Here is a 110,466-nt window from a genome sequence, read left to right on the forward strand (position 1 = left end):
GCCAAAGCAGGCGTGACATTCTAACCTACAAAATCTTTTTCTTGTCCACATTGTCTAGTCAAAACAATATTTGGCAGCTAGGATAGAGTGTGGTTGCAAGAGCCTTGGTGTGATTGGGATACAGTGGGGCCTTTTTCAAATCAACAGCCATAAATTCTAGGGATATGTGCCAAGAGCCAAGAATTTCAATCTTAAAAATATGATGCTATATCTATAGATAATAGCATGCTGGTAAGCTCTTGTATAGAAGAATAAAGTTGCTTACAAACTATCATAAAACAGTAACAACACCAGAAAAAAAATCTAAAACGCACAAGCAATATAAAAAAATAAAACCATGGGGCAATTTGAATACATAAACGGTAGTTAATGTTGGAGTTAACATAGCATTATTTCAAAAGATGTCCAAGTTTTGTGCCATTAATTGAAGTCTAATAGAAATCGGTGCATTTCATGACTAATGTTACACTAGCCCAAGGTCTTATGGTGGTACCTAAAACCCGGCCATAACCCAATCACACCAAAGCTGGCGTGATATTCCAACCTGCAAATATATCATTTTCTGGTCCACGTTGTCTAGTCAACAAAACTTTGGCAACTAAGACAAAGTGGGGTTGCAGGTGGGACTGACACACCTATCTTGGTGTGATTTGGGACACGGTGGGAGCTAAGAAACTCAATATTAGAAATATGATGCTATATCTACGGACAATAGAACACTGGAATAGTAAAGTTGCTTACAAATTATTATAAAACAGGGACACCGGAAAAGGGGGGGGGGATCCAAAAGACACAAACAATACATGGAAAATAATAAAAGCATAGGACATTTTGAATAAGCAAATGGTATTTAATGTTAAGTTAAACATACTATTATTTCCGAAGATGCCAAGGCTCTATGGACATAGTTGAAGTCTTGTACAAATTGCTGCATTTCATGCTAATGAAACATAGGCCAAGGTCATATGGTGATACCGATACAGTTCTAAATCCTGGCCATAACCCAATCACACCAAAGCTAGCGTGACGTTCCAACCTGCAAAAATATCATTTTCTGATCCACGTTGTCTAGTCAACAAAACTTCGGCAACTAAGACAAAGTAGAGTTGCAAGTGGGACTGACACACCAGTCTTGGTGTGATTGAGACACGGTGGGGCCTTTTTCAAATCATACAACCACAAATTCCTGGGTTATGTGCCATGAGCCAAGAAACTCAAGCTTAGAAATACGATACTATATCTACGGAGTACGGACAATAGAACACTGGTAAGCTCTTTTATAGTCTATAGAATAGTAAAGTTCCTCAGAAATTATTATAAAACAGGGACACCGGAGGGGGGGGTGGGGAATCCAAAACACACAAACAATACATGGAAAACAATAAAAGCATCGTAGTTAATATTAAGTTAAACGTACTATTATTTCAGAAGATGTCAAGGCTCTATGGACATAGTTGAAGTCTTGTACAAATTGCTGCATTTCATGCTAATGAAACATAGCCCAAGGTCATATGGTGATACAGTTCTAAATCCCGGCCATAACCCGATCACACCAAAGCAGGCGTGACATCCAACCTGCAAAAAATACCATTTTCTGGTCCACATTGTCTAGTCAACAAAACTTTGGCAACTAAGTGGGACTGACACACCTGTCTAGGCGTGATCGGGACACGGTGGGGCCTTTTCAAATCATACAACCATAAATTCCTGGGTTATGTGCCATGAGCCAAGAAATTCAATCTTAAAAATATGATGCTATATCTATGGACAATGGCATGCCAGTAAGCTCTTGTATATAAGAGTAAAGTTAGTTAGAAATTATCCTAGAACAGTAACAGCACCAAAAAACACACACACAAGCAATACATGGAAAATAATAAAAGCATAGGGTGTTTTGAATACATAAACAATTGTTAATGTTGAGTCAAACATATTATTAATTCATAAGACTTCAAGGTTTTGTGGACATAGTTTGAAGTCTTGTAGAAATCGGTGCATTTCATGACTAACTAATGTTACATAGCCCAAGGGCCAAGTCTTACGGTGGTACAGTTCTAAACCCAGCCATAATTGGTTATGCCAAAGCAGGCGCGAAGTTCTGGCCTGCAAAAAAACATTTTCTTATCCATGACTAGTCAACAAAGTTTTTGCGACCAAGACAAAGTAGGGTTGCAAGTGGGACAGAAACACCAGTTTGGGCATAAGTAGGATATGGGGGGCTCTTTTCAAATCATACAACAATGACTTCCAGGGTTATGTGCCACGAGCCAAGAAACACAATACAACTCAAATTTCTTTCATTTAAGTTTGCAAATCAACTATGAATATAAAATACATATCGCCATCCAACTTCTTAGTTTATGAATACATTGAATTGCCACAAAAACATATGGTTTGTCTGCAAGTGTCCCAACAGTAAGGCTTAGTGAAAGGATTAATAAAAAAACATTGTGTACCAATATTCAATAAATTACAGAAATTGCAGTGTTCAAATATAGTCCTATTTTCAATATGCTAGTCTGACAAATGCCAGAATTTGCTTGAATATTACCATTAAGTAAAATACCATGCAAAGATGTATATAGAGTTATAGACCACCCAGAGTTCCTGTCATGCCCTTCGACCAAAATAGACAACGCAGCTAAAAAATTGAAATGGTGATAGAAACCCTGATTTTGAGACATTTCATTTAGTTAAATAGGGATATATATGATCAGCAAACCAAATGACCAGCTTACTGAAGGGTCCCTAATACCTATGTCCTACCTACGTTGATCTTCCATTTAAAAAGTTCAAATGGCCAGCTTTCAAATCTATAACTTAATTGAATTAGTGACCACAGTTTACATCAACAAGAAGAGCACTTAAAGTATTAAATGATCTTATCAATTAACAATGACCACGTAGAATCTTAGCTACCATAGCCCTAGCCAATAGAATGATAATCAATGCAAAAAAAAGTTAACTGGTAACAAACCCATGCCCACCCCAAAATATTTTCACTTAATTACCATATTAGACGGCATTACTTGGTGCAAAAAAATAATGATGAAATTTCCAGATTATAAATCTAAATATCCCTTGTGTATATTTGTGGCTAAGTTTCAAAAAAGTGAGTGCAATCATTTTTTAGGTCAAAACAGAGGTAGTTTATCTTTACATGTTCACAAAAGCATGCTTTGCTCTGGTACTTATATAACAGGCATCAACAACAGAAAAATTGGACAGTGCCACCACTGTTCTAGGTCAATTTTGTATCATGAGACTATTGGCATTATAAAGCATTTTATTCTATATTGTTCTAACGTTATGTACTGACAAATAAAGAGAATAGAAAAGTATGGGGAGTGCTTCCATGCCTCACACTTGGATTGTGAGTCATGCGATAGTGATAGATTAAAGACAGTACTCCCTCACCTGTAAACAGTTTATAAGCATTTGGTAGATCACGCTTTTGGGTAGCATAAAAAATGTCATTCCTGGATGATAGATATAGACCAGGATCAACGATGATTGGCCTTATTTGTCTTTCCCTGGATGCAGAGACAGACAGACAATGTAAATAACTTCCAGCCCTAAATTGAGAGAGACAAGAACCAAAAATGATAAAGTGCCCTTACTCCTTCCAACCAATATAGCTAGTATGCTGAATGAAGTTGAGATCCTTCGGTAGGTATGAAAAAACATGCAGGAGGTCTGCAAACAATTTGGAAATCAAGTTACCTTCATAAACTAATACATTTCCACTAGCTGTCAACAATTTATGACATAAGTAAATGAGTGAAAGTAACAAACAGCTATTGTAAACCCTGACAAGATTAAAGTAGCAAGTTCCCATGGCTTCAAGCTCCATTCACAAATGCATGCTAGGTGCATAGTACTCAAGTAGGCAGCCTTAGAAAAAAAATAATCTGCTGCCCAAGCTCAATGAAAACCAATCGAAAGTATTAGTTGACTAAGACCACAGTATTCTTTGTGGGACAAATTCTGTTCCCCATTCTGATTGCACTATTTCCAAACTAAAAAAAGCAGGAGAGAAAATTTAAAAATAGTGGCCAGGAGTAAATAGTAAAACTAGCTACAATCTTATTTACAAACTCTAGCGTGACACTTCCATTAATCTTTGGGACTTGGGAGTGTTAATTCAATTAAAAGACTCATATCATGAGCATGCTTTTATAGATGAAGTGAAAAAAAATCCTTGGTGAACCGGCATAAGATGATACAACAAAACTGATTATTTAGTTTCAACCTGTTCCTTTAGAGACCTACCAAAAAATGAGTTATATTCCTTAATGGCAGCCTAGCCCTACTGTTTCAAAACTTTCTATATCCATTCTCATGCATTAGGATGATCTTCTGAAAGGGAACTATCATGTACAATAAATTTATTCACCTACTTGATAACGCCAAATCCAGAGTTGCAGAAGACAGATCTATCGATGCTAAACAAACTACAGAACATTTCAATCAAACATTAACAATCTATCAAAACAAAAAAGATATAGATAAATACTCCTCTGATCACCCAAATACCTAGATCTATATAAAAAATCTCAGGAGCACATATACAACTAAAGGTGTAGAGAGGAATCACCATCGGGTGTCACGAGCGGGTACTCATCGGCGTCGAGGTGCAGGAACCAGTCCCAGCCCTGGTCGACCCTCAGCAGCAGCGCGGCGCCGTGCAAAGTGGCGGCGAGGGCGGAGGCCCCGCGCGGGTTGGCGAACCCGGGGTCCCCGACGACATGGACGTTGTCGCGTCCGGGAGCAGACCGCGCACTGCGAGCGAGCCGTGCGCGGTCGTCCGCGGAGGCGGCGCGGTCGAGCAGGAGGAGGTAGACGTTGCGGGGGTGGTAGGTAGCGAGGAGCAGCCGCTGGAGGCGGTCGGCGTCGCCCGCGGATCCCGTGAGGAGGAACGCGAGCGAGGGCGGGGCCGGCCCCGCGGAGGCTGCGGACGGGAGCGGCGCGAGGCGGGGCTGTTGTGGTGGAGGCGGCGAGGGGGCGGGGGAGGAGGAGGAGAGGAGGTGGAGGGTCAGCAGCAGCAGCAGGGAAGTGAGGAGGAGGCACGGGAGCGGGCGGGAGTCCTTGGGGAAGACGCTGTGCGGCAGGGCGGAGGGCGCGGCCGCCGCGGCGGATTGCATTGCATGGGGGGAGAGGGGAAATTCTGAGCTGCGGCGCTCTGCTCTGCGGCCTGCGGGAGGGAGAGCCGCGCGGTAGGGGAAGAGGAAAGTATGCCAAGTTTGGTGGGCGGCTGGTGAAACTGATGAGACTCGGGCTGACAGCCCGTTTGGTGTGTGTCAGACTGTCAGTGTGCGTATCTTCGATGGGTTTGGCATCAGGCCTTTACGTGCAAGCGCCGGAAGCTAGCAAAAGGTCTTTCCCTTGTGAAAGACAACGAATTGATTTTACTGTAGTATAAAAATACTACTAGATAACTAATAGATCCGACAGATAAATTGAAGCGAATAGAATTGTCTCCATAGAAGACTCATTTGGGAACCTAAACTTAAAATAGGTCTCCAACACAATACCTATAGCCTCCAACAGAGTACCATACAGAAGACCCATTTTAGGTATCAGGAGAGGCATAACCCAAATTTGGATATCCTCTCTTCTCGAGACCCATTTCCAGATAGTGTTGTCTTTTAGGTCTTGTTGTTGGAGAAGACTAAAAATAGATATGAAACATTTTACCTGTAGCGCTACCCAAAGGACAAATGAGTCTTGTATTTTGGATGACGATGGTTAGAGATAGTCTTAGTAAATCAAGACCCTAAAAAGAAAGCCTATTTCTCCTGCATCAGGTATCATCTTTGGTTTAACCGCCGTCCCGGACTAGAATAGGACTTCATTATGTGAATATCAGAAGACGATCATCTTGCTTATTTGGACTTATCAGTCGAATCTGTCAGTCATTCAGCAGTGTTTTCTCTCACAATAAATAGCCAACAGTAATTTCTGTCATGACTTATCAAACAAACAAACAAACAAGACGAATGTGTCTCAAGGTTGATTTTACCGCAGTTGGTGGATAAACGAAGTTTATTTTTGTTAGAAGAAAATCGTTCCTTTTGCGCGAAACATTCGCTTGGTTTCATTTTCACGGCTAAGTAAAAAAATCAAAAGCGACTTGACATTCACTTTGCTCATTTTCCCGTGCTAAATCAAAAAGCATATATGACTTGTCAGTCCCTAGCGATGATACTATGTCCAATAACGTTTTCTTAGCTTTATTAGAAAGTACAATCAAACTTTTTAGTTTCGTTGAGAACCTTACTGAACTGTTATAATTTCCATCGCTTTTTCTTAAACACCTGGAACATTTTCAAGAGCCTTTCTACAATTTACTCTATACATTTTCTATATCTTTGTATCGTCTAATAGCTTTTTTATGTCTTGTGCATATTCTACAGAGCAAGGAACGCTCTCCATCTTTGATTCCATCTTTGACTAGCGAGTAATCCGAAATAAAAGATGTTTATATTTGGAGATCTATTTAAAAAGGTTGAGAGGTTATTTCTTTCATCAAAAATCTCTGTTACTATAAAGATATAAATAATCTCTTAGAGTTACTCTAATATGTTTGGATCCTATAAATTGAGACTAATATCTAGAAAGTACTTTTCATTTTATTATTAGATTGCTTTTTAATTCCTCCCAACTCCTGAGAACCAAACCGAATCTGAAACGCAAGTTATTAGATCAGCAAAGGTTATTTTGCATTCTATGCAAGCCTGAAGAAAAAAAAAACACCACGGGAACGTGGTTATGCAGAGCACATCAAATACTCCAGAATCATTGTACTGGAGCATATCTTTGTACTCCAGCATCATTGCTCAAGCGGCAACCCCTCACAGAGCAATGGAAGCAGAAGAAAGGGTGAGTTGTGAGAATCTGCATTCTGCAGATGTACTGCGAGTGCACAATCCAATCAAAACAGTAGCGAGCATGGTAGTATCAGCAAGCCGGTGCAGCACCACATCCGTGCGCTGCAACGACGGCTGACCCAGCCAGCAGCTGCTTGCAAGCAAAGTTGCAATGCAGCGCCATGTGGGTTGAGGATGCAATGTAGCGTTAACCCCGGTTTGGGCTTTGTGACCTCTAGGCCTTGTTTAGTTGCTGGAAAATTTTGCAAAATTTTTCAGATTCTCCGTCACATCGAATCTTTAGACGTATGCATGGAGTATTAAATATAGATGAAAATAAAAACTAATTACACAGTTTGTTCGGAATTGACGAGACGAATCTTTTGAGCCTAATTAGTTCATAATTGGACAATATTTGTCAAATACAAACGAAAGTGCTACTATTCTTATTTTGCAAAAAATTTTGGAAGTAAACAAGGCCAATCGCTTGGATGATAAGCTTAATAAGCCAAATAATTTATTATGCAAAAAAAAAACACAAGCGAACAAGCTCTCGTTGGTTTCCAGCTGCGACTGCGAGCAGGTTGCCAGTTGCCACCACGTCCAGTTCCAGACAGCCAGGAGGAAAGATGAACGAAGAATGCCAGCAAGCGCTGCAGGGACGGTCACTGGGCAGAGCATATCCGCGGACGGTGGCACTGTGCGAGTGCTACGAAAGCGGCCATCTCTTCTCTTCCGTGTAGTTGGAGAGTATCACACGGATGAGCGTGATTTGCCGGCCTCAATCACGGGGAGATGGAAGCAAAACCCGTCAAAATCGTACTATGCGCCTAGCGAGGTGTAAAGCAAAGCCCGGTGAGTGACTGAGTGGCAGACATGTCGCCCTCCATGTATACCATGCTCTCGATGATTGACCCTCCCATAGTCCCATCCCTACTGCCCTGCGATGGCCGATGGACTAGGAGGAGTAACAGGCGAGGTGACCTGACAAGCGCTTATCCAGTTTGGCGCTGGATAGGATAGGGACACAGTCCCACGGTTTAAGCTCGATTCGCCATGACTCCATGAGTCTTGTTACAGCAGAAGCAAGGTTGCATAGAACATTTGATCACGATGATGCTCTTGTCTCTCTCGTCTGCGGCTGCAGCGGCAGCTGCTTCATCGACCTCCTAATCCTACCAGTCCTAAGTAACAAAACTAGAATTGCAAAGGAGAAAAACTACGAAGATAAGAAGCAGAGGAGGCAATCATGGCCGGTCTCCAGTAACCTCCATCCTCCATCGCCAAAGGAAGCAAAAGACCCATTTCCCTCTCGGCCGGTCACTGCATCATCACTTGCCCTTGGTGGTGGTGGCGGCGGCGGCGGCGCGCGCCGCGGCGCGCTCGGCGCGGCGGGCCCTGGCGCCGGCGCGGCCGCCGGCGGTGGCGGTGGCGGTGGCGGTCTCCACCTCCACGTGGCGGCGCATCTCCATGACGCGGCGGTGGGAGTTGGAGTGCAGCAGCGGGGAGAAGGTGGGGCTCAGGATGGGGCGGTACTCCGGGAACAGGCGCCCGGACTTGAAGCGCACGCCGCACGCGTTGCACAGCGTGCTGGGCCCCGCGGGGCCCTGCCGCCACTGCGGAGTCTCCTCCGACGCGCAGTGCGTGCACCGGCGCCGCGGCGCCGCGCCGCCCGCGGGCGGGGCCGGAAGCGGGGGCGCCGGCGGCAGGACCGGCGGGACGCTCCACGGCGCCGTCACCCGCCGGCGCCGCCGCAAACCCTTGGTCCTCGGCCCCACCGCGTGCGCGTGGGGCAGCGGCTCCAGGCGGCCCACGCCCGCCGCCGGCGCCGATGGCGCCGCCTCCACCGCCGCCGACATGGTCTCCACCGAAGGGAACGCGTCCATATTCGAGAGCCACTCCAGCTCCTCCTCTTCGTCCGCCCCCTGCCCACCTCCGGCGGCCGCCAGGTCCAACCCCTGCAAGAACCACCCAAAAAAAAGGACGAATTTTTTTAGCGCCCATGTCGCAAACCCAACCCCAGCCGCAGCAGCCATGGGAGAAACGAGAACGGGTACCGCGTGGTCAAAGAAGGCATTCAAGCTGGCGTCCGCGCCGCTCGCGAGCTCGTCCGCCGCCGCCGCCGGGTTCCCGTCCGCCGCCGCCCCGCACCCCGCCATGGTCGCCGCCGCCGTCAAGGCAGAGGGATAAAGAAATGGAATTTTTTATTCGATTACTTGAACACTTCTATTCGGGATGATCCTGTGGGCTTTTTATCATCTGCTTTCCAACCCTTTTCGGGAGGTTTTGTTTCTACCGCAGCGGTGTCACAAGTTAAGCAAGCGAGATTTTTGTCTGGGGTTCTTGAGATGATGCTACAAATCCATAGGTTTTAACGAGGGTAATAACCCCATGGCGTTCACGTGGCCGTGGCCGTGGGGCTGCTGCCTCTCAAGTCTTGGGGCTGGCACTGTGGCTGGCTGCTGGCTGGGGATGGTTTGGATTTGTTGGCCCGCTTAGAAGAGCCGCTGGGTTAGCCAGGATCCTCCATTAGGGTTTGCTTCAGGGTTAAGCACAAGCAGTAGAGAAGAACTTAAACGGAAGGTAGGAAGATGATCCTGCTGGCTCCATCTAGGCCACGGCGGCGCATGCATTTCGTGACATGAGGTCCAAGCTTTTTCACACGGATACAACTGTCCCCGTATTTTGAGATGAACTGTATCCAGTATCCTGTTTTCGATGGGCTGTTTCATGGTATTGTATTAATGTAATAGATATCTAAGCTGTTTCACCTGTCGTGATTCATTTTCTGTCTAAAAAAAGTCCAGATGCAATTCTTCCGGCAGAGTACCGCGGAGTAGGTGAATTGTGAAAAAATTTGTACCGGATATCCCTCCCGCGCTAGCACTTCTTTCGATGTGAAAAAAATATTAAAAGTATATCCGTTAGTCTAAAAGTCATAGTTGTACTTATTTATTATAAGAGAAAAACATTATTACCTAACAGAAAAAATACAGTTTATAAGACAAATGAACAGAGCCTAAAAAGTAGTCATGAAATGAAACTTGGGGAGACGTGCAAGACACACCATCTATAAAAGTTTCCAATATTTCCTTCCCAAAACTATAAAATTTTTCAACTCACCAAAAAAGTATTGGAAGGAATAAATAAAATCATTTCTAACAGTTTATAATAATTCACTTCTAAAATGTAGAAGATAGTTTTACATTAGGAATCTTGTATTATTTCTAAATTATTTTAACCAAATTTATATATTTTTTCTCTCTTATACATTTGCATCAGAAACCATTTCTTACTCTTTATTTTTCTCTCTCTCTTTCACCTTTAGATTGGCCAAAGGATACACGCTTACATCATCCCGGGAGGAGCTACACGTTACCTAGAGTCCGCGCATCTTTACGCGCAAAGGGGAGATTTTTTTCCAAGTGCCAAAAGATTGCAAGGTGGGATTGGACATGGTTTTTTTCCCCATCCTGACAAAAATTCTAGATTCAGAGTCTTTTGGCACTCTTGGAGATGCTCTTAGTTGTGTGGAACATTAAAATTCTTACATGAGGGACATATGACAAATGTGCCATAGTAGGGAAAGAATTTAGGTTTAGAATTTAGTCAAATAATTTTTTTAAAAAGCTATATTTTTCGTGAGTTTGTAACCGCAACAATCATCGACGACTCGAGTTGAAGTGTGAGACTCTGGTGGTTTAGCACTCAATACACAAAATTATTTATCCTATATCGAACATCTAAGCCCTATGTACAACAGGTAGTTCTTCATGTTAGAATGATCAATCGAGTTTTTATAATGGTGGAGATAGATAAGGAGAGCTCTAGCTCGTAGTGATCTAGGGTTTCTTGGATTTGTATGGGGTTTGGTCCCTTCTATGTGCTCCCCTACCCTGCCTTATAAGCCGGAGAGCACTAGCTCATAATGATCTAAGGTTTCGAGTCCTAATCTTCTAGTAGTTGTGGATGATAGCGCCGAACAACCCCTAGCATTGCTTGTAGGAGCCTAGAGCTAACTATCAAGGACTGGGGTTGCCTTTGTGCCTCACCTACAAGGATAGGTTCCCATGGTGTCTGTCACACACCAGGGAGTGGATGCATGCATGAAAGGCTAACCGACGGGGCCTATGCATCTTCCTTCCCCTTCTTGCAGAAGTAGCGTGGGTGCCATTATCATGTTGTGTGATGCCCTAGGCATGATCTCAAACTGTGTAAGGTCCAAATGGCTAGAGGGGGGTGAATAGCCTATTTAAATTTTTTACAAACTCAACTAGACAATTTTGTTAGTAAAATAAATGGTGAAGTAATTCTAGCACTAGAATCACTAAGCTATGCAAGCCACCTAAACAAAGTCTAGTACAAGGCTAAACACTAAACCACTTCAACGGGAGAAGGCAACACTAAGCTCTACTCCTAAACAAGGAAATAAAGCTACACAAGCTAAACAACTAACAAGGTATGCAAGTAAGTAAGGAGAGAGTGATGATTCTTATACCGACGGTGAAGAGTAGAGATATATCCACGAATCAAACAGAATAACATACACAATATGAAATCCTCGGCAAGAGATGACACAAGATTTTTTACCGAGGTTCACTTGCTTCCCGGCAAGTTAGTCCTTATTATGGCGATACACCCACTTGATGGATCACGAGATGATTAGCAATCCAAAGCCAAACTCTTAGTAGGTGTCGCATGTCCACTCACAAGATGGGGGTCCTCCAAGCCGCGAGCAACCCACTAGAGTAGCCAATTGTAATCTCCCGCGAGGAAGGCTCAAGAACCCCATGCAAATCACTTGGTGAGGCTTGAAACAATCTTCAATCATGAACTCAACATCTCCACTCATCTAAACCATTTAGGATGTTAGGAAACACCCAAGAGTAGCAAGAAATCCGAAGCAAACTCAAAGATCAAGTGCCACTAGATGCAACTCTCAATGCAATGCACTTAAAACTCACTCAATCTCACTAGGATGAGCAATCAAGCAAGGATATAAGTGGGGGGAATGTTATCTAGCTCAGATTATGCCTTAAGTATTCAGAAGGGCAAGAGAGAAGCCCCCAAAACCAACCAGCTTCTATTTATAACATTTCACTCAAGAGCTAGTTGTTAGGTGCTGAGTCAGGGGCGTCGGACGCTCCAACGCTCACCCACCGGACATGAATACATGATCCAGCGCCTGATGCTTACCTGCTATGCGCGTTAGATCGCTGCCATATGTCTCTGTTTAAACACTTAAGCGTTAACAAACTTTTGAAGCACGCATTAGATGCATCAGACGCTAGGCATCGGACGCGTCAGACACTAGGCGTTAGACACTCCTACTCACACCTAACGCTACTTAGAGAGGTTTGAAAACCTCTGTGCTCACACTAGACATGTATGATGGTGTGGCATCGGACGCACGCCAGTGTCCGACGCACACAACGTTGAAACCCTCCTCTGGCAGCACTGCTACAGTGTGAGGCATCAGACGCTCTCACGCACACTCATGATTATGTCCAATAGTGCTGCACTTGTTGGACGTGGCCTCAACGTCTGATGCTATTTGACCCAGCGTTTTGACGAGTGTTTCTTGATGTTTTATTTTTCTAAAGGCGCCAAATTCTGCCTCGCAAGCTTGGCGAGAGGGAGAGAGGAACCTAAACCCTTCTCTACACTATGAACTCCATCTCCTTTGTAAATGTGCTAACATCACCAAGTGTACACCACCAATGTGCGTGTGTGTTAGTATTTTACAAACATTTTCTTCAAAGGAGTTAGATTAGCACTTTACTAAATCATAATACATATGCTCAAGATGTAGACCTAGTAGCATTTGATTCAAGAGATGATCGTGATTTCCCCTCTTGATAGTCGGCTATCTATCCTAAATCTAGTCAATCACTTCTCTACTCATCTTAGATCGGTAAAAGTTAAACCCTATGGTTATACCTTTACCTTGATCGCTTTACTCCTTATCCATCATCAAGTGCTTGATCACCATGATCTCCACTTCATGCTTCATCTCTTTGTGATCATGTGTTCATCACTCCATGTCACATTGCTCCTTCATCACAAGTGTTGCTATGCCTAACTCAACCACTTAAACAGACATTAGCAACGTGGTGTCATTAATTACCAAAATCAAATTTGGGCTTTCACACTAGGAGTCTGGGAGTGGCCGACACAGCCTCATAGGCAAGGCGATAGAGCTTCAACGGGGCATGCAGCTTTGTCCACATGTCATGCTATGGGTTTCTATATAGCCTGAGAAAGATTCCTCTCCTCTGCCCCAAGTGATCGGCTGCTTAAGATGGCACTTTGGGAATCACATGGTTCTCACCCTCTCTTGGTCGGGTAGGGCTATCTAAGGGCAAGGGTGCTCGTGAGCCTTTGGGCGTGGAGGGACAACTGCGATCCCACCTTGGTGCATTCCGCTAAGGCCTCTAGCCACCTAGGAGGTGGGTTGTCTTTGGCTTGTGATGTGCGAGCGAGCGTACACATCAGGTGTAGCCCTAAGCTAGTTAAGGGAATCAGTCACGATGTTAACCATATTGTCATGGCACTAATCCAAGATTTAGGTAACCCCTTTGTTAGGTGCTAAACAATATAGCATCCCAAAACAATAATCATAGGAAATTTGTGTTGCGAACTCGTTATTCATCCTATGTCTCTACTAATGATAGACAATAAGGATCAGTTAACCGATAATCAATATGGGAAGAACCTAGATCGAGATGCCTAGAAAATGTCAACTCTGTTGACAAATGGCATGGAGCAAATAAGATGCTTAATAATTTTTTAATGGTGGAGTAGTAATGTTAGCGCAATACACAATAAGAAATAAAAGAATCCCCTTTAGAAACATCTAGCAAATTTACAACTAGGAATCCAATGAGGTGTTAGCAGTTTGATTAATGCAAGTGAGAAATGAATTGGAAACAAACCTAGAACAATTGATGTGTGAGGGGGATACATTGGCAACAAAGTGAAGGGATAATGGATTGTCCACGGTGATTCTAACATAGTTTTGTTTCACTTGGTGGCTAGAAAAAGGAGAAGAAAAGATCAATATCTCTCTGGGGAATAATGGAAACATGGTTTAAGACAAAGGAGATCAAGAGAGTGATCTATGAATACTAAGCTCTTTTCGATCACCAAGCAAGGGGAAATGTCCATTTGAATATCTCAATTTGGATCATCATGCAACGTTAAGTGTGTAAGACAATGAATTCCTTATAAAGCCTTTCACTAAATAATAGGCTAAGAAGGTGATATACTTGACATGAAAAGTGACTCGACACCAAGGCAAAATAGCATAGCCTTTTATAAGGGACGATAAGAAATAATCAAAGGGGGAGTTGATGGACATGGTGAATGACTTTGTTGCATACAAGTTAGTTATTGCCAAAGTAAACTATAGGGTGATAATACTCTTTGTTTGGGGAGCTGTCAAGTAATATTACCTTCAAAGTAAATGGGGGTAATGAGACTTTGTTAGGGGAGGACATATAGATAATTGTTGTACCTCTCAAGTTATTGTTCCAAAATTCTACAAATGTAGCAATATTTTTTAGTATAGCACAACGTTGTGAGGAAAGGGAATGGGGCTTTCACTTCAGGAGACCACTAGGCCCTAGGAGGTAGAGGAATGGACATGACAGAGGTACATGTTTGATAGTATTCAACACTTCAACTCAATCAAGATGAAGACACAATGATCCATTTCTGTTATGAAAAATCTGGCACATAGACAACTTGATACATGTATGTGATGCTAACTTTCGGAGGAGTGGTAAATAGAAAAATGTAAAAAACTATGGAAGAAATAATGTCGCTCAGGATAAAAAATTTCTTGTGGCTTTAACATTAGAGATGAAAAATAAATGGGTCGGTTAAAATCAAAAGTGGAAAGATTGAGAATAGAATAAAAAATGAGATTAATGGATGAAAAAAACAATCTGAACAAAACCACGTTGACAATAGTCAAGATTTAGTCAAGATTCGAAAGGGAAAAATGAGGATGCCGACCCATAGAACAAATAAGAGTAAATTGCATTCACCATACAACAACTAATTAAGTGGGTGCATGTTAGTCCAACATCTTCTAATTTGTCCAATTTAATACGACAACTATCTAGGTGGGTGCTTATTGGTCCAACATATTCTAATCTATTTAATTTGAAGTAAGAACTTAGTTCATTGATGCGTGTATGTTCCAAGCAGTGTTTTTGTACACTCTGAATCCCTGTCATCAGAAGCTACACACCCTAGCACGCTCGTCTCGTCCATCACTCAACTTGAATCATTTACTATATTATGATATCATTTCTCTGACTTTGGCCAAATAAAAGCGTACATTCAATTTTTATTTTAAATTTGAGTATATGTGGGGGTATAAACCCCTATACCCTCATGGGCCTATATGGGCCGCACCATCAGAGGTGGCTCGGCCCACAAGATGAAGACGTGCGGCGCACGACTGGTCGGCGTGCACCGCAAGGCTACAAGATTTTGTACCAAATAGGATACTTTGCTTGTAACTCTGTCCCTTCAGGATATATAAGGAGGGGCAGGGGTCCCCTAGAGGACAGATCATACATACGATTCTCTCAACACAAATCAATACAACCAGACGCAGGACGTAGGTATTACGCCAACTCGGCGGCCGAACCTGGATAAAAAGCTTGTCCGAGTCTTGCGTCACCATCGAGTTCGTAGTTTGCGCACCGTCTACCGATAAACTACTACCGTGGGTATACCCCAAGGTAGACTGCCGACTAGCTTTCGTCGACAGTGGCGCGCCAGGTAGGGGGTGTGCGTACAGCTCTCCCGACGAACAAGATGGCCATCATCCCCGACTTCGCGGCCATGGCGGACGACTTCACGTTCACCGGCAGCTTCAACAACTTCACCGCCATGACCACGGAGGAGGTGTAGATCCGATCTGCGCCAACCACTTCTTCATCGACGTCGGCGGCGGCTTCAACCACGCTGGCTACGACTCCGACTACTCCAGCAACGTCTCCGACCACGCCGACAACGCGTCACCCGTTTCCCTGCTACAAAGAGAGACAGATCGACAACACCGACCTGCTCGGGCCATTGACCAAATTCATTAGCCTACTTGCTCTGACCACCAGTCGCAATAATAATCGCCGCGAAGAACGACGCTACGACAACAGCGACCACCGTCACGATAACAAGTCCAAAAGCTCGAGGGCCAGACAATTTTGTAGTCACCGACCAGACTTTCATCCAAAGATAAGTACAATTCTAATATCTTATTTATTTTTGGCATAATATTTTTTATTATTCTTCAAAACAACTTTTTTAGCCGACTAGTTTTTTCTCCTACACGAGCTTTCCAGAGCCGGCACTGTCTCCGACTCCTCCCTACACGTGCACGAGATCCGCCCTCTGCGTTCCGGGTGGTCGGCAGTAGCTCTCTGGCGAGGCTGGCAATTCCACGCGTGTCTAGGTTCCGCACCTCATGCTGATTGTTGGCTAGACCAGAGCTGGTACAAGCTCTAGGACGAATTAACTACTCGTGCTAATTTTATAACAAAAAATCTAAAACTTATCTCAGTACTGATTTCTATCTAAAGGTTATTTATACATCATGTACTACCTATTCTTTATATTTATTTTTCAGGGGTTTGGCCCAGTCGACAAGCTACGCTCGGGGACTCGTCGACTATTCCCTACGCTGTGCCCGGGGACTGCTCCGACCACCGAGCACGTTTACGTTCCCAACCACGCTCGGGGACTTGTCGACTACTCTCTATGCTGTGCTCGAAGACTGTGCCGACCACTGAGCACGTTTACGTTCCCAACCACGCTCGGGGACTTGTCCACCGGTCCCTACGCCGTGCTCGGGGACTGTGCCGACCACCGAGCACTATACGCTCGGGGACTGGTCGACCAGCTCACCAATTTATGAACTTGGGGACTGCACCGACCACCGAGCACTATACGCTCGGGGACTGGTCGACCAGCTCACCAATTTATGAACTTGGGGACTGCACCGACCACCGAGCACTATACGCTCGGGGACTGGTCGACCAGCCCACCAATTTGAGAATTCGGGGACTGTACCGACCACCGAGCGTTCTATGCTCGGGGACTGGTCGATTAGTCTATTCAATTGCATACGAGCATGATATGCTCGGGGACTGATTTTTTAGACCTTGCTACAAGGCTCATACTTCGCCTTCCAGCAAGCTCGGGGACTACATCGGTACGATGCATCTGGCGATGCATCTCAGTTTCAGAATTTCTTTGAGGACTTTTCTTTTGACCCTGGCACCACGTGCCTACGTCACCTGCTACCAGGCTCGGGGACTAAGTGGGCACACTTCACCTTGCGGTGAATGTGCTTGCTTTTTGAAAGACTATACTTTTCAGAAAAGTAAAGTGGGCACACTTCACCAGGAAAGAAATCTTTTTTAATTTGGAGCACCATGCATTCTTCGAACAACCTGCTTCTTTGATGTCAATGTTGATCAACTGTCTTTTGAGTTGGTCAAAATACCGTTGCAACTGTTTGGGCGACTTTCCTGTTTATTGAAGACGTCAAGCCTCGCTGATCGAAGAAGCTCAAGATGGCGTGTTACATCACAATACATAGTGCTCGGGGACTAGCTGTGGGGGTATAAACCCCTATACCCTCATGGGCCTATATGGGCCGCACCATCAGAGGTGGCTCGGCCCACAAGATGAAGACGTGCGGCGCACGACTGGTCAGCGTGCACCGCAAGGCTACAAGATTTTGTACCAAATAGGATACTTTGCTTGTAACTCTGTCCCTTCAGGATATATAAGGAGGGGCAGGGGTCCCCTAGAGGACAGATCATACATACGATTCTCTCAACACAAATCAATACAACCAGACGCAGGACGTAGGTATTACGCCAACTCGGCGGCCGAACCTGGATAAAAAGCTTGTCCGAGTCTTGCGTCACCATCGAGTTCGTAGTTTGCGCACCGTCTACCGATAAACTACTACCGTGGGTATACCCCAAGGTAGACTGCCGACCAGCTTTCGTCGACAGTATAGGAAAGTCATACCATTAAGAGAGACATAAAGTGGTAAGCTTATGAGGAATCAATTACTCACTACCTATCCTTCTAAAACTTCCGTGAGAATCTGTGGAACCTCCGCATTATGCTTATCCGCTGAATCGAGTTTTAAATTTTTATAAGCCAATTAACCTACCCCTTTATAAGCCAATTAACCTACCCCTCTCTAGGCCTTTCCTATCCTTTGGACGGTGCAATTGCTGCATCGTATTCTTTTTTGTGTCTATTACATCATCTTATTTTTTTGTGTGTCTACTACATCCTTTAAACGGTGGCAACCACTTTTTTTTCTTAGCTTGGTAAATATATATATAAGAACTTGGTTAGTTCGGTTATAGGTAGAACCAAACCAAAAAAACAAAACCAAATTTTGTTGATTCTTGTTTTCGAATAAAACATCTCAGTTCCTGATTCTTATGAGATGGACAACCCACGTATTAGTTCAAGCCAGCCATGAATGACAATAGGTTAGGATGAAAACACGGATGAAAACAATATTGTGGTATAGAAAGAAAAATGATCGGTTTGGAATTTTTCATATTTATAAAATCAATAACAGCTTTTTATATTTGGCCAGATTCATAAACGATATCGTATAGTAAATGATTCAAGCCGATTGATGGATGAGATGAGCATGCTAGGGTCTATAGCTTGCAATGACAGTGATTCAGAGTGTACAGAGATACGTTGTTACAATACTTGGACCGTATATGCACGAATAAACAAGTTCTTGTATCAAATTAAACTTATGAGAAGATTGTGGATCAATATGCACCCACCTATTTTGTTGTTGTATTAAATTGAACAAATTACAAGATGTTGGACTAACATGCACACACTTAGATACTTGTCGTGTGGTGAGTGTAATTTACTCAACAAATAAACATGACTTTAAACATGTTGACTTTAAACAAGAGTATAGAGCAGCTTAACAGATCGTGTGTGCATCGTTAGGATGTATGAGGCCTAGGCTCGCGTCGGGACAGAACAGCCTACCAAGTTCTCGGCCGTTCCCCGCTCGTGGGCTCGGTTCCAGGTTCTCCACAGCACAGCCCATAAACGGCCGTGCCGGTTGGCCTCCTTTCACGAGCTCCACTGCCTGAGCGGCCCGCGAGCCATCAGAGTCACGGCCTCACGGGAGCCCGTGGAGGCGTGGAGCCCATTCCTTGGTTCGGCGCGTGCTGGTTCCGTTTTGGTCCGCTTTGCTCCCAGAGTCCCACTCCCAGGCAGCTTTTTTCTGGCGCACGGAGCGTTGTTGCGGTGCTCGATTTTTTAGACCCGTGCGGTGCCTCGCGTCATCGCGTGCCTTTGCTGGCTGGAGGACCAGCCTGAAGTACATCGGGTCGGCGCCTCGTCAGGTGTCCGTGTCGTCTGGCCGTCTGGGTGCCGAGCGGATCGAGCGAATGGTCTCGTGCGCCGAGCGCACACGGCAGATCAGCGGTGGGTGGATGCGGAACTCCTGGACGCGTTTCAGCGTTTGCCCAGCCATGTCAACCATTCAGCGGACTGAACACGAGCCACAGCACGCGTCAGGGTTCAGGAACGGCCGTCGTCGGTACCAAATAAAATGCACCAGGGGCAGGAGTGCGTACGCGCCGGGATTATACCAAACCATGTGCTTAAGACGAGCTTAATGACGGGTGGCAATGTGCAATGATATGGGCGTCTGGGAGTGGCTACCTGGAGGGAAGGAAGGAGAGATCGGACGTCCGGACTCCCCCAGTCCAGCTCCACGTACTGTTCGATCCATCTCACGGTCTAGTTGTATACCAAGTTGGCACGTACCGTTCCACCAACAAAAACAATCCAGGCTCTCACTTCACCACCGAACAAATATTCTCCTCCGGATACGCGAACTCGTAATTAAGCTGCATCGCCATTCTTACTCTATGCGCCGATGTGCCTAGCCAAACATTAAGAGGATCGTCGAAGAGCGCTCACAGCCATATCTCTCTGCATATGACTGGCTGGGCTGCTCCTTCCATTACCAATTATATTCATCAATTGCTATTTGCTAGCAATGCAAAAAGCATTATGCTTTTGCATGTGGAATTGTACTAGTAACTGGTGCACAAGAATGTGCCAGCCTGCAGCTGCTTAATCCTGAACAATCCTTGGTTTGGCTGCGGCAACTAGCCTGTACTATTATATGGCACATTAATTACTTTCACCAAAACTCGAATAATTTCCAGAGAGGAGCAATAATATCGAAAACCCCATTGCTCAACTATACTGTACAAGATGCTTGAGTTGAGCGAGTATCTAAACTGCACATTGCATCCAGTACCATTTGGCTTAATAATAACCTAAACAAATGAACCGCAGAGAAGCAGAGAGGGGGAGAGACGACAATGCCACAATAATGGCGTAATAATTCACCCTTCCATTGTTTCCCAAATATATATATATACATATATATATATATATATATATACATACATATATAATTCACATTGTTTCCTCTCTCTATCTATATATATATATATAGAGAGAGAGAGAGAGAGGAAATGATCCCTTCCAAGAGAATTTCAGAAGCTGCAAAGCGAGGGGAACTTCACATGGCCCCCATCTTAGCCCCACGCTGTCCCTTGGCTTCGGAGAATTAACAAAGGTGGTGGAGAAGCGAGCGCAACCACAATGGATGGAGGCCATGTGTGCCTGCATGTGGGCTAGCGAAGCGGCGGTAACCGAGTTGGAAGGAAGGGAGGGAGGCTAATCGCATGCACTTGCAGTTGGTGGCCGCATCTTGCATGATTGTGTGTTGCAGCTACTAGCTAGCATTGCATGCATGGGTCAGGTACCTTCTTGCCGCCTCCATCTTTCCCTGCCCCTTGCTTGTAGTTGTAGCAGCTCAGCAAAAAAATTGCCACCCTAGCTAGCTCACCATGCTTTGCAGTTGGGCTCATGTCTGCAACTGAGTAGTGCATTCCTAACTGAATTTTGCAAGGAAATGAAGCTGCTAGTTTCTACACGGACTGTAAACTAACTGAACCCGCTGGAACTGGAATTTTGACTTGGAGTTGTGATACTTATTATTCACACCACACACACACACATAGAAATAAGCAGCTATTGCAATCTTGTAACTGAGTTAGTAACATTTGCCGGAGCTGGAAAAGTGTGAAACGATCATGCATGTCTGGAGTGGAGAAGGATCCATTGGTGTATCATGTTCATGTTCGCCAGCAGCCAGGTGGGTCCAATAATGGCTGCCCATCTGTAACATGCGAAGGTTCTGAGAGGAAGCCAGGGTGGGCTGGAGTTAGGGGAGGGATCATGTTATTTGTTGTGTAATTGAGGTACAAAGGGAGGATTAGTTTTGTGGGGGGATAGTACACTTGATAAAGGTGGAAACAGTTGAGTCGGTTGGGCTGACTTTTTAAGGGGAGGACAAGGGTCCTGTTGCTGCCTGTTCTTTTCAGTACTTGTTTATAGTATAGATGTCTCCCACTGCAAAATAATGGCTGTTACATGACAACTTATTACTACACGTCTAGCTGACAGGGATGATGAAAGATGGCTAGTATGGTATGAATTGTATTTATCGTCAAGTATTGCTCTTTCCGTTTCTGACATGTTTGGTTCACGCTCAAAATGTCATGAACTTGTGCCAAAATTGTTTGATGCAAGCATAGCTGACAAACAAGTACTGCATACTGATTTCGGTCTATTCCTCTTTGCAAAGCCCAAAGGAAAGCAGAAATTTTATCAAGGTAACTGAAATGGTTCAGCAATTACCCGATCCAACAATGAAAGATTAATAATTTATATCACATAGCTGTAACATCAAAACAAGTCTCTCTGCAAGCATATAAAAGGAGGAGATTCATGAAAAGGAACAAGCCGCATGACGACACTGATTGAAGTTCTTGGACTTGCTTGGGTGGTGCTAGCTTTTGCTTCATCGTGTAGTACCTGTTACTGCATTAGTTAGTTTATTACTCCAAGTGCTTGGCTAACAAGGCCAGCTTTCCAAGATTCAGAACTTTTTTCAGAGCAGATCATTTACTACAAGGAACTTTACAAGAATTTTTTTTATGAAGGCAGCAGCTGCGTCATTGTTGTTATAGTGTGTCATTTCAAATTCTATGGGGCTTTCACACCATAGCTTTCTTCACACATAGAAAAGGGTAAAAATAAGCAAATGGAATGAAGGCTCGCTAATTCATCAACTTTGTTTCTCTATTTATCAGGACAATACAAATAACAAATGGAGTCTTGACATTGGGAGATTATTTTGAGTCATATATACAAGTTTTTTTTAACATTCAAATTTTACATAATATAGAACCAGTATATGCAAAACGTACAAGAAACTATAGCTTATTTGTTAAAAAAGTGTCAACTTTCAGGACAATGCCTTAAAGGTAAAGATTCCCTAAAATTGACAATCTAGCACACCAATAAGCTTTATAGAAAACTAAAGCCTGCCGTCCTCAAGAACCTAATCAGTAAGACAGAATCGGACTTCCATGTGTTGGAATTTATTTGGCCTGGTCAAGTTGTGCATATGCTTCTGTACCATTATCAAGAAAAATGTTCAATGACTAACTAACAATAAATTTCCAATATGCCTGTTCCCCTGGCTTCCACCAACGTGCTAATCTTTTGCAGGTAAGTGCGAAAATTTTAAGAGCTTGGATACAACATTACAACAAAGCGAAGCCTAATTTACTGTTTTCTTTATTGGAAGCTGCATAAACATTACTCTCACTGCTACGGTAATAGTATATTTACTAGGAATCTTTGTCAGAGAACTGCATGTAATGCACTATGATTCACTTGTATGATTCTACATCTACAAATGTACCATTACGGCCTTCACTTGACTGTTAGATCTGTACAGTGCTGCAGTATCATTGATTAATGCCCAGTGATTTAGAGATTAAGCGTGATTTGTTCTTGCCGGCAGGCAAGCCTAACCAAAAAAGAAGGATAGAAGATTCCTGATCACTTTTCACTCTTTGTAAGCTTGTAGCAGAAAATTTAAAAACACGAGCTACTGATGACACCTGGAACGGAATCTTACAGTGCCAATAGATTTCCAACCTGCAAGGATCACTGACACAAGTTCCATTGTACACTGCAAGATGAGATTAAAGTACTACTTTTAGAATCAGTCATTTGTTAAACACCCACAGCACGCTTGCTGCTGTTCCTATGTAGCTTTGCTTCCTTTTAGTAGTACACTATTCTAACCCAGAGGCAAATAAAGTAATCTTGGCATTAACCATGCCTGTCCAGTTGAGTGGACTTCCATTGTTCAGAGAATCAGTGTACCTTCCTTAGTTGAATCATGATTTATTTGTTTCTCTGAAATGGTGATAAAAAGCAGTTTGTTACCAGTATTCAGTGCTTTCCAAACTCAGGACACAGCATGTCTACTTTCTTTCATGACAGTAATTTACTTGAAACAGTTATCAAATTAACACGAACTAATCAAGTAATCATGGTGTGTGCTTCAGAGATCTCCAGCACAAGAAATGTAACGCAAGCTTAATCAACTCTTCATAGCACCAATATTTTCATAACTGAAAAATGACTATGCCTGTGCCCTGCCTACAAGAACACAATTGGGAATAAACTCCAGTGGAAACCCCCATGTTCTGCGTTTATACAATGATTGCAGTTCCGTTTGATTAACCCAACAAGACAAATTTCTCTCTCCAATGACGAGTGACCAATCTGCCTTTCACACATTCCCTTCACCACATGGGCCATGTCTCCCCAAGCTCTCAATAATTCCAAAGGCATTTCCAGCCTATGTCCATGCCTCCTCCCAGCCTTTACACTCTCATACCGAGCTGTTCTTGTGCTACCCAAGGCCCCACAGAGGCTACTGAACCATGTACCTAACACTACAACAACGCAGCAGTATCCAGTATACCAATGCAGTATCATGCCACCAAGAAGTATTTTTATCATCCAATCCATCTCCAAACACATAAATTATTCGATTAATCTGATCCTAATCATAGACACGACCTCCTCCCTATATACTTTCCTGCGAGTTTCCCTCCATTTCTCTATTGCTTCAAACAAGGCAATGAAAACACAATTCTGCTAGTGAAGGACAGCAGGAGGCAGCAGAGGAGTGAAGGACAAGGGAAGAACAGAAGAACCGAGCATGACAAGTGCTACTCCAAGGCTTGGTAGCACTCTACACCTGTTCTTCCCCTTATCCTTCTCCTTGGCACTCCTGTGCTGCATTGCCGTGTGCAATGCCGCCGCCGATGAGGCCGCGGCGTTGCTTGCCATCAAGGCGTCGCTCGTCGACCCCTTGGGTAAGCTCGGGGGCTGGAATTCGGCGTCGGCCTCGTCGCATTGCACCTGGGACGGCGTGCGTTGCAATGCCCGGGGCGTGGTCACCGGCCTCAACCTCGCCGGCATGAACCTGAGCGGCACCATCCCCGACGACATCCTCGGCCTCACCGGGCTCACCTCGATCGTACTGCAGAGCAATGCGTTCGAGCACGAGCTGCCGCTGGTGCTCATGTCCATTCCGACGCTCCAGGAGCTGGATGTCAGCGACAACAACTTCGCCGGCCACTTCCCCGCCGGTGTTGGTGCACTCGCCTCGTTGACATCCCTCAACGCGTCGGGCAACAACTTCGCCGGCCCGCTCCCAGCCGACATCGGCAATGCCACCGCGCTCGAGACGCTCGACTTCAGGGGTGGCTACTTCTCCGGCACGATCCCGAAGTCCTACGGCAAGCTCAAGAAGCTCAAGTTCTTGGGCCTCTCCGGCAACAACCTCGGCGGCGCTCTCCCAGCCGAATTGTTCGAGATGTCCGCATTGGAGCAGCTCATCATTGGCTACAATGAGTTCACAGGCGCGATCCCGTCCGCAATCGGCAACCTCGCCAAGCTCCAGTATCTCGACCTGGCGATCGGCAAGCTGGAAGGCCCTATCCCGCCGGAGCTCGGCCGGCTGTCGTACCTCAACACCGTCTACCTCTACAAGAACAACATTGGCGGCCCGATACCCAAGGAGATCGGCAACCTCACCTCCCTCGTCATGCTGGACATCTCCGACAACGCGCTCACCGGCACGATTCCGGCGGAGCTGGGGCAGCTCGCCAACCTGCAGCTGCTCAATCTCATGTGCAACAGGCTCAAGGGCGGCATCCCGGCGGCAATCGGCGACCTCCCCAAGCTGGAGGTGTTGGAGCTGTGGAACAACTCCCTCACCGGCCCGCTGCCGCCGTCGCTCGGCAGCGCGCAGCCGCTGCAGTGGCTCGACGTGTCGACGAACGCCTTGTCCGGACCGGTGCCGGCCGGCCTCTGCGACAGCGGCAACCTGACGAAGCTGATCCTGTTCAACAATGTCTTCACAGGCCCGATTCCAGCGGGCCTGACCGCGTGCTCGTCGCTTGTCCGCGTGCGCGCTCACAACAATCGGCTCAACGGCACGGTGCCCGCGGGGCTCGGCCGGCTCCCACGGCTGCAGCGTCTCGAGGTCGCCGGCAACGAGCTGTCCGGGGAGATCCCAGACGACCTGGCGCTCTCGACGTCGCTCTCCTTCATCGACCTCTCGCACAACCAGCTTCAGTCCGCGCTGCCGTCAAACATCCTGTCTATCCGGACGCTGCAAACGTTCGCGGCGGCCGACAACGAGCTGACCGGCGGTGTACCGGACGAAATTGGCGATTGTCCATCTCTGTCCGCCCTCGACCTGTCCAGCAACCGGCTATCCGGTGCGATCCCTGCCAGCCTCGCGTCGTGCCAGAGGCTCGTCTCGCTAAACCTCCGGAGTAATCGGTTCACCGGGCAGATCCCTGGTGCGATCGCCATGATGTCGACACTGTCTGTGCTCGACCTCTCCAGCAACTTCTTCTCCGGCGTGATACCGAGCAACTTCGGCAGCTCACCGGCGCTCGAAATGCTCAACCTGGCGTACAACAACCTTACAGGTCCCGTGCCAACAACTGGTCTGCTGAGGACCATTAACCCCGATGACCTTGCCGGCAACCCGGGCCTGTGTGGTGGCGTGCTGCCGCCGTGCGGGGCTACCTCTCTTCGGGCCTCGTCGTCTGAGGCGTCTGGCTTCCGGCGCTCACACATGAAGCACATCGCCGCTGGGTGGGCGATCGGCATCTCGGTCTTGATTGCGGCATGCGGCGTCGTCTTCCTTGGCAAGCAGGTGTACCAGCGGTGGTACGTAAATGGAGGATGCTGCGACGAGGCCATGGAGGAAGACGGGAGCGGTGCATGGCCGTGGCGTCTCACGGCCTTCCAGCGGCTGAGTTTCACCAGCGCCGAGGTTCTCGCCTGCATCAAGGAGGACAACATCGTGGGGATGGGCGGCACGGGCGTGGTTTACCGCGCCGACATGCCACGCCACCACGCCGTCGTCGCCGTCAAGAAGCTGTGGCGCGCGGCCGGGTGCCCCGAGGAGACCGCCACGGTCGATGGGCGGCAGGACGTGGAGGCAGGCGGCGAGTTCGCTGCCGAGGTGAAGCTCCTCGGCCGTCTCCGGCACCGCAACGTCGTGCGCATGCTGGGGTACGTGAGCAACAACCTGGACACGATGGTGCTGTACGAGTACATGGTGAACGGCAGCCTGTGGGAGGCGCTGCACGGGCGAGGGAAGGGCAAGATGCTGGCGGACTGGGTGTCGCGGTACAACGTCGCGGCGGGCGTTGCGGCCGGGCTCGCCTACCTGCACCACGACTGCCGGCCGCCGGTCATCCACCGCGACGTCAAGTCCAGCAACGTGCTCCTCGACACCAACATGGACGCCAAGATCGCCGACTTCGGCCTCGCCCGCGTCATGGCGCGCGCGCACGAGACCGTGTCCGTGGTCGCCGGCTCCTACGGCTACATCGCGCCAGGTCAGTGCAAATTGCCTCGCCGTCCGCATCGCCACGTGAACAGCGAGTTCACCTCGATGCCCTCGTGTACTGATGTTTTATCTGGCTGCCTGTTGCAGAGTACGGATACACGCTGAAGGTTGACCAGAAGAGCGACATCTACAGCTTCGGAGTGGTTCTGATGGAGCTCCTCACGGGGCGGCGGCCGGTGGAGCCGGAGTACGGCGAGAGCCAGGACATCGTCGGCTGGATCAGGGAGCGGCTGCGCAGCAACAGCGGTGTGGAGGAACTGCTCGACGCCAGCGTCGGCGGTTGCGTCGACCACGTCCGGGAGGAGATGCTCCTGGTGCTGCGGATCGCGGTTCTGTGCACGGCCAAGTCCCCAAAGGACCGGCCCACGATGCGGGACGTGGTGACCATGCTCGGCGAGGCCAAGCCGCGTCGCAAGAGCAGCAGCGCCACGGTGGCCGCCACCGTCGTGGACAAGGACAAGCCGGTGTTCACGACGTCGCCGGACTCCAGTTACCTATAGACTGTGGTGACCAAAGACAGCACTGGCGTTAGCGGGCTTGTATGCTCTGTATGTAGCTCATGTCATGTACAATTTTTACCATAGTTTTGATTCAGAATGAAAGGAGATTAATGTAACCAATGTCTATACGTTTACAATTTTAGGATGTAAAGCAATTGGTCCCTTTGAATAATAGAAAATCATTTTAGATTACACAGGCCATTAACAGTCTGCTGACTTTATTCGCAAAAAAAAAAAGTCTGCTGACTTTGCTCTCTGTTCTGTCAGTAACACCAGGGCGCCACAACACAAGAACAATATTTTGAGAGAAGAGAGGGAAGTGCCGACCTGCCGGGCCGCCGGGGTGGGAGGGCAGTAACACACACGGTTGCCTCATGCGCAAGGCCCATCATTATTCTTTGTTTCAGGAACGGCCCATAGTATTTCAGGTCCGCTGCCTTGAGATCTTAGGGGATTTTTTTTCCTTTTTGTTTTGAAACATTAAAAACTACTCACCCTGTTCTATTTTTATACATGTCGTATTAGCTTTATTTTAAATAAAACATATCTAACTTTGACTATCAATTTTACAAAATTCATACATGTTAACAATATAATATTTATGTTTATAGATTCGCTATGCTAAATACACATGATATATATAATTTATATGTTGTGAAACTACATGGATTATTTAAAAATGATGATAAAAAAGAACTTAGAACAAAAGCTAATATGACATCTGAAAAAGAACAGAAGAAGTATCCATCAATTCTAAAGTTCAAGGATCATGATTCTTTGAAGTCTTATTTCTAGTAAAGGTCACGTTTCGCTGAAGGAACATAAAGCCACGTTCAAGGCCAGAGAGGAACTAGAATCCATATGAACTGTTAAGGGCTAATTTTGTTTTAAACCAAATTTACCACAGGTAAGCTAAATTTAGGTTCAGCAGTTTTTTTTTGCGCACTTATTATGAACTAATGTGGCTAAGGAGAAAGAGAAACCCAACCAAATTTGGCCATTCAACCAAATAGTGTCTAAAAGTGATGAAAGCCACATCTTTCCTGAAAATAGACACTAAAAAGTGCCTTAGATCTATATATTATTGAGAATAACAAGGCATTTGGACAAACGACCAACAAAGAAAAGTTTAAAGATGCGCTTTGAGATCGTTTTCTTTCTCCAAACTTATTTGCTTACCGAGATTGAAAACATGTACACACTCTAGAGTACTAGATAAAGTAGATTTATACTTTTTTTTCTATATAACTGATGACCACAGTAATCACTGGCCTATTGACCGCAAGATCTTAAAACCTAATTTTAATTTGGTTAGCTTTGTCAGACATTGGCACATTGGCACTGAACCAAAAGTGATGTAAAATGATTGGCTTAAAGAACTGTTATGCAATAGAATAATAACCCTTTACGCTTTATGCCGTCAGTTCTCAGCTGGATCCTATGCTTCGAGGTGACACCGCCGCTTGCTTGCATGGGGCCAAAATTCAAGTCCCAAACATAGGAACAATGTTCCGCTTTCAGCTTCAGCAGGACTGCAGGAACCTGGGAACATGGAGGACATTATTTGCCTTTAGCTTGTGAATTGCGATGCCCTTTTGACTTGAGCACGTCTATGGACACTGATGGCTGGCAGATGTCTTTTTTTTTTCCCTTTCAAAATGTGCCGAAAGACATTACTCCAATTTGCACAGACTTAAATAAGGATACTAAGGAAAAACTTTCTTACGAAAATGTGCCAAAGGACATTTCTCCAATTTGCATAGATTTAAATAAGAATACTAAGAAAATAATTATTTGCAGCAAGAATATATATAGACCATGCATATATATGCTGATATGCAATGCGAATGTACAGTCCATGAGACCAGACATGTACTACATAGATACTTCCTCTGTTTCACAATGTGGTTATAAGAAACGGATCGTAGGATAGAATCATGAACGGGGTTACGGAGATATAGTAGTAGTACAAAAACGTTAGGATAGCATTCAACATGGAAGTTGAAAGGTGTGCCTAGCTAGTAGTAGTTCATCAGTACGTTAGGTACTATATACTGAACAAATGAAAACACTAGATTCTTCTACAGTTTCTACTTACAGTACCTGTTCTGTCGGAGCTAATCATGCAAAGCTAGCGTAGCGCCAGCCGTCGAAGTGAATGAATTCGAAAGAACGAAGAAATAAGGAAATGAGACGACTCTTTCTTGAACAATTTCATAAGCAGATCTTCCCCTCCACACCAATCACGAGTTTTTTTTTATTCCTCTCGTATATCGTCGTCACGCCCTTAATGATAGGTTTTGAAAAAGATTTTTCATGTCATTCCCATTTAGGTTCGATTCGGATCTCTCTGTTGTTTCCCTTTCCTCCCGAACCTTTTCCTCGAAATGATAAAGAATCTGGTACACTCGAATTGTATTATTTAAGTGCTTATTGCTTGCCAAAAATCCTACTTCTACAATTGGTAGGTCACCGGGTTATTCAAATAAGTCGTGTTTTCTGTGCTTTTCCCATGTTACAACTTCCGTACCAATTCGATCGATCCGGAATGGATCGGTTAATAGAATAAGTAAAAGCCTCAACATTCCTTATACAGAAATATCGGCAGTATAACAACTTTCAAAGAAAGCATGGTGCTTGCCATCGTCAATTCGTCATCTGCAGAAACTGATTGCCAATAGTGTACAGTTCAGAATACCATCCCACATTTACATCGGCAGGGACCACGCTAAAGAAAAAGAAAAAACAGAACAAGCGGAGTACCAGTGTCGATCAGTGGTCCATGTCGAAGAGAATTTTGGAAATATTACCATTTACCATTACATGCCAAATACATGTAGTAGCCCACTGACAGTATACTGCATTTCAACTACTACAGTAGGTTTTTTCCCTTCCTTTGAAGTAAGATCGAACACAGTACAGTAACTTGCATTGTAGCTAGAGGAACTTCACATGATGCAACTGAGGCCTTGTTTAGATACACCCAAAAACCCAAAACTTTACAAGATTCTCCATCACATCGAATCTTGCGGCACATGCATGGAACATTAAATATAAATAAAAAAGATAACTAATTGCACAGTTTATCTGTAAATCACGAGACGAATCTTTTAAGCCTAGTTGCTCCATGATTGAATAATGTTTGTCAAATAAAAACGAAAGTGTTACAGTGTCAAAATCCAAAAAGTTTTTAGATCCAAACAAGGCCTGAGTTTTGTGACTAAATTTTCCCATCCTTCAGACTTGATACATATATTCTGTCGTGGTGACTTGGTACATATATTCTCAACTTGATACGTATGCTTGCATTTTCTTGATTTTAATCCAGAATTTAATGACAATGAGATATTTGTATTGACTTCGTCAATTTCGAGATCTATCGGCTAGTCTTTTCAATGTGCTTACGTGAGGGTACATGTGCATTTTAGAACACACATTACATTCACAGCAATCAGATAACGGACAGCGATATATGCTTCTGATTCCCTTGTTTAGTTCACCCCAAAAACCAAAAAAATTTCAAAATTCTCCGTCACATCGAATATTGCGGTATATGCATGAAGTATTAAATATAGACGAAAACAAAAACTAATTACACAGTTTGTCTGTAAATCACAAGACGAATCTTTTGACCCTAGTTAGTCCATGATTGGATAATATTTGTCACAAACAAACAAACAAACGAAAGTGCTACACTGGCCGAAAACTTTTCATTTCGCGAACTAAACCAGAGCTTAGATGAAAGCACGGTTTGAAGGAAATAGATAGTGTCAGATGAGATGTGGTCCCATATGGTCACATAGATCTCGCATGAAAAGGAACACATTGATAACATGGTCTAACTTATAAGTTCAAAAAAAATAACATGGTCTAACTTACTTGAAGGCTCACTCTTAAAACATACCAGTCCCAGTTAGCATCAGATCATCAGTACTTGCAGAACTAACATAACATCAAGTAATCCGAGAGCAATACAGGCAGGTCACTAGGCCATTGACTAAAAAGACTATACAGGCTGGCAAAGTCATAAGACAATAGTGATATAAGGTAATACAAAAACCAAACAAATGAGCTGCAATTTTGTAAATATAGCAGAGTTCTCTGAAATCCCAAATTTGCAAACCTCTTCCTTTTAAAGCATACAGTGCAATATGAAAGCAGCATGTATGAGGAAACATGTCTACATATGCCCCTCTTGGATTACATATTGAACATGTGAACAAATTGTTAGTAATATCCACAAATTCTAAAACACATAGCTCTAAGTTTGAACACAGCAAAACAAACAAAGTAATATAGGAACAAAAACTGATATACCTCTAAATCCTGTAAGGGCTTACAAAGGATTATTGAGCAAAAAACAGCAAAATCAGTGTGAAAAATGGTATTTATAGAGGGTGGGTACGCAAAGGCTGTGTTCCAAATTTCCCCAAAGCATTTTTGGTGGAATGGCTTCATACAACTGTAGGGTGACATAGATCATCAATGATGTTCATGATCACCATAACTATTGGATCTTGACCTATGTGCAACGTATATGCATCAGAGCATCTTCAGAGAGCATCGCTAACTCTGCTCCCTTGATCTCATCTCAAAGACGAGAAACTCATGTTTCAACTATGTCCTCTTTGTTCACTTTTCCAAGAATTCTTGGCAGATTCAGCAGATGAACCACTAGAATCTCCACCTTTATCTTTGGGCTTTGAGAAGAATGGATCCCATTCATGAGGTCCAATTGTCCGCTGTCCATCTTCTAACAGACTATACTTCCAGCTATTCTCTTCGATAAAATCTTTATCTTCTTGGCCTGCGATGATATCTCTTCTCAACTTTGTCACTTTGTTAATGATTGCCTCTACAGAAACATCAAATGCATCTTTCAAGGTCTCCAGTTTCGATCTTGGATCAGCATATATCACCTTTGGTATTAGATTGATGACCTCCTCTCTCATTTGCTTGATCACATCTGGGTGAATACTCTTTAGTCTCTCCTCAATGCTGGCATTTCTAGAACGGACGTCATCTTCAGGGATGAATACAGAGTACCTTGTATAGTTCTTTGGAAGATGCCATGTATATTGGACGTACGCTGAACCAGGATGGAAGAAAACAGGTATGCAGCCAGCCAACATCGAGTCAAAGGCAGATCTTCTTGTGTAGGAGTCGCCCTGGGGCTGCAAGCAGAACAGAGAGCTCTGGAACATCTTCATGATTGTGCTCGGGGAGTGGCACTTGCTCTCCCCAAGGTCACACTCCAACAATTTACAAACGCTTGAGCTCCTGCATTGATCGATGAGCTGCCCTCTGATGGACATTGGATCACCAGGACGTGGAGCGCCTGCAAACGAGAACAGCCATGGGCGTTCCAAGCTCCTCATTCTATCCTGCCAAAGGAAAACATCAGCGTCCTTGGCCGGGTGGAAGTATGTAGGATATGGTATCCCAAAATCATTTGAATTCCACGGGCTCGACTCCACCACGAGCATCGACATGTTCTTTGCAGCCGGCAAGAAAAGCAGCTTGCTGCCCCAATCTGACTCTTCATCCGTCAACCTTCTGAAATCCCAAGTGATCCTCCCTGCAACCAGGAAATGGTCCCGCCCACCCATCACACTCCACTCCGGCTTCTTCATCAGCCACTCCACCAAATCAAGCGACGCGGCATCCCTCGTCGTGGTATTATAACCCCAGAGATACCTTGCCACATCAAACCCAGCATAGAACGGCACGAACACCGCCGCGGCGATAGACGAGTCCTTGGTCAGGCACTCGTACTGCTTCATCCTGTTGCCGAAGATAACATCCACGGAGAATTGGTTGGTGCCATACCAGCCGGTGTTGGAGAAGACGCCCTCCTCGTTGCCCAACGGCGGGCCAAGCCCGTCGTTGCTCATGAACCTGCACATGTTGGTCCAGACGCTGAGCTTCTCGCAGTCCCGCAGCATGTCCTCGTTGAACCGCGGCGGCAGGTCGTGCACGTAGATGTACCGGCCGCCGCAGGGGTCGCTCTTGTTCTCCGCCGTCTTGAGCGCCCGCTCGAACGGGTACGGCGCCGCAACCTTGGGCGGCGCCTCCTCCCGGCGGACTTGGGCGGCGTGCTCCTCCTCCGCCTCCGCCTCCGTCTCCGTCTCCGTCTCCGTCTCCGTCTCCGTCTCCTTGGGGCGCGCGACAGGAGGTGGCGGCGGTGGCTCCGACGCGCGGGCGGGCGGGGCGAGGGGAACGTCGACGCGGGACGCGCCGTCGAGTTCGGGAATGTGGATGCGAGAGCGGTCAATGCGGACACCGGTGGCCTGCGCCGCCGAAACGGCCGGCTCGTTGGAGACGACGGCGAAGTGGAAGTAGAAGATGAGGACCCAGAACATGGCGCAGAGCGTGGCGAGGAAGCAGAGGCGCGACGACGCCGGCTTGCCGCCGCCCTTCTCCATGTCGTCGTGGTGGGACGGCAGGACCGACCGCCGCCTCATGGAAGACCGCCGCGCCAGCCAACACCGCACCGACGACACCTCTCAGAATTCACAGCACAGGAACCGTGCCACTGCCACGCCGCATCAACGGCAGACCGCCCGGCAACAAGGCGACGAACGGACCGGGCCGCCGAAACAACGGCGGGATCGGGACGAGGGTGCTCCGCGACCGGGCGCGGGGAAACCGGATCGGCGGATCGCGCGAGACCGGGGAAGGGGAGGAGAGGTGGGGGTGGGGGGCGGAACGGAGGGGAAAAGGGAGGTTTTGGTTTGGCTTTACGGGGGCGCTCCGGACGACGGAGGGAGGAGGGGGCTTATTACGAGCGCGAGCGGCTTTGGTTAGCGTCCGGCCGGCGTGGGATTTTGTATCCTTGTTCGGATTTGGAGCGTTTGAAGACGGGCGTTTATTATGGCCGGAGGCGGGGACGGCCGAGACGTGGCGCCCGGCCGTGTTCGGTGTTGCGGTGTTGGGCCGGCCGGTTGCGCGGGACGTGGGGCAGTAGTGGCGTGCGCGTAGCCGCGGCCGCCTTTGGACGTGGCTGGCGGTGGCTGCTGGGACGAGAACGGGAGGGAGGAAGCAAGCAACGAATATGTGCGAACCGGGAGGGGATGCGTGACTGCAGAGACTACCCGGGCATCGGCCAATTTTGCTCCAGATTTCCGGTCACCGGCGTCAGTCGTTGGAGCGGTGGTCTACAGCTGTGGCACGCGGACCGTGCTCGTGTCGTGTCTTGCTGCGACTTGTGCTACCAGAAACTGACGCCCGCCTTTCGAAACAGGAAACGATTGTGACCGCAAAGTTGAAATCTTGTGCCGTGACAGTGGCAGGCTTGCACAGTGACACCGTGACAGGTGACACCGTCTTGACATCAGCAAGTACAGTAGCGTTCTTCAACTTGAGAGCATCCCGTCACCTCTTTTTACCACTGTCATGGGCAAGGCCAGCATTTGGTATGCGTAAGTGCTATGTTAGCACTGACGAACAACATGTCGCTAACCACCGAGCTATAATTGATGGACCACAATGCACGCACGACGTACTAGTACGATTTTAGCAGCGTCGACTTTGCGACAACAAACTCAAGAGCAGAGACTCTCCGAACAAATACATTTTCGAAGTCAGCCATTCGCAGATTCCAGTTGACCTAGAAATTAAGGACATTAAAATGTACTTCTGTACACGAAGCAGAAGCACCACTGGACTTCAGCCGACCTACATTCTGTCTTGGACTTTGTCATACGATGTAGTATGTACTCCGATCGTGAACGAAGAAAAAAAAAACAACTGGCCGCTTATATCATTGCCTATGCGCTTTGTTTAGTTTTAGTACACCTGTTGAGGAGGTCATCATCACCTGCGAGGCAAAGAGGCAAGGTCACATGGATCCAAGGGACAGGTGCGCGGAAGCCACAGCGCCGCGGGCCGCGGCAGCAGGCGACCGACACGTGAAAAACCGGACCGGGACGGCCGGCGCTCCACCCACGCAGACAAACGTGCGGGCGCCGGCGGAATCGTCGGTGGCCCGGCGTCACGGCGGCCGCGTGGCCACGGCCGCTGGCGCCCCGAGCCCCGCAGGCCGCAGGCGTGAGCGTGACGTGCCGGGCTCGCGCGGCAGGAGCAGTTGTGAATGTGCAGGCAGCAGCTGGAGCAGAGGTCACGCCCACGCTGTGCCAACCGGATTCGCCGCATCAGATCCCAAAAGGGGGATGGGGGGCGGTTCCGTTCTGCCGACCGACACTGGCTCCGATGGATCCTGCTCTGGGTAGAGTAGTTTACTTTTTCTTGCTCCCCGAATTTCTTGGCCGCGGTGCAATTCGTGGATGCTGCTCTTGACCCCGGTCGGAGCTCGTAAAACGTAATCTGGGAAAAATAATTTGAAGCTTGCACATGCATTGTGGGCCAAATGACGTGTTGGTAACAATTTTAGACTATTGGGCGTGCGTCCTATGCGCGTAAGGTTCAGTCAGGTCTGGTTTCTGAACCCAGATTACGCAATCTCGTTGTTTTGGACTGGAACAGCTGATGCTCTTTTCCTTGGCGCTCTGTCTGTACAAGTACAAAGTTCCACGGGGCAAGTGTCCCTCACCCGAAGGATTTGTCCCTTGTTTCTTGTAACGAACGTCGCGATCAGCGAAGATGTTGGCCATCATGGCGGGAGGAAAACCGGAGCAGCTACTCGGTTTTGGTTCAGAAATCAGCAATCCAAAATCATCAGGACACCACACTGGACACCGTCGCATGACGACGCCTTGACGCGTATCTACCTCCCCCATCATGTGCCGGTCCCTCCGCTGTCCCATGGAGCCCCAAGGCATTTATCATCGTCCAGATTCAGAGATCTGTGGCATCATCGTCGTCGCTGGGGAGTGGGCCTCACGTACGTGTGTTTGTGTGATGTGGCTGATGGTGGCCTGGTCAGTCTAAGCCTCTAAGGGCTTGGTTGGTTGCCCTAATTGCACGGAGATCCGCCATTTGTCAACCCGAGAACCTCCAAACGGGAAGGGGTTTGGCGCATTAAAAAGTGTCATCAGGTGCGGACATGCATGCCAGGAGGTTTTTTTTTTTTCTTTCTCTAGGCGATGATGTGTTTTGCGACTTGCGAGCACGATCACCGGCGCGCCTATGGGGCCGCGGCGCGCGTTGTCTGGCAGCTACTTCAGAAGCTACAGCGCTTCACCCTCTCACATGACATGGCCTTGTTTACCTCCACTCAAAAACCCAAAAATTTTCAAGATTTTCATCACATCATATCTTTAGATGCATACATAAAGTATTAAATATAGACGAAAATAAAAACTAATTGTACAGTTTAGTCGAAATTTACGAGACTAATCTTTTAAGTCTAGTTAGTCTATGGTTAGATAATAATTATCACAAACAAACGAAAGTAATATAGTGTCACGAAATTTTTTCCTTCGCCAACTAAACACAGCCATGATCGAGGATATTGTCGAGGCACGAGAACGATGTTTCAGATTTACTGCTGTGCATGCTTAATTAACGAGATTCTAGACAGGATGTTGCTACTCGTACCTGTGTGAATCATATCTGTTGTTTAACTATATATAGGAGTATCTAATAAGCAGTGCCTCGAGATCTGGGTGCAGAGATCGATGCTCCTGAATCCTGATGGCGATGAGAGACGAGTGATGAGCTGCACTGCGCGTACGCATAGTTTGGTGGAACCTGCGTCGCAAACCGGGGGTATACGCGATTAAGATCTGAATCTTAATAGAAAGGGAAAAAACAAACAAGTACTCCCTCAATCCCAAATTGTAAGTCATTCCAAGAATCTTGGAAAGTCAAACTTTTCTAAGTTTGACTAAATTTATATTATAAAATAATAATTATTACAGTACTAACTAAGCATCATTAGATTCTTTCTTAATTATATTTCCATAAAGTTATAAATCTTAGTATTTTTTTCTATAATTTTGGTCAAACTTGAAAATGCTTTGACTCTCCAAGATTCTTAGAATGACTTAGAGCATCTCCAAGGGCTTTGCAAATCAACTTTGCATTGCCTAATTTGCAAAAAAGAGTAGAAAACACCTCTCCAATGGCTTTGCAAATGAGGTTTGCAATTTGGTAAGGTTTGCAAATAAAGGTGGAAACTTTGCATATATGCAAACCTCCTCAAGGCTTTGCATTTGGGATTCGCAAGGAATTCGGTCCGCCACGTAGGCCGCTCGGTCCCCTCGCGCGAAATATTTTGGTCGGCATCGCGGTTGCCTGACTCGGCGCGCCAAAGGACTCCCGCGCGATTTATCTCCCCCCCCGCGATCTCCCTCCACCGCCGCCACGCGACTTCTTCATCGCGCGGCTTCTTCATCGCTCGGCTTCTTCATCGCGCGACAGCTCCCTTCGCCGACTGGCCTGGGCGAGTTTGGGGATGGGCGAGGAACGATGGGCGACGGGGAGACGGGGGCGATGGGCACTGGAACGACGGACTGCGAGGAACGATGGGCACTGGAACGACGGACTGCGATCTACGATGGCGCGAACACGGACTGCGATCTGGCACTGCGCGCGAAATTTTTTGGCCGGATGGCGCGTGGGAAAAATTTTTGGGAAAGGACTTGATGAGAATGCAAAACGGTTGGAGATCCCCCCTTTGGGAACTTTGCAAACTCATTTGCAACTTTGCAAATCCCCTGAAATGCAAAGCTGAGAATGGAAAGCCTTTGGAGATGCTCTTACAATTTAGAATGGAGAGATAACTGACTATATGAATATTCGATCAGTTAGGGCCTTGTTTAGTTCACCCCGAAAATAAAAAAAATTTCAAGATTTTCCGTCACATCAAATCTTGGAGCACATGCATGAAGCATTAGATATAGACGAAAATAAAAACTAATTACACAGTTTGTCTGTAAAATCACGAGATGAATCTTTTGAGCTTAGTTAGTTCATGATTGAATAATATTTGTCAAATGAAAACGAAAATGCTACAGTGTCGAAATCCAAAAAAATTTTGGAACTAAACAAGGCCTAGGTTAATGGACCAATAATACCGTGATATACGTAGTCAGTTACTGCTCCTATACACTATAAGTACAGGTGATTTTGGAGTGATCAATACTTCAGGTGATGTTTGATCGTTTAAGAATTACCATAACGTGTACTAGTGGATATAGGAACAGACTCTGTCAAACGAGGAGGAAATGCTTCACCACACAGCTATCAAACAGACACGGATTACCCCGCTACCACTGTGAGACAACAACTACTACTACTGTACTACGGCGACTGCTGCCCTGTAGAGCACAGTATAGTTGGAGTTCTCTACTGCTCATTGACGACGGCTTATTATCTGCGTTCAACTGAAGCCGGAGCTCTTTCATTGTCATTAAAGAAAAATAACTGTTGCCCAACTGTAAAGCAATTGATCACAGCTCCTACCGTACTGGAGTTGGCTCGTCGTGCGACATATGTGGATTTCATCTTCAGAATCGTTGTGGAAATCAATAGCTTTAGGTTTTGAGGAAAGAAAAAAAATTAAAGAACTTGAGATGCTCCTTCCAGACATTCTGAAAAATTGCTGATGTGTTTGCCTGTAGCTGTTTTTAGCTGAAAATTTGCTGCGTGTGACTGGGTGGACCGAGTCCTAGCAGGCCTGTGGCCTGTGTGCGGGGAAAAGGGGATCCAAATGGCCAGGCACAAGCAGGTAGAACTGGGCCGGGAGGAGAAAGAGCCGGTTGTTGGGGCTTCTGGGCCGAGTGGTTGTAGAACAATGTCGACAGATTTTCTACTACCAATGCAGAGCACAGGAATATTTAGACATAAATACATGAGGACTTTAATGTTCATACTATCCATTTGTTGCTATAGTTAAGGTCTTGTTTAGTTCGCAAAAAAATTGGTTTTTAGCTACTATAGCACTTTCATTTTTATTTGATAAACATTGCCCAATCACGGAGTAACTAGGCTCAAAAGATTCATCTCACAAATTACAGATAAACTGTGCAATTAGTTTTTATTTTTGTATATATTTAATGCTCCAAGCATGCGACCAAAGATTCGATGTGACGGAGAATCTTAAAATTTTTTGTGAATACCTAAATATCAAGCTTTGTATGAGGACCCACAAAAAATATATAACTCTTGGGAAGCGCAAACAATACTTATTTTGGGATGGAGGTAGTATGCATCATTGGTCGGAGTCGAGCCATACCAACACTTGGCACATGAAAACCTACTAGTACCTGAACTTTTGAAAAGTTCTAAGAATTTTACAAATTCTAGCGTGACATGACAATTGGTCCGAGTTATGTGTAAACAGCCATCATAGCAATGCTGAAAACAAAAAATGTATTTTATCATTTTTCTATCGGGTTTGACCAAGTAGTGTCTTCCGTTAGCAGCCTCTATGATGGAGTATACGGTTTTGACATGGTCACGGACACCAGCGTTTCAATGATGGTCATGACCCTACCTCGAATCCCAACTTCACCATCCATGAGTCGTGGGTGTGGTCGGTGGTGAGATGGGACACCATCAAGAAAAGGGCATATACGGCCTTATTTACTTCCAAAATTTTGTGCAAAATAGAAATAGTAACACTTTCGTTTGTATTTGACAAATATTGTCCAATTATGGACTAACTAGGCTCAAAAGATTCGTCTCGTCAATTTCGACCAAACCGTGCAATTAGTTTTTATTTTCATCTATATTTAATACTCCATGCATACGTCTAAAGATTCGATGTTACGGAGAATCTGAAAAATATTGCAAAATTTTTGGGGAACTAAACAAGGCCTGAAGCAAAACTTTTAGGTCTTGTTTACCTCCATCCAAAATCCAAAAACTTTTCAAGATTCCCTGTCACATCAAATCTTTAGACGCATGCATGAAGTATTAAATATAAACGCAAATAAAAACTAATTACACAGTTTGATCGAAATTTACGAGACGAATTTTTTTGAGCCTAGTTAGTCCATGATTGAATAATAATTACCACAAACAAACGAAAGTGCTATAGTGTCACGAAAAATTTCAGGAAGGAACTAAGGCCTTGTTTAGATGCGAAAAGATTTTGGATTTCACAACTGTAGCACTTTCGTTTGTTTGTGGTAAATATTGTTCAGTTATAGACTAATTAGGATCAAAAGATTCGTCTCGCGATTTACAGTTAAACTGTGCAATTAGTTTTTATTTTCGTCTATATTTTATGTTTCATACATGTGCCGAAAGATTCAATATGATAAGAAATCTTAAAGCCTTTTTGGTTTTTGGGTGAACTAAACAAGACCTAAACAAGGCCTTAGATCAAGCTACATGAGTGACGTGTACAATGTTGTTTTGCTGCTCTCGAGACACGGCTGCTAAGGCGGCATGGATGAATTAAATATTCACAAATGCCAACCACCTTGGTAGCATTAATACATTAAATATTGAGTAATTGTTCGTTTATTTTATAAGTCACATTTTTTCATGTCAACCAACAATATTTTTCTCGCAATAAATCAGCGAACAATATTTTCAACCGTGATTTTTCAGACCAGCAAACAGGCTCCGGTGGTTAAACTTTTATTATCGTGTCGTGTCATCTCGGTTCCTAAACTCACAAATCGATCATTTAGATCCTCAAACTTGTTTGTTCTGTGTCATCTTGGTCCCTAGATTTGTTCAACCGTGTTATTCCAGTCCTTAAACTTAGAAATCACCCATGTAAATCCTAAAATTTGTCTAGTTATGTTATCTCGGTCCCTAAACTTGATTTTGAGTCTCATCTAGGTCAAAACAAAGCGATCTAAAAACTATAAATCAAAAAATAATTCATAACTTTCTCATATGAACTCGAGTGAAGACAAATTTTAGATCAAAGTTTTAGTCCTCAACGCAATCTACAACTTTGTAGTTGATTTTTTTATTTGAAGTCGTTTATTGTCACAAAATTTAATTTTAAATATTAAATTTTAAAATCTATAAATTTATAAAAAATATTTTGGGACCTTAAAAAAAATTTCAAGCACAAAGTTGTAGATCGCGTTGCTCACTACAATTTTGATATAAAGTTTATCTTCGGTTGAGTTTATATAAAAAAGTTATGAGTTGATACAAAATTTTAGATTCACTCTGTTTTGATCTGGACGAGAGTATGAGACTTGAAAACAATTTTAGTGGCCGAAATGACACAATTGAATAAGTTTAAGGAGTTACATGGGAGATTTTCAAGTTTAGAAACTAGGATGACACAACCGAACGAGATTAGTTCTGAAAATTTTTTAGATTTCGGTACTGTACCATTTTTGTCTTTATTTGACAAATATTATCTAATCGTAGACTAATTAGGCTTAAAAGATTCATCTCGTGATTTACAGGTAAACTGTGTAATTAGTTTTTATTTCCGTTTATATTTAATACTTTATACATGTGCCGCAAGATTCGATGTGAATCTTGAAATGTTTTTGGTTTTTGGGGTAAACTAAACAAGGCCTAGGTGTCTACACAGTTGTTTTACGAGTTTAGGGACCGGAATGATACACCCGAACAAATTTAGGGACCAGTGAAGGACTTTACTCTTAAATATTCATGGAGGAAGAACAAATAATAATATTATATATGCTTTAATTTTAGTTAATACTAGCCTATAAAATTTTGTGTCATGGGTTCACAATGAATCTTGCTCAAGAACTAAAGTCCTTTTTACAATTAAAATTAATTTAAAAAGTTATGGTTTACATAATAATAAATTTTAAAAAATATTTTTTTTCTTCCATTACCTCGTACATACGGCCATATTTTCTAGTACTTCCTCTGTCTTAAATTATAAGTTATTTTAAGAATTTTGGAGAGTCAAATTATCCTAAGTTTGATCAAATTTATATGATAAAATAATAATTATTATGATACCAACTAAGTATCGTTAGATTCTTTTTTAATTATATTTTTATAGTGTACTCATTTTATGTTGATTTTTTTAATATAATGTTAGTCAAACTTGAAAATATTTTGACTTTATGAAATGATTTATAATTTGGAATGGAGGGTGTAGTAAATACTCAATACATCTTAAATTATAAGACGTTTGACTTTTTCAATACCAACTTTAAAAAATTTGTGCAAAATATCATCTTTTTTGGTATGGCTTGGTTTATTAATCAAAGTTCTATAAAAATAATTTAAATTTGACTATATTTATATAAATTTTGGAATAAGACGAGTGGTTAAATTTGAAATAAAAAAATCGAATGTGTTATAATTTGGGACGGAGCGACTAATAATAAACAAGACAACAAGGGTTCGGTCCTGGCGACTCTCATCCGATTCGAATCTGTCCGGTTGCTAGCTGACGGACGGACCGACGGAGCCTCTCCTTCCCTCAAAACATGCCGACTGCTGAGTGCTGAGCGCCGCCATCACCGGGTCTTCTTAGCCTTGTAGGATCTTTCGGATGGCCGCATCTCGCACCGTGGAGCACTAGGGCACCAGGGCTCTCGCCGTAGCCTACCCGACGACGGCGTACATGACACATACGCCGTCGTCGTGCGATCGCTGCGGCCATGGCCTCGTCGACAGAGAGTATGCATGCGGAGGAAGCTGCTCCCCTCGTCGGAGCCGTACCAGCACGGGATGGCAAGGGGAAGCAACCAAAGGTGTTTTTGCCGCAACTTCAGCCGCGCCAGCTCACCAACGACCCTAACCAGATGAGCAAGGCGGCCGCCGCGTCCACGGAGGTCAGGAGCTTCCGCGCCATATTAGGCCCTGTTTAGTTGCCACCCAAAATTTTTAGATAAAAAAATAAAATAATTACACAGTTTAGTTGAGAATCACGAGACAAATCTTTTAAACCTAGTTACTCCATGATTAGCCTTAAGTGCTACAGTAACCTACATATGCTAATGACAGATTAATTATGCTTAATAAATTTGTCTTACAGTTTTCTGACGAGCTATGTAATTTGTTTTTTTATTAGTTTCTAAAAAACCCTCCCGACATCCTTCCGACACATCCGATGTGACACTAAAAAATTTTCATCTAAACAGGCCGAGGAGGATCGTCTGATCCTGACACCTGAGCCAGCAGCAGCACTAGTGGTAGTGCCCCTCCGCCGCCGCGCGTGGGGGTGGTCACTCTTCCCTCGACGAGATTTCAAGCGGATCCGCGTCGGCCAGTCGCTGGATGGAGATGAATTCGACGATGAATCGTTCAGGTAACCACCCATTCCATCCCTGTCCATCCAATTCGATCAATCCGCACCACCTCGAGTCCATCTGAAACTGACCACCGATGTGTTAATTATTGAATTCCCGTTCCGCTAATCCCAATATTACATTCAATGGGTTCCGCATAGGCGAAGATTCGTCTTACTTTTGTCTGAACTCCACAAATATGCATACTTTATTTTTTACATAACAATGATTAATGCTTTGATAAACTGTTCCTGTTCTAAAATCAGTAAGAAAACATGCTTTCCTTTGTATCTTATACTGCTAACTTCTAAGTTGGATGTTTCAATTATCTGTAAATTTTACAGCATCATCGCTATTCTGCAGTATTAAACATTGCGGGCTATCTATGGGAAACTGTTTCACTTTTATATCCTTCGTTCAGTGGTTCTACAGTTTCTATCTTGAATTATCCTCTTCATCTTGGATAATTTAAACAAAAGCAGTGTTTTGTTAAAAAAAGGACAAAAATAATAATAAAAGAAATAAAATAAGATAGGACTTTTATAGGCAAACGACGATACCTTAACCTTTTGTATAATGCACAATTTATTATGTTGTATTATATACTTTCCTGCTCTTGTTGTGCTCACCCATGTGTATGTTAGTATGTTCAATGTTGTTCTATCTATATTTAAGCTTCAGGAGGAAGCCGGGGTACCTTGAGCGCTTAGATATGGATCGCCGGCTCGTGATAGAATGCCTGCGCCACTACAACTCTATGCATCTGGTTCGTGATCTATCCTATATCATTCCTTGCTCTAGGTTGTTCCTGCTTTTAGAAATAGGTAGAACCATGCTTGTAAGAAACTAAGAAAGTGTGTGTATTACAAGAGCTCCATGTCTTCCTCTCTCCCTGTCACTCACATTCCTGCATCCTATCAGTTTCGTCTTGCCTAGGGCCTATCTGCATTGCGTACACAGATTGAATGGACAAAAAACTGCCCTGCTGGACTATCACTGCTTTGTATTGGGTTTACCATAGCAATAAAAAATAATAATCATACAAAACTGTTTCTGTTTGACAGATGAAAAATGACTTCAGTGGATATGTCAAGAAAATTACTCTCTAATGTATAGATCTGGCAAACTTTGCTGAGAATATCTACGAAAGAAGTTTTGTTCAAACTTGTGTTGGAAACCTGTTGATGGCCTAGTGACATGTATAAAAGAACTGATGCATTATGTAAATGATATTGTGAACTCAATCATCCATGCTTCTTTGTTTATTTATAATATTTCCTTTGACCTTGCTACCGATACCAATTTCCTCTTCCCGTGAATGGTTGGTTGACTCAGGGAAATGAGTATGAGCCTGCTTCTGGGGAGGTGACTCAATCCTTCCATATTCATAATGGCATTTGCTGGACTCATGGCAACTTTGTTGCTTGTCAGAAGCGCTCTGGTTGCTTCTCCTTCCTGCCTGCTCCACGGACTCTCTTTTTTTTCGAGCTTGCTTATATAAATGGTTTCAATGGAGTCGTCACATGCACCCCCTTGGGTATGATCTACTTCTCTCTATCTTAATGCATCTTATCTCTGAGTCCTCTTACAGCATTCATATCACATACATATTCACTGGTTGACTGGAAGATGATTCTCTTCTGCTAGTTTCTAAATGTAATACATAGAGGGAAAAACATGGGATTTTCGTCATAAGGCCATACCTTATAGGAAAACCTACTTCTGAATGCAAACGATTCACCTCAGTATATTATACTACTTTATCAAGAAGCACTCATGACACCGGTTGTTAAAAACTACTAGCAAGCGTGCATAACTGTTTCCTTAACTTCCTTTTTGGTCCATGTTCTTCTGTGACTGATAGTTATTATATTGCATTATGTTCACACACCCCACATTTAGATTATATCATACTTTTTTCACCTTGTAAATCTCTCAAACAGCTGTTACTGTATATGCATGGTTCTTGTCCCCCTACCAATGAACTCTTCTTTTTTATTCGCATTGAGACAATATATTGATCATACCAGAATGATTTTCTCTTTTGAAACTCATTTAATTTGATCTGCTCTTATTTGTTTTCATATATTCGTATTTGTCTTTTGTACTCTGGATCATTGCCTCGCTAGCTGATCCCATAAACATTAGCCTAAGATGCACTACTTGATTACCTGGATATTTGAATTAAACACTGCTGCAATGGAATGCACTGTGCAGTATTTTTTGATCTGTATGATTTTGCGTTCTAAGAAGCAGCATAACTTGCCTCAGCCAACCCAAGTCTCATACTCATCCATCCATGCTGGTCCGCTCTTTGCCTGCACAAAGTCCAGTATTTATTTCCTACTTTATGATTGCCCCCTCCAGCTCAATTTTCTGATTTTCCTCTTGGTCTTATCTAGATTGGGCTGTGCCTCTTCAACCTCTTTCACTAACCAGGGTCTAGATGACTAATTCCTGGTTACACATCTCCGATGTTATGTGCAGATTAATATGAGGACAAATTGGATTTTTCAGTTGCCTTCTTTCTCCTGTTGTTGACTTTAGAGATTGGTATTGTGTTATGCTTTGATGGCTTGGACTGGGCCGCTGGGGGCCATGATCTAGGATAAGGACATCTTATGGTACTCCGGATTTTCCTTTTTTTATGTTGGGCCAACAAATAAATTAAGAGGTTCCTGGCATTTTTCTAGACCAGGACAAAGTAATACAATTCTGACCTTGTGGCTATGTGGTTCCTCGTTTGTGTGGTGTCTTCGCTATTGCAATTGTTGCTACAACTGTGATCTGTTTGCAATTCTCCATATATGAAGAAACCTGATTAGTTCCATTGCTATAACATGGTCTCATGCTTTCAGCAGAGATTAATATAATGTTGCCTTTTGTTTCTTGTGTTTTCAGATGAACCAGTCACTGAAGCCTACAGTGTGTTGGGTTTCCCTCTTTGGTGGTCTACACGTCGTAGTGGCAAATGTATGCCCCCCCCCCCCCCCCACACACACACCCACACCCACACACACACCTCTGTTGCATTGCACGACCGTTCAATTACCTCATCCCAATTTGTTGCCTGGCTTCCTATGTTTTTGCAGTGGATTCCGTTTGTAAGACATGCCACCGACGGTTAATTGCTCCACATCCTGGCATAAGGAAGGTATTTGCATGTGGACACAACAATGTAGATAAAGTCTGTGAAATGTGCTATCTTAGCTCCGATGTGCTGCATCCATACCCAGGAGAATTTGTGTTTGGCTATCACGATCCTTAGCTAATGAGCACTACTACGGTCACTGTAGATAGAAAATAGGATTCTTAGTTTACTGCTCGGTATTGCTATATTTGTGGCTTGCAGAAGCATAAACCATGTCTCCAAAACTGTTTATACTTCTGCTATAGACGTGGGAAAATGTTGATCTTTTTCACTGCTGCAATTTTTTCTTTTACTGAGAAAACTGTGGAACTGTAGATGTGATTTCGGGTTATCAATGAAGACAACTTTGACGATCATGTATATGGTGAATCAAGTGCATGTCAAGAAAAAGGGCAGATAGGATTGCGAGCTATACCAAGTGTCCAACGCATTGAAACACTGGATTGGTTTCGTCCGGTGAAAGTCTAATCGTCTTTCTTCATTAATATTGTACATGTCACTATTTTTGTTTAGATGACATCTCATCACTACAAGAATGATATCTAATCGTCCTTTTTTTTTCCGAAGCCCAGAAACCAGCATTGCCACGGGCTAATTATACTCATAATCTAACTATCTGACCAACCTAGCTAGGTTTGCTGAACACCAGCGTTCCCGCTTTGCTTTTGCAGCAGATGCCCTTGCCCACGGGCCATCTCCTCCCTCAGCTTGTTGACCCTCCCGATGACCGCCTCCACCGTCACGTCGACGGCGTCCTTGAGCGTCTCCAGCTTGGATCTCGGGTCCGCGTACACCAGCCTCGGTATCAGCCCGATGACGGTCTCCGTCATCTGCTCCGCCACGTCCGGCGGGATCCTGCGGAGCGTCTCCTCGATGCTGACATTGCCGGCGCGCACGTCCGCCTCCGGGATGAGCACCGAGTAGGTGTCGTGCGCCTCCGGGAGGTGCCACCTGTACTGCGTATACGCAGAGTCCGGGTGGAAGAAGACGGGCACGCAGCCGGCCATGATGGCGTCGAACGCCGACCGTCGCGTCATGGTGTCTCCCTTCGGCTGCAGGCAGAAGCGCGTGCCCTGGAACACGCGCATGAAGGTGCTCGGGACGAGGCAGTTCCTCTCGTTCCTCCCGCACTGGACCAGCTTGCAGAAGCTCGACGAGCCGCACTGCTTGATGAGCTGGTGCCGGATGGAGTCCGGGTCGTCCCGCGCGCCGCCGGCGAAGGTGAATAGCCAGTCGCGCTTCATGGCGCGCATCCGCCGCTGCCACTCGACGACCTGCGCGTCCCTGGCCGGGTGGAAGTAGGTCGGGTACGGTATGGCGAAGTCGAAGCTCATCCACGGGAGCTTCTCGACGAAGAGCACCGTCATGTTCTGCACCGCCGGCAGGCGGAGGAGCTTGTTCCCCCACTCGGAGTCCGTCTCCCTCTGGTGATCGTACGCCGTCCTCCCGGACAGGAAGAAGTGGTCGCGGCCGCCCATGGCGCGCCACTCGGGCCGGCGCGTGAGCCAGTCCACGAGGTCGAGCGACAGCGCGTCCTTCTCCCGCGCCGTGGAGTTGACGCCCCACAGGTGCTGCACGACGTCGAAGCCGGCGTAGAATGGCACGAAGACGGCGGCGGCGCGGGAGGAGTCGGAAGTGAGGCAGTCGTACTGCTTCATCCGCCTGTGGAAGATGACGTCCAGGCCGAAGTGGTCCGTGGCGTACCATCCTTCGTCGGCGAACACGCCGTCCGCGTTGTCCACCGGCCGGCCGAGCCCGCCGTTGTCGAGGTACACGCACATGTCCATCCACGGGTACCAGTTGCGGCAGTTGGCGAGGATGTCCGCGTTGAACCGCGGCGGGAGGTCGTGGATGTACACGTACCGCCCCCGGCATTCGTCGTCGCGACGTCGCCGCTCGTCCCGTGCCGCCGAGAGCGCGTTGCCCGTGGCGGCGGGCGGGGCCTTCATCAACTTGCTGAGCCGCTCCTCCTGCTGAAGCAGGAAACGCTGCCCGTCCCCGCCGCCGCCGCCGTCTGACGCGACCTCGGCGAGGGACCAGCGCGGCGCGCTCACGACCGGCGGGCCGCGGAGCACGGCGAGATGGAAGTAGATGACGAGAAGCCAGGACGTGGCGGCGAGGAGCAGGAGGCCCGGCAGCCACCGCTTGCCGCTGCGCGCGCCGGTCCTCTCCATGCTGGCACTACTGCGCCGCCTCAGGCCTTGGAGCGCAGTGTAGGCTTGAGATTTAGTATGTTCTGGCTTCGGAGACGGCAGTCGCGAGAATCTCATTTCTCATGCAGGCGGGCGTCGTGAGCGTGAGGAACAGGAAGCTGGAAGAGCACGAGTGACGAGGCATCGGATCCCCGATCGAGAACGAGAGGGGAGAAGAGGGGTTATTCTCCGCCGACAGATCTAACGCAACACAAGGTCGTGATCTGAATCTGATGGAGCAGAGCATGCACGGATGGCGAATTCGGCCGCGTGCCTCTGCGGCAGCAGAGGAATTGACCGGGGAGATGCGCGCGTCGGCGTCGCATGCGCGGGGGCTCATCGCGGCCAGGGACTGGAGACTGGACTGACTCGCGGGCCAGAGTCAGCACCGCGACTCTCGAGCACTGCACATGGGTCGCGCAGTCCTTGAGGAGTTGACACGGGGTTAAAAATTTTCATTAGCGGATCGTAGATCAAGAGCAGTAATGGCGGGCATTAATCACCCCTGTTCAGTACTGACCTCCTAGGGGCGGGTGCGGGGGAACGTTGGATCGCCGCTCGAAGAGAGACGCCTTCTTTCTTCGCATCTCGCGAGCGCGTGCTGTGGCCAGGGCCGGGCGTGAAGACCCAAGACGTGAAAAAGTAGGAAACCCCGCAGGCCGAAGGAGGGGGCATGGGCGCCGGAAATGGGGATTTCACCGTGCAGCTGAAGCATTTGCTTCGCTTGCTCCTGAAGGCCTGGTAACCAAATCAGGCGCATTTTCTGTGGTCTAAACTCTGAACTCTCAAGTTCTCATTCTCAGAGTTTAAAGACCGTGATTCGGTACAGTTTTTGCCAGTGTGTTTTGAGTTGCTTTGCAGACCAAAAATTTGATAGATCAGTGCTCAATTTGTTGACTGGTAAACAACTCAGCAGAGCACAATAAGGTGAAGAACAGAATCTGTACAACAGCAGACCCAAAATGTACAGTCCCTTGTAAACCTCGTGTAACGAATACTGTATGAATCACATGTTTGAATTACAGGACAAAGATGTGCCATTGCAAATAATCGACTATTCTGCACTTCCTTTTCTGGCCACGCCGACAGAACTACTGATCGGCTTGCACCGATTGCACCGGCCGGAATCTGGACTCCGTGGAGGCGAAAAGGTTCGGAGGGTCCTCGGTGACCGGCCCGCCGCTGTCGACGTACTCGCCGTTATTGATCCGCGCCACCGTGTCGAGGATCCCCTCGACGGCGACGTCCACCGCGTCCTTGACAGTCTCCAGCTTCGACCTGGGGTCGGCGTACAGGACCCTCGGGATGAGCCTGATCACCTCCTCCCGCATCCGCTCCACCGTGGCCGGAGGGATCGCCCGGAGCACGGCCTCGATGCTCACGTTGCGCTCCCGCACGTCGGCGTCCGGGATGTACACCGAGTACCTGAGGTGGTCGTCCATGGGGAGGTGCCACCGGTACTGCTTGTACGCCGACCCGGGGTGGAAGAACACCGGGATGCATCCGGCCACCATGGAGTCGAACGCCGACCGCCGCGTGCAGGTGTCGCCGGGCGGCTGCAGGCAGAAAGTAGTCTTCTGGAACAGCCGCATGATGTTGCCCGGGGTGTGGCACTGGGTGCTGCCGGTGGCGCGCGCGCAACCCAGCATGGTGCAGGCGCTGGACGCCTTGCACTGCGCGATCACGTGGTCGCGGACGCGGATGTTGATGGGGACGTCCGGCCGCGGCGCGCCCACGAACGCCATGAGCCACGTCCGGTGCTGGCCGCGCACACGGTCCTGCCACCGGAGCACGTCGGCGTCCGACCTGGGGTGGAAGTAGGTCGGGTAAGGAACGGGGTAGTCGTTGCCGTGCAGCATCGCCGACTCCAGCACGAGCACCGACATGTTCCGGCCGGCAGGCATGACGAGGAGGTCAGTGCCCCAGTCCGGGTTCACGTTGTTGCTCCTCCGGAAGTCCCACCCCGTCCGGCCGGCGACGAGGAAGTGGTCGCGGCCTCCCATGCGCCGCCACTCGGGCCGCGCCATGAGCCATTTCGTCAGATCCACCGACGCGGCGTCCCTGGCGGCGTTGTCGTATCCCCAGTGGTAGCGGACGAAGTCGAAGCCGGCGTAGAACGGGACGAACACGGCGGCAGCCACGGCGGAGTGGTTGGTCAGGCACTCGTACTGCTTCATCCGGTTGTGGAAGATGGAGTCCAGCGCGAACTGGTGCGTGGCGTACCACCCGGCCTCGCTCTTGAGCACGCCGTCGGTGCGGTCGGCCAGCGGCCTGCCGAGGCCAGCGTTGCTGAGGGCGCCGCACATGTCCCCCCAGTGGTCCTCGGTCTTGCGGCAGTTGCTGATGATGTCAGCGTTGAAGCGCGGCGGCAGGTCGTGCATGTAGATGTACCGCCCCCGGCACCGGTCGGCGCCGTCGTCATCGCCGTGGCTCACCTCCACCGTGCCGCTGATCACGGAGAAGTGGAAGTAGAGGAAGAAGGTCCACGCTGTCACTGCGAGAACGGCGAGGAACCGCAGTGGCGGCAACGCGTTCGCCGCCGCCTTCTCCATTCCCTTCGCTTCGACAGCCCGGCGCGACCGAGCTCGGCTGTGAGCTTTCCGTGACGATTTGGTCAGCTGAGGAATCAAGAACCACGAGACTCGAAGCATCAGATCAAGGGATATGCATAAAGGAAGGAAATTGAAGCTAGCTAGATTGGACGGTAGAAATGCATAGGTGCCCTCACCAGTTGTATGATGGAGTTCGCCAAGTTAAGGTGCATGATGGAGTGTAGCTAGAACAGTGAAGAACATATATAGCCGTGGACCGAGTCATTTAATTCTGGAGGTAGAAGACGAAGCAAGCAAGATCTAGTCTGTAGTACTCTATACGGACATAGTACGGGGCACGCGAGTGGTGAACTACAGTGCCCCGTGGACGCTACCTACCCTTCATCCATTTTTCTTAGCCATTGTTCAGCTCAACGCACGTACCCAAAGGATCTAGTCAAAATGACCCAAAGCCTGAAAAAAATTACTAGTAGTTTTATGACAACGGTTTGCGTAAACAAAATGTCTCGTGCTGAGAGCTCCTATAATTGTATATTGTGCTATACGCATCGAGCAACTGGCAAGCCACGCAGCACATCAGGCACGAGACGCTGGGAGAGGAAGCTCAGGTTAATGCGTCCCATGATTCAGAGGTGATCGCTGATTACCAAAGCCTAAACACCCTTCCATCTTCGGAATACGTGACTGTAAGTGAGTTGTACAGTTGGAAGCCAGCTAGCTGGGAGTGGGTAGTAGCCTCCGACTAATTCTTTTTTAATTAAAAAGGTAAATAGTTTCCAACTTTATAAGATTTTTTTAGAAAATATAAAAAATTCAGCATTTGAGATCACACACAACCACGTTTTACTTTTTTGTCAGCTTATTCGCTGATACAAGAACACACGGATAGGAAAAAGTCACGACCACTAAATTTGTCATCCTTCACTAACAAACACATCCAAAACGATAAACCTCGAACGTTTTTCTTGGCTAAGGAAACCGTTGCCTCCGTGTATCTTCCTCTGAAGTATTATAGCAGACTGTAAGTCAGCTAAATATTGAAGTAGAAGAGATAAAAAAGAAGAAAAAATAGAAGTGGACTGTAAGCTTACAGTCAGTCGGCTCAGACACAATAACCAAAAAAGTTTGTGAGATAAGTGGATCATGTATTAATAATGATGAGTTAACTATTATATAAGTGAGCTGCAAGAAGGCTGTAAAGAAAACTTACAACCAACAACTGACGTATTATTAGTCTTGCTCTTACGTTGTCCTCGACCTGATATATGGGATATTGTGAACTCCAACCTCACCACGAGTGTCGCCCCTTGCTTCACCATTGTCGGCTAGACAAATCCTTCCCTTTCTTTGTAGGATTAGATTAGAAATAGAGTAGAAAAGTAGAGATATTTTAAATTGTGTGCATCTTAGCTATGTAGAGTCATCTAGTAGCGAACTCGGCCACCTAGGACTAAAAATGGAGTCGGGGTGAGACTTAAGATAGCAATAGATGCATGTGATTACGAAGGGCGTGCCCAATGGGCTATCGAAGTCGCCAACATCTGTGTGAATCGGTCCGAGCTAGCTGAGAGAGAGCATGAAAACATGACTCGCTAGCGATGAAGCAAGCGCTAGTCCCGCACTTGTTTTGATGAGAGTTGTGTCTCTGCTGCTCACATGCTTCCATGGCATGCAGATTAAGTTTCATTTTTTATTTTATTTGAACACCACATCAGCTAGCGATTTCAACACACTATTGCAGACGCCCCAAGGGTGTTACGACGAAAGACTAAGTGTGCGCTGACGCCGAAGCTCAGGCAGATGCCTAGGCTTCCGAGCTCTAGGTCTCCTGTTTGGAGTCGTCTCAATTCAAATGTATCATGTTGATGGTGACTTATTCAACACATATGGAGCAATAGCAAGCAAGATGGTGACTTAATCAAGAGAGGATATCAAGATTTACATGGAAACCTCCATGAGGGACAGTGAGGCAAATCAACTATTGAGATGAAGCAATACACGAGGTGAGAGCTAAAAAATGAGAGGAGACTCCAACTCTCTCCATAAAATCTCTCTCTTATGGTGGTGGATAAAAGTTCCATCTCTCCCTCTCAATCTCCCTAACCCTAGCTCTCACTCTCACTCTGTTTTCTCAAGAGCAGGAAGAAGAAGCACGTACAGGAGAAGGGATGCTGCTCCTTCGGGCTGGTTGGGAGGTTTTTTCTAAAGAGTCCCTCAAGTTTTGGGTTGTAACAAATGAGACCAAAAGGCAATAATTAGAGCTGCAGCCACACACTAGAAATGGCACATTTTATAACTCATTCAGGATCAACATGAAGTTACCACAACATTACAACATTTGTTACAGAAATAATTTACATCAGAGTGCGGAAGATTTATAACTCAATTTATAAAATATGATAGAATATGAACTTAACTAAGTTCCTAAAAGGTCCGTAGAGTAGCGGAAGCAACTTAGGTGAGGCATCTCATGTAGAAGAGATGGACAAATCATATCGCGCCCACTGACATGATCTCCATTAGCAGTATAAGTTAGTACCGGCAACAGGGGTTAACAAACCCTGAGTACGGGAGTACTCAACAAGACTTATCCGACGCAAAAGAGGAGAAACTCAGGAATGCAAGTTTAGAGAAGTAGAGATATTTTGAATTGTGTGTATCTCTGCTATGTAGAGCCGTCCAGTAGCAAACGAAGGGCTAAGTGTTCATTGGCGCCAGAGCTCGAGCAAGCGCCTAGGGTTGCCAGTCCCTGGGGACCGTCGCTGGAATCGTCTCAACTAAATTGTATCAGCCTGATATAAATGTTTGAGATCAATAAATCCTTTTTCATCTAACAAAAATAGTGTCGGTTAATGGAAGATAATCTAGTTTTTCCTAATAAATGCAATAAGGATTTGTTCCATGCAATGTATATCTGTCGGAGGTGATGGCTATATTCTCCCTCTGTCTAAAAAAATTATTTTTTAAAGTTATTCTAAGTAAAAAATTTTAAACTTTGACCAAATTTCTAGAAACAAATGCTAAGATTGATGGTATCAAATTAGTATCATTAGATTCATTATAAAATATATTTTTATAAGATGTGCATTTTATGTCATAGATGTTGTTACTCTTTTATATAAAGTTAGTCAAATTTTTAAAAATTTAACTGACACAGATTATAAAAATTGATTTTTTTTGGATGGAGGGAGTATAAGAACATGATCAGGTGGGCACTAATGAATATTGGTCACATCCTCGAGCATTTTATTCAGCAAATAAAAGCAGCAAATGAGGCACTTGGACTATTGGAACCACTTCAATTATTTTACTAGATGGTAATGAAGTCATCTGTAGTAATTGTTAGTACTAGGATCGGCTAGTGGTGAGTCTAGATGGGGTACAAGCTTTCAATTCGGGATAAACAAGTGTCATAGTACAAGATCTATAGGATTCGGGAATGGGAGAATACGATTCATACCATCGGAGGAGGTAGGAGCGGGCGCGGTGGAAGATCCGGATCCGGAGCCCGCCATGTCTTCGGTGGGATCTGCGCTAGGCAGCGACGGGTGGGGAAGACTCGGTGGTGCAGTGGCGACCGGCGGAGAAGGTTCGGTGGTGCAGTGCAGTGGCGGCGCTGGGGACTTCCCGTCACTGGCTGCGCCCCTCTCTAGATCGGGATTAGGGTTTCGGTGGGGAGTGGCGGCTCACGGTGAACCTCGTACTGAGAGCCGGCGGCCCCCACCTTGTATTTATAGCGCAGTGTGACAGGGGCCCTCCAGCCATAGATGGGCTGGGCGCCCCCGATCAGGGCGCAGGTCAAGGCCCGATTAGGCTTTTGGGCCTAATCGGTGGGAGATCATTCCAACATTCTCCCCCTTGATCTCAACCTTTCTTTAACCTTTAACCTTTAACTTTTAACACTTTACTTTTTACTCGTTCCATCACAGATGAGTGCATAGAGCATGCTTCATCGTCACGGTCTATCGCCGATAGATTTGGCAACTACAATGCAGGTCTCTGATCTGAAACAGTAACTTTAACTTTGGGCCATTTATAGTTCAGAAATCATAGGCTTTCCCTTAAACCCATGCCGGCTACGTGTTCTCTAAACACATTGGGTGGTAAGACTTTTGTAAGCGGATCCACGAGCATCTTTTCAGTCCTTATGTGCTCAAGACTTATGATTTGATCCCGAACTTTATCCTTCACAACATAATACTTTATGTCAATGTGTTTGGCAACACCACTTGACCTATTGTTGTGAGCATACTGTACTGCTGGATTATTATCACAGTATAACTTTAGTGGTTTATCTATGCTGTCGACCACCTTTAAACCGGGTAGGAACTTATTTAACCAGTTCACCTGCCCCGTTGCCTCATAACAAGCTACAAACTCGGCATACATTGTGGACGATGTAGTGACGGTTTGTTTTGAGCTTTTCCATGAAATAGCTCCCCCTGCGAGAGTGAAGACATATCCAGACGTGGATTTTCTATCATCTCCCGCATAATCAGAATTCGAGTATCCTTCTATGTGCAAGGATTCTGATCTTCTATACGTCAGCATGAGGCCTTTTGTCCCTTGCAAATAACGCAAGACTTTCTTTACCAATTTCCAGTGTTCCTGTCCTGGATTGCTTTGAAATCTGCCAAGTAACCCGGTAACAAACACTAAGTCAGGGCACGTACAGACTTGAGCATACTGTAAGCTTCCGACAGCAGAAGTATATGGAACCACTTTCATTTGATCGAGCTCGAATTGGTTCCTGGGGCATTGAAAATCCCCATATCTGTCGCCCTTGACAATGGGTGCAGGTGATGCACTACATTTGTGCATATTATATTTCTTTAGAATCTTTTCTATATATGTCTTTTGTGACAATCCTAGTACCCCCTTTTCTCTATCTCGGTGAATTTCTATGCCCAGAACAAAAGAAGCTTCACCAAGATCTTTCATGTCAAACTTTGAGGACAAAAACTTCTTTGTCTCTAGTAGTAGACTGGTATCACTAATAGCAAGTAAGATATCATCCACATACAAGATTAGGAAGATAAACTTTCCATTCTTAAACTTTGAATATACACAGTTGTCCTCAATGTTTTCCTTAAACCCAAAATGCTTTATGGTTTTGTCAAACTTCAAGTACCACTGTCTTGAAGCTTGCTTCAACCCATAGATCGATTTCTTTAAGCGGCATCCCATCTGTTCTTTGCCTTCCATGACAAAACCTTTCGGTTGTGCCATGTAAACATTTTCCTCCAAATCCCCATTTAGGAACGCCGTCTTTACATCCATCTGATGCAACTCTAAATCATAATGTGCTACTAAAGCCATTATGATTCTGAAGGAATCTTTACATGAGACTGGAGAAAATGTCTCATTGTAATCAATTCCCTCCCTTTGTGTGAAACCTTTCGCCACAAGTCGCGCTTTATACCTTTCAATATTCCCTTGGGAGTCACATTTCGTCTTGTAGACCCATTTACAGCCTACTGTTTTGGCTCCTTTAGGAATAGGTTCTAAGTCCCAAACTTCGTTGGTCCTCATTGATTCCATTTCATCTTCCATGGCTTTAAGCCACTTCGATGAATGATCGCTTCTCATGGCTTCTTCAAATGAGGTGGGATCACCCTCCATTTGAGCTTCTTCTATGTTATACACCTCATAATCATCCGGAATGGCTGATCTTCTAACTCTTTGAGATCTCCTAAGAGTCTCATTTGTGGGTGCCTCTTGGGGCTGTTGTTCTTCCTCCTGGGCAACAGGTGGTGGTTGCACGGGATCCTGAAGGACAGGTTCCTCATGTTCATCCATCATTGCCACAGGAGAACTAACAACAGGTGTTGGCACTACAGTGGCAGGCAATGTTGGTGCAACAGGAACAGGTAATTCAAAAAATGGATCCTGAATCATCGGAGTGGGCACACATACCCGCTTCTCTTCAAGATCAATTTGTCGAGCTACCATGCTCCCCCTGATCATTTCATTTTCTAAGAAAACTGCATGCCTCGTTTCTACAAACTTTGTGTATCTATCTGGGCAGTAGAAACGATAGCCTTTTGACCTTTCAATATAGCCAATAAAATGGCAACTCACTGTTTTGGGATCTAGTTTCCCAATATTTGGGTTAAATACTTTAGCCTCAGCAGGACTCCCCCAGACACGCAAGTGATTTAGTGAGGGCACTCTTCCTGTCCACATTTCATACGGTGTTTTGGGCACCGACTTACTTGGTACTCTATTGAGGATATAAATGGCGGTTTTTAAAGCCTCCATCCATAAACTCAATGGTAGTATGGAATAACTCATCATGCTACGCACCATATCCATTAGGGTACGGTTGCGTCTTTCAGCTACTCCATTCTGCTGAGGTTCGCCCGGTGTGGAGTACTGGGCTACTATACCATTTTCCTGCAAAAACCTTGCAAAAGGTCCAGGAATTTGGCCATATGGGGTGTGCCGACCGTAGTACTCCCCCCCGCGGTCGGATTGGACTATCTTTATCTTTAAATTATGCTGATTTTCAACTTCAGCCTTAAATATTTTAAATTTATCCAATGCTTCTGTTCTTTCTTTAATTGGATAAATATAACCATAGCGGGAGTAATCATCTGTGAATGTTATAAATGAATCATAGCCATCCACGCTTTTCACAGGAAAGGGACCACAAATGTCTGTATGAATTATTTGTAGTATTCCTGTGCTTCTTTTAGCAACCTTTTTAATTTTCTTTATGTACTTTCCTTTAATGCATTCTCTACATTGGTCTAAATCCGAGAACTCTAATGGAGGAAGAATGTCATTCTTCACTAGTCTTTCTATTCTCCCCCTCGAAATATGGCCTAAACGACAGTGCCATAATTTCGATGAGGCATCTTGAGTTCTCTTCCTTTTTCTATTGGAAACCGCAGACGAGGATACGTTATCAATCACATCACATGCGGAATTAACACATTCACAAAGTTATAACAAATAAAGATCTTGCTTTAAGAAAGCAATACCAACACTGTCATTATTACAGAAAATCTCACACTTGCCATTACCAAAATGGCAGCCATAACCATCATTGTCTAAACAAGACACACTTATTAAGTTTCTCTGTAAAGACGGAACATAAAGAACATCTCTAAGCAAAAGAATAAAACTATTAGCAAGTTCTAAAGAAACATCGCCAACAGCTTCCACGTCCACCTGGACTCCATTTGCCACTTTAATTTGTCTTTCTTTTCTTTGCGTAGTCCGCGTCGAATGGAATCCCTGTAAAGAATTTGCAACATGAACAGTTGCCCCTGAGTCAATCCACCAAGTAGATTTTGCATATTGTACATAAAGAGATTCATTTACAAAAGTAATAATGTTCTCACCATTCTTTTCCATTATCATCTTTAACCATTTAGGGCAATCATGCTTGTAATGCCCCTCTTTGTGGCAGTAGTGACACAGATCTTTGTTCCCTGGAGGTTGGGGCTTTTTTCTGCTGGGGCTGCTGATGCATGGAAGCTTTGCCTTTTGCCTTTGAAGGAGAGCTAGCATTGGCATTGACATTCTTTCTTTTGTTATCTCTAACAAAGTTGAGGGTGCCACTATTGGCAGCCTTGATCCTCTCTTCCTCTTGAGCACACATCGCTATACAACGCTCCAGGTTCCATTTCTCGGGCTGGATGTTGTAGTTGACAACAAAGGTGTCAAACTCCTTTGGCAACGAAGCAAAAACCACATGAACAAGGAACTCTTCCTTGAGCTCTAAGTCCATTGGCTTAAGCTTGTTGTTTAGATGGTTCATCTTTGATATGTGTTCTCTAATGCCATTGCCATTGCTAGGCCCAGAGTACCTTTCTGTCATCAGCTGCTTAATTAGCTGAGTAGCATATGTCTTTGAAGAGCCATGAAACTGACTCTTTACTTTCTCAAGGTACTCTGTAATAGTGTCACACTCTCCAATTGACCCCACTATGGAGGGATCAATTGTGTTCTTTACCACTGCTAGACATTTCTTGTTGGCAGTGGCCCACTGTCTCTTTTGAAGATCAAAGATCATTCTGTCACTTGCATACTTTGCTTCTCTTGTTGCCCATGCAACATCAGTCTCTTCAGCTCCCCTCACCGGTTCCACTGGCTCAGTGGGACATGGTGTGTAGGTGACCCAGTCGACCTCAGCCAAGATGAAGGCCAAGTTAATCTTTTCCTTCCATCCATTGTAGTTGTCTCCTTTGAGGGCTGGAATATCTTTGATATATCCCATCAAGGAGACTCCTGAAACACATTCAAATTAAGTGAGAACATAATACAATAATTGCATGATTTAATTCCAACTATGGTCAAAAGTAAAACATACAATTAGTCCTTTTACATTAATTCTACAACACCTTTAGGCAGAAATAGAATTAATATATATCAAAAAACCATAATAACATTATAATATTGCTATTAATCAACTTTGGTTAGAATAATAACAGTATTATAATCCAATTTTAACCTTTTTACACTAATTCTACATCACCTTTGGGCAGAAATAGAATTAATGCATGACAACAAACCATAATAATAATATCATAATATTGCTATAAATCAACTTTGGTCAGAATGATAACAATATTATAATAATCTGTAAATTTATCCAATTTTCAAAATTAAAATCTACCATCGGTTTCAATTTAATAATGAAAAAGAATAAATAACTTTAAGTACGCAGCGGAAACTTTAATAAACTTTTTAATTCCATTTTTCAGAAACTATACAAAAACTTTACTATTCTCTGAATATAATTATCTTTGGACAAAAAGTATAGAGAGAAAAGCATTTAAAACTATGCAAAAACATTCAAAAAGCATCCATTATAGCTTCTGGAAAAAGAAAAAACGAAAAAACTGTGCAATACGGCCGATTGGGCCCAACCTCACGCGCGGCCTGCCCGGTCAGCACACGCGCAGCGGCCCAGCGGCGACAACAGCGACCCAGCAAGCCCAGTGGCGCGCGCTACCTTGTTTTTTTCGGCTTTACGCTTTCGGCCCAGAGACACAAACGCGGCCCAAAAGGCCGCGCGCACTCGCACCCCCGCGTCCCAGGCCGCGACCTGGGCCTGGGCCGGGATTTCACCATCCCGCCTGGGCCAAATCTGGCCCAACGCGATATCAGCCGATCTGGACCGTCCGTTTCGATCCGACGGCTATCCATGATTTTTGCTAGGATAAAAGCAGTGGCCGCCAGCTTCTCCCCCAAAACCCTAACTCCATTCTATCCATCCCTTCTCTCTCTTTGCTCTCGCAGAGCCAGGACGGCGGCGGCCATGGTGGCCACCGGCGCCGGTGGAGAAGGGCCGCCGCCGTGCTGATCCGGCTGCTCCCTTCTCTACCTTTCCTCTCTTTACCCCTTCCCTTCTCTTTTTCCACGCCCCAACAGGAGCAGCAAGGCCCGCAGTGGCTCCACGCAGCAGCTAGGCGTCCGGCCATGGTGGCCGGAGATGAAGGGTGGCGGCGCCGCCGCTCGGCTCTTGCCGGCGTGCGCGTTCCCGTTCGCGGTTGAGCGCGTCGCCGTCAAGAAGTTGTGCGACGGTGCCCTTTTACCCGAGCCCAAAACAGTGTCGTGCGGGTAAGAAAGAAAAAAAAATTCCGGATCTGACTTTTGGGGTTAGGGTCTCGGATTGGTTTTTGATTCTAGGCCGAAACTCTAATCATGGTTTAGGGTTTTGGACTGTCCGGATCGAGATCCGTCAAGGTCTTTTCTTTCTGTGATCTTTTCTTTCCCCAACTTTCTAGATCTACTCACTAGTTAGGCGTCTGATACCATTGTTAGTACTAGGATCGGCTAGTGGTGAGTCTAGATGGGGTACAAGCTTTCAATTCGGGATAAACAAGTGTCATAGTACAAGATCTATAGGATTCGGGAATGGGAGAATACGATTCATACCATCGGAGGAGGTAGGAGCGGGCGCGGTGGAAGATCCGGATCCGGAGCCCGCCATGTCTTCGGTGGGATCTGCGCTAGGCAGCGACGGGTGGGGAAGACTCGGTGGTGCAGTGGCGACCGGCGGAGAAGGTTCGGTGGTGCAGTGCAGTGGCGGCGCTGGGGACTTCCCGTCACTGGCTGCGCCCCTCTCTAGATCGGGATTAGGGTTTCGGTGGGGAGTGGCGGCTCACGGTGAACCTCGTACTGAGACCCGGCGGCCCCCACCTTGTATTTATAGCGCAGTGTGACAGGGGCCCTCCAGCCATAGATGGGCTGGGCGCCCCCGATCAGGGCGCAGGTCAAGGCCCGATTAGATGGGCCTAATCGGTGGGAGATCATTCCAACAGTAATAACAACAGTCTTGTGAAGAAGATGGAGAGGAGGGAAAGATGCTAGATGCCAGGCGGAATCTTTGAAGGTGTTGTGTTAAGTTGATGCTGAAAAATGGTCTGAACTCTGGAGGTCATGCGAATGAACGGGCTTTGCTTGTTTGTCTCGTCTTAAGGATGCCGATTCCCAGATTGATAGTTTGTCAGATGAAGTCTGTCAGTCTGAGGCACAAGGTCATCAGATTGTGAAGGATCGCACAGATTCTTCTACATGGTTAGCGCAGTCCAACCTTTATGCTTCTACATGGTTAGGCTTGTGCGGCTAAAGGCAAACAACCGGCACCTTTAGCGTCAGGGGCACTCCCAATACAGAAACTATCATGGTTTCTATAGACTGCAGTGCCACCTAAGTATTTTACTGATGTGACAATGTAGTTATTGAAGAGAGAGAGAGAGTAAAAATCATAGAAACTGGGTCTTAGTTAGAAACCATGTCTATACAAAATCCAAGACATGAAGTGATATGATTGGCTAAGAATGGAGAGAGAATGAATGCGATTGGATATAAAAATATTCTATAGAAACTATCTATTCAGAGCATAGTTTCTATATATAGGGCCTGTTTAGATCCCAAATTTTTACATACCAAAAGTTTTGGCTGTAAACTTTACATCCAAATAGGTATTTAGATACTTCCAAAAAACTTTTTGGTCTGCAACACATAAGACAGATTTGCCTTTATTTAATGCTTGGTTTGGTTCATTAATTGAAGTACATGCACATGATTGCTGGGGGTATACCCCGTCCAACTCGGGTCCCTAGGCACTTTTTGGACAGTTTTGGGACTCAATGGTCTCAAATTTCAAATCTTTACAGCCCATGGTTTACAGACCCCTGTTTAGATCCATTCTTCCAAAAAGTGTACATTTCTCAAAAATATTTTGGTTTTTGGCTGCATCTAAACAGGCTCATAGTGTCTATAAAAATTAATGGGTATAGAAACTATACGCCCTGAGCATTGGAGCTCACGCAGCGTTGCAGGTTAATCTTTCAGCGGCAGGCACAAGCGCAGAGAGCACCGCGTGCTCCTCGAGCCTCACCCACAGCATGCTGCCAGCGGCATCGCGTTCCCAACGATCAGGTTACATTGCACGTCTTCTCTGCCCCCGCGCTCGGCAAGAGGCTCCGCGCAATGCCTGTTCGCTGTGGCCACCCCGGTCCAAGTTGTCGGCGTTTCAACTTTCAAATACCGATCGCCCCGCCCCTCTCCGAGCTGCCGCAGCAGCCATCAGCGCCACGGTCCCTTCGACCTTGGATGAGGCACCCACATTCTGTTACCCACCCAGCTGCGTAGGGGCTGAATGAAACAGAGCTAGCGAGCTGCTTTCCAAGATCGCCTCGGCCGGAACCTTGACACAATGGCGGCGAAAAGGCTCGGCGGATTCTTGATCCCCGCCACCGTGTCGAGGATCCCATTGACGGCGACGTCCACCGCGTCCTTGATCGTCTCCAGCTTCGACCTGGGGTCGGCGTACAACAAAGACGGGATGAGCCTGATCACCTCCTCCCGCATCCGCTCCACCGTGGCCGGAGGGATCGCCCGGAGCACGGCCTCGATGCTCACGTTGCGCCGCCTCACGTCGGCGTCCGGGATGAACACCGAGTACTTGAGGTGGCCGTCCTTGGGGAGATGCCACGGGTACTGCTCGTACGCCGTCCCCGTGTGGAAGAACACCGGGATGCATCCGGCCACCATCGAGTCGAACACCGATCGCCGCGTGCACGAGTCGCCCGGCGGCTGCAGGCAGAACACGGCCTTCTGGAACAGCCGCATGATGCTGGCGGGGGTGTGGCACTGCGTGCTGCCGAGGGTGCGAGCGCACCCCAGCATGGCGCAGGCGCTGGACGCCTTGCACTGCGCGATGACGTGATCCCGGATCCGGATGCTCATCGGAACGTCCGGCCGCGGCGCACCCACGAACGCCATGAGCCACGTCCGGTTCTGGCCGCGCACCCTGTCCTGCCACCGGAGCACGTCGGCGTCAGACCTTGGGTGGAAGTAGGTCGGGTACGGCACGGAGAAGTCGCTGGTGTATTTCAGCGTGGACTCCAGCACGAGCACGGTCATGTTCCGGCCACCCGGCATGGCGAGGAGGTCGGTGCCCCAGTCCGGGTTCACGTTGCTGCTCCTCCGGAAGTCCCACCCCGTTCGCCCGGCGACGAGGAAGTGGTCGCGGCCCCACATGCGCCGCCACTGGGGCCGTGCCATGAGCCACTCTATCAGGTCCACCGACGCGGCGTCCCTGGTGGCGTTGTCGTAGCCCCAGTGATAGCGGGCGAAGTCGAAGCCGGCGTAGAACGGGACGAACACGGCGGACGCCACGGCGGAGTGGTTGGTCAGGCACTCGTACTGCTTCATCCGGTTGTGGAAGATGGAGTCCAGCGCGAACTGGTGCGTCCCGTACCACCCAGCTTCGCCCGTGATGGCACCGCCGTCGTCGGCGGCGGCGGCGAGGGGACGGCCGAGGCCGGCGTTGCTGACGAAGCCGCACATGTCCCCCCAGTGGTCCTCGGTCTTGCGGCAGTCGCGGATGATGTCGGCGTTGAAACGCGGCGGCAGATCGTGCATGTAGATGTACCGCCCCCGGCACGGGTCGGCCGCGAGGCCATCCCCATTGTTGCTCACCTCCACCGTGCTGCTGATCACGGTGAAATGTACGTAGAGGAAGAAGGTCCACGCCGCCACGCCGAGGACGGCGAGGATCCGCAGCCGCGGCAACACGTTCGCCGCCGCCTTGATCCCAATTCCCTTCATCCCGACGGCGCCCCGGCGCGACCGAGCACCGCCGCTGGCTTTGCGTGCAGATTTGACTAGCTAGGGAAACACAGAGCATGGATCAGCATCGGTTCTGGAACGAAGAAAGCAGAGGCAAGATTGGATTGGGCGGTAGTATAGAAAAGAATATGGCTCACCAGTTGTACGATCGAGTTGGCTGCGCTCCGTTTCATGCTGGGATGCTACTTAGTAGCTACAGCAGCGCACGATATGTGTAGCGATGGACGGAGGGATTAACTGGAGGGGAGGATCTCGGCCGGAGAAGGCTTATCCCGAGGCAGACGAGCGGTGAACTGCACATATCCTGCACTGATGTAGTGATGTACCCCTGACGAACTGACCGTCCACATGTGCTCTCAATGGCTTTTATTTGTTTTTAGCAAGTAGTAGTTCTAAAGTTCTTGAAAGAGAGCGGGAATACCATCACGGTGTCGGCATCACTCGCACGACCAGAATTTTAGAGTTCTTCGAGCTTTTGTTTGGCACAGCTCAACTTCACTAGTAAAACTGTTTTTTTAGAAAATAGCTTCTTGAGTGACTTTCTAGATGAAGCTGAACTGTTTTGAAAAAAGTGTTTGGCAAAATAGCTTCACCAACTACTTCATACATAGTTGAGAGAGAGAAATGAGTGAGAAGCTGCAATAAGCTACTTTTTTCCAGCTTCATCCAACTTATGTATTTGTGAGAGAAGAGGAAAAACAGCTTCACCCATGAAGCTGTTTTGGAAATAAGTGTTTGGCAAAAAAAACAGCTCACAATAGCTCATGAAGCTGTTGTGAGCCGTACCAAACATGTCCTTCTAGTGATGAGGTAGGCTTCACCTAGTATTTTAATATTCAATATTTAGTATAAATTTTCTCTACTAAATATATTTTAGTAAAATTTTCATATGCTATAACTAGTGGTAGTATTTTATTAATACTTTAAAACACTAAGAGAAGTCCCCCAGATCTTCTAATAATGCAGAACCCCTCTTCGTGGCAGCGTACGTTGACAATGAGCCAATGGTGATCGACCAGCTCACACAGTAGAGCAGTAGACAGTACTCTGCACCTACATGGTCGGCATCAACTAATCGAATTGTTTATCTTACGGGTTTATTGTTTGTCCAGTTGTTTATCTGAGTTGAGTACTGGGTACAGAAGGCTAATATATATGAGTACTGTCTACTGTGTGAGCTGGTCAATGACGACTTGTACACACAATGTGGAGATGAGATGAGATGCCTGAGTTTGCACATGAAGATCGATCTAGCATTCTGTCCACCTTTTCGACGAATTATTTTCTGCCCGGCAGTTTCTAGTTTAACACTAGAAGGTCCGAGATTGTTGACTGACAGCTATTTTATTTAGCTTGGGAGAACAAATAGGCGACGATGACATGTGCTGCACTTGTACATTACACATGGCGCTCTAACATTAGCTGCGCCCTCTGAATTTGTAGTTCAGCGAGACTTGCGTCGACTACTTTACGAGTAAAAGGTCTACTCGCAGACTTTTACAGTTTACAAGTACTGGTATATCTTCACTTGGAATATCCTCACATCCTCTAACAGTATAAACAAATAGCAAATGGGCTACTACCGTGCCAGTAATTTGCGGTGGTTAATCGAGAGAGCGTACATACGCACAGATGCACTTGCATTATCTTGTAGCAACTTGCTTGCCACGCAACACGTCGGCAATGTGAGATGATGGGAGAAGGCGCACTTGAGATTAATTAGACCAATGTTTATTAGAATTGGAAGGAACATCAGTGTTTATTAGAAAAAGTTTCTCTTACCTCAGACTCTAAAATTGTACTCCCTCCGTATAGAACATAGATATTGTTTTGGATAATGTTTGAGTCAAACATTGAGAATAAATCATCAATAACTTTTAAATTATTGAGTTTGCAAATGTAAAAATTATATGAATAGATTTGTCTTAAAAAAATACTTTATAAAAGTATACATATATCATTTTTTTTCTAAATAAATAAGAGGTCAAAGTTATGTTTTAGAGATCGTGTCGCTGTTCTAAATGACTTTTAAATCCTATATGGAGAGAGTATATCTTACCCTCTCAACTATCAACCATTTAAAATACTTCCCTGCTCTCTGAAACCATTTAAAATACATTCCTGCACCGGTTATAAGTGACTTGGTTTCATTATTTCCTAGTTTAAAAATTTCGATAAATATTTGATAAGGTTTTTAAACTACAAAAAATGTCTTTAAACTTCTAGATTTCAGAAAAAAATCTTGGAGATAGATTGGGACACGGTAAACTCAAATAAAATATTTAGATCTCATGAAAGTATCTCTAGAAGCTTTCCAAAAAAAAAGATTATTTCTAGGTTTCAATATCTAAACACAAAATTAAAATGCCTCCATAATAAAACATGATATGCAACTAGCATGAATGCATTCAACATTAAATGTGCGTCTCAATTTTTTACAAAGGTAAAACTCTAGTTCTATAGTGAATTAGAGTTCATGCAAGACTCCACATAGGACACCACACCATACTGGGGATAACAGCTTACATCAAAGGATAGATAAAGTGTCAAGAAACTATCCAACAACTTAAAAGAAACTCCCTACAACAAGAGAAACAAGACATAAGTTTTAAAATAGCCCGTCCACTTTCATCGCACGACCGTCTTCCAATTATTGTGCCAAAAGTATAGTATCCACATCTCGAGGATATGTAACTTGTCATACGAGAACACAAAATCCTCCCTTTTTTTAACTTCCTCTATACTGATTTTGTTCATTCTTTTTCCATGAACCTGTGCAACTATTACATTGATCCAATGTTTTATTTGATAGATATTTCTGTTTCAACAAATTGTAGCATAGGTCTTCTCCCCCTCCTTATATAGTCTCCACGCCCATTTGTATAAAATCCTAATAGAACTTCATTTATGAATCTAGTGTTCAAGATCCCTAGGCCACCAAAATCTTTAGGAATACATAAATGATCCCATTTCATCATGTGATATCCCATTATCCATATGTTGGTGATTTCCTTCTTATAGCATATATATCCCTATTGTGTAAATGAGAAGGGCACTTAAAGATGTGTTTGTTAAGATCAATGTAGCCCCTGATCTCATGTTCTTCCCCTTCCAAGGCTATAATCTTTTCTTCAACTTGTTTTCAACCCCCTAAAGGTTGATATCTCGAGATGCAAGTCATTAGGTCGATCAAAATCTGGCTCAACTGAACTAGAATGATATTTCACGTAGTTTAATTGGAGGAGAGAAATGAACTATAATGGCATTTGACCATAATTGGTTAGTTGGCCCAAAAAATTGGGTACCCACCTGCATCCTTACCGATATCCCTAAATGTTTAATAGAATGTGTGTGCTGGATTCTTGCTAGTTGAAAAGACCCACAAATAATATCATTATTAGGTACCCACCTCAGCCTATGCAAAACTATTTCGCCCAACTTGCACCACCCAACTTGCACCAAGGCACCTAAGACTAAAAGGATCACACTAGAAAGTCCTTAGGCACACCATACTAATTATGTCTTTAACAAGGGACACACTAAGAAACTAAATTAACATCCTAAGTAAATCTACCAAGCTTTATCCAACTCATATGATGAGCAACTTTAATAAGGGTATGTTTAAAACTTCAACTGTTAGCTTTGAAAAAGCTACTATGAACTATGAGCTTTGAAAAAAAACTATTGTGAGTTTTGTTTAATGAAAAAATATGAGCTTTGAAAAAAAACTATGAGCTACTATGACCAAGCTTTTACTCGAAGACATGTCTCTTCATTTTCCAATCTGCCCCACCATCTATGGAAGCGGTCCATCCAGTAGTAGTGATGTAGAAACAGATGACCACTGATTTAAGCCGCAACAAGATTGATTATACTATTCAGGTAAGAAGAAAGCTGCTTGGCTTTATAGAAAGTTGATTGTGCATGAAGAGGAGGGCGGCGACCAATGTTTCTCTTTCCATTATTAATGCAAACCAAACAATTGGCTGAAAAAGTCATGACAGAAAGTATTGTTCGTTGATTTGTTATGAGAGAAAAACACTGCTGAATAACCGTTAGATTCGGATTGATAAGCTTAAATAAACAAGACATTTGGGTTTGAGCATCTCCAAGAGTTTGCTATTCCACTTGGTATACTACAAAATTTGGCAAAAGTTGCAAAAAACGTTCTCCAACAATTTGCTATTCACAGTTGCCAAAATCCTTAACTTGCCAAAACTTTGTTCCGCGCGTCCAGTTCTCCGCGCGGCGGATTCCGTCGCCAAATCTCACGCGCGGCCTCGCGTGGTGAGTCTGTTTGCTTCGCGCGTTGCCTGGAAAGCGAACCTCCGCAAGCCTACAAAAAATCCGAGCCACTTTCCCACCCCGTTCCCCTTTCCTTGGGTGCCCGTGCCTTCCTTGGGTGCCCGTGCCTTCCTTGGGTGCCCGTGCCAGCTGCCACCCCACCCCGTTCCCCTTTCCCACCAGCAAAGCAGCTGCAATTTCCGTCCGCCATGGCCAAGACACCGCCACCCACCTCCACCTCCACCTCCACCTCCGACCCCGCGCTCCCAACCACCACTACCTCAGCCCCCAAGTCGTTGCCCCGCCCCGCCGCCGCGGGCCTCCTCGCCCCACTCGCAGCCTCTGCGCGCACCATCCTCGCGTCGGCGCGGCGCTCCCCGGTGACCACGCTCGCCGCCGCCTTCTTCCTGCTCGCGCTCGTCATGTACGGCGAGGACGCGCGCACCATCGCCGAGCTCTCCATCAACGACTACCTCTACCCGGACGCCGACCTCTACAACGTCTCTGGCCTGCCGCCGCTCGTGCTGCCGCCCACCTGCGACCTCTCCCACGGCCGCTGGGGTTGGAATGCATGCCGACGGTTAGTGCTGGGCCCATTATTTGTGGTTTGGTAAGTCCAAATTGGCAAACTCTTAGAGATGCTCTAAATATTTCACTTGTCATTTATTTTACAGAGTTGCCAAACATCACAATTTGGCAAGCTAGAAATAGTAAACTCTTGGAGATGCTAACGGGCCTTCGAATCTAGTGCCGTGCAGTCCATCCGGCCAGCTTTCGGTTTCTCGATAGAAGATTATATTGGAAGCACGTACACCAGGCTTCGGTATCAGCGGCATCACTCTGGATCATTGCCTCATTGGACGAAACAAGCTGAGGCGCCCGACGTGCTGCGTGGCCACCCAGCAAGTTGCTAATATGCAACGATGAGAGCGCTCCACGGCCACGAGCGGGTTTGTTTACGTGATCCAGTGTCCAGAAACCACGCTAACATGTGGAGAGGAGTTAGAGGAGGCCGTAGCTATGCAAATGCAAGTGTATGCACACTCTCTCGATTTAACCGCTGCCAGTATAGTATTGGCACATTTGCTATTAGTTTACCACTTGTTCAGCTCCTTCAGCTGTGGTTTCTGAATCAACCAGCTGTGTGCACTGTGCAGGATCTGGCAAGTGATACCCTAAATGTCTCCGACTATACACGGCCTCTCCTCCTAAACTAATCGAACCAAGTCTCGTGAAAACAGAGTAATAGTATTGTTAGATCGCCATGTGTGTCATCATCTCCCAGGCATCCTAAGCTAAATAAAATAACTGTCCATCAACGATCTCCTAATGCTAAAATTAGCAACTGATGGAGTGGGAAATAATCCGAGAGAAGGTGGACATAATGGTAGACCAATCTACACTCATGTGCCAAAATTGAGTCTATTTGGTTGTATATGCATTAGCATATATCCAGAATTTGTGATGCAGTCTAACCGTTGGTGAGAACTTTATGTGGACTTCCACAGTGCTCAAAGCATATACAATGCAGCATTTGTCCAAATTTGTCCTAAATCAAAGTTCTCTCGCTTTTATCAAGCTTTTTACATAATAACATTAACATGAACAGATTCAAATAAATGATCTATTAAAACATATATCATCAAAAATCTATTATAGAACTAATAATTTGATATTCTAGAATTTTTTTGAAAAAAAAGAAAAGTTCCGATCTCGGTGATTCGATGTTCTACATATTAATGCATTTCTCTATATATCAGATCAGAGTTAAATACATTTCACTTAGAATAAAACAAAGGGAGCTATAATTTGAAACGAAGGGGGCTAGTCTTGTTCGCTTGAGCATTTGCCGAATCTGCTAACCATTAGAAGTGTTTTTCTCTTACAACAAATCAACGAAAAGTACTTTCAGCCATGACTTTTCAGAGAAACGAACATGCTTTAACATAAACAACTGATTAAATAATGCACTTAATTGATGCGACCATGTATGTGCAGAGTGCTATCCGCCTGCACGCTCCAGTGTCCATTGTCAACGTACGCTGTCCCTCCCAAAGCGAGGGGCTCTGCCCTAGAAGATCGATCGAGTGATGGACCAGTGTCGTTGGTAATCCCGTCCAATGCCTAACTTCAGAGCACAGTAGTGTGGACGATCGTTTCGTCGGGAAGACAGTGCATTGTAGACTTGTAGTTCATCGCTCCACATACTCAACCATGAAACTGAGCGTAGCCAACTCGATCGTACAACTGGTGAGCTACGCATATTCTTTTGATTTTCTATCGTCCAATCCGATCTTGCTGCAACTTTAATTAATTTGTTCTTCCTTCTCGAACTGATGATACGTAGACCTTTGATCCGATGCTGCTTCATGCTCTTTGTTGTTTCCCTAGCTGGTCAAATCTGGACGGAAATCCGGCGGCAATGCTCGATCGCGCCGGGCCGTCGAAATGAAGGGAATCGAGATCAAGGCGGCGGCGAACGTATTGCCGCCGCCGAGAATCCTCGCCGCCCTCGCCTTGGCAGCATGGACCTTCTTCCTCTACGTGCATTTCTCCATGATCAGCGGCACGGTGGAGGTGAACAACGTGGAAGGCCTCGCCGACCCGTGCCGGGGACGGTACATCTACATGCACGACCTGCCGCCGCGTTTCAACGCCGACATCATCCGCAACGACTGTCGCAACACTGAGGGCCACTGGGGCGACATCTGCGCCTCCCTGAGCAACGGCGGCCTCGGCCGTCCGCTCGCCGACGACGGCGGTGTCATCACGGGCGGCGCCGGGTGGTACAGCACGCACCAGTTCGCGCTGGACATCATCTTCCACAACCGGATGAAGCAGTACGAGTGCCTGACCAACCACCCCGCCGTGGCGTCCGCCGTGTTCGTCCCGTTCTACGCCGGCTTCGACTTCGCCCGCTACCACTGGGGCTACGACAACGCCACCAGGGACGCCGCGTCGGTGGACCTGACAAGGTGGCTCATGGCACGGCCACAGTGGCAGCGCATGGGCGGGCGCGACCACTTCCTCGTCGCCGGGCGAACTGGGTGGGACTTCCGGAGGATCAGCAACCTCGGCGCGGACTGGGGCAACGACCTCCTCGTCATTCCGGGAGCCCGGAACATGTCCGTCCTCGTGCTGGAGTCCACGCTGAAACGCGGCACCGACTTCTCCGTGCCGTACCCGACCTACTTCCACCCCAGGTCGGACGCCGACGTGCTCCGGTGGCAGGACCGGGTGCGCCGCCGGCGCCGGACGTGGCTCATGGCGTTCGTGGGCGCGCCGCGGCCGGACGTTCAGATGAGCATCCGGGTCCGGGATCACGTCATCGCGCAGTGCAAGGCGTCCGGCGCCTGCGCCATGCTGAGCTGCGCGCGCACACCCAGCAGCACGCAGTGCCACACCCCCGCCAACATCATGCGGCTGTTCCAGAAGGCCGTCTTCTGCCTGCAGCCGCCGGGCGACTCCCCCACGCGACGGTCGGTGTTCGACTCGATGGTGGCCGGCTGCATTCCGGTGTTCTTCCACACGGGGTCGGCGTACAAGCAGTACCCGTGGCATCTCCCCAAGGACGACCACCTCAAGTACTCCGTGTACATCCCGACCGCGGACGTGAGGCGGCGCAACGTGAGCATCGAGGCCGTGCTCCGGGCGATCCCTCCGGCCACGGTGGTGCGGATGCAACAGGAGGTGATCAGGCTCATCCCGAGTTTGTTGTACGCTGACCCCAGGTCCAAGCTGGAGACTGTCAAGGATGCGGTTGACGTCGCCGTCGATGGGATCCTCGACACGGTGGCGCGGATCAAGAACGGCGAGGATGTCAACTGTGGCGGTCCAGTTGACAAGGATCCGCCGAACCTTTTCGCCTCGACGGCATCAAGGTTCTTTTCTGGAGGGATATGGCAAGCAGCTCGCTATGTTTCATTGTGGCAGTCAGGCATCTGAGTAAGCTGATCATATGTGTCTGAAAAGTCATACAACGTTGTTCGCTGATTTATTGTAAGATAAAAAAACTACTAAGTAGTTGATAGATAAGCTTAAGCAAATAGACTAATATTCGAATTTCGAAGAGTAAAATTTGGTTGCGGTCATTGAACTTGGTAAAGCGTAATCATGCAAAAGGTTTACGCGTGCTTGTATTAAGTTAGAGAAAAAAATTTGATACAATACGTCTTCTAACGTCTTGGGGCGCCATTAAATATTTACATAGAAGCTCATACCCTGTCTAATATACAAATTACGGACCTGCTATATATCAGTCGCTTGTTTTCTCGATCCCATCAGGCAACAAAGCTCATCCATGCAATCTTCCTCCAACGACCAAGACATCTTCTCTGTTCCTCTGGATAGCAAGCTGCTCTCTTCTTCCATGTCTTCCCAAATCGTGCAACCCTTCCACCCATTGCCCTGCCATGGCGTGATAGGGTCGCTAAGCTCGCGGCCTCCTCCTTCTCCTTGATCCCCCTCTTGCCGCCACCATGGCCATCATCGCCCCCACCCTAACCTGGCCCGGCCGCTAGAACCCTAACGCCACTCTTCTGCCATCCCCATTGCCTGGCCAGCTTGCCTCCCCTAAGCCCCTTCGCTTCTAAGCCCGCTAGAGCTAGGATGAGAGGAGAGAGAGAGAGAGAGAGATGGCATGCCTCGTTGTAACCCTAGCGCCTTCTTCTCCTTCGATGAGGGTGTGGGCGCGGGTGCGGGTGGTGGAGGGTGGAGTTAGGGGCGACCGAGGAAAGGCGCGGAGACATATTGCGCTTGTTAAGTTAAAATTTTCACCTATCATATATATAATGTCCTTGTTCTGATAGTTACAAATCTTTTAGCAATTTCAAATGGAATGTTCGAGAAATAAAGAAAAAATGGAATGTTATTAGTGATGAAAACGGTATGGATATTTTTTGATTGTATTCGATATCAAATCCGTTTAGAAGGGTTCACATATGTTCGTACCCGAGTCTGGAGATTCAACATTTGATACTGTATCCGTATCCGGATACTCAAATCACATATTTAAAATTAGGGATCAAAATGGTACAGATATTTTCCGAACATATTCGAGACCGGATCTATTTAGAGGCGTTCAAATTTGTCCGTATTCGAGTTCGGATATTCAACATCCGATATCGTATCCGTATCTGAATACTCAAAATCATATATTTATAATGTCGATGTCTAATTATATCCTATTCGACATGGCTGACACTATCCATATTCGAATCCGACCAGAAATATAAAAACAAATATAATATCAGTGATATCCATCAGTATTCGATACGTTTTCATCTATATTTAAAATGTCGGATATCCAATCGCATCCTATCCGACATGGCTGATACTATTTGTATTCAAATATGAATTCAACCAAAAATATGAAAATAAATGTAATATCAGTTATATCCGTATCCGATCCGTTTTCATCCATAAATGTTATACAAAATATAGAAAATTTGTTTTGTGGGCATATACTGATGATATCAATGAGTGTTCTTTACAAATTCTTGCAATGTTCAACTTGCAGGAACTTTATCATTGTTTAATCCCTTATCCCTCTAGTGGATTTAGGCCTTGTTTAGTTCGTGAAAATTTTTGGCTTTCGCGACTGTAGCACTTTCGTTTGTTTATGACAATTATTATGCAATTATAGAGTAACTAGGCTCAAAAGATTCGTCTCGCAAATTACAGACAAACTATGCAATTAATTTTTATTTTTATCTATATTTAATACTTCATGCATGAGTATAAAGATTCGATGTGATGAGGAATTTTGAAAATTTTTGGAAACTAAACAAGGCCTTAGAAAATCCATGGAGTTGCTCCCGCTATCCTAGGGCTGCACCTGTTTTTCTAGATGAAACAACTGAAGCTGTGCCAAAGCGGACCACTCTGCTAATCAGTATACCATACGAAGATGTACTACTGTAAAACACAGATTCCTTCGCTGGTTCAAAATTACCGATGCTGGTCAACTGCTCGCATCGATCCATTCGGCGTGATCCTTGATGCTGTCGCGGCGAAAAGGTTCGGTGGATCCTTGTCCACCGGTCCGCCACAATTAACTTGCTCGCCGTTCTTGATCCGCGCCACCGTGTCTAGGATCCCGTCAATGGCGACGTCGACCGCGTCCTTGAGTGTCTCCAGCTTGGACCTGGGGTCGGCGTACAACAAAGTCGGGATGAGCCTGATCACCTCCTCTCGCATTCGTTCCACCGTGGCCGGAGGGATCGCCCGGAGCACGGCCTCGATGCTCACGTTGCGCCGCCTCACGTCGGCGTCCGGGATGAACACCGAGTACTTGAGGTGGTCGTCCTTGGGGAGGTGCCACGGGTACTGCTTGTACGCCGACGCCGCGTGGAAGAACACCGGGATGCAGCCGGCCACCATCGAGTCGAACACCGACCGTCGCGTGCGGGAGTAAAAGTAGCCGTCGTCGTCGTCGCCAGGTGGTTGCAGGCAGAAGGTGGCCTTCTGGAATAGCCGTATAATGTCGGCGGCGCTGGGGCACTGGGCACTGCCGGCGGGGCTGCGCGTGCACCCCGGCGTGGCGCAAGCGCTGGACGCCTGGCACTGCGCGATGACGCGATCCCGGACTTGGGTCCTCCTCGGAACGTCCGGCCGCGGCGCACCCACGAACACCATGAGCCACGTCCGGTGCTGGCCGCGCACCCTGTCCTGCCACCGGAGCACGTCGGCGTCGGACCTGGGGTGGAAGTAGGTCGGGTACGGCACGGAGAAGTCGGTGCCGTGTTCCAGCGTGGACTCCAGCACGAGCAGGGACATGTTCCGGCCGGCCGGCGTGAGGAGGAGGCCGTTGGCTCGGTCCGGGTTCACGTCGCCGCCGCCGCTTCTCCGGAAGTCCCACCCTGTTCTCCCGGCGACGAGGAAGTGGTCACGCCCCGCCATGCGCCGCCACTGGGGCTGTACCGTGAGCCAAAACGACAGGTCCGCCGACGCGGCGTCCCTGGTGGCCTTGTCGTATTCCCGATGGTGGCGCAGAAAGTCGAAGCCGGCGTAGAACGGGACGAACACGGCGGCGGCCGCAGCGGAGCGGTTGGTCAGGCACTCGTACTGCTTCATCCGGTTGTGGAAGATGGCGTCCAGCGCGAGCTCGTGCGTGTCGTACCACCCCGCTCCACCGCCGTCCGTGCCGTCGTCGGTGAGGGGGCGGCCAAGGCCGGCGTTGCTCAGGAAGTCGCACATGTCGCCCCAGCGGCCCCCGGCCTTGCGGCAGTCGCGGATGATGTCGGTGTTGAAGCGCGGCGGCAGGTCGTAGACGTAGATGTACCGTCCCCGGCACGGGTCGCCGCCGTTGCTCACCTCCGCCGTGTCGCTGATCACCGAGAAATCTAGGTAGAGGAAGAAGGTCCATGCTACCACGGCGAGGATGGCGAGGTTCCGCAGCGAACACGGGCAGCACGGCCCCTTCGATTGCACAGCCCGGCGCGACCGAGCATTGCTGCCGGTTTTCCGTGCAGAATGGGTCGGCTAGGGAAATTAAACAAACGGTTTCGATAATTAGAATCCTGGGGAAGAAGAAAACAACCAGTTTTGTGTTGCAGTTGAATGAAGTAAATAATAAATTGGATTGACGCATGAATGATATAACCAGTTTCGTGAAAGAATAAAGTTGGGGCCATATATAAGATTCAAAAAGATCGAATATGCCTCACCAGTTGCATCCTCGAGTTGGCTACGCTCGGTTTGAATGCTGGGAGTGTGGCTATAACAGTGCAATGGACAGAGCGATTAGTCGGTGGCGAGGAAGACGAAGGCTAATAAGTCCAGGCACACACAAGTGTACGATGTGGACTACTTGCACACAGTTGCACTGTATTTCCGACGAACTGATGAACTGACCGACGTATACGTATGTATTGTAATATAAACAGCAGAAACGTGACGTCTTTATTGTTTTCTGCTCCGCTTTGCTAGTTTTACCTTAGGAGATCGTTGACGGACAGTTATCCTATTTAGCCTAGGAGATGATGTACGTTTTTTTAGAGCAAGCTTAGGAGATGATGCTGCCCGCTGCATTCGTACAGTGCACATGGTGGTGCTCTATAGCATTAGTATGCTTTCACAAGACTCGTGTAATCGATCGAAGACTTCCACGGTTTACTATGTATATATCTACTAGTAGTATATACTACTACGAGCAGGACAGAGGCCCACGTCCCAATTGGCCTTCATCCTGCTGCAGGCGCCCAAGAGTTGACCGGATCGAGATGGGAGAGCTCTGTCCTCTTGGTGCCGGCTGTCGAGGAGCTGCGGAGCTGCTGTCTGTGGACGAGCGGGAGCAGGAGCAAGAGCAAGAGCACGCACACCGACACCAATCAGTAGCCTCAGCCCAGCCGTCCAATGATCCAGGCGCGATCACTGATGATTACCGAAGCAGGCCTGGACCGGGCGGATTGCGTGTTCAGCAACCGATTCGTAGGCCAATGGTGGACGCGAGCCCACGGCCTTGTTCGCCCCCACCACAACGCCAAGCCCACGGCCCTGTTCGCCCCTACCGCAACGCCAAGCCCAACGGAGAGCTAGCTTCTCCTCCAGTGAAGCTTCGAGCGCGGAACGCCAAAGGGAACGGAAGAGGCGGGAAGCGGCAAAAACCAGCACCGCGCTTCCGCGCCGCCCCGAGGCCAGCCGCCAGCGCGACTGCGAGCGAGCAATGGAGGTCGGCGGCGACCTGGAGTCCCTCCTAGAGGCGATCAAATCCTCCGAGGTGCGCCGTCGTATCCCTCGCGCCTCGTCCGGGCGTCGATTTCGTGGTTACCGTTCCGTGCCCGTTCGTTGTTCCCCTCTCCCTAGGGTTTGGTTTGGTTCAGGGCGCCATGTGTTTGCTGCTGTGCTCTGGCTGGGTACGCCCGCTCGGGAGATTTGGGGGTTAGTTGGATTGCTCAATCAGTAGACGCTGGCGACGGGGTTGTGTGAGTGAGGGTTACTGTTTCCCTCCCGAGCTTATTGGTAAGCTTCCCCCAATTTGTAACCAAGTAGACGCTAGCAACGGGGTTTGTGTGAGTGAGGTTTACTGTTTCCCGAGCTTATTGGTAAGCTTCCCCCGATTTGTGTCGGAGGTCTTGTGTCCTATCGTTGTGGGGCTAAAATCAGCGATTCATTTTGATGTTCGTTCCCATTTGCTTTAGGAGTTCCCGCACATTGCATTTCTATTCTATTCTATTTCTGAAACCGCGGTTGGATGTTAAGTCATGCTCCTGCCATGAAGTCAAGTGTAGTGTGCTAACTTTACACTGATTTGTAGCAGGTTCTGGAAGATAGAATTGGTCTTATCAACCGACTTGAGAGTTCCTTTGTGTGTTCTGCGGATGATCTGAGCCCAATACTTGACAGTCTTATTGTATCCTTGTGCCTCCTTCATTTTATTGTTTAGTATTCATCCATTTACCATCCTCGCCAAAAAGACACCCTATCCCTGTATTTGTAGGAATATACACTAGATGGTAAGTCTCACCAGCTGGAAGCTGCTGCTAATTCGATTTTCCCTATATGATGCTCTGAATATTTGCTGTTATTCTGCTTTGGTATATTACCTTAACGGCATTTTAGGTATCTTGGGATGATTCTGGATGTTCAGGTCTATCGCACTGCATGCTACACAAGTCAATTTTGCAGGTTGCTCTGAAATGCTCATGTACAGATACAGCTGGTTGTCTGGGGCAATTTCTTGCTCTTGGTGCAAAGGTAATTCTCGCATTTTGAAGTAGAATTTGTTAGGGACCTTGTCGACTTCTTTTGGAAGTTGTTTGCCAACTGTAGTGGGTGATCTTGCTCCCCCAATGAAAGCAAATTTAATTGCTGGTGTATCTATAATAGGCGATCTCATGGTCTGGAAAGCATCTCCTATCGTCTGTTGAATCTATTGATGATTCTGAAGAGGTCCAACAGGAAGAACACTCCAGAATACTCCCAGAGGTCAAAATTATGAACCTTTTTCTCTACCTGAAATAGTTTGTTTTAATTATGGATGGACTATCACAAATACAAAATGAAGTATCCTTCTCTGCCCTTTTTCTCTACCTGATTGTGTAACCTTATAGCCTAGAGCAGACCACAGATCCACAAATGTTTTACTACATAAATTTAAATCTTATATTATATACTGATATCCTGTATTGTTTGTGATTCTTTATCCCTGACTCCCTGAGAGTCATGGAGAAAATCACTATATGGACAGCAGATGGTAAAACCTTGCTAGCAAATGTCATGTTCTGCACTCTGGGTTGTGCAGCATGAATTACATAATTTACTGACAGAAAAAATGAGTTATGACATGGATTTAGTTAAAACAGAATATGTGGACAGGATACTTTTATGGTAAAATTATTGTTTATAAGGAAAAAAAATGGAAGTTAATAGTATATTAGAGCAATAATTTGGCAAATTTCTCCATGAACTTGTCTATTTTGAATTTATACTTCTTATTACAACATATGGAATTCCGTTACATCCTTTATCCATTTCTGGTAGAGTGGTAGTGATTATCTGAAGAGAAATCTAATAGAAATGCAGTTTCTTGGTTTTAGATAATTTCAATGGCCTTAAATATGTCAATCAAGATCCTTCCCTCTGCGGCAAAATGTGTTACTGTAGATATGGTGCATAATATTGGTGATTTTATCTCAGAGTTGCTTAGTCTTATGGAAAGCTCAATAGTTGACAACGACAAGGTAAACTTTTATCTTGTACAGTGTTAGAATTAGCTTGTTCATCTGGCAAAGCCAGTGGCAATATATCCTGTATAAGTCAAAGATAAATTTACTGAGAAATAATTCATTTAGTTCCTTAGCTGCATATATTCAGTCAGACTTGCTTAACCTTATTTCATTAGGTAATTATGTGTTACCTTTTCATAGCTATTATCGCATTCCTGAAAGTAGTTTAAATGTTAAATCAAACGGAAAGTTATAGTAATTGACACGCTGCTCATTAAATTAAATACTCTCATATTATGCTCATATTCAGATTACTTGCATATCTTTTAGCAATTTCAAACGGATGCTATATGAAATATTGGAAATTCATCATTGAAACGAGCTTCCTAGACTTGTGTATTCATATATTTTATCAGCATACTCTGATCATATCAATATGAGGTAGTGGTGTTCTTTTCAAACTCATGCAATATTAGTCCTGCAAAAATAATGTCATTGTATAGCCTCTCTGATGGATATATGATCACAGAAAATTCATGGAGCTGCTCCAGATATCGCTAAGGCTGCACCTGTTTTTCTAGATGAAACAACTAAGCTGTGTCGGGCATACTCTGAGGCCGCAAAAGTAGATAACTGCACAATGAGTATAGCCGATGAAGATGCTACTGTGAAACACAACAAACAAGGTCTTGCTAGTGATGTCACCAGGATTACATCATCCACTATACAGACTATGTGTAGATTAGGAACCTATGCAGCATCCAGTGGTGGAAGCCAGGTAACTTTGCTGAATGCATCATGGAAGGGTGTAGTCTCCTTACTGCAAAGCGGTAAAGGGATGATTGAAGGAAAAGTAAATGTCAGAGAAATCATTGTAACCCTTCTGTCTCTGTCCGTAGAATCTCTAAGAGTTGCTGCTGAAACATGGTGCACGCTGTTACTAGAAACCCTTGGTGCTGCTGAAGCCAGAAGGGCATTCCTACCAATCAAGTTTTTCTTGATAAATGCTGTAAGGATTTGTTCAGCATATCCATCTGAAGCAATGACTATGTACAAGAACATAATGAATTGTGCATTGGTGATCACATCCTCAAACATTCTATTTAGCAAGAAGCCAGAGTTGAAAGCAGCAAATGAGGCACTTGTTGAATTGTTGGAGCCTACTTTATTTGTTTTACTAGATACACTTATGAAGTCATCTGACTTAACACCAGAATCCAAATGCCAGCTTGCCCATTATTTTTTTGAAAATGAAGAAGGTAAGAGTCCAGATCACATGGGACAAGCTAATCAGAGAGAGATAAATTTGGCCTCATTGGATTTCATTTTCTCTACGGATTCAGATGTGGACCATAGAAATAGAGCACTTTTACCTGCTGAGTTGCTTGTGTTTTTGCACTTTCTCAATGCTTCCTCATGGTTGACAGAAATGGTGGTCATCGCATTATCTAAAAAGCTACAGACTCTTCTTAATATCTTGACATCAGAACACATCTACTCCTATGTCCTTGGCTTCCAAATCCCTGCCTTAAATGGCGCTGACCATTCTCCTACAGTTGTTTGGCAACCTGTGTATACTTCTATCATACAAGCATTGAAGACTTTTATGATTTCTACTGTTGCTTCAAGTGCTGCTTGGAATGAGTTGGAGGCTTTCTTACTTGAAAACATTTTCCATCCCCATTTCCTTTGCTTGGAAATTATTACAGAGCTATGGTGTTTCTTCATGCGTTATGCTGAAAGTGAGACTTCAATCAATTTACTTAATCAAGTCTTCCTTCTATTAAAGACTGTTGCATCACCAGAGGATGTTTTTGCACCTCTCAGTGCTTTGCGGAATGTTGCACGTTCATTGTGCATCATCTTGAGCTATGCATCTTCTGCAACTGTTGATCAAATATATACTAGTGTGCTGAATGGTGAAAACTCTTCCAAGTCTTCAATCTTACACTTAGCATTGCTGATGGAAGGATTTCCTTTGGATTCATTGTCTGATGGCACAAAGGAACTTGCTGTGAAGAAAATGTTTACCTCTTTTGCTGGCTATCTGGAGAGCTACTCCAAGAATCATCAAGTAATCAATGTGCCAACTTCTAGCTTGGGTGTGTTAGGACTTCCTGTACATGCTCTGGCCTCTGCATTGCAGCATTGGTAAGTCTATTCTCTAACTACCAGTATTATTCACTCTGATGTGATGGCTGTCTTATACACTCAGTACTTTTTGGCAGCATAAGAAAGGATGATAGTATTGTAGATGAGAAGAGCATCACTGCTATGTTTAAGTTCACCATCTCTCTCATAAAGATGTATAGAACTGCACCAGATAGCAGTAAGGATAACCTTGCCAAGCACATTAGTTCCATGTTGGTTATTATCTCAAACACGAGGCATTTTTGCACATTCAGTGAGATGGAGCAGTTGACTCTGCAGTTGCGCACTCTGTTCTTGTCCACTTCTGATAAATCAAATGCAGTTCTGTCTCAGTGCAAACCTTCGATGGCTTCCTTTATGTCAACTCTTGGTCACTTGAACGTTACCGAAGATGATGCTAATGAACTTTGTTCTGCAATATGTGATCTGTATCATCTCCTGCTGAAGGAACGGCACTGGGCACTCATTCACCTCGCAATGGATTCCTTTGGGTACTTTGCTGGCCGCACATCCTTTACACAGCTCTGGAGAGCTGTTCCTGGAGATGCTGCCCTTTCGTACAATGCAAGCACAGGGACGAGCATAGATGAAAACGGATTCATGCTGGAGTTGAGAGCTTATCTTCAGAAAGAGGTCGCCTTGCACGCCCATAAATGGTCTGAAGAGCAAATCCGGCTCCTGGTTTCGGAAGGTAGAGCGCTGAAGAAGCTGGTTGAAGTTTATTGTGAAATTCCAGTCGCTTCTGAGCCTGAGAAGGCGCCGATCACAAAGGATGCCAGCACGAAGAAGAGGAAGATGCCAGATGGGATCTGTGAAGGGATGGTGATGCTGCAGAATGGTCTCAAGGTCATGCGAGGCGCCTTTGATGAAGCGGACTTTGCTGAGCTGAAGGATAGGTTTGCTGCACACTTGTCTCGCCTTGAGGATGCAGTTTCCCAATTTGCTAGTTTATCCGACGAAATCTGATATGGTGTACGGTAAGCGTGCAGGCTTCAGACGGCATTCGTAGCCGCGCTGTAACAGTGAACCCCCACTTGTAAATGTGATTGAAAAACAACAGCTTGTTTACTGCCCCTTTATTTAACTGTTCAGGAAATGGGGGTCGGTTTTCCTTCGGCCTCCCCGTATGATTGATTACACAAATGCAGCAAGCATCAGAGCATCTGAGGGGGCAAACTGCAAACGCGCCATCTCATCACGATGCGGCCGTGTGGGGTTATTCTTGATATTAGCATTTGGTTCCTGGTATGCGGCAGTTAGTTCGCAGGTCATCTCCTCGCCGGCGCTTGCGTGGCGAGAGGCTCAGCGCAAGGAACGCCGGCCTGAGCACTTGTGGCAGCTCGGGCGGTGGCCTTGTGGGGGCAAAAAATGCAAGAAAATGGATGAGAGAATCCAAACGTTCACCCGGTTTTCGCAATACCTTCTTTTGTATAACTACACAACATCTTACTGCTTTAACAATTGGTAGGTAGTACACCCTGCAGACGAGGCAAATACAACTTTTGCAGTTACAGCATCGTGATCCACCCGACGCAAACACTACATGCATGCACGCACCGACGACCTCGACACGTCCGAAACAAGCAGCCCAGCCACGACTGCCGACAATCGCTGGCCCGCTACAGTTACTACTTAAGCAAGATGGACGGTGATCCTCAGCAGCGTCTCTGCGCCGTCGGTGACGTGCTGGCCGGAGGCGATGAGCGGGCGCACCTCGGCGAACCCGCAGGCGCCCTTGAACTTGCCGGTGCCACCGGTAATGGACAGCCGGCACAGCGGCGTGCCGACCTTGTACACCCCGAAGAAGTTGATCGTGTCGCCGTACTCGCCGCCCTCCATCATGGCCGTGAACGCCATCATCTGCGACGACCCGTCGGCGGAGCTGGCCACGTACACGCCCTGCGCGCGCCCGAGCGGCTGCGCGCCGAGGTCCGGCCCGCCCGTCAGCACGTCGTCGATGACCGTGATGGTGCCGAACCCGAGGCTGAGGCCGTCGGGGCCCAGCTGCACCTGCGCCGGCGCCGCCGCCGCGCCGTTCCCTGGCTGCAGGAACCCGGCGCCGGACAGGCCGGTGTCCAGCGGGATGCCGGTGTTGCCGTTGTAAGTGGGCACCTGGCCGTTGGCGTTCGGGATGGGCACGCCGTTCCTGGGCGCGCTGAAGCCGATGGGGCGCGCGAACGGGACCTGCCCGTTGTAGATGTTGCCCAGCAAGCCGGTGATGGGCCGCGCCGTCGGGCTCGACCCGCCAAGGATGTCGTGCATGTAGAGCTCCAGAGGCGCGTCCGGCCCGCCCGCGCCTACGACGCCGCCGCCACTGCCTCCTGGCTGCGGGTTTGTCGCGGCCACCGCGGCGCCGGTCGTTGCCGAGGCAGGTATCTGGGCGTGGATGGCGGATGCGTGGAGCGTGACGATGAGAAGAGCGGCGAGAAGAACGGCTGGAAATGGGAAGAAGCTCGACATCTTGGGTTTTGGTTGGTTGGATGTGTTCGTATCTGGAGCTCGATCACCTGCGTATATTTTCTTTGTGTTCCTGGTTCTGGGTGGTTAAACGATTGACGAGACAAGGGTTTTATATACATTGAAGAATGTTTGCATGCAAGTATGCATCTCAAGGCATGAATGAATGAGTGAAGTAGTTGTCATGTGTGTTCTGAGTTCTGACCAAGGACGTCTGGAGGAAGAGTGAAGCAGTTGAGCTGTGAGGAACTGAAGTGGGTCTACCTGAACCAACGAGCCTGAATTATGGAATATTAGCTGGTCTCATCTCAAAGAAAGAAACACTTCAAAACAAAAGGCTGCGAAACACATGCTGATCCCAGTGTCTTGATTTAACGCTGAATGCTGAAGCTTGACTTGGACCCAGAGCTCACTTGTCGGTGACCGTTCCCGGGACGATTTGCCCGGACGACTGGAAAGTCTGAAACTGTTTAATAGGGACTTCCCCCTCTTCTCTCGACAAACAATTTCTGTTTTGTAGGAATTCTTTCATTTCTCTCTAGAAACAAAGTTTTTGCTTAGTAGAAATTCTCATGTTTCTAGAGAAACAATTTCGAGAATCCTTACCAATCCGCGCACCTTAAAAGGTCGTTGTGACTGATGGCTGTCAATCCAGATGAAGATGCATAGTTACATAGGCCTTGTTTACATCCATTTTTTTTTTTGAATTGACACTGTAAAACTTTCGCTTTTATTTGACAAACATTGTCTAATCATGGAGTAATTCGGCTTAAAAGATTTGTCTCGCAATTTACATGTAAACTGTGCAATTAGTTTTTTGTTTTCATTTATATTTAATGCTCCATGCATGTGCCGCAAGATTCGATATGATAGGAAATCTTGAAAAGTTTTTGGTTTTTGGGTAAACTTTAGCCATAGCTTCACCAGCAAGGGACATCTTGACATGACATAACCTCCATCAGTCAAATGCACGCCATGGCCTTGTTCAGTTGGCAATTTTTTTTTATTTTGAATACTGTAGCATTTTCGTTTGTATTTGATAAATATTGTCCAATCATGAACTAATTAGTCTTAAAAGATTTGTCTCGCAAATTACAAACTATATAATTAGTTTTTGTTTTCGTCTATATTTAATGCTCTATGCATATACCGTAAGATTTGATGTGACGGATAATTTTGAAAATTTTAGATACTTTTTGGAACTAAACAAGGCCTAGACACTGAGCCACCCCTATCTGTTGTGTTTCCAAAGATATTGGCATTATTTTCCTAAATTTTAGGCAGCAAAGAGGCAGCATGTACTTGATCAATTGATTTAGGTCTTGTTTAGATCCAAAAAGTTTTTGAATTTTGACACTGTAGCACTTTTGTTTTTATTTGACAGATATTATCCAATCATGGAGTAACTAGGCTTAAAAGATTTGTCTCACGATTTACAGACAAATGCAATTAATTTTTGTTTTCATATATATTTAATGCTCCATGCATGTACCACGAAATTCAATGTGACGAGAAATCTTGAAAAGTTTTTGGTTTTTGGGGTGAACTAAACAAGCCTTCAGTAAAGAATGTTGCAATGAGATACTGAGCAAGATAGGTGAGTGGTTAATAAAAGACATGCACGTCGAAGTGAGCTCTCAGATAACACAATTTGTTAAGCTAATCTGATATGTCATACATTAAATATACTTTGAGGGCAGATTGAGAAACACACATCACAAATTGACAATAACAGTTAACTAGCATGCATAAGTCTTTTGGCTCTACTCTCCAACTGTACATTTTTGGTTTAGTGAGGTAAAATCGCAAAATTGATAGTTAAACTTGCGAACTTAGGTCAACTTTTCATGAGATCAACAGGGCCAACTTTTCTTGAGATCAACAGAGCCTAATTTTGATATAGAGCAAGCAAGCACATTCTTTTATTCAAGTCCAGGATTTGCCGTTGATGATTCCAACTACATAATTTACATGTACCTTACAACATAACATGTAACCCCACATACAAGAGTACATTCTGCACATCTGCCTGGAAGCTAGTCAGGTGGCTCTTTGTGGCAATGTCTCAAATGCAGAAACGGTGTTCATAAACTTCATCCGGTGAAGCGGTGCCCCACTTGGCTTGATCGCACATGCAACCTTGTCCTCAAGGGGACATCGTGCCCTCAACATCGAGAAAACATGGTTATTGAGCCTCCTAGCCTTCCTCATCGCTTCAAGGATGCCCTCGTAGCCCTTTCCAAAAACATCATACATGGAGCAATGAATTTCCAAATAAAAAAATGAAGCATCTAATAAAGTTACTATTTCGGACCAGGCATAAAAACCTGAAGATAAAGTAGTAATGTGATAAGACGACTTACCTACTCCCTAGGGTCTAGTTTACAAGTCAAAATTTGACATGTCATGGTCTCTCGAGTTACACTTTAACCATTTATTTATTGAATATATATTGTTTGTATTATAAACTTATGGCTATTGGATAGCACGTTTGATTACAAATCAAGTTCGTATCACAGTAGTTAAAAATTGTTTGTCAAAATTAATCAAAGATTGTAAAGTTTGAATCTTATATGTGTGCGCATCTTATCAACTGACCGGAGGTGTAAACTACTTAACTACATAGCTTCAGGTGGAACAAGAGTGAAGTACATAACACATTTTTTTTTCCAAAATACCCCCTCCACTCAAAATTACTGTTCACTTAGGTTTGTCCTAAGTTAAACTTCTCTAACTTTGACCAAGTTTTAGAAAATATATTACCTTAGTTATAGATGTTAAAACAAGTGCACTCAAAACGTATTTAAAAAACTCGACCTGCCGAGGAAAGACCGTACTCACAGCATTGAACTAAAAAGAAGCTTCGCATATAGACATAGGTTGAGAAACAGCCCTAAGGCTGGCGCCCAGGATGATGGGATGAGCCACTGAGCGTCCAGGACACACAAAGGCATGTGGTCATGTGTGGCCATGCAGATGGTTACACGTATAACTCATCAGAAGAACAGCCAACAATGGGTGTTTTCAACCCCCTGTTTAAATCCCCACGAGAGTGAAACCTAGGACTTGAGGTACATTGGGCCTAGGACTACTAGGATACACACCCTTTCGCCTATCAAAACATATTTCATGTGATAATTATAATTTAATGAAACCAATGTGATGTTGTAGATGTTGGTGTATTTTTCTATAAACTTGGTCAAAGTAAGAGAAGTTTTGACTTAGGACTGACCCAGAGTGAACTATAATTTGGAACACAGGGAGTAACTACCATGCATAAAAAAAGCATGTTCCACACATTCAAAATTTTCAGGCGAAACAAAACAGCATTAGGAAGATATGAAAAAAGAAAAATATAAAATTAATTTGTCTTTTCAATACCTTACAAAAAGAGATGAACCCACTTACATGTTCTCCCTACATCAAGTTTTTTTTTGGGAGAAACTTTTAGGACTAAATCTAGTTTTGCCAAAGGATGTCCCTGATTCTATATCATGATCTCATGAAAGAACAAAAACGTTATAAATGAAATTTAAAAGCTACAGAAAAGTAGCAGGTGTAAACCATCAGTAATAACAAAACAGAAGCTCTCAAAATAAATACAATGAAAAATTATCTTACTTGCAAGAAATTTGAACTTTTAGTCCTCTCTGAAGATTGATAGTGTGAAACTGTTGCACTTTCTACTTCTGCCACGTTGAGAAATTGATAGGAGAAATCAAAAAGCTCGAAGTGCTGCTGCTGTCCCAGTAAGTACATGATCGTACAGCCAGCCCATGCTACAGAATCACCCAGCATTTCCTGTTTCTTTGAAGGATTGTTAATGCTATCCTCTAAGTAACTCTGGAGAGGAGAGAAAGAGAGATCTGTTAATTCGAGGACAAGGAAGAAGTACTAAAAGTCTAACATTCACTAGCTGCAAAATATAAAGCACAAATAGTGCTCAAGCTACATCATATGCTGGAAAAAACACAAAATGGAAGAAGACAAAGTGTGTAAATAAAAAATATTCAGTTTCCTAAAATCTCTTATCCAAACACCCACCAGCAGCCAGCTCCCTAACTGTTTGGTGTTCAGTTAGAAAGTATTGGTCATCCTTTATGTGAGAGAAAACAACTCAAATAGCAAGTTTTCATCATGTCAAATTGTCAGTCAATCAATTTATATTCAAATTAATAACAATGAATGTGAAACTCAACAATAGGTTTTTAATGGGACACACAGTAAGTAGCTGAGAAGACATAATAGACAAAATCTTACGGAGTTTACTTACATACTGAAGACCGCTAAAAATGCGATAGAAGTCCTTTGAAGTAGTAATGTCGATAAACCCTGTTTTTGGAGTTGCGCTCCATTTGCTGTAGTGTCTATCCAGGGCAGCACTTGTGAATGCAAGAGCATACTCCAGCACACTACCAGAGTTGAGGTTTGATTTGTACAGCAGACCTGTCAAAACATTAGTGTTATGCAAACTGATAATAGTGTAAATAAAAGGTAGAAAAGGAATCACAAGTCCTCTTGGATGGGCCAGGATGGTGGCGGTGGGGTTCGAATCCAGTTGGTTTGGATTTTAGTTTTAGCACAAGGTTAGGCTGGGATCTATCTATTTCCGGGTAAGGCCTAACTAAGCATAATTGGCTTCATCAAAGGTAACTCCATTTCCCCCCACGTTACAGGCAGTGATTCCATGCCCAGTTTACGGTCTGGAAGGCAAGAGTCCACAAATAATTATCATTTTTTCTTTGAGAAAATTGATCTGCATGCAAATATCACTAGAGAACATGGCCCAGTAAGTTTTATATGGACTTACTGGCAGCTTCAGCTTGCTTTGACATGACAAGAAACATAGATGGATTTGGGCACGCAGGGCTTGATGTCACAGCATTGGTGGCAGCACTTAAAAGTGTGGTAAATGGAGTATTATCAGAGTAGGCATGCTTCACTTGCCCATCATTTCCTGGAACCAGTCCAAGCCACGGAGCTGACTGCATGAACTGTGTAGTGTCGATTTGTCTCTGTTGGAGAAAAACCATACATATCAATAAGATAAATAAAGATCCTACATCATAATAGATTATTTATTATAGTACAATATGAGAAAGGCAGAAATATGTGACAGAGTCAAGGGGGGAAATCCATGACAGAAAGTATGAAGCTCAATAATATGGTGACTGCTGGGATTGCAAGGGAGATAGAGGGGATGGCCGGGGGCCTTGCGCACGGCCGAGCAAGAGGGAAGGTTTTTCCTTCTTAATTCTTGCTTGTCTCTACCCATACTTATTACAGAGATTAAATAGGCACTCTGGGTGGTTGAGAGGCGCCTGGCCCTGGCCCTGGCCCTGGTCACCATGCATGGCTGAGAGGCGCCTAGACTTGGCTCTGCCATGCAGTCGCTGGGAGGCGCCTGGACTTGGCCCTGCCATGCAGCCATCTTCTCCTGCCTGCGTCGGGGATGGGGGCAATCCAAGGCCCAGTGGCCTGCTTGATGGCAGTTGAGGCAGAGGTCGTCGTGATTCACCTTGCGCTCGCCGTCCGCACCTCCAGCCTTGTCCACCTGCACCCCTCCGCCACCGGCTCCTCCGCCGTCGCGATCACCGTGCGGCTTGTTCTTCTTGCCGCCGCGGGGACGCCGGCGTCGGTCCTTGGACGGCCCGCCACTTCCTCCTTCTTGTCGAAGGCCCACCACTGCTTGGCGGTGTACAGAAGCTTGCCACCGGTGTTGACGGATTCGGAGTCGTCCGCCAGCTCGCGATCCTGGACCGACTTGAGCCGGCCAGTGACGTCCTCGATGGTGAGTGCGTCGAAGTCGAGCAGGGTCTAGATCGAATTAACGATCTGCCTGTACCTCTTCGACATGCATCGGAGGAGCTTCTTGATGGCACGCTCTTCGTTGAGGTCGGTGTCGCCGTTGAGAGCCGTCTGCTCCATCAGGCTGCTGAGGCGCACAACGAAGTCCTCGACATGTTCGCCGGGCTGAAAGGCGAGGCCTTCCCACTCCCCCATAGGCGCTGCAGCGTCGCGCGGCGCACGCAATCACCACCGACTCTGCGCAGCGCGATGGCGTCCCACGCCAGCTTCGCCATCCTTTTGTTGGCAATGGAGGCCGCAACGTCGAGCGGGACAGAAGCACACAGGGCCTCCAAGGCCCGGCGATCATCCTCATATCTAACGCCATCGAGGTGAACTGCATCCCAAAGGTGTCGAGCTTCGAGCTTTACCTTCATCAGGAGGTTCCACTCGTGGTAGTTGCTCTTGGTGAGCATCGGCCATGGCGTCCCGGCTCCGGAGTCACGGTAGACCGTCTGCGGTGCCGACGAACGCCCGCGACGACCACGACGCCACTCAGGGAACGGCGACTGGCGGCGGCGCTCGGGACTGCACGACCATGATCCCACGGAGACCGCATCCTCCTGCTCCATCTCCCGGCGCAGAGCAGCCGCGGCGGCAACTGCTGCCTGCGCCGCCACTGCTGCCTGCTGGGCCGTGGTGTCCGCCGCCGCCGCCACTGCCTCTGCAACAGCAAGGCGCGTCCTGCGGTCGTCTCCTCCTGTGCCAAGCGCTCCAGCGCCCCGCTGGTCCACCGTGGATGCTGCAGCTGCTGCGGCGGCTGCCCGAGCGCGAGCACTCTCGGTGGACATGGCTCTCTCTGGGTAACCCTAAGGCTCTAGATACCAATTGTTGCCCAGTTCATCAAGAATTGAGATCTGGGGAAAGCCTAGAGGGCAGCTTGGCCCTTGGCCGCTTGGATTGAATTGCAAAAGGGATTACAGACTTGGTTCAGAGGGAGGGGGTCTGCCACTTATATAGCAGTGTGGTCAGCCACCATGCTAAAGCAAAAAGTAAAGATGCCTGCTCCTAACTTGGACAATACAACTACTAATGCATAAAGTAAGATACATAGCAATTAGGCTTAACTAAAAATATATTATTAAGAAATAAAAGAAAATGATGAAACAGAAGAAAGAAGACTGGTCGGAAACAAGTATTTGGTTCAACGGTCCTACGGGCACAATGAGGTTAAAACTACCCACTTCAGTGGATCAGACTTCTGTACTTGACATCCTCAAGTGCACAGATCAAGGGAACTTTTGATCGCTCTCAGTAGGGTTACTGCAAAATTGTGCCACTTAACTACAATGATACGCTCAACTATTTTACTGAGGTACCAAAAAAAAGCCAATTGTGCAACTGCCCCTATTCTAGAGTCCAATTGCTCCTTTGCCCCTATTTTTTAAACTTTGCTTGTTTGCCCCTGTTTTTTGAAACCGAAGGCTCCAGTTGCCCCTGTCCCATGAAGTGGAGTTAACGGTGTTAAGTCCAGGCTGAAAGACTAAAATGCCCTCTCGACGGCGGGCCCGCAAGCCAAGCCGCTACTGGAGTCCGCCGACGGCGTGCCCGGGCGCCTGGCTGCCCGATGGCGAACCCTCCCGGCCTCCTGCCACTAGAGGCTGCCCGCCCGGCCGCCTCACTGCTAGAGGCCGGCCACCCCACCACTGGAGGCCGCCCGGCCACACATTGGAGGCCGGCCGCCGAAGGCCGCCTTGCCACCCCGCCGCTGAAGCCCCGCTGCTGGAGTACCACGCCCGCCCGCTAGAGGACGTCCGCCCGGCCGCACATTGGAGGCCGGCCGCCGACCGCCGCCCCGCCGCTGAAGCCCCGCCGTTGGAGTGCCATGCCCGCCCGCTAGAGGACGTCCGCCCCGCCGCTGAAGGCCGCACAACCCTGGTGGAGGCCGTCCTGAGCTCCAGACACGGAACAGAGAAGGAACAGGGTGGGATGGGAGGATAGGGGATGGAATAAGGGGTAGTTTAGTCCTTTTTCCCCCCTTTTCCTTTTTTTCCAGCTTTTTTTTTTTGCTATTATCTAACCCTAGCTCACAGTTTATGAAAAGAGGGGCAAACGGTGACTTCGGATTCGAAAAACGAGGGCAAACATGCAAAGTTTAAAAAACAGGGGCAAACGAGCAATTGGACTCCAGAATATGGGTAGTTGCGCAATTGGCCCAAAAAAAACTGCTAAGGCCCTGTTTAGTTCCCTACCCAAAAAATTTTCATCCATCTCATCGAATCTTTGGACACATGCATGGAACATTAAATGTAGATAAAAAATAAACTAATTACACAGTTTGGTTGAAAATCGCGAGACGAATCTTTTAAGCCTAGTTAGTCCATGATTAGCCTTAAGTGCTACAGTAACCCACATGTGCTAATGATAGATTAATTATGTTTAATAGATTTGTCTTGCAGTTTCTAGACGAGCTATGTAATTTGTTTTTTTATTAGTTTCTAAAAACCCCTCCCGACATCCTTCCGACACATCCGATGTGACACCCAAAAATTTTTCATCTAAAATCTAAACAGGGCAAGACAAAAAAATAGAGTATTGGAACAATTTGAGAAACTAGCAAAGTTCATATGCTTACCAAAACAATGTCCAGAATGCTCATCCAATACAAAGCACTTCCAATTTCCTTAAGGTCATGAAGAACTTCAGTTTTAACTTCTGATTTCGCTTCCCACGTCAATATTTCATGAACTATCTTCTGACAACCTACAATAAAGGCAGGATTTCACTGTTCTTAGAACTTAGAGATGTCTTTTGGCATGGAACTATGCATTCTGGTATATGTACTAGATACAAAGGTAATTTAAAGATATTTGACTACACAACAATGCTGACTAAGCCCATGCTGCATAGGATGGCTCAGAGAGTGACTTTCCAAAACTAGAAGTTGCAGCTAGTCCTAGTCCATACTCTAAAATAGATTTACCAGATTTACACCAAAGACTAAATTAGAACCGAACACCGTACCTAATAGCCTAAAAAATGTGCACCAAATTGTCACCAATAAAAGAAAATACGTGCAAAGATAGCTCTGTTCTGGAGAGATGATCATGCCTAATACATGTTCAAAATGGAACTTCTGTAAACATATATTTTCCCCTTGTAGTACAATGAACAGAAGTATATAGGGTTGATTGCACAATAAACAGGGCAACAAAGGATAGTGTAGTAGTAATGGGGTATTAGTTCCGCATTTGGGGAAGCCAGAAAGAAACAACTCATTCACAATGGGATTTAGAACCATGATTGCCACCAGCTAACATGTTACCTGCTATACCACCATCAAATGAAAGAAGCCCAATAGATTTTGGTAATGCTTCTTGCAGTGCATTTATTTTCGGTACCAAACCTGTAATCTAAAAAGGAAGAAAAACCATTAGTTTCATAGTAAATTTGATTGTTTTCTAGGTGTCGCCTTCAATTTTGCTGTCAGATGAAAAGATGTCAAGTTTGTTCATCCATTGAATTGTATTGTTTGAATTTTGTGCCTTCTGGTGTATAACACAATACAATGCCGCTTACTACTCACCTTACTTGATATATGATCCAGTAAAGCACGGATGATTGCAGGCAATGATCTGGAACCAAGAAGTTTAACAACTGCAAACATATGAGGGACTCCAAAAAAGTCACGGTACAGCCCAGCAAGACCCTGGTATGCCATGGTCAAATCCTACAAAGAAAACAAGAGCATGGAGTAGCACAAATTGAAGTATAGCTTTGTTGGTACTTGGTACAAATTGTAAAGCACCGGTAAAAATGGAAGACATAGTTTAGTCCAAGATGCATATTATAATATCTTGCGAATTGCCATAAGTAAAACTTATCAGTTTCCAAATTAGAGTAGAGATGTCTCTGCTGCTCATTAGTCCATAACAATATTTCTCTACCAGAATTCATGTCGTACAACTCACAAAGTTTCAGGCATGAGTTTCGAATTTATATCATGTGTGATCAAACATATCTGTGCAGCGAGCATCATAGAAGTACTTGTGGACCCAAGGAATAAGTTGTGCTGATTTTTACATTACCAACATGTGTTGACAACTACATACCAACATGCAGATTAAATAAATATTGAATAATGCTTACGTGTGATCCACAATAAAAGTAGGGCTTCCCAGTAGAAGCACTTGATCTATGCGAAGAGTGGTGAGTTCCTTTTATGGATCGGACAAACCGCTGTGTGGTATTACATAGGATGAAATTTGGCAAGAAATCTGTCTGCATCTCACTCCATATCTGGATAGACCAGAAAAATAGCATCGTTTTGATTAGATGAAACAGCAAATTTTGCAGGGATAAGCATAAAAATGCATTTCATAATGCAATGCATTCTTTAGGGCTTGTTCGGTTAATCCCCTCCCCAAGGGGATTGGACCATGACCATTATAGACCATGACCACCAGAAGTTGTGAGATTAAATCATTATTACATGTATTATGCATCAATCGAACTCATGAGTGTAACATGGTAAGGTCCCAAACCTGAGAAGAGATGCGACTTGAATAAGAAACCAACGAAAGATTCTCTTGCATCTCGCTAAGCATAAGAGAGTAAGAATCCAATTCAAGAAATCTTGATACTGATTGGTGTGTAAGCTCCAAAATATCCAATAGTTGTTGCAGTTCCTAATTTGAGAAGACAAAAAAAGTGGTTCCAAAACAATAATTTACCAGCAGCAGCAATTAGATTGTATAAACAAAAGTAAAACATTCTTACCACAACACCACATAGATCTCCATTTTCAAAGCGCTCAAGTAGAAAGTCAATATTTTCCCTGAATATTTTGTTCATTCTCTGAGTAATTATGCTTCTTAGGTCAATTGTCCTCCCTAAAACCTGGGATGCAAAATGAAATCCTTCAGTAATAATGCAATAAACCAGATGACATGCTATAAATCTTCCTAGAAGGTTAATTTCATAGAATTAGAAGGAAAAAACTGAGTTTATAATCAGACAAATGTATTTCCTTGATTCAAAGAATAAACAAAGGGACCAAATGCTTGCTACTGGTTCAGATTTCAGAGGCTGTAGCAAAGCTACAAGAGTAAATACAAGGCCAAACTTAGGCTGAAGCTGGATGCAATGGTCCAAATTCAAAAAATGCACAACATAATCATGATACAAGAAATCAAATTGTGAAATCCAACAAGAATACCCTCAGTGCTAGTGTTGTTACGGTATATGCGGTATCAATCTCATGGATTGCCGTTTTGAAACACACATTTGGAACTAGAAGTGTTATTTTTGCACTCAAATTATAGAAGGTATGTTCAAGAAAAAAAATTATACAAGAGTAATGTAACTATGCAGTTTCATATATATTGAGAAGCATATCAACAGATTAGGTTTAAAGATTAGTGAACCATTGGGAAAACTACATATTATTCTTTCAAACGAAAAACAAATTTGTTCATTAAAAAGATACTGAAAAAGCATCAACATCAATATCAGGATAATTTTGTTTTTGCAACTAAGGGACCCCTGATTTTTCTTCTGCGGTTCTGCCATCAATTTTTATCAACTTCACCTTTTCCACTCACTTTTGGCATTTTTTGGCCAAACACTGTTTATGGCAGTTTCAACTTACAGAATACAAGTCGAATGGGTGTGAACAGCAAGGATATAATCTTAGAGTGATCTTCTGCCAGTTGAGTCCAACTGATAATGATGGCATTCAGTCAAAAATGGAACATTAACAGTCCAACTGACAACGATGACAAAAGAAAGAGCAAACAAGCACCTAATGAGACAGTGCAAAAAATGACAGATGATAAAAATGAATCAAACAAAACTAAGTTTTTTTTTCGATTCAACAAAACTAAGGGTTGGTTTCATAGCAAAAGCAAAACTACCCTGAACCAAATCATATGAGTTGAATCCTTACCATTACTCTCCTTAACTTGAAAATCGCGTCAAATCGCAAAGGTTTGACAAAGTACTTCTCACCATCATCGCATGCATATGTAAATGAACTATCGAGAAGAGTACTGCATATGAAGGCGAAGATCAGTACAAGAGACATTTAGAATCAAGAGATATTTTATTCAAAATTATTGGCACATTTTTTATAATGTTGAAGTACAACTCCTTTCTGCATATACAAATGGATGAAACAGACGAAAAGGTTGATACCTTGCTGCACAGCTCTTGTAATATGTAAAGATGATCTCATTAAGCTTCTGAGCAAGAAGATCGAAGCAAAGATCAACCTACAGGGCAGTGCACAAGTAATACAGGTAAGAGGTTTGCAAATGCCAGACGATAGAATTTTGACTGTATGACCATGGGTAATCCCAAGCCAGACCGCCACCTTGCTTTCTTCCTAGATGGTGATTCATATGCAGCTAGACTAACCATGTAGGACTTAAAACACCACTGCCAGCCTAAACATGAACCAAAATGGGTTTTGATGCTACATAGCTGAGTGAGTTAATATCGTTTAATTTGGTTGAATATATTCAGCAAGAAAGCTACAATAACGAAGAACACAGTTAAGAGGGAGAACATGTCTGGCAGTCAAAATGGAAGTGCACGAATGGATAATCAAGTGTGACAACAGTAACTCCCTACCTCAGCTTCAATTTCATCATAAAGAAATCTCTGCTTGAGAGAAGTTAGTGCATGTTGAGCAGAGTCATTGTAAAGGTCAAATGGAATCAAAATGCTTTCGAGAAGACCAGCATCTTGTGATTCAATGACATGGTCCACCAGCATCCACGGGAGCGAGCATTCAATTGGAAACTGTCACCAAGACATAAACTAGTATTAGCCTGCACTATTAGTATTTACAACAAGTTGCTTAAAAAATCTACATCTGAATTCTCACTAATAGTTCCTCCCATCTACAATTTCATTATACTTCACAGAGGAAAACAAAAATGCTCCACCTGAATGACACGAGAAGATTCAAGGTAAAATTCTCTGAACCAAAGAAACCCAAGATCAGTTAGAGTACCAATAGTCGCTGCATATATACCAAAAAAGGGTACCAGTTAATTGTACTCTCCAAAGCAACAGGATAAATAAACAGTAAATATGAATTTCTGAAATTCAAGTAGTGAAATGAAGGTCAGTTGAAAATGTCCTGGGACTAAAATATGAAACATATGAAATGTTACCACAGAACTCTTAAGTGCATGTGAATTGCTATATTTAAGATTGACTCAGATTAAGTACGCACCTGTATAATCCAAAATATGCAAGAAAAAACTAAGCTTGTAGAAAAATGTCTCTAGTTGTTTAAGATCTTCCACAGGTATGCCAGAGCCACTATTCCCAAATAGTCCTCCAGGTTTTCTCAGATTACCACCAGATACAAGCTCACATATAAGAAATTGCAAACAATGAATCTGTAAAAGTACAACAATAATAGTTACGTCAGCAGTGCAGTAAACAAAAGATATTCTAAGTAAAATACAACAAATGTTCCAGCATAAATAAATAAAAGAAATAAAGTGACAAATTTACAGTTTGTTATGACCAGTTAATTGTTAAAATGAACTACATTCTGACATTAACCCCCTCCCCCCCCCCACCCCCCACACACACAAAAAAAAACACCCTGCCAAAGATGAAAATGTTCCAAAGAATAAACGTTGTAGACAAACCTTTTTATTTACTTTTCAAGTAAGTCCAATAAGGATGTGCATTGGTTGAATTCGACAGTTAAGAGAATTTTCCAAAACTGAAGTCAATAATCAGAAAAGATGAGTCAAGTCTAGATGATTTCCTACAGTAGCCTTCCCATTTTATACTACTGAAATCAATAAAGCAACAATGCAGTTTGTCCTAAAACATTGTCACCTAGCCTCCTACAATCTTGAAGAGTATCATACGAGCACTGGGGGAAATGTTCGAACGCGAACTTTGTCAGGCAATGTAGGGGCTAAGAACTTAAATTGATAGATCATTGCATACTCAAAAACATGAATGAAACCTGTGCAGCTGTTGGTGCAACTGGTCTTGGGTAAAATGTGTTTTGTCTCATTTCCTCAGTTTCTTGGTGTAGTGAGTGCTGCTCTGGGTCTGCCTTACTAGTGTTGGCCATCCAATCTGCTGAGAGGGTTCGCATATCAGAGAGAATCCTGAAAGAATACAAAGGAAAATGAGCAAAACTTTTTAGTTTTCCAAATCCATTCTCAAAATAGGAGTGCATTGTCACACAAGATCCAGTTCAAAGACTGTCAATCACAAAATCAATAAAACAGAGAATCAGAAATGTCTAAACCCATTGGAACTTTGGATAGCATAAATACAATGTCCACTGTAAAGTAAACAACAGGATGGTTGCAAGAGACAGAATTATTTACCGAGAAAGGTCCTTCTTCTTTCTAAATGTTGTACGAAGCATAGTATCAAGTTTATCCTGTACAAAATCTTGGACCTCCATGTGTATTGTTTCCCACAAAGCTTCAGACACTAAAGTGTCACAATGTTGCATCATCAATCCAATACTCTTTATGTAACCAATTAATTCAAGCAAAGCCCTTCGTTCTTCAGCAGTATAGTTATAGCGTACTACCTGCATTGCAAATAAGCAATAAACATCAAGTCATGAACACAAAAAAGGTGAAAAATTCATATTGTAACTGTGAGTTGTGAAGTTATAAAGGAATACTTTATCACAACACCAAAAACAAATCAAGGAAAACAAAAGAGAATTTTGCAGCGCTAATGGATTACTAACATAACTTTTCCACCATGATGCATGTTTAAATAACAAAGCTTACATTGTAATGAAGAAAACTATAAGCAGCAGAATGACAGAACATTTAAAATGTTATGAGGGGGGCCATTTACTGAAGACAAAATCATTCATGTACATTGTCATATACTCTAACATACATAACCACCAAGGTTCATAAAATATTAAATTTGCCGAGGACTCAAGAGGCACATATATTTGGATAAAAGAACTAAGAGATTGAAAGATAAAAAATAAAAGAGAAGGAATTATTTCTTAGTTCCGATGGAATGTTACCCATTCATAGACCTAAACTTAGGAAATTTACCTAAAATACATGAAATATATTTACAACAGAACAAACCTGATAAATTAGGAAACTAATCACTATGAATCTAATTCCCAATTAGCACTGCCTTGTCAGTTCAAAATGAACATTAGGGTGCGATAATCTAATGCACAGCAGCATTGACTAGAAGTTAAGGGAATGGCTATCCTTCTATAGTACTGTAGTACACCGTTATTTTCTTTACAAAAGATCTCCACTTAAACAAGCAGCAACATAAGGAAATGGAATTATGTAACTAATAAAAAAGCTTCAATAGTCAAAAAGCAATCAGAACTTGTTGTAGAAAAGTGATAACTGCTTGCAGTGCAGCGGATAAGACCTTTTCATAGTCAAAACATGTCGTGGAGTTTTGTTGCGAATCTGAAATAGGGCGAGAGAATTTCCAGGCACATTGTTCCCAAATCCTGCCAGTCCATCGACTAAGAAGCTGGAAGCCTTCAACAACAATATCATACATGTTCCCTTTGATATCTCGGGACCAGTCATTATCCACACCATCTGATGACTTCAATCTTATCATCTGAAAGAACAGATCAATATCAATGCATGAAAGAGCACAACAAAGACAAGTGTTACTATCTCAGTGTTAAATGAAATACTTTTTAAGTTGTGCTTTTCCTTTTGATGACTATGTATGATATAGTGCAAATATATATTTCATCAAACTAAAGATAGAGAATTCAGTTGGGAGCAATGGTGGAAACAATGCTCAGACAGTGATTATTATCCATAAGGACAGCGATAGTGATGGATCATGACTGGTATCAACTTTACAGTTATTTTAGAAAAATATTAATAGAGTCATGCAATGAAAATTTTATATGTTTTACCTGATCCATAGCAGATGCAAAACGTATGGAGAAGTCGTCATGCTCAGCTCTGATAGTTCCCATGTGATTCAAAATCAAGTAATGCCTCTGATAAGTGGTTTAGTTAAGGAATTTCAAGCATACTATGACCTACCATATGCAAATTTAGTTCATTCAGGTCGCGCTTCCTGCTCTAATGAAATTCCATTTGCCTTTATGTGGAATTAATCATGGGGATCTGTTCTTTGTACATAATAGGGATTCTGTCCAGGTAAGAAACCAACATTTGTTTGAACCCATTTGTGAAAAAATGTTTAGAAAACGCAGCAGAAAGGATATTCTTGTAGCTCTCGACCCTGAATTTCATGAGGTGCTTGAAGATTAAGGAGACGAGTTTGACTGGAAAAGTTTTGAAAGTATGATGACAATTCCTTCAAAATTGCAGCAGGAGAGAGATGCAGATCTGGAAATGCTGGGATCACTGGGTCATTCTGTAAAAAAAAAAGAAAAAAAAAGGTAAGAGCGATACAAGTTTAAAAACATGAGGTAGCATAATCAGATAAACATAACTCCTCCAAAAATTCTAATTAAAGTAGACTTAAGTGGATATCTACAAGGAGATAATCAAACCTTAAAAACATTGAGAAGACGATTTATCTTCACCCTCTTATAAAGTGACTCACTCTCCTTCTCTGATGAGGTTGCTAGGACAACCAAAACTGGGAGGACACGAAGTAGGGTATGGCGCTCAGGAAAAAGAAGAGCAAAATCCAATTCCAATGACTCCACGCAAAATACTATAAGAACCTGTAGAATATCCTCAACGCTGTTGTTTTAAGTGAAGGAAATCACAACAGATTGACAAATAAAATGAAGCAACCACAGCCATGAAAATTAATCTGTTCTAGCATAACAGGTGCATGGCAACAAGCAGATTCTATAGCCATCTGAAATATTACATAAACTAACAATCAGCTACTTAGACAACTCAGGTACAAGCACACAATCTATGATACTGGTGTGCAGATTTGTATGATGGACATCTGAAAGGTGTTCCAATAAGTGAGTTTTCACTAAAAAAATCAATATGTTGCTAAATTCTCAACATGCTCTAAAAAAATTAAAAAAAATACATTCAGTCAATCAAACAAAGTTACTTAAGCTCTCACCTACAGGAAGAAAACTTACAAGAGACAGGTTCTTTGTTGTAAATGTATCAAAAATTATCAGTTTTGAAATTGCATGTTTTTTTCCTACTACTAGCAACAAAAGCATCTGAAATAACTCATATAGAATGCTTAAAAAAGCAAACAATGGTGATGTTCAAACACAGAAAGTGGGATACGTATTTGTCCGAAACATCTCAGCATGCAAATTTAACAAGATGGCCCATCTGGTGCTCAGAAAAATCTGCAAATGCAAGCGAGAAATCAAGTTAAAAATGCATATATATTAGCTATCGTGATAATACTTGCATGTGTCAAACAATTCAGTGAGGAACAGTGTTCTTAAGGCGTCGCCTAGGCGTCCAGGCGACCCCCAGCGCCTTGCAAAATGGTCGCCTAGGCGTCCAGGCGGTGGCGCATTGTCATGCCTCGCCTTTACGCCTTAAGAACTATGGTGAGGAATTTATTTAGTCCACTTTCATCCCTTTGCAAATCAGAATTTCGGAAGTGCTCTTATTTAGTTATTTATACTATTTTACAAAGGTGTTTATCCTACTCAAGAATCAAGATACTTCACAAGCATGCAATCCATTAGATGCTGGTAAACAATAGCATCAACTACACTGTCAAGAGAAAAAAAAAACATTCCCCTGTGATTCCTGTAATTGATGTCTGCAGATCAAGTTCTTATAAACTCAATTAATTTGTTTATTATTTTAAACATGGAGTAATTGCTGAGCTTAACACAATGGAACCCAAGTCTGTAAAAGTAAAATGGCAAGCAAAATAGTGCACAAGGCTCTTGTGTCCTGTTATCATAATTGACTTGGTAGTGTGGACAGTAGAGGGGGGGGGGGGTGCACTTTGCCCATATCCTTTGTTCAAGCGTGGTGCACATGTTTCAGTTATACTATAGTATTTGGGTCTTGAGTGTGTGGCATTGTGCATTTACTCATTTAGTACTCTCTCTATAATGAAATGACACATATCTCTCCTTCGTCGTTCGAGAAAAAATTATCATATTCGATTGTATAGTGGTGTCAGAGTGGGGAAATTGGTAAATTAAAAGGAATAAATGGTGCACAAATAACCAGAAAGGATTTAAGAGTTCCAACATAACAAGAAGCTGTAATGAAGAGCAATGACAAAACAGCAACCTGAAGATCATCCAGCTCTTCTCTCATGGTGTCGGTATCCTGCCACTGGGTGCTTACTTGAGTGAACGTTCTGCATGAAAATATAACCAAAAATCAATTGATGCATCCAAGAGGACATGTACTAGCAATCAAACATGAGAATACCCTAGAATCCATAAATCAAAAGAAAATAAAATTTACTATAAAAAGTATCTGGATGTTGATATATGATCCTGGACTAAAAGGTAGGTTGCAAAGTAGTAATATTTATTAAGTGGTAAAAGTGACATGGCATGTATTACTAGATGCTTACCATTTTAGGCTTTACTGGAAAGTACAGAGTATGAGTATCCAAATTATTGCAAGTGATTAGTGAATTCGTAACTTTTATAGTATCTATAAAAGATTAGTCCATTCAAAGTTGCAAATGTTGCTCTCCACCACTTAAACTAGTTATTCAGAAAGCAATTTTTTTTACACGTGCAAAGACTATTGTCATAGCAACTTGAGACAGTACATTCAATACAGCTTCATACGATCATCAGATGACACTATGGGCATAAAAACACGGATATATGAGCATGCCATTTTTATGGTAGTTTATGAAACACACTAAAGGGTATGTGGACTCCAGCTGTACTAATTGACACTAAAAATAAATCCCACCAACAAGGAAAAGAAATAGCATATCGAGGAACGAAAATTGGAAGTCAGCTTCATACACAACTATCGAATAACAAGGTGATCAACTGACAGTCATAAAAATTTTGAGCAGCTACAGTTCTACACTCATTTCTGTCACTGCCATAGGTGCTCTAAAAGACAAGGCATGACCATGTACCTCTTGTACCATGAAAAATCATTAGGTATACTTGCTTTTGCGTTCTTGAGATGATCAAGCTGCAGTAGGACGTCAAGCAACTTCAGCATAGACCTGCATGAGTGACACAACAAAGAAAAAGAAAAGCTTTTATTCCCAAGGAAGTTAAGAGAGGAAACCCAACACGAGCAGCAACCCCACCCCAAGAATGCAAAGCAAAAAAGAGGTATCTCTTATGAAGATGAATCACATGAGTGATATCAAGAAAAAATCATAAATATCATTCTCAACTTGAAAAGAAAAGAACAAACAATTACTGAGTTAGAACATGGAGGAGTTAGGTTAGTTTGAAGCTATGTTCCTATGCAATCTGTGAGGATGTCTCAAGAAAATGCAAAGCAACAGTGACCAGGAGAAACAACAAACCAAAAATGAGTGATTGTGGGTCCATTAACCAGTCTCTCTGGCCTAGAGAATCTCTGCATGTCAGCCGCCAACTGCACCAGATGATACAATGGTGTGAAACTCAACAAGAGGTGCTCCAACAAGTGCCTTTTAAAGGAAATACCCTATAGAAGACATAAGTATCTCGAAGAAATCAAACACTCTGTAGCTGCTACCTTAGAAGCAGCAGAAGCTTGCCATCTCTGAATTTCACGTAAACGACTCATTTCCAAGTCAAGAACTTGATAGGTTTCCAGATACAAGTCCGCTTGGTTATGCTTCATTGAATCAGGCAGCTGCATTCAAGGTTCTATAATATATTATTTCACGAACATACCAAGCACCTTCGGAGAATGTGATTCAATCAACAAATTTAAATTGATCAACGGTCACCCAGATTTTGATTGATTGGCACGGAAGGTGGGAAAAGAGAGTAGTTGTATGCAAGTAGAATAACTTCACATATCTAATGACAGAAAACTGGCATTGGGATAAGGTATAATAGACTAGCAGCAACAGAAAAAGGTAGAAAACATTGTTTACTTAATTACACCCATTACAAAAAAAAATACTGACATGCATGTATACGCATATTGGTACGTTGTGGGATTGGAAGGAAAATAGGCATGGCAAGAAGTTTCTATGCATAACACTATAACAGTATAATGAAACAATCAGTGAACAGAGAAAGTTAACTAAGGCTAACCTGAGGTAGAGCTTTTACACAGCTACGGTATGTGTACAGCAAAGATGCCATTTCTTTTCCTTCTTGGATCAGCGTATTCTGCAATTTATGTGGAAAGAAAAGTAATCATATCTCATTTGGTGCCACATGAAATTGTGTGATTACGTGAAGCAGACAAGACAATGATTTCAAGAGAGAAAAAGAGACATGCATATACCTTAAAAATAAGATCATGAAATGAGTAAATCAGTAAAGCACTGGGTGGCGACAGATCAAAACATACAAATCCTTTCCAGGCTTACCTCTGTTCCTTCAAATGGTCCCCACGAAGTTTTTCTGACAAAATGGTGACCATTTGGAACTCAAAACTTCCAAAGGAGAGTTTATGTTCCCATAGGAACGTGAAATAATTCCCACATTCTATATTTCATGAAAGGCAGTAAGGCACTTGCTAGCCATATTTACAGCATATTTGCAGCAATTAAGGCTAGCTTCGAGACCCATATGAACTTCGAATTCTTTTATCATAAAAGACAAAAGAAACAGGTACAGCCAGGGTTCACAAGTGGCAATAAACTGAGGATCTTAGGTAACACACATGAGCCCATATACGCAAAGAATTGATTACCACAGAAGGAAGTTTGTGTCCGTGTCCGTGTCTGTGTGCTTGGGTGTAATTTAATTAATTTGTCTCTGTTGCGTGCTCTGGCAGAGATAGGAGGCAATCCAAAATGGAAGCAGAAGTGGTTTTATCAGGGAGTGGCATCCTCGAGGCACCTTGGGTATCCTTGATTGAAACTCTATATTTCATCTAGACCACTAGCAGCTGAGTTATCAGTTCGCAAGGACATCTCTTAAAGACATCGGTTCACAAACAGGGTTGAAACGTTTATGGGTGTTGAAGCAAAGACGATGTACAATGCAATCAACCAATCACAGAGAAAATGAGGAAATACATACCAGCTGGTTGATTGCTTTTGTATCTTCTCCTAGCGATAGACGATAAGCAGCAACATCGCTGTACTCTGAACACGAAATTAGAAATTTCAGTCGATAATAGAGCAGTAAGAAACTGTGGCAACACTTAATATTAGTTCAAATACGAAGTTTTGCTTGGATAGTATAACAAAGAAGAAATATAAAGTGCTGTCTAGACATCAGCCTAGCATCACCATGACAGCCATGTAGAATAATCACTAATGTACTTAAAACTAACAGTACAAAAGGCAATGCTATGTTTTTCACATACCAATAGGACTGTTAGTTGCATATCTTTCACTAGACAGGAGCACAGCTAACCCCTGCACATCTGGTTGTTCATCCTGAAATTTGTAATGTAACAAATTAATTTGAAAAGTGAGTCCAGCAAACACCACACATTCATTCTGATACGAAGAAGAACTGATGGCACATACCACGGGATACCAATCACAGAACCCAACACAAACTACAAGTGGGAATGTCAACACCTCAATCAGTTCAGAGAACCATCAAATCAAAACTTCTCTATAACACGATTCATAGCACTGGAGTACACCTAATACACTAGAGTTGGCAGGTATTGCAAATCTCTATGACATCCTTCTACATTTCACCTATCAGTGCACTTAAAGTACACAGCCGGTGCCTGGCATTTTGAGTATGGATGGGTATTGGCAAAAGTGAATGCCGGTAAACGGAGTGCAGCGTGGGTCCAATTAGAGCATGGTTAATAATAGAGCCAAGTGCTTGGCTATAAGCCAAGTGATTAGAGTCAAGTTATACAATAAGTTGTCTCATACTTGTCTCTAAAACACATTCTCTTTCCTATTCCTTCTCACAACACTTGCTATTTGGGCCCATTACTACCTATGCATCCGTGGTGCTTACATAAGAGCCAAGCTATCATCTCTCCTCTCTTCTCTCCTCCACATCAGCATTAGCTTGGCTATAAGCCCATTATTGTACCTGATCTTATGAATTACCCCGCATAATCACGTGAACAACTACCAGACACCCCTCGTCATTCCAGTCGGATTTTGCGCTAGGCCAATTGTCAATACCAAAATCCCTAAATTCCCACTTCACCGAGCATTCCCAACTTCGAGCACGAGCAAGCAAATGAACTCGTAAGCTACCCGGACCAAAACGCGCAAGCGCTGCATTTCGCCTATGGGTTACGAGGACGCGCAGATCAGGTGCGAAATTGAGGCGGGGGGTGGGAACGGGGACCGCTAGGACGCCGAGGAGGGGCCGGGCGTGCGTACCTCGAGCGAGAAGGTGGAAAGGGCGGCGATGGCCTCCTCGACGGGGATGGCCATGTCGCCGGCGCGGGCGAGGCCGCAGGGAGGAGGCGCGGGCGAGGCGGTAGTGGCGGAGTGGTTGGGAGTGGGAGCGAGATTGTGCTACCGTTGTAGAGAGAGACGAAACCGAGATCGTGCTGGGGGAAAGGAGGCGTCAAGGAGGGACAAGGAGATGCACCACCAACTCGTACTGTCCCGTGAGGCGTGAGCTGTGGCGACGGTGGGCCACAGTGGGGAGGTGAATGAAGAAGAAACGTGAAGTGTACTCGAAGTGAAAGGCGGAAGGAAAAAGTTACCAGATGATTGCGGGCCTTCGAAATTCCGGTGCACTACATCGTGCAGTGGGCCTGTTTTGTTAGAGACGTGAGAGATTGTAGGCCCAAAGTGGGCCTTATCTAGAACAGAGTTCTGGGCTAGACAAGAACCAAATCAGATTTGGGCTCATTTTTGTTTTCTGGATATCATATTCATAAGGAAACCATAAACATGTGAAGATTGCTTGTGTCCAAATCCGGGAAAAATATTAAGGAAACCATAAACCTGTGAAGACTATAATTCATGCTTATAATCCCTATATTAACTAGTAGTACGACTTATAGTTAAATTAAACCTGATATATGATGTTACAAACATACTCATTATATGCTCTAAATTATAGGATGTTTTGGTTTCTAAATACATTCATTTGTACTATGTATCTAGACATAATATACATCTAATTAGGGTTTTAATTTTGGTATCACAAAAAAATCAGCCACCACCGAATTACCAAATTTTGCGAAATTCGATCGTGAATTCACTGATTTTTTTTAGAGATTAGTACATGAAGTATGTTTTTTTCTAAAAAAATAAATCTAAACATATTTTAGTATGATTTATGACTACACATTTATTGAATAGAAGAATATACAATATAAAGAATAGAAAAATATAGGTATAGACAAGTATTTGTGTATTGCAAAAATTCGGCGATTGTCGAAATTACCGAATTTTGTGAAATTCAGCCGAAATTTTGTCAAAATATTGAACACTGCATCTAATAATAATAAAAATAGGTATCTAGAAAATTCAAGACATCTTATAATTTTAAATGGAGGAATTATTTTAGCATGTTGTTTTTAAAAAGAATTTTATTGTAGTCTCTACACGAGTTATGCACATAACCGGTCTTTATTACAATTTTAGTCTTTGCTATAAAAGCATGCTCTCGAAAAACAACACTAGCAAACAAAAAGACGTAGTCTAGGCAACAAATTTATCAGGTGACAACCATCTATGCTCACCGAAGATATCCAAAGCCGCCGTTTGTAACATACACCATGCCCTTCAACCTTTATGTCGCTTTCTTTTGGAGTATAGTCCAAAAGCATTGACTCCCTCCATTCCAAAATAAGTGTCGCTACGATATCCATGTAGATCAAACATTCTTTAGGTCTAACTAAGTTTGTAGAAAATAATATCAATATCTACATCTTCAAATAAGTTTATTATAAAAATAGATTCAACAATCTATCTATTTTCAGATGTGCTATCTTAAAAGACATTATATGTGAATTTTGTCATTTCCTGTGAAACTTTTACAGAACAATTTTTATCTTAACTTTACCACAAAGTACATCTATGAATATACTATGGCTGCCAAGTTTTATCTTTTTTATCTAGCAAATCGAAGTGCACATTTTTCAGATGGGTTTCCACGCATTTCCACTGTATAATTCCCCTGGTCCATTTACCTAACGTAACAAGTTTTTTTTTCAAGAACGCTAACAGTTGCATGGAAGCGGCGCTGTGGCTGCTGGGCCACATTGCCTGGCCGCGGCCCGCCTGACCCGTTGTCGTTGCGTCACTGGCCTGCAGCCAATTGATGCGTGTGCCTGCCCGCAGTGACGCGCGCCGGCCCGGCCGGCCGGCCGGTCCATCCCAGCCGGTGGGGGCAGCGTGCACTGCACTGCAGGGAGTGCATGCAGGCTGCAGCAGTCGCCGCCGCATGCATGGTGGCCCTATCCACGCTTCGCGAGGCTGCCGATGCCGAAGGGCGGCAGCAAAAGGACCCGTACCTGCAAGCGGACTCGGCTCCGGCCTTCCGGGCCACTATGTGCCTTGTTTAGTTTCAAAAAATTTTACAAAATCACTTTTGTTTGTATTTGACAAATATTGTCCAATTATGGACTAGTTAGACTCAAAAGATTCGTCTCGTCAATTTCGACCGAACTGTGTAATTAGTTTTTATTTTCGTCTATATTTAATACTCCATGCATGCGTCTAAAGATTCGATATGACGGGAAATCTGAAAAATTTTGCAAAATTGGTTAGAACTAAACAAGGCCCATGATTTGTCGCTCGATGGCCGCTGTCGGCTGTGGCTGCCCGCATGCTGCATGCACGGTCAGGGCATTCAAAGCGTGCCTGGAGCTAGCGCCCACGGTCACGGTCCCCCGGGTGCCGCCGGATGGCGGTCCTGTGCAACGTGGCCCCTCTCTGGACCAGCGGATTAGTGCTAATAATAATGACGCATAGTGGTGGTGTTTTCAGCGCTGAAGTTAAGGCATTGTTTAGTCACACCTAAAAACTAAAAAAAAATTTATTCTTCGTCACATCGAATTTTACAACATATGCACAAAGTATTAAATATATATAATTTAAAAGATGAATCTTTTGATTTCTACTTAGTCCATAGTTAGACACTAGTTACCAAATACAAACAAAAATATTACAGTGTCTAAATCCAAAAAGGTTTTGGATCTAAACAAGGCCTAAGTTTATAGGGCCTGTTCAGTTGTCCATAATAATATTGTTGGCTGTTGCGTTATGATTTCACTTTTTGTCCGTTCGTTTGAGCTTATTTGTCGAATATATCAACTATTCAACAGTATTTTTCTATAATAAATTAGTAAATAATACTTTTAACTATATCTTTCTAGCCGAAGACTTCATGGCTGAATTCAGGCAAGCTGATACTGTAGCACTGTAGCACTTTCGTTTGTTTGTGGTAATTATTGTTCAACTATGGCCTAACCAGGCTCAAAAGATTCGTCTCGTTAATTTCGACCAAACTGTGCAATTAGTTTTTATTTTCGTTTATATTTAATACTACATGCATGCGTTTAAAGATTCGATGTGACGGGAAATCTTGAAATTTTTTGTATTTTTGGTTGGAAGGAAACAAGGCCCAGTATACGAACTTGAGAAGAACACGCTTCTCTCTCTTTGTGTGTGTGCGTGCGCGTGTGTGTCAAGATCGGATGATGTAGGATATGGACCTGACCAGGTCCTTTCCTCTGGTGCAGTGACCCTATCCACTGCAGGCAGCAACAAGATTATTCACACAACAATTCTCCAGTTCCACGCGCGGCGGCTGGAACGGGTCGTGGTCGTGGAGACTGGAGAGAGCCACCGCGGCCAACCACCTGACCTGAGTCCTGTGTCTGTGCAGCAGCGAGCGCGCCCTGATGTGACGAAGGCGCGGCACATCGGCAGACCACAGACAGGACGTGGAACCTTCAACGGCAATGCCGACGAAGGACGAGACAAAGCGGAATGAGCCGTTGTAATCGGGAGCCCAGAGAAGGACATGCAACGGGAGGGACCGGTGATGGTTTGGTATGTACGAAACGAATACCACGAATCCACGGCAGATTCTCAGCTCACACGACGTCTCCATATCTATTTTTTCAGAGTTCAAATGATGAAGCCATGCATTGGTGACTGCAGCTCGTCATATACTGAACTGAACTACTGAAACCAAGATATATTAACGGGCCAGCAGCAATGCATCTGGACTGGAGTAACACGGTACGGAGTAAGAACCAGAAAGATAATCACTTGACGTAGGCGTCATTCTTTGCTTTGCAGGATTCTTCCACGAAACATGCATTAAGTGATTCATAAATTGCTTTACGCCAGTATAGGCAGTACTGCAGTAGCATGGGTCGATTGCAATTGCAAGCGCAACCACCACACCACAGTTCTGTACTTGCAAGCTTTTGAACAGGATACAGTAGCTCATTATTTGCTAGTCATATCAGTAGCGAAACGGCCCATAACCTGAGAGAGAGTATACTTAATCCATCCAAAACCGCACAGTAATAAAACCATGCCAACATGGAGACGAATATTAGGACTGTTTCATCGTCTAGATTCTTGACTAGTACATACTAAAGTCTGCGAAAAGAACTGCGCTAGTATTGTCTCATCGAAACCAACATTGCAGTAGTTGCAGGTAAGCTCCAAACGGGCAGGTGAAAGTCTAAGCTACCCGGAAGCCAGTTAACCACCGTCTTCGCTGCAATTATTCTGCTTGGAAGGGACA

The 110,466-nt window shown here is 45.0% G+C and overlaps 13 protein-coding genes across 13 annotated transcripts in view; 4 read left to right on the forward strand and 9 right to left on the reverse strand.

Annotated features, from left to right (window-relative positions):
* LOC8080569 (beta-glucuronosyltransferase GlcAT14A) overlaps positions 1-5,278 on the reverse strand; it is an 8,238-nt gene extending 2,960 nt beyond the window's left edge. Inside the window, exons 1-3 of the mRNA XM_002468471.2 lie at positions 4,598-5,278; positions 3,621-3,696; positions 3,418-3,533 (exon numbers count right to left, since the gene is read on the reverse strand). Of these exons, the coding sequence (XP_002468516.1) occupies positions 3,418-3,533; positions 3,621-3,696; positions 4,598-5,144 (739 nt within the window). The 5' untranslated portion in view covers positions 5,145-5,278. The remainder of the gene's footprint in view (positions 1-3,417; positions 3,534-3,620; positions 3,697-4,597) is intronic.
* Positions 7,850-9,651, reverse strand: LOC110435797 (GATA transcription factor 7-like). The gene is made up of 2 exons (XM_021461842.1): positions 8,927-9,651; positions 7,850-8,827 (listed from the first exon to the last, which is right to left on the reverse strand). Exons 1-2 carry the CDS (start codon positions 9,026-9,028, stop codon positions 8,201-8,203), a joined length of 729 nt encoding a protein of 242 aa, XP_021317517.1. The 5' UTR covers positions 9,029-9,651; the 3' UTR covers positions 7,850-8,200.
* On the forward strand, positions 23,868-27,485 carry LOC8080570 (MDIS1-interacting receptor like kinase 1). Its single transcript, XM_002465820.2, has 2 exons — positions 23,868-26,773; positions 26,872-27,485. The coding sequence occupies exons 1-2, from the start codon at positions 24,067-24,069 to the stop codon at positions 27,282-27,284; spliced, it is 3,120 nt and encodes a 1,039-aa protein (XP_002465865.1). The 5' UTR covers positions 23,868-24,066; the 3' UTR covers positions 27,285-27,485.
* On the reverse strand, positions 31,450-34,131 carry LOC8085492 (xyloglucan galactosyltransferase KATAMARI1 homolog). The gene has a single exon (XM_021458430.1). The coding sequence runs from the start codon at positions 33,746-33,748 to the stop codon at positions 31,898-31,900; it is 1,851 nt and encodes a 616-aa protein (XP_021314105.1). The 5' UTR covers positions 33,749-34,131; the 3' UTR covers positions 31,450-31,897.
* On the forward strand, positions 42,755-47,047 carry LOC8080571. The gene is made up of 7 exons (XM_002465822.2): positions 42,755-42,928; positions 43,238-43,404; positions 44,060-44,150; positions 44,720-44,921; positions 46,286-46,357; positions 46,477-46,538; positions 46,851-47,047. The coding sequence occupies exons 1-7, from the start codon at positions 42,755-42,757 to the stop codon at positions 46,854-46,856; spliced, it is 774 nt and encodes a 257-aa protein (XP_002465867.2). The 3' UTR covers positions 46,857-47,047.
* Positions 46,938-49,221, reverse strand: LOC8085493 (xyloglucan galactosyltransferase KATAMARI1 homolog). Its single transcript, XM_002468473.2, has one exon. The coding sequence runs from the start codon at positions 48,803-48,805 to the stop codon at positions 47,165-47,167; it is 1,641 nt and encodes a 546-aa protein (XP_002468518.2). The 5' UTR covers positions 48,806-49,221; the 3' UTR covers positions 46,938-47,164.
* On the reverse strand, positions 49,693-51,702 carry LOC8080572 (xyloglucan galactosyltransferase KATAMARI1 homolog). Its single transcript, XM_002468474.2, has 2 exons — positions 51,456-51,702; positions 49,693-51,345 (listed from the first exon to the last, which is right to left on the reverse strand). The coding sequence occupies exons 1-2, from the start codon at positions 51,489-51,491 to the stop codon at positions 49,819-49,821; spliced, it is 1,563 nt and encodes a 520-aa protein (XP_002468519.2). The 5' UTR covers positions 51,492-51,702; the 3' UTR covers positions 49,693-49,818.
* Positions 62,315-64,721, reverse strand: LOC8080573 (xyloglucan galactosyltransferase KATAMARI1 homolog). Its single transcript, XM_002468475.2, has 2 exons — positions 64,512-64,721; positions 62,315-64,413 (listed from the first exon to the last, which is right to left on the reverse strand). Exons 1-2 carry the CDS (start codon positions 64,545-64,547, stop codon positions 62,911-62,913), a joined length of 1,539 nt encoding a protein of 512 aa, XP_002468520.2. The 5' UTR covers positions 64,548-64,721; the 3' UTR covers positions 62,315-62,910.
* On the forward strand, positions 70,674-72,889 carry LOC8085494 (xyloglucan galactosyltransferase KATAMARI1 homolog). The gene is made up of 2 exons (XM_021451711.1): positions 70,674-70,908; positions 71,050-72,889. The coding sequence occupies exons 1-2, from the start codon at positions 70,873-70,875 to the stop codon at positions 72,601-72,603; spliced, it is 1,590 nt and encodes a 529-aa protein (XP_021307386.1). The 5' UTR covers positions 70,674-70,872; the 3' UTR covers positions 72,604-72,889.
* On the reverse strand, positions 74,423-76,535 carry LOC8085495 (xyloglucan galactosyltransferase KATAMARI1 homolog). The gene is made up of 2 exons (XM_002468476.2): positions 76,326-76,535; positions 74,423-76,140 (listed from the first exon to the last, which is right to left on the reverse strand). Exons 1-2 carry the CDS (start codon positions 76,332-76,334, stop codon positions 74,608-74,610), a joined length of 1,542 nt encoding a protein of 513 aa, XP_002468521.2. The 5' UTR covers positions 76,335-76,535; the 3' UTR covers positions 74,423-74,607.
* Positions 77,212-82,623, forward strand: LOC8080575. The gene is made up of 7 exons (XM_021458485.1): positions 77,212-77,377; positions 77,918-78,010; positions 78,220-78,354; positions 78,487-78,585; positions 79,197-79,340; positions 79,855-81,476; positions 81,554-82,623. The coding sequence occupies exons 1-7, from the start codon at positions 77,324-77,326 to the stop codon at positions 82,440-82,442; spliced, it is 3,036 nt and encodes a 1,011-aa protein (XP_021314160.1). The 5' UTR covers positions 77,212-77,323; the 3' UTR covers positions 82,443-82,623.
* LOC8085496 (dirigent protein 16) lies at positions 82,942-84,101 on the reverse strand. The gene has a single exon (XM_002468477.2). The coding sequence runs from the start codon at positions 83,934-83,936 to the stop codon at positions 83,109-83,111; it is 828 nt and encodes a 275-aa protein (XP_002468522.1). The 5' UTR covers positions 83,937-84,101; the 3' UTR covers positions 82,942-83,108.
* Positions 85,806-106,341, reverse strand: LOC8080576 (protein PIR). The gene is made up of 30 exons (XM_021465770.1): positions 106,122-106,341; positions 105,125-105,197; positions 104,836-104,900; positions 103,897-103,974; positions 103,367-103,486; positions 103,173-103,243; positions 102,768-102,860; positions 101,948-102,017; positions 100,970-101,034; positions 100,255-100,450; positions 99,964-100,115; positions 99,646-99,739; positions 99,135-99,335; positions 98,093-98,304; positions 97,720-97,867; positions 96,964-97,132; positions 96,671-96,747; positions 96,354-96,524; positions 95,916-95,992; positions 95,668-95,770; positions 94,500-94,619; positions 94,265-94,408; positions 93,870-94,019; positions 93,307-93,450; positions 93,046-93,133; positions 92,356-92,483; positions 88,744-88,948; positions 88,207-88,379; positions 87,555-87,776; positions 85,806-86,168 (listed from the first exon to the last, which is right to left on the reverse strand). Exons 1-30 carry the CDS (start codon positions 106,173-106,175, stop codon positions 85,974-85,976), a joined length of 3,858 nt encoding a protein of 1,285 aa, XP_021321445.1. The 5' UTR covers positions 106,176-106,341; the 3' UTR covers positions 85,806-85,973.

The sequence above is a fragment of the Sorghum bicolor genome, chromosome 1, assembly GCF_000003195.3.
Source record: "Sorghum bicolor cultivar BTx623 chromosome 1, Sorghum_bicolor_NCBIv3, whole genome shotgun sequence".
NCBI classification, from domain to species: Eukaryota; Viridiplantae; Streptophyta; class Magnoliopsida; order Poales; family Poaceae; genus Sorghum; species Sorghum bicolor.

Bases quoted from the DNA above. Each gene is read 5' to 3' on its own strand.
- LOC110435797 (XM_021461842.1), bottom strand. From the start codon at position 9,028: ATGGCGGGGTGCGGGGCGGCGGCGGACGGGAACCCGGCGGCGGCGGCG. The intron at 8,828-8,926 runs GTACCCGTTCTC...TGGTTCTTGCAG, and splicing joins ATGCCTTCTTTGACCACGCG to GGGTTGGACCTGGCGGCCGC.
- LOC8080570 (XM_002465820.2), top strand. From the start codon at position 24,067: ATGACAAGTGCTACTCCAAGGCTTGGTAGCACTCTACACCTGTTCTTC. The intron at 26,774-26,871 runs GTCAGTGCAAAT...TGCCTGTTGCAG, and splicing joins CTACGGCTACATCGCGCCAG to AGTACGGATACACGCTGAAG.
- LOC8085492 (XM_021458430.1), bottom strand. From the start codon at position 33,748: ATGAGGCGGCGGTCGGTCCTGCCGTCCCACCACGACGACATGGAGAAG.
- LOC8080571 (XM_002465822.2), top strand. From the start codon at position 42,755: ATGGCCTCGTCGACAGAGAGTATGCATGCGGAGGAAGCTGCTCCCCTC. The intron at 44,922-46,285 runs GTATGATCTACT...TTGTGTTTTCAG, and splicing joins CGTCACATGCACCCCCTTGG to ATGAACCAGTCACTGAAGCC. The intron at 46,358-46,476 runs GTATGCCCCCCC...ATGTTTTTGCAG, and splicing joins TACACGTCGTAGTGGCAAAT to TGGATTCCGTTTGTAAGACA.
- LOC8085493 (XM_002468473.2), bottom strand. From the start codon at position 48,805: ATGAGATTCTCGCGACTGCCGTCTCCGAAGCCAGAACATACTAAATCT.
- LOC8080572 (XM_002468474.2), bottom strand. From the start codon at position 51,491: ATGCACCTTAACTTGGCGAACTCCATCATACAACTG. The intron at 51,346-51,455 runs GTGAGGGCACCT...TTGATTCCTCAG, and splicing joins CGAACTCCATCATACAACTG to CTGACCAAATCGTCACGGAA.
- LOC8080573 (XM_002468475.2), bottom strand. From the start codon at position 64,547: ATGAAACGGAGCGCAGCCAACTCGATCGTACAACTG. The intron at 64,414-64,511 runs GTGAGCCATATT...GTGTTTCCCTAG, and splicing joins CCAACTCGATCGTACAACTG to CTAGTCAAATCTGCACGCAA.
- LOC8085494 (XM_021451711.1), top strand. From the start codon at position 70,873: ATGAAACTGAGCGTAGCCAACTCGATCGTACAACTG. The intron at 70,909-71,049 runs GTGAGCTACGCA...TTGTTTCCCTAG, and splicing joins CCAACTCGATCGTACAACTG to CTGGTCAAATCTGGACGGAA.
- LOC8080575 (XM_021458485.1), top strand. From the start codon at position 77,324: ATGGAGGTCGGCGGCGACCTGGAGTCCCTCCTAGAGGCGATCAAATCC. The intron at 78,011-78,219 runs GTATCCTTGTGC...ACGGCATTTTAG, and splicing joins CAATACTTGACAGTCTTATT to GTATCTTGGGATGATTCTGG. The intron at 79,341-79,854 runs GTAAACTTTTAT...ATATGATCACAG, and splicing joins CAATAGTTGACAACGACAAG to AAAATTCATGGAGCTGCTCC.
- LOC8085496 (XM_002468477.2), bottom strand. From the start codon at position 83,936: ATGTCGAGCTTCTTCCCATTTCCAGCCGTTCTTCTCGCCGCTCTTCTC.
- LOC8080576 (XM_021465770.1), bottom strand. From the start codon at position 106,175: ATGGCCATCCCCGTCGAGGAGGCCATCGCCGCCCTTTCCACCTTCTCG. The intron at 103,487-103,896 runs GTTAGCCTTAGT...CCTTGAATGCAG, and splicing joins GTGTAAAAGCTCTACCTCAG to CTGCCTGATTCAATGAAGCA. The intron at 97,868-98,092 runs GTAAATAATTCT...GTATTCTTTCAG, and splicing joins AAGAAGAAGGACCTTTCTCG to GATTCTCTCTGATATGCGAA.